Source organism: Tachypleus tridentatus, chromosome 2 (assembly GCF_004210375.1).
Source record: "Tachypleus tridentatus isolate NWPU-2018 chromosome 2, ASM421037v1, whole genome shotgun sequence".
Taxonomy (NCBI): Eukaryota; Metazoa; Arthropoda; class Merostomata; order Xiphosura; family Limulidae; genus Tachypleus; species Tachypleus tridentatus.
This window is the reverse complement of record NC_134826.1, coordinates 6,506,508-6,650,686: the sequence shown is the minus strand read 5'-3', so window position 1 is coordinate 6,650,686 and position 144,179 is coordinate 6,506,508. Positions and strand designations below refer to the sequence as shown.

The following is a 144,179-nucleotide window of genomic DNA, read 5'->3' as shown; positions in this document are numbered from 1 at the left end:
GTAGAACATCTTACATTCTTTTTGCTTCAATACTCTCATTGCTTTCTGTTTCACCACATTCTGAAACATATGAAAATTTGTAACATGAAATTAAAGTGCACACATACTCTGAATCCTGAACTAGAACTATTTAAAAAGTAGACACTGTTGGAAAAAATGTATTGAATTTAAAATTTAAAAATAATTTTTTTAAATTGAGAAAACTGTTTGACCTCACATAAAATTAAATATTTTTATTGGAGAAAATGTATTTCATTTCATTTTAAATTCATTATAATTTGCATATAAAATAGGATTTATGCATTGGTAAACCTTGAGGGTTAAAAAAGAAAAGTTGAGAAAGCACAAACAAGAATAAAACATTTTGAACACTTTTCAAATAATCACATGGAAATAACCAAATGAAGGGGTTGTTCAAACAGAATGAAGGGGTTGTTCAAACCAAATGAAGGGGTCGTTCAAACCTTTCCACCAAATTTTCTTCTTTCACTTTATTTTCATGACATACATATAATTATATATGGAAACTTAATGACAAAAAATATTTTAAGACCCTTGAGGTCTTTTTTTTTTCTCTAAAACTTAAAAATAATTATTGTTAATACGTTAATATATTAGCCATTTCATACAAAAAAATCATTCACCTTAGACACAAAATACATTATCCATTCTTGTATTGTATACACTGTACATACTTTCCAAACCTACAAGAAATGATACAGCACTCACCCATACAATAAACAAACAATATCATATATCACAATGGTGACTTGCTTGTTAGTACATTACCTTAGAGGGACCATCTCTCATTTTTTTCATTTGATCTTTGTACTTTACAAGTTCCTGGTCAAGCTTTGAAATTTTTTTTATCAATTGATTCTCCACGACTATCCACCTATGTTTGTAGAATTAAAGAAATCAACACTCAGACATTATTATAAATAACTAGAGAAAGTAATACAACATCACTGATCATGTACATATAAATATTTCTATTAGGGTTTCACCTTATTCTCTGAATTTAATGTCAGCTAACAATAACTTTCAGAAAGTTAGAAAGGGTACAATAAAAGTAGGAGATATAATTGTAATTATCTTTTTCACAGATGACTTGTGCAAATGAGGAACTACTGGAAGGAAAGCAAACGAGTCAGGATATGTCATGAATGATAAATGTAACACATTGACTCCCACACAACCCACCCATGGGTCATGGTAGCCTTCCATAAAAACCCACAACCCACCAGTGACTGGTGTCTAATTTCCTTTTCAAAGGACCACTTACTGGCTGGGACACAACAGCAACATATACAATCTTCCAAAAAAGTAATTATAGGTGATTCAGTGACAGGATATGTGGATAGAATGGTCTGTGGGGTAGATAGGGAAGAAAGAATCATATTATATTACTCAAGGGGTTAACATAACTTACATAACAAGAGATATAATAAAGATAGGTTAGAAAAGTTTATTAATAGTACAGGGGACTGATGAAGGAATTTAAAGAAAAAGGCCATAACTTAATGTTGTCAGGGATAACACCCAGAATTAACTGAAGAAATGAAATTATGAGTGTCTCACGAAAGACAAATACTAGGCCTCAGTTAATGAGTGAATACACTAGTTGAACTTGTGAGATTATTTCAATAAGAGAAGAAAGCATTTTGGAATGGATGGTTTGCATTTAAATAAGGTAGAGACTAGCTTGTTTGAAAGGATTATAAACATAGCAGTAAGAAAAGTTTTAAACTCAGACAAGACAATGGTGAGGGCCAGGAAAACTGAAATGCAAAAAAAAAACATATAGCATAGGAAGTTAGTACAAAAAGTTTAGCATAGGAAGTTAGTACAGAAATAGTTATAACGATAGGCTTAATTATCGCTATTAGTATAGAAATAGTTGTAACGATAGGCTTAACTGTTGCTATTGGTATAGAAATAGTTATAATGATAGGCTTAACTGTTGCTATTAGTATAGAAATAGTTATAACGATAGGCTTAACTGTCGCTATTAGTATAGAAATAGTTATAACGATAAGCTTAACTGTTGCTATTAGTATAGAAATAGTTATAACGATAAGCTTAACTGTTGCTATTGGTATAGAAATAGTTATAATGATAGGCTTAACTGTTGCTATTAGTATAGAAATAGTTATAACGATAAGCTTAACTGTTGCTATTGGTATAGAAATAGTTATAATGATAGGCTTAACTGTTGCTACTAGAAGTGTAAAAAAATAAAAACAGATGATTTGAGGATACTGATAGGAATGGAGGATTTTGATCATGGTTAAACATATTATTTTAAATACAGAAATGTATTTGAAACACAGAGTTAATATGTACAGAGTACTAAAGAGGTGAGGAGTGGCTTTATATATAGAATAAAAGTTAGATCCTGTTAAAGTTCAGGATATTGAATTCATTTTAGTGGATATAAAAGGGTAAAATTTTTTGATGAGATTTGTTACAGACAAGCAGATGATAATTGATGAAATTAGTGATAAACTTTACAATGAGATGAAGATTTCAACTGTTAACAAAGTCATAATTAAAAATGATTTTAATTTCAGACATACAGATTAGGAAATGCTAGAGTCAAACCATGTGGGAGAAACGTTTCTGGAAACTGTTTAAGATGGCTTTTTCCATCAGTTAGTCAAGGAACCTACTAGCAACAATGTTATTGTAGATTTACTGTTAATGTTTGATACATAAATTGTTGAGAAAGTGAAAACTAGAGAACATCTGGGTGCTGTATCAGATTTGTTGCATATGGAGATCAGGTTACACATTTCAAAAGAGCAGATTTTGAAGGGATACAAGTAACATCTGTTGTGAATTGGACAGATGAGTTATCTGGAGACACTGAGCAAATGTGGAAAATTTTTAAAGTTTTCAATTTTGAATCTTTCAATATTGAAGATGAACATATTACTTATAAAAACAAAAGAGTGGGTAAAGTAAAAATCCAAGTTTATTCACAGAGGGTCTACAATTTTAAAAAAGCATCACAGATTTAAATTGACCTGTTAGTCTTACATGTGACATAGGATAAGTGTCTGAAAATCTGATAAAAGACATTAACTCATTTAACAAATTGAAAATTTTATTACCTAGTCAACATGGTTTTGGTAAGGATAAATCATGCCTTACAAATCTTATGACATTATTTGAAAAGGTTGCTGCTTATGTGGGTGTAGATTTGGTTGTCTGGATTTTCAGAAAGCCTTTGACATCGTGCTACATTAAATAGTTGTAAGAAAAACTATCTCTGTAGGTGTAGGGGATAAGTTAACTGGACAGTAAAGTGGGTAGAAGGAAGAAAACAGAGGGTTCTTACAAATGGAGTTCAATCAAACTGGATTAATGGATTAAAGATCTCATTGAAGTGCTTAATATTGTTAAATAAATTAAAAATGTTGTTACATCATATTTATCAGTAAGAACAGTGGAAATAGGGGACAGAAATATATATCTTGGCAAAATTAGAATCACTTTCAAGAGATTTATTCTTCTAACAGGGTTGTTGGCCTCTGCAATATGTTGTCTTCACATCTCACACTGTATTTATAAAAACACTTTTCTTGTAGTTTTACTATATCTTCTACTGAACAAAGAAAAATAATTGTTGTTCCGATGATAATTAATTCATTTAAAGAAAACTGCTAGACTTTACATTTTACTCTTTCTCAGGGGTGCAATACTAGGGTGAATCTTGAATCACCGAAAGCTACACGATTTGTTGTTGTTCATCGTCATGGGATAATGTTGTTTGCCACTGAAAGTTTTCTATATACTACGCTTAATATTTAACATTCACTTTACAAATTATTTTTTTATTTAGTTTCAAGTCGATTTTCGAGTACGTACTTCATTAGGCCTAGGTAATATATAATGTTATATTTAATACTAAGTCCTTTATATTTTTAAGAAAGTCAAGATTTAGTATTAAACTTCATATTCTTACATTGCCTATACAATCTGTGAGATTTGGCGGGGGCTCTTTTGGCTTTGATCTTCCAAACAATCTGTTCATTTCTATTTAATATAAAAGTTGTGATATTACTAATTACGAAAGCTACTACACTCCCCGGTTTGGCTACTTGCTTAGTTGACTAACTATCATGCGCCCCTCCTATATGTTACAACAAACATTTTTTACGCAGCTAACACCAATTTCATTGTATAAAACTCATAAATATCCTTTTATATGCTGGCGAAAATATTAATGCAGATCTGCACTGTTACAAATAAAAACAGAAAAATTTTTGCGCATTGAAATATAGGGTAAAAAAAACTAAAAATATATATACATTATAGTTCTGTTTTTTAAAACCAAAACAAACATTTAAACCTACAAGTGACAATGTTGGGATATTTACATAAAGAATGAAATACAAGGTTTAAACTGCTTGTGAATAAGTTTAAAAGCTCGTTCCAAGGAATAAACAGTGAATTATTTATATTTACAGCTGCGGTTTTGCGCAGACAGTTTTAACAAGTGTAACAGTAAAACTCATTAACGTTGATAGTACCTATAAATATTTTTTTTCCTTCCCAGTGAGTCAGTGCTAGGTTTATCAAATTGCAACACTAAAATCCAGGGTTAAATTCTTGTTATGGTAAATAGCTTATTTCAACTTTGCGCTGATAAAAAGGAACACAATTTTTCTTTGTTTGTTTCATGATTTATCATCACACTTACAGTCCTAAAATGAAATATACTTAACTGTTTATCATCCTTTTGTTCCTTCTTAACTAATACACAAACTTAGAGTTGTAACTACCTAGAATGGCTGGAATCAGTAACAGACAATCCAATTCACATTTCTGAGAGTAGACAGAAGACGGTTTGTTTGTTTGTTTGTTTTGGAATTTTGCACAAAGCTACTCGAGGGCTATCTGTGCTAGCCGTCCCTAATTTAGCAGTGTAAGACTAGAGGGAAGGCAGCTAGTCATCACCACCCACCGCCAACTCTTGGGCTACTATTTTACCAACGAAAAGTGGGATTGACCGTCACATTATAACGCCCCCACGGCTGGGAGGGCGAGCATGTTTGGCGCAACTCGGGCGCGAACCCGCGACCCTCAGATTACGAAGCACACGCCTTAACGCGCTAGGCCATGCCAGGCCCCCAGAAAACGGACGAAGAGGACTTAAATATAGGTGTTTCACCAGTGCACCACTAGTACAGCGGTATGTTTCCGGATTTACCGCTAACCATTACTTCTTTTATATTTTCTAATTCATTTTATACATTTTGTTGTAATTTCTTAGAAGGTGGTATCTTGCAATGTTTTCTCTCCATATCTAACTAGTGTTGTATTTCATGTATTTTTGTTTGAGATGGGATGAATAAAGAGAAAAAAATCTGGATTTACAACCAGGGGTTCGATTCCCCTCGGTGGGCTGAGCAGATAACCCGATGTGGCTTTGCTATAAGATAAACACGCAAACACCCACGTTTCACCAGTTTTCTCTTATGGAAAATTATTCTATACATGGGGTCATGTTTAGGGCTCAGAAGATCAGTATTTAAAGTATAGCCACATACATGGATGATCTGCAAGATTGTCTAGGGATGTCTACCTGTCATGGCATAATCAGATTACAAGGACATACTCATGGACAAGCTCATATAGGGATTCTTCAGTCTAGGGATGTCTACCTGTCATGGCATCATCAGATTACAAGGACACACTCATGGACAAGCTCATATAGGGATTCTTCAGTCTAGGGATGTCTACCTGTCATGGCATCATCAGATTACAAGGACATACTCAGGGACAAGCTCATATAAGGATTCTTCAGTCTAGGGATGTCTACCTGTCATGGCATCATCAGATTACAAGGACATACTCAGGGACAAGCTCATATAGGGATTCTTCAGCCAATTCAAGGAGCAGTCATTAAGTGTGAGGTAATTATTACTTTTAACAGATGTAGTTTCCATTACTAATTGATATAAAATAGTCACCTCAGGCCAGATGCTAGTGAGAAAAAGGTAATAGCATATAAAAGGGTTGGTAGTAACATTTTAAGACATTGGAGAATTTCGTTGCAAAGTGAGGCCTGTTCGTGAAATGTCTTGAACTCAGACACTGTGTATGTCTCGTCTGTTAGAGTATCTTCTTATATCGACGGTAGGTAATCTGTGTTAAAATTATTTTATCTTTTTGTATTTGTTTTAATTTTGGTTAATGTTGGAATTACCCCAGTTTTGTTTTAGCTCAATGTCATTTTGTCTGTACAGTGTATGTATTGTTAAAATGTATTTTTTGTGTGTTATTGTATTTGTCAAAATGTTTATTATTGTATTTTAATGCCAGATATGGCCAGGTGTGCAGGACATTCATCTCATAATCAAAGGGTCACGGCCTCCAATCCCCTTCATACCAGATATGCTCGCCCTTTCAGCCTGGGGCGTTATAACGTCGCAATCAATCCCACTATTCATTGGTAAAAGAGTAGCTTAGACGTGGGCGGTGGGTGGTGGTGACTAGGTGTTTAGCCTTAGACTGCTAAATTAGGAATGGCTGACGCAGATAGCCCTCCTGTAGCCTTGCGTGAAATTAAAAAACAACAAACAAACTTACATTTTAAAACTATGTTTTATGTCATTTTTTTATTGTAAAATTGTTATTGTTTTTTACATGAAAGAGTTTTTTTTATCTACGCATATTATTTCATTATTTAACATTTTATCTTTACATGATGTAACAGTCATTATAAAATGTTATTTATCTAAAACATTTTAACGTACTATTCTCATTTTTAATCAATGAGGGGTTTTTTTTCGCGGGTTTAAATTATTAGACTAGAAGTGTTTTAGTTTTTGGGTTGTGTGTATTTCTCAAGTATTGTTCTTTAATAACTTTGTAGTGTACCGTGTATTATATTTATTAACTTCGTAGTGTACCGTGTATTATATTTAATAACTTCGTAGTGTACCGTGTATTATATTTAATAACTTCGTAGTGTACCATGTATTATATTTATTAACTTCGTAGTGTACCGTGTATTATATTCAATAACTTAGTAGTGTACCGTGTATTATATTTAATAACTTCGTAGTGTACCGTGTATTATATTTATTTTGCATATTAAACAGAATTAGAATGCTTTTCTTTTGATGTATTTGAATATAGTTCTTTGTTTAGGATGTGACGGATTTACTATTATATATATATTTATTTTAATATCTACGTTTGTTCCAGTTAAATATACATTTACAAATGCGTGTAACTTATATTATCAAATATGTATTGTGAAATTCCCGCCTATTCACTAAAGTCGTAGAAGATTCTCAAGCGTAAGAATCGACAATGTACTATGTGTGTGTACATTAATGATTGCTAATATTCTTGTTTTAGCTGAAATTTTTAGTATCTCGCCTAACGCTTTGCTTAACTTTACACATTGTACAAGCAGATCGAAGACACCAGTGTCCTTTGTTGACCAAATAGTTCATATCAAGAGGTTACAACCTTCACTATGTTGTAGGGAAACGACCAATAACTCAAGTCGTTAGAGTAAATCCGAAAATTCTTGTTCGATAAAGATTGATACAGTTCTACTTGGTTTCAACATAAATATTTTGACAGAAAGACGCGTTCCAATACTAAACCTGATTCTTTGATGTGAGAGAAAGACAGCCTTGTATCCTAATCAACTATACAAACTGTTTGTTGATTAAAGATCTTTTTACCCTTTACGTCAGATGTCCATTGTGTTTAATCTCTATGCTTCAGTTAATTTCATATTTACTCAGTAATTACCTTGCACGAATATTTCATTAAAAAGTAGACCTACGTAATACCTTGAGAAAATCTGTTGATATAAGAATATCAAAGCATAATAAATATTCTTGTTAGTGTTATATGAAAGATACTTTAAAAGCCAATAAAAATTAACGCCTGTTTTAATAATATATGTTATATCAAATATAATTTTGATAATGTACAACGTGAATACTTTTGTATTTCGAAGTAAAACGTAGGTATTTTCAGGTAATCACGAGTGATTTCCCTACAAGTATCAAATAAAATGATTTTCAAACAAACTACAGATGTGTTCAAGAAATGTTGAGAAAACCGATTCTTCGTGGTATATGTAAAATAACACATGAAACTGAACGAAGTTTTTTTTTTAATTAAGAAATTATTACGTATTGATTATTTATGTTTTTAACAAGCGAAAAATAAGTTTCATATTTTCGCCATAAAAGGCCTGGCATGGCCAGGTGATTAAGGCGCTCCACTCGTAATCTGAAGGTCACAGGTTCCAATCTCCGTCACACCAAACATACTCGCCCTTTCAACTGTGGGGATGTTATAATGTTACGGTAAGTCTCACTATTCATTGGTAGAAGAGCAGCCCAAGAATTGGCGATGGGTTGTGGTAATTAGCTGCCTTCTCTGTACCCTTACACTGCTAAATTAGGAACGGCTAGCGCAGATAACCCTCGTGTAGCTTTGCACGAAATTTAAAAAACAAATATAAAATTACAGTCGTTTCTATTAAGCAGTGTTTAGCCCCACGGCTTTCTTTATCTTGGGGCATACTTCCGTTAAATAAAAGTTGTTGATTTTAAAAGTACTAATAAGTCTTTACTAAACAATTTCATATTAGCTTCCATCGCCAACAATTCACTAGATCGAACACTATAATATTTTGTAATTGAGATAACTGTCTAAATGTGTACATGGGCTATTCTGATTTAGAAATATATTTCTAGAATAAGGATGAAAAACATGGCAGATTTCTATTTTTTTATACTTTGAATTTGAATAAATAAAAACTCAGTTAGTTATTACCTTTCACAAATCAAGATATTTAATTAGTATCTAACCAGTTCATAAGGGAATTAATAACAGAAGACATAAGGAAGAAGAACGGTGCATAACACTGTGTTTTATACGAAGTTTAACTGAACCTCAGTTATCCTAAACTGGTATATACGCAAGAATATACGTAATTGTCAATATATGAAATATTAATTAAAATATTATAGAAATATAACGTGTTACAGCGACATCTTTTGAGTGCTAGAAAAGAAAACCAAATATCAAATTACTCTCAAAAATAATTGAGAGTACAAGAAGTACTTAGATTTGTACAATTAAGTTTTAGGAAATGCAGGGTACGTATTTTAAGTGGTAAGTTATTATTACTATACAAGTCCAGAAAATATTGTTTTAACATTAGGACTACTGGTGATCCTACTATAGTTACTATTACTATTAACAGCAACACAATGACATTGTATTTCATCTTTAAGTTATAAATACAAGATATATTACAACTGGTAACTGACGGAAAAAGTTTAAACTCAATTGAAACAAAGTAAGTTTAACAGCAATCACATATTTCGAAGTGGCAACTTGAACGAAAATTTTATCTCAAAATTTTAAAATTATAGCACAGCTTTATAAACAACATTTACAGTTTGCCTTCCATCTATCATAAATAGTTTGAGGTTACCCCCACTCAAAACCTTACATTTCATTTATCATGAGAAAAACGTGGCTGTTTGAGAAACAATCCAGCAACTTTCATAGTTTTACCTTGAATACTTTTGTAACATTCAATATCGCCTTACGTGCCAAAGTTAGTTGAGTCAGTAGCAGGGGCGTAGATTTTTTACACCCGATGGGGGATATGATTTTTACAACCACTTATGTGGACTGTTCAATTTACAAATTGGTAATCTCTGATTACGTGAACCTGGAAGCTGTAAACATACAGTCACAGAGTAATCTTGTTGCCACGATACTTCAAGGTTTCCACTTAGGTTTGTATAAGTGAGGTATTGTGAACAGTTTTCAAAATGTGAATAGAATAAAGACAAATGTGTCACAAATTAACTGCCACATGAATTTATTCCTGCACACTGCACAGTATAAAAGATGGCCATTATACTTTACAAGGCTACTAATAACTTTCATTGCATGAATTACGTTTTCAAATATTAATAAAATTAGTAATTACCCTTGATAAGTTTATATCTACTGAAAAACTGTTCATGTTGTTTGATAAAAATAATTAAAATGTCTTTTCGAACTCTTGGATATTACACGTCAATACAATGTAGCACATATTTATTCATACTTTTCATTGAAGTAAGATTCATTTAGTCCTCTAGTCTACATGTTCCCAAACGTAGACCTCCTCTGTGATGATCTGTTTATGAATTCTTTCATAAGCTCTTCTATATTTATCTTGTCGACCTCATCTTTGTGAGTGTGTCAAACTGCCACATGGTTGAGGTAGCACTGATACATAGTTGACCTTAACCACGTCTTCAACCGTCTTAATGCAGAAAAGCTGCGTTCACATTCACAGCTGGATACTGGACATACAACATTTTCATGAGAAGAAACACTTCACTAAACATCTGCTGGCTTGTTTCATGCATTTTACACTAAGCATCCTTCGCAACTTTCAGAGATACTGCTTTTATTGTTCCTTTGAACATGGGTAACTGAAATTCGAGCCGTTGTACAGATATTTCTGGATAGAAGTTTATAACCGAGTTGTCAATCTTGCCAGATGTGATCAAGTTCTCAAGTGCCAGATATTGCCTAAAGTCATTGTTGTCTGCATTGAATCTAGTGGTCAGATGTTCTATGACTGTGTCCACAAATTCAAAATATTGGCTTCTGTAGTAATCTCTAGCTGTTACAGAATGGTGTGCTGAGCCATCACCTGTGATCCTTCTGGGAGTCTGCGAATGCGTGGTAGTTCAATAGGCACCAAATCTAGGGAAGTTACCTTTTTCTCAGCTTCATCAAATATCTTGTTCTAATTTTTCTCTGTTCGCAATACCCGCAATTGCTCAACTGTCATTGCAGATGCTTCAATCATGCCAGATACTGTCGCTGATTTTGCTTGGAATGCACGGTTTAGTTCTGTAATGCAGCTAACGGATGATGTGCCATCAACAATCCTAAAACTGTCTTTCCTTTGTCAAATCTGTCCAGCAGACCTCGTGCCTTCACTGCTACATCTGATTTTTCATTTGCTAATTCAGACAAAGAATCAACAATGTAACTATAGCGATCATTAGCACATGTAATTGCAGATAGGTGGCACAACCAGCGTGTTGGACACAGAGGGCAGATGTATTTAACTGGACCATTGTGGCTTTCTGACGATACAATATTTTCAAAGATTGTCTAGTATTTGCTTGACCTCTGAAGCAAGATACCAAGTTCATGTACCCACTGAATAGAATCTAACACATTCACAAACTTCAACTGCATGTTGCATTATCAAATTAGCCTTGTGTGCTCCGCAGTGAAAAACAAAGGTGACGGTTGCTTCTCTTTTATTTTTGCCTGGCATCCACTGTACGCACCACTCATGTTAGCGGCTCCATCATAAGTTTGTGCTCTTAATCCTGACAGTGGTAAATTGAGTCTAGTCAGTACATCAAGTATTATCGAGGACATTGTTTTTAAGTGTAAAAACGTGTTTGGTTGTAGTTTTATTGTAAAAACGTGTTTGGTTATAGTGTTAAGTGTAAAAACGTGTTTGGTTATAGTGTTAAGTGTAAAAACGTGTTTGGTTATAGTTTTAAGTGTAAAAATGTGTTTGGTTGTAGTTTTAAGTGTAAAAACGTGTTTGATTGTAGTTTTAAGTGTAAAAACGTGTTTGGTTATAGTTAATGCAAAGATTTTACTTTGCTGCACATCGTGTGCTATGTTCCTCAGTATTTGATGGCTGAACATCTCCATTATTTCATTCTGAGCCTGGGGTGATGTGAATGTGGTTTTTTTTGACAAGTAGGCCATCAACTCAGGATCTTCCTCTTCCAAGACATTCAATTGTAGGAAGTTCCCCTCCGTATCAGTATGTCCACGTAATGGTAAACCTTGATGCAGTAAGAAACGTAAACTTCTGAATATTTTGGCTAGAATTCTTTTGCATTCTTCCTGCTGCTTCTTTTTTACATGATGTAGCTGGACAGTCACTGGAGTTACATCAAGTGAACCTTCTGGAGATATAGCGAATCTGTGCTGAGAGGAGGATTGGTGTTTGTTGAATTTCTGTTTTGCATTTTTCCAGTTGCAAAAACCGGTGGATACGAAGGTATACTCCACTGGCCTCTCCAGTTTCCCTGTAAAAAGGCCTCTATTTTCTGCCTTGGCACAATGAAAGCATACGACTTTTTGAGTCTGATTGTCGAAGTGCAGCCATGGGAATTCATCAGACCACTTGCCCTGGAAGTTGATATTTTGAGATTTTGCTTTTTGTCGTGGTATTAGTTGTGCGTCTGGATGATACGACTTTCCACACTGTATTTGTGGAGTGTCAGATTTTTTATTACTGCACAAACTTGTTTCACGACTATCTGGTGGTTCATGATGTGCAATAGTTGCACAAGCATTTTCAGACTCGTCCTTTGATGAACATGGTATTTCCTCTGTATGGCAAGTTTCTATTCCTTTGCTTGAGGTTGTTGGATTATCTACATCTACATTGTCACTTGTAGTACCAGTAACTGGCTTGTAGAACTGTCCAATATGGGAATGTTTCAGGCGCTTGCTTGTCATAATTGGAATTTGTTTCCCAGATGACTCAGCAGCCTAAAATACAGTCTTTATTGAAAAACTCTAACGTACAACGAACGAAGATAGAACAGAATGGAAGTAGGACTGAACTGTACAATGTATTTTAAGTCGAACGCGCGAGCCTCACAGTGACTACCGAGCCGACTGACCACCTGGGCATCGCTGGGACAATAATGTATGCTAGTTACAACACAAGTAATTGCAAGTTTCTCGAAAAATCCTTAAAGAATCACAAATATATTATATTCCTGTTAAAGCTCATCAAACACATTGTGATATAATATCTATACGCACGTCTATTAAATAAAAACCTAAACAAAAACTAGCAATACAATTCAAGTAGAGGCTTCAGGCCGTTGAAATCACTCCTTTTGTGTTCTAATTATACAAGAAAATACAATATTTTTACAATCTGGGATAAGAGAATATATTGTTCTTTTACCATAAAGCACCAGCACTTTATTAGAGGGTGGTGATAATCTGAAATTTCATGGATTAATGAGGGCCACAAACACAGGTCTAATGAGCCCTGTTGTAAAATCGAGGCTGAGACTAAAGGGAGCGGAGGGGGGTTATGTAGGGCGCGTCTGGATCCGAGCGGCCCGAACCTGTCGTTAACTGTACACTAAACGTACACTATGGTCAGCGACTTCGGCAGCTAAGGAGAGTAAGGCGTTCGATAATAAAACCGGCTAGACATGCATAAGAACAAATGGCGTAGGAAAACCGCACAATATACACATAAGATTGATACAGCTACAAGCTACAAATGGCCTGCCAGATCAAGATCACAGAAGTTTACACTTGAGAATAATATTTTCGAATTTCATGCTGTGTTCAATCTGTTGTGATGAAAATTTTACTTAATCTTAAACTACGTACAAGACGTAGGTAGATTCTGTGATAGTGCTTGGAAGCCTTGCATGTATATTTAGGCCTACTGACTGATACGAACTACCGCTTAGACCGAAAAGCTCAGAAGCATGCCTATATTAAAGATGTATATTTCGGCTACTGAAAAAGCCTACATCTAGACCTAATTATGTAATTCGATTGGTAAGAACGAGATAATCACAAGAACAAACACAATTTGTAAGCCTGTGATGCAATAAAACAATTCAACAGATCAAACTGTAGGGGGGGATGATTGTATGCACCATACCCCCCAAACTAAAATCTCGAGGATAAAGTTTAAACTAGAAACAACTGTCACTGTCAGCGAGAATGACACTGGACATGATTTACATGAATCTCGAGAAAAAGGTTTAAACTACAGGGTAGCCTGTAAGTCCCTACCCATCCATATATCTTATGTATTCACTGTATCTGTGTGGTATCATCAGTATTCTTGCATTCATGTACCCATGTATTTGTCACAATACGCGCTTCAAGTGTAAATGGGCTTACGTCGGCCATATTTCTCTGAAAGAAAAGAAACAAATTCATAATACATGCGTAATTGAATAGAACATAATAACATATGGATGGGTGGGGGCTTACGGGCTATCCTGTAGATACAACCGTCACTGTCAGTGAGAATGACACTGGACATGATTTACATGCATCTCGAGGATAAAGTTTAAACACTAGATACAACTGTCACCGTCAGTGTGAATGACACTGGACATGATTTACATGAATCTCGAGGATAAAGTTTAAACACTAGATACAACTGTCACTGAGAATGACACTGGACATGATTTACACGAAACAAAATAAATGTTTAAGCAGTAAACTGAAGTATCATAGCAGCACAGTTAAGCCTCATAGATAATAATAAAAGGTGAAAATACATTAATTACAGTTCAACTTAATTTTATTTAGAAAATTATCTAGTGTAAAAATATTTATTTTTATTCGACCTGAATATGTACTTTGAAAAGTACATGAAATTGTAAATGTATATAAAAACTGATATTACAACTGATTTAAACTAGTGTTAAACTGTTAAACTAGTGAGTTTTTTCTTCAGATGTTTCAAGTTAATAAGAAAGTTATGAGTACAAGAAAACAGTTTTGTTAAAATGTCAAATTAAACACCTCGAAACCAAAAATTAAAGTTTTCTAAGTATGGGTTTTATTGGTCAACATTTAGTGAAATATCTCGTACAAAATTACGGTATATTAAAAGTTGTTTGTTTCTATTGTATTTGCAGCCAGTGCACATCTATTTTACAGTTGGTTTTACAGGTTTACAACTAAAACTTTGTTGTGATTTATTCATAAGTTTTTGAAACAAAGTTACACATTATAAACTTCATGTATTTTTAATACTTTTGTTAACTAACCTCATGGTCAAACTAATTTACAAGGACTTACAAAATGTATATTAACTGTTAAATGGATTATTTTCTATTCTTTACATGTAGATATTATTACATATCTTGTCAGTAATTTGTTAAATGCATAATGTTTAATACTCATAATGTGGTCATGTTGTAAGTTCCTCCCCATATGGCATGACTTTACCAAGATTTACAGGTTCACTGAAGAAATATACAATATTGTATAACTCGTGTATACGAGGGATGTTCAAAAAATACGCGGACTGACGTCATAAAACAAAATGTACTTTATTTAGAAGTTACAGGTCTGAGACCCCTTCAAAGTACTCTCCTCCCCAACGCACACACTTATCCCAACGGTGTTTCCACTTGTTGAAACAGTCCTGGTACGCTTCTTTTGTAATGTCCTCCAGGTGAGTAGTGGGGGGGGGGAAGAACAGTGATCGAGTGTTTGGCCAAAAACTCACGAGTTCTGAGGCACAAATTTCGCAGCAACGCGGTGCATCTTCAATTTTTCGGTCAAATTCTCGTAACAAGATCCAACTGATATCCCACACTCTTCAGCCAGCTCCCCGACAGTCAGACGTCGATTTGCCCGCACCAGGGTGTTGATTTTGTCGACGTGTGGGTCGTCATTTTACGTGGAAGGACGCTCATCATCTTCAATGGACTGTCGACCATCCTTAAAACGTTCATGCCACTTGAAACATGCCGTACGCTTCATAGCAACATCACCGTAAGCCGTGTTAAGCATAGCAAAAGTTTCAGTCGCAGAGTTTCCAAGTTTACCACAAAATTTCACAGTGAGTCGTTTCTCCTTCAGGTCATTCACTTCTGAAATCCGCCAAACGAAAAAATCGCACTTCACCTAAAACCGCGTAGCTAATACACAAATGAAGATATCTGCAATCGGGAAATGGCGTCGTAATCAGCTGATCTGTGCAAACCTAGCGACACCAAGCGGATTCCCCTGGAACCAACTGGAGCCGCGAAATTCAAACAGTCCGCGTATTTTTTGAACAGCCCCGTACATTCAGGTTTCTTTTGTTAGATTAGTAGTAATAATGTTTTTAATTAATTACTTAAATTCATTAACTGGTTAAGTTACCAAGTTTTTGTTATTTATCGACCTGGTTACATGACTACTTTCATGTTTTGTTACTCTAGAATTCTTTATTTGGAAACTCTATATTTTAAAGTGTAAAGAGTTTACTATTATCATTTCTTGACTATTATATATCCTTTTTAATTATAGAACTTTTTAAATGTGAACATGAGAATATTCTAGTACACATCTGTAATCTGTTATAAATCAGTGGTTTAATTTTATTAGCTGATTAGTGTTGTCAATAATTTGATGTTTATTCATCTGTTTTAAAATAACAAACACTGGTGATACTTCATTATATTCCAAGCACTGAACATCTTAAGATGAAATTTTCACTACATCCATTAATGGTCAAACTTCTTCCACATCACCTAATGTTTTAAACACACTCAACAAGATGAAGTGCCCAGTTCAGTGTTAATCTCTCACCTGCTCCAATATTCAACCTTATGCGATACATTAGGGTGAAAGTTACCACAATAAATTTATCAAGAGAGTCATTTCTTCTTTAATCCTTAACTATTCTGAACAACTTACACATTAAAGTGTAAACATCTGTATACTGGTGGTAATTTTTAAAAACAACTGTTATCTTTAGTCATTACTTCATAAAGACCATGCACTACACTAACAAAGAGACATCCTCAGCTGTTCAGTTTCATTTTTACAAGTTCTTTCACAGTGAACAGTTAATTGTTTAAATGAGTTATTTGCACACCTTCAAAAAATGGACGAAAGTTTTGTAATTTTTCTGTAGACTATCAAAAATTTCACTTGTACATTCATAACTTTACAATATGACAAGATACTAGAAATAACTTCTCTCATGTGTTTACAATGTGCATAACAAATTTCATAGTTAAAACAAGCCATAGGAGTATTAGTGTTACAACCTGATTTGTCTTAAAAGCAAGAATTATCAGTTCTTCCAAATAATGTGTAATCCGACAAAGGTTAAAATAAACACGATAATAAATACCATATTTTATACTTTGGTTATAATAACACGTTTAAGGCTTTACATTTCAGTGGGACATTTTTGTGTCTGTATTGAAGTTTGAGTGTGAATCTTAATGGTGCATTTATCACCATTCTCTTTAACCAAAAATAACTTGCACAAAGTGCTTGAAGGTTGACCAAACAAAAAATGTTATTTCTCATGTTTTTACTTTGAAACTTCTGTCCTGCACAGTTACTGAAGTCATATCACTGCATGTTATTGTCCTGCACAATTACTGAAGTCATATCACTACATGTTATTGTCCTGCACTGTTACTGAAGTCATATCACTGCATGTTATTGTCCTGCACAGTTACTGAAGTCATATCACTACATGTCATTGTCCTGCACAGTTACTGAAGTCATATCACTACATGTCATTGTCCTGCACAGTTACTGAAGTCATATCACTACATGTCATTGTCCTGCACAGTTACTGAAGTCATATCACTACATGTCATTGTCCTGCACAGTTACTGAAGTCATATCACTGCATGTTATTGTCCTGCACAGTTACTGAAGTCATATCACTGCATGTTATTGTCCTGCACAGTTACTGAAGTCATATCACTGCATGTTATTGTCCTGCACAGTTACTGAAGTCATATCACTGCATGTTATTGTCCTGCACAGTTACTGAAGTCATATCACTGCATGTTATTGTCCTGCACAGTTACTGAAGTCATATCACTGCATGTTATTGTCCTGCACAGTTACTGAAGTCATATCACTGCATGTTATTGTCCTGCACAGTTACTGAAGTCATATCACTGCATGTTATTGTCCTGCACAGTTACTGAAGTCATATCACTGCATGTTATTGTCCTGCACAGTTACTGAAGTCATATCACTGCATGTTATTGTCCTGCACAGTTACTGAAGTCATATCACTGCATGTTATTGTCCTGCACAGTTACTGAAGTCATATCACTGCATGTTATTGACCTGCACAGTTATTGAAGTCATATCACTACATGTTATTGTCCTGCACAGTTACTGAAGTCATATCACTGCATGTTATTGACCTGCACAGTTACTGAAGTCATATCACTACATGTTATTGACCTGCACAGTTTCTGAAGTCATATTACTACATGTTATTGTTCTGCACAGTTACTGAAGTCATATCACTACATGTTATTGACCTGCACAGTTACTGAAGTCATATCACTACATGTTATTGTCCTGCACAGTTACTGAAGTCATATCACTACATGTTATTGTCCTGCACAGTTACTGAAGTCATATCACTGCATGTTATTGTCCTGCACAGTTACTGAAGTCATATCACTGCATGTTATTGTCCTGCACAGTTATTGAAGTCATATCACTGCATGTTATTGTCCTGCACAGTTATTGAAGTCATATCACTGCATGTTATTGTCCTGCACAGTTACTGAAGTCATATCACTACATGTTATTGTCCTGCACAGTTACTGAAGTCATATCACTGCATGTTATTGTCCTGCACAGTTACTGAAGTCATATCACTGCATGTTATTGTCCTGCACAGTTACTGAAGTCATATCACTGCATGTTATTGTCCTGCACAGTTACTGAAGTCATATCACTGCATGTTATTGACCTGCACAGTTACTGAAGTCATATCACTGCATGTTATTGACATGCACAGTTACTGAAGTCATATCACTGCATGTTATTGACCTGCACAGTTACTGAAGTCATATCACTGCATGTTATTGTCCTGCACAGTTATTGAAGTCATATCACTGCATGTTATTGTCCTGCACAGTTATTGAAGTCATATCACTGCATGTTATTGTCCTGCACAGTTACTGAAGTCATATCACTACATGTTATTGTCCTGCACAGTTACTGAAGTCATATCACTACATGTTATTGTCCTGCACAGTTACTGAAGTCATATCACTGCATGTTATTGTCCTGCACAGTTACTGAAGTCATATCACTGCATGTTATTGTCCTGCACAGTTACTGAAGTCATATCACTGCATGTTATTGTCCTGCACAGTTACTGAAGTCATATCACTGCATGTTATTGTCCTGCACAGTTACTGAAGTCATATCACTGCATGTTATTGTCCTGCACAGTTACTGAAGTCATATCACTGCATGTTATTGACCTGCACAGTTATTGAAGTCATATCACTACATGTTATTGTCCTGCACAGTTACTGAAGTCATATCACTGCATGTTATTGACCTGCACAGTTACTGAAGTCATATCACTACATGTTATTGACCTGCACAGTTTCTGAAGTCATATCACTGCATGTTATTGACCTGCACAGTTACTGAAGTCATATCACTGCATGTTATTGACCTGCACAGTTACTGAAGTCATATCACTGCATGTTATTGACCTGCACAGTTACTGAAGTCATATCACTGCATGTTATTGACCTGCACAGTTACTGAAGTCATATCACTACATGTTATTGTCCTGCACAGTTACTGAAGTCATATCACTGCATGTTATTGACCTGCACAGTTACTGAAGTCATATCACTGCATGTTATTGACCTGCACAGTTACTGAAGTCATATCACTACATGTTATTGACCTGCACAGTTTCTGAAGTCATATTACTACATGTTATTGTTCTGCACAGTTACTGAAGTCATATCACTACATGTTATTGACCTGCACAGTTACTGAAGTCATATCACTACATGTTATTGTCCTGCACAATTACTGAAGTCATATCACTACATGTTATTGTCCTGCACAGTTACTGAAGTCATATCACTGCATGTTATTGTCCTGCACAGTTACTGAAGTCATATCACTGCATGTTATTGTCCTGCACAGTTATTGAAGTCATATCACTGCATGTTATTGTCCTGCACAGTTATTGAAGTCATATCACTGCATGTTATTGACCTGCACAGTTACTGAAGTCATATCACTGCATGTTATTGTCCTGCACAGTTACTGAAGTCATATCACTGCATGTTATTGTCCTGCACAGTTATTGAAGTCATATCACTGCATGTTATTGTCCTGCACAGTTATTGAAGTCATATCACTGCATGTTATTGTCCTGCACAGTTACTGAAGTCATATCACTACATGTTATTGTCCTGCACAGTTACTGAAGTCATATCACTGCATGTTATTGTCCTGCACAGTTACTGAAGTCATATCACTGCATGTTATTGTCCTGCACAGTTATTGAAGTCATATCACTGCATGTTATTGTCCTGCACAGTTATTGAAGTCATATCACTGCATGTTATTGTCCTGCACAGTTATTGAAGTCATATCACTGCATGTTATTGTCCTGCACAGTTACTGAAGTCATATCACTACATGTTATTGTCCTGCACAGTTACTGAAGTCATATCACTGCATGTTATTGTCCTGCACAGTTACTGAAGTCATATCACTGCATGTTATTGTCCTGCACAGTTATTGAAGTCATATCACTGCATGTTATTGTCCTGCACAGTTATTGAAGTCATATCACTGCATGTTATTGTCCTGCACAGTTACTGAAGTCATATCACTACATGTTATTGTCCTGCACAGTTACTGAAGTCATATCACTACATGTTATTGTCCTGCACAGTTACTGAAGTCATATCACTACGTTATTGTCCTGCACAGTTACTGAAGTCATATCACTGCATGTTATTGACCTGCACAGTTACTGAAGTCATATCACTGCATGTTATTGACCTGCACAGTTACTGAAGTCATATCACTGCATGTTATTGACCTGCACAGTTACTGAAGTCATATCACTGCATGTTATTGACCTGCACAGTTACTGAAGTCATATCACTACATGTTATTGACCTGCACAGTTACTGAAGTCATATCACTACATGTTATTGACCTGCACAGTTTCTGAAGTCATATTACTACATGTTATTGTTCTGCACAGTTACTGAAGTCATATCACTGCATGTTATTGACCTGCACAGTTACTGAAGTCATATCACTTCATGTTATTGACCTGCACAGTTACTGAAGTCATATTACTACATGTTATTGACCTGCACAGTTACTGAAGTCATATTACTACATGTTATTGTCCTGCACAGTTACTGAAGTCATATCACTGCATGTTATTGACCTGCACAGTTTCTGAAGTCATATTACTACATGTTATTGTTCTGCACAGTTACTGAAGTCATATCACTACATGTTATTGACCTGCACAGTTACTGAAGTCATATCACTACATGTTATTGTCCTGCACAGTTACTGAAGTCATATCACTGCATGTTATTGACCTGCACAGTTTCTGAAGTCATATTACTACATGTTATTGTTCTGCACAGTTACTGAAGTCATATCACTACATGTTATTGACCTGCACAGTTACTGAAGTCATATCACTACATGTTATTGTCCTGCACAGTTACTGAAGTCATATCACTACATGTTATTGTCCTGCACAGTTACTGAAGTCATATCACTGCATGTTATTGTCCTGCACAGTTACTGAAGTCATATCACTGCATGTTATTGTCCTGCACAGTTATTGAAGTCATATCACTGCATGTTATTGTCCTGCACAGTTATTGAAGTCATATCACTGCATGTTATTGTCCTGCACAGTTACTGAAGTCATATCACTACATGTTATTGTCCTGCACAGTTACTGAAGTCATATCACTGCATGTTATTGTCCTGCACAGTTACTGAAGTCATATCACTGCATGTTATTGTCCTGCACAGTTACTGAAGTCATATCACTACGTTATTGTCCTGCACAGTTACTGAAGTCATATCACTGCATGTTATTGACCTGCACAGTTACTGAAGTCATATCACTACATGTTATTGACCTGCACAGTTACTGAAGTCATATCACTACATGTTATTGACCTGCACAGTTTCTGAAGTCATATTACTACATGTTATTGTTCTGCACAGTTACTGAAGTCATATCACTGCATGTTATTGACCTGCACAGTTACTGAAGTCATATCACTGCATGTTATTGACCTGCACAGTTACTGAAGTCATATCACTACATGTTATTGTCCTGCACAGTTACTGAAGTCATATCACTACATGTTATTGTCCTGCACAGTTACTGAAGTCATATCACTACATGTTATTGTCCTGCACAGTTACTGAAGTCATATCACTGCATGTTATTGTTCTGCACAGTTACTGAAGTCATATCACTACATGTTATTGACCTGCACAGTTACTGAAGTCATATCACTACATGTTATTGACCTGCACAATTACTGAAGTCATATCACTACATGTTATTGTCCTGCACAGTTACTGAAGTCATATCACTACATGTTATTGTCCTGCACAGTTACTGAAGTCATATCACTGCATGTTATTGTCCTGCACAGTTACTGAAGTCATATCACTGCATGTTATTGTCCTGCACAGTTATTGAAGTCATATCACTGCATGTTATTGTCCTGCACAGTTATTGAAGTCATATCACTGCATGTTATTGTCCTGCACAGTTACTGAAGTCATATCACTGCATGTTATTGTCCTGCACAGTTACTGAAGTCATATCACTACATGTTATTGTCCTGCACAGTTACTGAAGTCATATCACTGCATGTTATTGTCCTGCACAGTTACTGAAGTCATATCACTACGTTATTGTCCTGCACAGTTACTGAAGTCATATCACTGCATGTTATTGACCTGCACAGTTACTGAAGTCATATCACTGCATGTTATTGACCTGCACAGTTACTGAAGTCATATCACTACATGTTATTGACCTGCACAGTTACTGAAGTCATATCACTACATGTTATTGACCTGCACAGTTTCTGAAGTCATATTACTACATGTTATTGTTCTGCACAGTTACTGAAGTCATATCACTGCATGTTATTGACCTGCACAGTTACTGAAGTCATATCACTACATGTTATTGACCTGCACAGTTACTGAAGTCATATCACTACATGTTATTGACCTGCACAGTTACTGAAGTCATATTACTACATGTTATTGTCCTGCACAGTTACTGAAGTCATATCACTGCATGTTATTGTCCTGCACAGTTACTGAAGTCATATCACTACATGTTATTGACCTGCACAGTTACTGAAGTCATATTACTACATGTTATTGTCCTGCACAGTTACTGAAGTCATATCACTACATGTTATTGACCTGCACAGTTACTGAAGTCATATCACTGCATGTTATTGTCCTGCACAGTTACTGAAGTCATATCACTACATGTTATTGTCCTGCACAGTTACTGAAGTCATATCACTACATGTTATTGACCTGCACAGTTACTGAAGTCATATCACTACCTGTTATTGACCTGCACAGTTACTGAAGTCATATCACTACATGTTATTGTTGTATTGTATCAGTTTTATTGTTTACTTACCACAAGAACAAATTACAATTTGATGAGTAAAGTCTATTTACACTCCAAATTGTTTTGATTTAAAAGTATGGACACAATACTGTTTCATTAGAGAATTATAAAATATGTCAAGTTTTTCATGCTGTTTCTCACATTTTGCAGAACCTGGGAATTTAATGAAGTTCATGAATTTTTTAAAATTAAACATTTTTCTTGCATGTCTTTAATCAACAGTAGAAATGTATTCCATATTTCAAATTCATATTTTCAACTAGTCAGTATAAATTAAACAGTTCTACACAATAAGAACCATTTGTAGTTAGAGATTTGCTAATTACCTATTTACTGACAAACCCTCTGTAAAGACAATCTCTCATTCTGTTTAATTACAAAATTTAAATTAGTACCAAGCTTTGCACATAATTGCATTAACATTTTGCCAGCCAGAGATATGAACACCCAAGTTTGAGTTATGTGCATAAATGTGCAGAAGATATTAACATGTTTAATGGGATGCAATTTAAATCACAAATTACTGACTTATAAAACCTTGTAACTATGGTGTGGTTTACCTTCATGCAAGATTTAATGTGACTGAAATTAGGAGTACTTAATTTATGTAAATAATTATCAAAGGACCAGTTAATGTTACACGTGTTACTCACTAAGCACAAGTACTTACATCTCAGTAGTTTATTACAAGTATAAATATTCTAAAAGATTTAGTGTTAGTTTGGTGAACCAGAAGGCTTGGTTTATTGTCACAGAATAACATATAAATATTCTAAAAGATTTAGTGTTAGTTTGGTGAACCAGAAGGCTTGGTTTATTGTCACAGAATAACATTTCGTATAATGGATAACTGATTTAGTGTTAGTTTGGTGAACCAGAAGGCTTGGTTTATTGTCACAGAATAACATTTCGTATAATGGATAACTGATTTAGTGTTAGTTTGGTGAACCAGAAGGCTTGGTTTATTGTCACAGAATAACATTTAGGTATAATGGATAACTGATTTAGTGTTAGTTTGGTGAACCAGAAGGCTTGGTTTATTGTCACAGAATAACATTTCGTTATAATGGATAACTGATTTAGTGTTAGTTTGGTGAACCAGAAGGCTTGGTTTATTGTCACAGAATAACATTTCGTATAATGGATAACTGTTTGGTGAACCAGAAGGCTTGGTTTATTGTCACAGAATAACATTTCGTATAATGGATAACTGTTTGGTGAACCAGAAGGCTTGGTTTATTGTCACAGAATAACATTTCAGTATAATGGATAACTGATTTAGTGTTAGTTTGGTGAACCAGAAGGCTTGGTTTATTGTCACAGAATAACATTTCGTATAATGGATAACTGATTTAGTGTTAGTTTGGTGAACCAGAAGGCTTGGTTTATTGTCACAGAATAACATTTCGTATAATGGATAACTGATTTAGTGTTAGTTTGGTGAACCAGAAGGCTTGGTTTATTGTCACAGAATAACATTTCGTATAATGGATAACTGATTTAGTGTTAGTTTGGTGAACCAGAAGGCTTGGTTTATTGTCACAGAATAACATTTCATTATAATGGATAACTGATTTAGTGTTAGTTTGGTGAACCAGAAGGCTTGGTTTATTGTCACAGAATAACATTTCGTATAATGGATAACTGTTTGGTGAACCAGAAGGCTTGGTTTATTGTCACAGAATAACATTTCGTATAATGGATAACTGTTTGGTGAACCAGAAGGCTTGGTTTATTGTCACAGAATAACATTTCGTATAATGGATAACTGTTTGGTGAACCAGAAGGCTTGGTTTATTGTCACAGAATAACATTTTGTATAATGGATAACTGTTTGGTGAACCAGAAGGCTTGGTTTATTGTCACAGAATAACATTTCGAATAATGGATAACTGCTGAAAATACTGGTACATCACACCAACTGTAGTAGGATTCTATAGTTTCTCATCAGGTTATGAACAGCATATAGTTGTTTGCAGTTACCATAATAAAATCCTTAACAGAAAAACAGTGTTAACAGCTGCCATACAGCACCTACTGGCTGATATTATGAGCATTATTATGGTGTGTTAATATACATTATTCTGATGCTTATGTATTAAATAAATATTCAGGAACATAGATTTACAGATCTGAGTTATTACAAGCTCTCATTTTCTTTTGACATCTGCCACATTGTGCAACAGTGCACACACATTTAAATATGGTATTCCATTGTTCTTGTTTTGGAATATAGACAAAATTAACACACTGGTACATCCTTCAACAGAGTTCCAGATGATACAGACAGAAAGTTAACTTCGGTTGCTAGAGATTCAGAACACAAATGGCCACCATGACACTATTTCTGTGCATGTTTTGTGAAACATATTACCTTACTTATGTTAAGTAATATGTACACAAGTTTAAACTATGTCATTAAATATTTATAAGTATCATACTATTTAGTAAGAAACCCATATTTCTAGAGGCACTTATGAGCAATGTGTGTAATTACAATGATAGAAATACTGTCATTACATTATTTAACACTGAGAAGTTATCATCTAGTAAACCTAAATTTACTGACAACATTTTATACCTGTAGTAGTACATAGAGAGAATAAGAAACTACAAAAACTCACCTTTGTTAGTTTGCAAGACATAATCCACAATCTCTTTTACTTTAATGTCCGACATTCATCTTCCTAAGAAAAACTTAACTATACTTTTGTGGGGTAACTTGCTGATGGAACAAACAAGGTACATACAGATATCACAATATCTTAAAACTGATCATGTTTTGACTTTATTTAATGAGCAAAGATGTCACCAGCATGAATAGACATCCAGACAATCTGGGTTGAAAACAATCGTCTGAAGTTCACTTTTACGTTGAAACCATAGTTTAAAGTTCAGAGCATATTCACGTAGCTTTATCACAACAAATAACGAACAAACAAGTGCTTGAGATCCAAATTACAGATTCTATTGATACGCTTCTCATAAGTCATGATCTGGAAACGTACACTGATCTGTACCTACATACAACTCTAAGAACTTCACTAAAAATGTTAAGAAAATGGAACTTTACATTGGAAGTTATACAGTGTAGCTACACTAGTGAGGTTCAATGTTTATACATCAACCTACAAGTTTTATTTTAACCTGTTAAGAACAAACACCTTGTTAACAATCTAATGTTTATGATATCAAATGTTTTTTCTATTTTTGTCATTTTTAACTCCATTACAGATTCCAATTCACTATTCAGTACGCATTTCATTCAACGTTAAAACTGAACTACCATGACATTTGAAAGGTTTGTTGTGGATATAAAAACTTATTTTTAGATTGACTTTTGGTCCAGTTGACAAGTTGAGTAAGAGAAAGCTAAGCTGGACAAGATACACATGTCTGATCTGGACACTATATAACATTAAGAACTACTGAGGTCCATGTACCATTACTAGAAAAATAATAATAATAATGCTGCAGTGCATGCATTGGTAGATTAGAGATGAAATTCTACTATTTCATCAGACAAAGTTAGCCCAATAATTGGCAACAAGTAATGTTGAGTAGCTGGCCCTCTCAAGTCTACCACAGTTAAAAATTTGGAACAGTTAATGCCCTTCAGTTGCTTTCCCCAAATATTTCCAGATATGTTTATTTTACAAGTAATGCTATCATAATTCACTTCTTTACTACTTACTTTAACCACTAAATACTACGTCTGTTTTCAATTTACAATTTTTAAATATCTTAGTAAAAGAACAGGCTTGTAACCACAAGATTCAACTGATCATGAAGTTAGTCATTACTCTACAGAATAAACACATTTAAATCATAATTTTGCTGCACAATTTTCAAAGTTTACATGGTTTAGAATTATGCAAAATTACACCATATACAGAGGTGTCTCTAATTTTGAAACTATAGGACAGTAAGACAGTCAGTAAAGCCTACCACTAAGTCTAGTTTTATCAAACAGTGGTCAGTCAGTAAAGCCTACCACTAAGTCTAGTTTTATCAAACAGTGGTCAGTCAGTAAAGCCTACCACTAAGTCTAGTTTAATCAAACAGTGGTCAGTCAGTAAAGCCTACCACTAAGTCTAGTTTTATCAAACAGTGGTCAATCAGTAAAGCCTACCACTAAGTCTAGTTTTATCAAACAGTGGTCAGTCAGTAAAGCCTACCACTAAGTCTAGTTTTATCAAACAGTGGAATTTAATTATCAATAGTAATAGTTGTGTTTTTACACATTGGTCATGAGGTCACATTCAGTCTACTGACATAACTTTTAAATTCTAATTGAAGTATTTCTTGCATATTTTCTATCTTAAGTTCTCAATGACAGAGAATTATTTTACATATCTGAAGAAATGTGTGTCAGTAGCCATTATTTTATAGTGTAGATGTAGCCGTACAAATATTTTGTTTAGCAACAATTCTTTGTAATATTTAATTAATTTAAACTAGATTTAAGAATAATATTAAATACTTAGAACAAGGTTTGTTTTTTAATATAATCGTGTAACACCACACAAGCCATCGTTAATTTTCAACTGATAGGTTCAAGGTCATAGTTCGTCATCACCACCCAATGGCAAATCTTGTAGTACTTCAATCAAATAGTGAAATTTTATCTTTTATAATGTACCTACAACCTGAAAGTTTAAGTAATGTTACTGAACACAGACTGACAAGGTGATTTTCAATCACTGACTTGTATTTATCTCATAATTTTATCAAACAGTTTTTTCCCTCTTAAGTTCCCCACTTTAACATTTTTTTGGTAAATACCAGTATAATAAATTACAAACACATGTGATGACATTTATTTAATAACTAATTTATTTCAAAGCCTGCAATCAAGAAAAAACACCCAGAATTGAAAATATAGAATGCATCACGAATTAGTACTGTAAAGAGATATTTGTTTGGAAGATTACTTTCTAATAATTCACGATGTATTAAAGACAGGTAGTGCACCTATTTATTACATATGTCTGGTACATGTTTAATCTCAACATGATTAAAAGTTGAAGAATACATCAGTTCATTGTTACTCTTAAAAACAAAATGTTTTTATCTAAATTTACACTAATGTACAAGAAAGACATTACATAAGTGTCAAAGCTTAGAACATAAACTTTTGTCAATGCAAAATATAACAACTCTTGTGTAATAATAAGTAATCAAGATAGCTTAATAAGATTATCAACTTTGAATTAATAAAAACTAGCTTTCTTTCAATTTGTTCACAATAATATCCACCCAAGTAATTCAAATCTTTTGTCAATGATAAATGTATTAACAATACTACCAAATTTCATAAAGGAATGTGAACTAGAAATTACTTTGCCATTGCAGAAATAGAAGCAAATTCTATTCATTAAAAGTCACGTTACCAGTGATCTTGTCTCAATAGTCAGGCCAAATCACAGTTCGTCAGCAACGATAGTCAGATATTTCACATAAGCAGCTGGATGTAGCTATTTCTAGGGCTGGAAAACCAGCATGTTTAAAATGCAAGCATTACAGATACAAGATATTGAAATATATCATAAGGTATTTGTAGACACTCTTTAAGTTCTACAAACACATGTTTATCATCAAAACACAGGTCTGCTGCATTAGAAGTAATTTGTTTAACAGATTAAATGGAATTACAAACAAATTATAATGTACAAGGGGTAAGATGCTCTCTAAACAAGGACACTGAAGACTTATGGTACCTGTAGAAGGAAATCAGTTTGGTCAGACATAAATGAAAATAAAAGAGTGCACTAAAGGGGGTTCAAGACACGAGGGCTTCCTCTATGTCTGACAACACTGTTTTTTGCGTGTATCTGAGCTATCAGTTGGTGCAATAGAAATTGGTTTCACATCATCTCCTGATGGTGATGGGTCATTCTCTGCATCATTTCGGATCTGTTTCTGGGATACGATGCGATATATTTCTGGAAAAGAAATGAACACAAAGCAGCATTATATCATAAGTCCTCAAGTATTTCTTTCCATAAACAAGAAAGTAAAACCATCAATAAAATGAGAGATTTGTCCAATTCTAGGAGTCCAGTGAATGTCAAGTTGTTGGTAGGTTGATATACAGGACTCTGTACATCAATTTACAGAACGTTTAACAGCTTTATCCCATTCAAGTACAAAATTTGATTTTAATGTTTTTAAAATAACAAGGAACACAAACTTGAGAGATGGTGCTGTAACTATCACTACAAAAGTACAAGTTTTAATACAAAAACTATCACAGTATATCCATTTTCAACTGTTTTTACTTTATGCTCAACTAAAGCTAAAGCAGTTCTTAATTTAAATACAAAGTAACTAAAATAGAATGGTATCACCTTAGTTTCAAAACTTAATATAATTTCTAAAATAAGACAAATATATAAAGCAACTACATATGGGAAAATCATAATCAACATATGAGCAATAGGTTGAGAATTGTCAAATATATGACAGGAAGAGAAATACCAAAAACCAAAAGGACCCATAAAGCTGTAGTAATATGCTGATAGTTAGGGTTAATCTATTCACAACTTCAGAGCAAACTTCAGCCCAAATTATCCTCACTGTGAAATGACAAAAGTATGAAACACGTTATTTGAAGAGACTACTACAGATTATAAAACATGGTTTCCTAAAACTGGGGACTGTATTATTTTTCGCGTGTAAAAGTTTGCAAGTTCTCTTTGTATTAAATCAACGGGTATGGTAAGGCTAAATAGAACTGGCCTACTATCAGAGAAAGGTAAATTTACTTATAATGCTACAAGTACTGAAACATTTATACAAACTATATATGTATGTAAATTCACTAACAGTTGTTACAGACTGAGGTGCTTGTCACAAACACATGACAAGTCTTAGATGTAGTAGCTCATCAGGTGCTTGTCACAAACACATGACAAGTCTTAGATGTTGTAGCTCATCAGGTGCTTGTCACAAACACATGAGACAAGTCTTAGATGTTGTAGCTCATCAGGTGCTTGTCACAAACACATGACAAGTCTTAGATGTTGTAGCTCATCAGGTGCTTGTCACAAACACATGACAAGTCTTAGATGCAGTAGCTCATCAGGTGCTTGTCACAAACACATGACAAGTGTTAGATGTACTAGCTCATCAGGTGCTTGTCACAAACACATGACAAGTGTTAGATGTACTAGCTCATCAGGTGCTTGTCACAAACACATGACAAGTGTTAGATGTACTAGCTCATCAGGTGCTTGTCACAAACACATGACAAGTGTTAGATGTACTAGCTCATCAGGTGCTTGTCACAAACACATGACAAGTCTTAGATGTAGTAGCTCAAATCATTTTCTCATATGCAGGTACAATAATGAAATTATATGTTACTTCTGTTTGTAAACAGTCTGTAGACTGGTTAAAGGCAGAAAAAGATAATTGGATGTTACATTACCTGTTAGGATTTGTTGAAATGCAGATTCCACATTTGTAGAATCCAAAGCAGATGTCTCAATAAAGGACAAATTATTTTCTCTGAAATAAAATAATTTTAAGTTGATGCACAGAAAAATGAAACTGAAATTCTGGTTAATTTGACATCTTCTCACTTAACAGTAATATAAAAAGGTTAAATTTAATCTTTCAACAAGTGTGGCCTATTCAATCCACCATTTCTTTAAATGCAAAAGAACATGATGTTATCAGTACAATATCATAAATTTTACTCTGGTTTTTATGAAAATTACAAAGACCTGCTCACATGCATCTGTTGAAAAGTAACAAGGACAGTATGAAATCTAACATGTATCTTCTCTTAAAATTAACTTGTTGCACTTAGCACAACACAGTGACTATCTATTAGTTCTACATAATATTCTAGAAAACCTGTACCATATACATGTAAGGCGGTCAAGAATACATCACATAACACTTTCAACAATTTTGTGAACATTTTAAAACAGCATGTGAAATACTTCATTGGCATTACACATTAAACCTAACTAAACTTACCTGATGTCTTGCCACACGAGAACACTTACACAGCTTTCAAACATGTAACTTAAACATTTTTAGGAATGACCATAATGGTTAAAAATACTATTAAAAGATCTCTGGATCATGGCTTCTCCCAAATCTTACAAACTTTATATTAAATTCTTTTGTACATTTCTCAATAAATTCAATTTAACTACTTTCATACCAAACTGTAAATTACTGTTCACATAATTCTCATGTATTTTAATGTTGACAACTTATAACTACTCTACACAACCATATTTTAAATGTTACCTGTAACCATTTAAGTCAGTAATTGTTCAGACATTACAAAAGAATGGAAGTGACAGGTAATAATTAAAAGTGGACAATTAACCCAATTACTTATGAGCAAAGAACTAGTATAGCATGAAACAACTGAGTAATCTTTCAGTTAAATCTCCTAATGCCACAAATATGGCCAACTATCTAATGTAACATTTACAATTACTTCAACTGCCCAATAATCAAAATACTGCCATTATGAGTTTCCACTAATTCATGTTCAACTTAACTGATTAGTGCTGAAAATCATGAAAACAATCAATCAAAGAATACCACACATTAATACTACTCTCATTTTTACAATACTCCAAAAAATCAGAATATTGCCTTGAAGCAAAATGGACACTCTGTGTACTATTGACAGTGGGTACTGAAATCCAATTTTATCATTACCTTCTGTGTTTAATTGAAGTTTATTCATCTTTGGTATAGCATGGTATGGGGATTATGTGGCACTGTTTTGTGATTTGAGGATCTCAAGTTCAATATCTGTTACCTCCAAGGTTTCACACCCTTTCATTGGTGAGGATATTATGTGTTTCTAGAAATGAAACTAAGAATATCTGCCATTGTCACCAATTCTGAACTGGTGCCTAAAGTGAAGGTAACCAACAACTCTCGGACTACTTTAAATAAAGTGTATATTTACAGTTTTTTAATACTGATATGTCTCTGAAAAAATGCACAACTGTATAATTTAATGTTGGATACATTAACATTTTCAATTTTAATTTCATTATTTGGTGTTAAGTATACTTCAAGTTTACTTTCTCCCTGCTGTACATGTTTTATGTTTGTAACAACACACCTCTTATTTCCTACATGTGTGTGTTCTGGAAACTAAGAGTCTGATAACAAACCAGACAGCATTCCCAAACCACTTCTGTCATAATAATACAAATCAGTTTTTAATAAATTGATACTTGGCACAACTTAATTAATATATCCATGTTATACTGCTTTCACATTCAATATAAAAAACATGTTTTATAACTAATAGCATACAAACAAGTTCCAATTGCAATATACTGTTACGAAGGGAAGAAATCTTCTAATATACTTCAGTAAGTGAATTATCTACAGAAGAGTCTCCTCAGAGCTGTACACAACCAAAAGTTTGAACTTGATTTCTTTGTGAATAATACTAAATAAAAGTTATAAAATAACAATATATTAGTCATGAAATTTTTAAATAAAACAGTTGTTGTAATACAGTTAGAACATATTATTTTTATATAAATTTATAATTCACCAGACACCTGAAAAGTGCTCAGAGATCCTGATAGGATTAATGTACAGTTAAACTATTACACTTAACTCAGCTAGCTTATGTTTTTCAGGACAATTTTAGTAATTTAAAACATACATGTCACAACATGAAAAACCCTTATTCATGCATGCTTTAACAGTTGAAAATAGATCATTTATAGACCAAAATAAATTTGTCACAGAAGCTGGAAAAGTATATACAGTGGAGCGCCATTAAGCCACGGACCAGTAAACTGCGAAATCGCTTAAGCCGCTGTAGCAAGCCTTGTGAGTGAGGATTATCGCGGCTCACCGCTAATTTAAGAACGTGTAAAAACACGGCCTACGAATTTAATCCTGGCTTTATAACTTCAAGGGGATATTTAAAAAGGATTTGCTTTAATTTGGGAAATAAATAAAATATATTACAATAGAAATCGACCGTTAATCTACCTTATCCGCTCTCTATGTCAGCTTTATGGAGGCTGCCATTGTTACCGAATCACACCTCTCCATACATTAAAGTTAATCCGCGGTAAATCCGTGTAAAAGTGATCAATAATTTAAGTATTATTTTTAATTCGATAATCCAATATAATGATCACGCAATGGCCCGGATGAGGCTCCTCGGCAGAGCTGTTGGCGACTTCGGCTTTTCAGTCACAAAGGTTTAAGCAGGTTGGTCCCCCAAATACTGCGGCTTAACGGCGCTCCACTGTATTCTGTATTTATTTCTAGTATGAATACCCATTAGTTTTAAATCAGGAAAATAACAAACAAATGATAAAAGTTTGAAGTGTGTTTATGTTTTGACTTGTTCTCAAAAACAGACATGGGTTATTCTGAATGTAGAACAACAAAAACAGACATGGGTTATTCTGAATGTAGAACAACAAAAACAGACATGGGTTATTCTGAATGTAGAACAACAAAAACAGACATGGGTTATTCTGAATTTAGAACAACAAAAACAGACATGGGTTATTCTGAATTTAGAACAACAAAACAGACATGGGTTATTCTGAATTTAGAACAACAAAAACAGACATGGGTTATTCTGAATTTAGAACAACAAAAACAGACATGGGTTATTCTGAATTTAGAACAACAAAAACAGACATGGGTTATTCTGAATTTAGAACAACAAAAGCAGACATGGGTTATTCTGAATTTAGAACAACAAAAACAGACATGGGTTATTCTGAATTTAGAATAACAAAATACAAACATGTACGTATATAAAAGATACACCTCTTACCTGCAAAAGCCCTAGCCTCATCAGTTGGTACAGCTCTTAAGTGCCGTAAATCACTCTTATTTCCAACTAGCATAATGACAATATTTTGATCAGCATGGTCCCGTAGCTCCTTTAGCCAACGTTCCACGTTCTCATAGGTTAAATGTTTAGCTATATCATACACTAGTAGTGCCCCAACAGCCCCACGGTAATATCTGAAAGAGCACACATAATTACTTCACTTACAGTAACTGTGAGAAGTGCTTTAAGAACACACTCTCTATGTAATACCAATTACCTTACTGAACATACTGTCTCTAACACCAAAAACTCTACTGAACACATGCTGCTAGAGCTGTCTGTGTGACCCCAATGAGCCTACTGAACACATTCTTTTAGAGTTGTGTGTAACATCAAGAACCCCATTGACCACTGAACACATACTGTTAGAGCTGTCTGTGTGAACCCAACAGACCTACTGAACACATACTGTTAGAGCTGTCTGTGTGAACCCAATGGACCTACTGAACACATACTGTTAGAGCTGTCTGTGTGAACCCAACGGACCTACTGAACACATACTGTTAGAGCTGTCTGTGTGAACCCAACGGACCTACTGAACACATACTGTTAGAGCTATCTGTGTGAACCCAACTCTTTCACAGCTATATTTAAATATATAAACAATAAACAATTCTTACATCACCACTAGTACTATACACTTATATATTCCTCATTACTTGTCATAACAAAATTATGTTATCAGAGTGTTAAATTGTTAAGAGAAATTTTATTAATTTAAAATCATGAAAAATTTGATTTTTATTTGGTATAAATATGATTGTTGGTTTCATAGCCTAACTACTTATCAGAATATTAACTTAATATGGAAGTTACTCTTTCCTTGCTATACTATGTTAACACCTGACTCCAATAACATGTTGAGTACCATTCTAGAATATTCTACAATTTATCCAACGAATATAAGGAAAGTGACAAAAAAAATTGAATATTAAGTTTTGTTTCTCAAAATATTTATTCTTCAAAGTTATAGCATGTAAATTCTAAAGAATAACAAACTATGTAGCTTCAAGTAAAATCAAATGTTACCAATCAGGTGCTTGTTTACTTAACTTCCCACAATTTGTATCAATGTAACGATTTTGGTTTCATAAACTACCTGCCTTTGTTATTTTCATGGAAGTTGACTTGCAATACTAATACAGCTAGATGAGAAGAAAAACAGGATTAAAACAGTAAAAAGTAGCAGAAAAGGAAAAAAAAAATTATATATTTCTATCAATCAATATTTAATAATTTCCAAGAAAACATATGCAAGGTAAATGTTTTTAAAATCCACATGATTTCAATATAAAACTACAGAATGAATAACAATGCAACTTGTTCACCAGAGTGGTGTATTTCCTATGAATCTGTTATTTTGCGACTCAATTTCATAACCAATAAAACAGGACATTTATAAAATGATAACAGAAATACATCTTATGATATCACGTCATTCATATTTACATTGAAAAAAAAAACAACAAAAAACATTTGCACAACATTCTAATTTATTCATCTAGAAACATGTACATACAATGCACAGTTTACAATTATTCAGTATTCAAAACTTGGCCACACATTCTGGGACTTCTCCAATAATCATTGTTTAGACTTTGTGTTGTTGATACAGATGGAAACCTCTCGAGGAATTTGGTTTTTCTTCATGATTATAAACTAAAAAGTGATATACAACTGTAAAGATAAACTAGTTAATGTTGAAAAAGTCTTGGGATGTATTTTATAACATTTGTGAAAGGGTGTTGCCTGAATTAAGAGATGTGATAGTTACATTAACTTTGCTACAGAAGCTACACATTATGTAACAATTAGAAATCTCCTAGGTAAAGGGTGTTGCCTGAATTAAGAGATGTGATAGTTACATTAACTTTGCTACAGAAGCTACACATTATGTAACAATTAGAAATCTCCTAGGTAAAGGGTGTTGCCTGAATGAAGAGATGTGATAGTTACATTAACTTTGCTACAGAAGCTACACATTATGTAACAATTAGAAATCTCCAAGGTAAAGGGTGTTGCCTGAATTAAGAGATGTGATAGTTACATTAACTTTGCTACAGAAGCTACACATTATGTAACAATTAGAAATCTCCTAGGTAAAGGGTGTTGCCTGAATGAAGAGATGTGATAGTTACATTAACTTTGCTACAGAAGCTACACATTATGTAACAATTAGAAATCTCCTAGGTAAAGGGTGTTGCCTAAATGAAGAGATGTGATAGTTACATTAACTTTGCTACAGAAGCTACACATTATGTAACAATTAGAAATCTCCTAGGTAAATAAATCTGTTGAGATGTAAGCATGTATTGGATATCATAGATCCTGTGGAACAACACGTACACACAAATAAAGTTTAGTTAGGCTTAGTGAGTACAGTTGGTAAAGTTTTAGAAAATATGTTTAATGTACATTTGTTGTTGATTTATTGAGATGGTGTTCTCCTGAAAACTACCTGCGGAAACTTCACATATAAATATGATTTAAAAAACACAAACTGAATCAAAATCCATGGAATTTTCTTTAGAATATTTGTGGGTTTCCTTAGAGTTGTTATTGGCATAACTACATCTCTTTGGGGATATATGTATATATATATGCTGTAGATTCTACAATCCAGTACGTGAAATTCATGTTGTAGGCCATATAGCACATTGTAACAAGAGGGTTAATGTAACAGAATGTTTGAATAAAACAATCTTATATTCAAATGTAGCAACAGGAAAAGTGCATACAGTTGTTCAATCAGCGTCACAGTAAAGGTCAACACACAAACTTATGCACTTGTACAGTTAGATTTGTCAGTCATGTTGTGCACCTCTTAATAGCAATTAGATATTATAAGGTTGTAAATCTGATAAGTTTACAAAACAAATCTTATAAAACACTGTAGTTCCTATATGTTAACAACTAAAGTCGCAGTATGTGTTTCTGACAAATGTTCAAGTATTACTATTATCATCATCAGAAACCTAAATAAACAAACTTTTAATGTTGCATTTCACAGCTTTTACTGGAAATTGCAGGAAGTGTTTTCATGTTGCAGTTCTGGGTACTTATGTATTTTTATAATGCTACAAATCACATTTCTGTGTGTTCATAGCTGAGAAATATTCTAAACTTTTCACTCCCTATTGGGAGTCTACAAGACTAGAACGATTACACTGTTAGAGAAATATTCTAAAATTTTCACTCACTATTGGGAGTCTACAAGACTAGAACGATTACACTGTTAGAGAAATATTCTAAACTTTTTCACTCGCTACTGGGAGTCTACAAGACTAGAACGATTACACTGTTAGAGAAATATTCTAAAATTTTCACTCACTATTGGGAGTCTACAAGACTAGAACGATTACACTGTTAGAGAAATATTCTAAACTTTTCACTCACTACTGGGAGTCTACAAGACTAGAACGATTACACTGTTAGAGAAATATTCTAAACTTTTCACTCGCTACTGGGAGTCTACAAGACTAGAACGATTACACTGTTAGAGAAATATTCTAAACTTTTCACTCGTTACTGGGAGTCTACAAGACTAGAACGATTACACTGTTAGAGAAATATTCTAAACTTTTCACTCGCTACTGGGAGTCTACAAGACTAGAACGATTACACTGTTAGAGAAATATTCTAAACTTTTCACTCGCTACTGGGAGTCTACAAGACTAGAACGATTACACTGTTAGAGAAATATTCTAAACTTTTCACTCGCTACTGGGAGTCTACAAGACTAGAACGATTACACTGTTAGAGAAATATTCTAAACTTTTCACTCGCTACTGGGAGTCTACAAGACTAGAACGATTACACTGTTAGAGAAATATTCTAAACTTTTCACTTTCGCTACTGGGAGTCTACAAGACTAGAACGATTACACTGTTAGAGAAATATTCTAAACTTTTCACTCGCTACTGGGAGTCTACAAGACTAGAACGATTACACTGTTAGAGAAATATTCTAAACTTTTCACTCGCTACTGGGAGTCTACAAGACTAGAACGATTACACTGTTAGAGAAATATTCTAAACTTTTCACTTGCTACTGGGAGTCTACAAGACTAGAACGATTACACTGTTAGAGAAATATTCTAAACTTTTCACTCGCTACTGGGAGTCTACAAGACTAGAACGATTACACTGTTAGAGAAATATTCTAAACTTTTCACTCGCTACTGGGAGTCTACAAGACTAGAACGATTACACTGTTAGAGAAATATTCTAAACTTTTCACTCACTACTGAGAGTCTACAAGACTAGAACGATTACACTGTTAGAGAAATATTCTAAACTTTTTACTCACTATTGGGAGTCTACAAGACTAGAACGATTACACTGATTAGAGAAAATGCATCTAATATTTCACCAGGTGGGCAGAAGTGTTTCTTTAACAGGAAGTATTATGACACTTTTGGACACTGATATTTAAAGTCTTCAGCAATACAAACATACAAAAAATAATAATTTGAATATATTAAAACCCCAGAAAACCATATTCAAAAATCAAAATGTTCAAAGGTAAGGATGCAAGAGTAACATACTGATAAACTTACGTACTGGAAATTCTAACATCACTTAAATACATAAAAATAAAAAAAAGCTTACAAATTTATACAATAACTGCAGATTTTAACATAAAACTGCATTTGTTTATCCTAAGTAGTTTTAACTTGTAACAGTACATCTCTGTGTGTACTTTAAGTAGTTTTAACTTGTAACAGTACATCTCTGTGTGTACTTTAAGTAGTTTTAACTTGTAACAGTACATCTCTGTGTGTACTTTAAGTAGTTTTAACTTGTAACAGTACATCTCTGTGTGTACTTTAAGTAGTTTTAACTTGTAACAGTACATCTCTGTGTGTACTTTAAGTAGTTTTAACTTGTAACAGTACATCTCTGTGTGTACTTTATGTAGTTTTAACTTGTAACAGTACATCTCTATGTTCTTTAGGTAGCTTTTTTTGGTCTTTGGCCCATTTCTCACTACTACATTACAAGTTTTTAAATCACTCAGTAAAGGTACTAGAAAGTGAATGTTTTGTGGAGAAACATTATTTATCTAACTTAATCTGAAGAGTTTCCTTATTACATTTTACTTACTTTAATAACAACGAATAAAGACTTCACGTTGTTAAACCTACTAATACAGATGGTAGTAGTGAACTAATTTGTATTTATAAAATTATGAACCATAAAACATACTAAAAACAACAATGTGCCTTAACTATCACAATGTTTCTACCTATACAAGAAGAGCCATGACAAATTTGTTAAAGCCAGTTGATCTATTTCTTGCAAGAACTGGTATTGAAAATGTTCTGTTCTGAAAACAGTGTAACATAATACATCATGTGAAAACCTTGGCTTTCTATGTGTTATAAATAATATAGTATTAGAAATATTGAAAGATGATGTAACTGAACAAGAATGTAAGATAACATTACACACTGCCTGAGCAAGGTTAACATTACACACTGCCTGAGCAAGGTTAACATTACACACTGCCCGAGCAAGGTTATATTATAATGAGTAATTTACGTAAAATTTCAAAATTCTTGAAGGATTGGTGAATTAATTAGTTAAAAGGAGATGGCCAGAGAAGAAAAATGTCACTTGTAACATAAACTTTGTACTGCCTCATAAAATTAACAAATTAAAACTTGTACACTATGTAAACTATGGATACAAAAACAAAATTTAAATAATTTTGATTGTAACGAAATAAAAACCTTATGACATGCACAGTAAAGACATCCATGATGATAGGGTCAAAACACCATATGAAACCTGATCAAAAAATAAAAGTCTAAAAATACACAGTCATTTATAGTATTTATCTATTATTACAGTAATATAATTACAATTACAGTATTTATCTATTATTACAGTAATATAATTACAATTACAGTATTTATCTATTATTACAGTAATATAATTACAATTACAGTATTTATCTATTATTACAGTAATATAATTACAATTACAGTATTTATCTATTATTACAGTAATAATTACAATCACCAGTATAATTACAATATTTATCTATTATTACAGTAATATAATTACAATTACAGTATTTATCTATTATTACAGTAATATAATTACAATTACAGTATTTATCTATTATTACAGTAATATAATTACAATTATAGTATTTATCTATTATTACAGTAATATAATTACAATCACCAGTATAATTACAATTACAGTATTTATCTATTATTACAGTAATATAATTACAATCACCAGTATAATTACAATTACAGTATTTATCTATTATTACAGTAATATAATTACAATCACCAGTATAATTACAATTACAGTATTTATCTATTATTACAGTAATATAATTACAATCACCAGTATAATTACAATTACAGTATTTATCTATTATTACAGTAATATAATTACAATCACTAGTATAATTACAATTACAGTATTTATCTATTATTACAGTAATATAATTACAATCACCAGTATAATTACAATTACAGTATTTATCATAATTTCAATACTTCCAAAACCAAACCTTCAAACCCCAATACCCGATACACTAACTGCTTGTAACTACTCATTGCATCATATGGACAAGAACATCACTTACGCACTAGTGATAGCTCTGTATCTTTCTTGTCCAGCTGTATCCCAGATCTGAGCCTTGATTGTTTTCCCATCAACCTGTATGCTCCGTGTAGCAAATTCTACACCGATGGTGCTCTTGCTTTCCAAGTTAAATTCATTCCTTGTAAACCTAGAGAGGAGGTTGCTTTTGCCAACACCCGAATCTCCAATCAAAACAACTGTAAAAGAAAACTTGGTTGTACATTTAAAGTAGAATTTAACACTGACTTTCTAAACTATGTTCTGAATGTACATACAGCATATAATTCTTGGAAATTCTAGTATCCATCTACTACTTTGACAGTAACATAGCTAAGACTTTAACAATCTGCAAAACTTACAATATCCTCTGTCACACAATGGGTCACAAATGGTACCATAAGTACCATCAAATTAAACTACAATCTATGTCACAATATATAGTTTTTCTCAGCATTCACACCATGTTAGAATGAACAAGTGTTGTCATTATTTTAGATAACATGCTAGTATGTTGCTCATAGAACATTAACACTTTGTTAACAAGTTCAGATAGTTTTATATAAAAATTGCTTTATAACATATCCCAAGAGAAACTAAACACTTCCTTCATGTTGCTCTCATAAGGTTTATTACCACTACTTTCTAACACCTAGCAAGTTTTCCACTTCTCAATTTTTCTATCAATTCTAAACAAAACACTATACATGTACACTCTTATCAGTTAGGATAAGAACAATGACACTGATGTTATTAACAACAGGAATAGTGTTCCAACATTCACACCTTACATGTACACTCTTATCAGTTAGGATAAGAACAATGACACTGATGTTATTAACAACAGGGATAGTGGTCCAACATTCACACCTTACATGTACACTCTTATCGGTTAGGATAAGAACAATGACACTGATGTTATTAACAACAGGGATAGTGGTCCAACATGCACACCTTACATGTACACTTATCAGTTAGGATAAGAACAATGACACTGATGTTATTAACAACAGGGATAGTGGTCCAACATTCACACCTTACATGTACACTTATCAGTTAGGATAAGAACAATGACACTGATGTTATTAACAGGGATAGTGGTCCAACATTCACACCTTACATGTACACTTATCAGTTAGGATAAGAACAATGACACTGATGTTATTAACAACAGGGATAGTGGTCCAACATTCACACCTTACATGTACACTTATCAGTTAGGATAAGAACAATGACACTGATGTTATTAACAACAGGGATAGTGGTCCAACATTCACACCTTACATGTACACTTATCAGTTAGGATAAGAACAATGACACTGATGTTATTAACAGGGATAGTGGTCCAACATTCACACCTTACATGTACACTTATCAGTTAGGATAAGAACAATGACACTGATGTTATTAACAGGGATAGTGGTCCAACATTCACACCTTACATGTACACTTATCAGTTAGGATAAGAACAATGACACTGATGTTATTAACAACAGGGATAGTGGTCCAACATTCACACCTTACATGTACACTTATCAGTTAGGATAAGAACAATGACATTGATGTTATTAACAACAGGGATAGTGGTCCAACATTCACACCTTACATGTACACTTATCAGTTAGGATAAGAACAATGACACTGATGTTATTAACAACAGGGATAGTGATCCAACATGCACACCTTTCAAGTTAATAAAACTTCTGTCATATACAGTACATCAACTCATTTAAATCATAATAGCTGAAAATGTTACCCATAACATCTTGTTTTATTACTGTTAGCCATAACTTTAAAAATCAGTCATTCAAAATAACATAGTCATGCCAAGATGTTACAACACCTCTAATCAACTACATGCTGAAAAATGTATAACACCCATTCAGTATACTGACTTGTCTAGACAAACAGTAGAATTATGTGCAGTCAATGAACTAATTTTATTTATATAAGTAGTTCAATCAGATTGTATTTTAATTCTACAAATAAAACACATTTCCTGTTCCAAAATGAAACTGCCTTGTATATGGGTGTGCCAGTGTAGTTTTCTTTAACTTTATTACACTAACAGCAATTTTTGTTTTAACAGTAAGGTGTGTAATTTAACCAATGATGAACCATTAACAAGCCAACATGGTTATTTGAATAATTCAATATAACTGATTGACTATAACCATCAATTACATTTAAGTGTCAAACAAAATTACTGAAATCATGAATAAATCAATTAATGCCCTGAAAATAAACATACTACCTCTGATTATTACCATTTATCAATATTCCAATTACCCAGGTAATACCATCACAATTTTTATTTATTATTACTTCAACATTGTGTTCAGCTTAATGTGTCACAACTCATGAAAATGTCTCAGATTATTACAACTTTTGATTATTCCAACTATCCATGTCTCATGAAAACAATAAATTAGTAATTATTAAGCAAGTTGCACACTAACAATCCAGCCACAGTTACATGTACGTACAGTCAACAAGTCGCACACTAACAATCCAGCTACAGTTACATGTACGTACAGTCAACAAGTCGCACACTAACAATCCAGCTACAGTTACATGTACGTACAGTCAACAAGTCGCACACTAACAATCCAGCTACAGTTACATGTACGTACAGTCAACAAGTTGCACACTAACAATCCAGCTACAGTTACAATGTATGTACAGTCAACAAGTCGCACACTAACAATCCAGCTACAGTTACAATGTATGTACAGTCAACAAGTCACACACTAACAATCCAGCTACAGTTACAATGTATGTACAGTCAACAAGTCGCACACTAACAATCCAGCTACAGTTACAATGTATGTACAGTCAACAAGTCACACACTAACAATCCAGCTACAGTTACAATATATGTACAGTCAACAAGTCGCACACTAACAATCCAGCTACAGTTACAATGTATGTACAGTCAACAAGTCACACACTAACAATCCAGCTACAGTTACAATGTATGTACAGTCAAGTCACACACTAACAATCCAGCTACAGTTACAATGTATGTACAGTCAACAAGTCACACACTAACAATCCAGCTACAGTTACAATGTATATACAGTCAACAAGTCACATAATAGTAGCTGATGAATGCAATTTGTTATTGTTTTTATAACAATTCTCTGTTGTAACTTTTTCAGTTTACTTTTAACACATTACAGTTCACAATTCACAAGCACATAGTTTGTGGTCCTATTTAACTGCTCAAAATCTGTTTCTGTTAAAAGATTCTGTTACCTTCTACACACCAATAAATATATCTTGTAAACAACATATTTTCTAAAGACGTTCTATAAAGTATACACTGGTAATTCTAATGTGTTATGAAAATTTATTACTCTGTTTTCTTTGATGCTTACAAATAAAAGAAATGTAATTACTAAATCAGAATGAAGTAGCTACTTGGTCACAGCTAGATAAGGCCATCAGTTCCACACATTCTAAGGACAATTTTAACCTCAGATTTGCCTTTTATAAACTTTACCAAATCCATTGTCTTGTTTCACATCAACTGGCACTAGGAAAGGTGACACCAGTGAATAACAAACATATTTCAACTAAAATTAGTACATACACTTATCTTCAAAAGCTTTAACATTTAATCATTTCTTAATTTTACTACAAAACTTTTCACTAGTATTTTATAGCATTAATCTAATAACACAATGAATACACCTACTACATAGTTTAACAAAACACTGAAATTTATTACTTAATATTTGAAAAATATCCATCAACTCGCTGAATGTGTTTTTAAGTTCATACAATGCAATATGGGGGATATTTGCACAACTGTTCCTAATTTAGCAGTGAAAGAATAAAGGTAAAGGAAACAGTCATCACCATCCACCACCACCAACTCTTAGGCTACTCTTTAACCATAAATAGTGGGATTGACTGTCACACCATAATACCCCCATGGTTGAAAGGGCTAGCATGTTCATTGGAACAGGGATTCAAACCCATCATCCACAAATTGCAAGTCAAGTATCCTGAACACTTGGCCATGTTGGGACGCACATGAAAATAAATGCCAAATAAAAATTTAATCCAAGTAAATGTTTCATGAACATGTTTCCTAAACACTGTATTATAACTGTATTATAGTACCAATATATGTATAAACATTTGGCCATCTTCCATAAGTAGTTCTTGATTAGAATGTTAACTTGTGTACATTTTGTTTTATTAAAATTTGCCTCTTAACCCTATCACAATGGGTCACAGGTCAAAGGCAATTCATCATGTGTGTTAGCTTGCATTCAAAATCTTACTAAACTACTATTTTATGAATTTATGTCAATTTTGGAATCAAACTGTAGATTATAATTCAAACTTTAGCATTTCTTAATTTAAAAGTAAAAGTTAACAGATTTATATGTAGATTTTAGTGAATTACATGGTATGTTGAATACAGCACTGTTTAAATTTAGATGTTTGTGATGTCAAAGTACTTATATTGATAAGCTAAAATAAGAACCTTGTATCTTTATTTTGCTGAGATATGGATATGTAATGAATCAAATTCAGTGGTGATGTTCACCTTTTTCAATTTTTGAAAATGGTTCCTTATGTACTTACTTCTATATACGACACGTGAATAACCAAATCGACAGCTTAGAATGTCCTTCTGTTAGAAGGTCTCCTCATTTTTTCAAACCAGCATTTCAAGAAGACAGGAAGTGTCTTTAATCTGCTTGAAATTTCATATTTTCTTGGAACAAAAAAAAATTACATTTCCTAATTTTTTTTTTATGGTGGTTACAAGGCTGGTCAAATTTGCAGACCCTACACAGTTAGGGTAGAAAAAATAACAGACAAAATATAAAGTTTTATTTGAAACAAATCTTTGAAATGTATTTAAGGTTTTGGAGATTACACAAACAACATTTGAGATTTTGGGACAAAGAATAATTTTTTTAAATTATAACATGAAAATCACTTTGTGCTCAGACGAGCAACAAAATATACAACATTTTCACAAACAAATCTTTAGTAAAAATACTTCATTAAAGGACCTGATTTGGTGTATATAAAATAACTGCAACCTTTACAAGTTTACCACATTTTGTGAAGATGCACACACTGTGTGAAAAGTTACAATATAAACACTTAACTTGTGGAAATGTGTATATGAAATCTTGTATATTATATCAAGACCATCATTAAAGGGTTACTAAAGCCTCATGGACTGAAAAATGCAAAAACTGGTTTTTGAAGAAATATTCCTAAATGGTCAAATATCTAATTCTGATTTATTCATTTTGATGGCAAAGACAAAGAATTTTCAGATGAATAGCAAATGCACCAATGTGTATGTCTCCATAAAAAAGCTTATAAAACTCAACTAATTTTTTATAATCTCTCACCTAAGTTGAGAAACATCAATAATGTATTCTAGCCACCTACTGGTTAAAAAGACATTTGATATGAAAATATAGTTTTATATAATATGATACAATCCCTGATTTACTTACAATGATATTAACATTTTTCTGATTATGCAAATGACCAACTGTAAATAACTACTTTAAATATATATAAATTAACAAAATCCCACTGAATCTTTATAATCAAACATTAAATAATTAAAACACCTAAGTTAAAATGTCATCTTTGTTTTCCTAAAATTGTAATATCTAGCTTAAAATATGAGTTAGTTACTTTGAGAAAAAACAGTTATAAACATTTCCCACTCAAATGAGATTTGAATGGGAGATTTCTGTTTGAGACAAACCACTTAGCCTCCTTAAACATTCTGTGATAATGAGAAAACCCACTTGTAGAGAAAATCATACATGTAAAAACAGCTGGTATGGGTAGAGAAAGCAGTATGTAGAGGTGCGAACAATGTTTCGACCTTCTTTGGTCATCAAAACGTTGTTTGCTCCTCTGCATAGTGCTTTCTCTACCCATACCAGCTGTTTTTACATATATAACACCTTAAACATCACCAACAAAAAGAACATCCCAATCAAAGAGTGTCTTTTATTATACAAATACCCTCAGTGTAGGCACATAGTATGTATCATGAAACTGTCGAATCAAAAACACCGTACAATACAAAACGTAGGCACATAGTATGTATCATGAAACTGACGAATCAAAAACACCGTACAATACAAAACGTAGGCACATAGTATGTATCATGAAACTACCGAATCAAAAACACCGTACAATACAAAACGTGGGCGCATAGTATGTATCATGAAACTGACGAATCAAAAACACCGTACAATACAAAACGTAGGCACATAGTATGTATCATGAAACTACCGAATCAAAAACACCGTACAATACAAAACGTAGGCACATAGTATGTATCATGAAACTGTCAAATCAAAAACACAGTACAATACAAAACGTAGGCACATAATATGTATCATGAAACTGACAAATCAAAAACACTGTACAATACAAAACGTAGGCACATAGTATGTATCATGAAACTGACAAATCAAAAACACCGTACAATACAAAACGTAGGCACATAGTATGTATCATGAAACTACCGAATCAAAAACACCGTACAATACAAAACGTAGGCACATAGTATGTATCATGAAACTGTCGAATCAAAAACACCGTACAATACAAAACGTAGGCACATAGTATGTATCATGAAACTGTCGAATCAAAAACACCATACAATACAAAATTTTAGTTAAGACAAATTACAACCAATTATCAAGTATATAGGTGTAATAACTAATAATATTTCTATTAATACTGTATATATAACTTACAGTTGCCACACATTCAGTGGAATAATCAGAGACAATTACAAAAAGAACCAATCTGCCATTCATTTCTTTTCTGAGTTGTATAATATTGGAACATTTTACTCTCTAGATTATCCAATTTATCAAATGCTGTGCTACTCCAAAGCAGTTACAGAAATTTCTTAGAGCTAAAACACTGCCTCAACTGAAGTCTGAGTGTTCAGCTCCTTAAAACTTGTGTCTTAGTAATTACAAATCTTTTGGTATTCTTTGAAAAGGTCACTGCTTATGTAGGTGAGGGTAGGGGTATATGTGATGTATTTGGATTTTCAGATAGCAACTGACATGATACCATAATAAAAGCTTATGAAAAAATTATCTATAGGTGATGGGGATAAGTTAGCTGATTGGATAGAAAAGTAGCTGTATGGAAGAAAGCTGAGGATTGTAACAAATGGAGTTCAGTCAAACTTGATTAATGTCATAAGTGGGATATCTCAGGTCTTAAAACCTTTGCTTTTTGATTTACATCAGTGATAGATAATCAATAAAAGTACTTACTTTTACAGATGATATTAAGGTCTTGGATGTTGGCAGCTATGAAGATGCTGTTACTTTACAAAAATATTTAGATCATTTAATGAGTTGGACAAATAAATGGATGTTAATTATAATAAATGCAATACAGTGCAAAAGTTAATTTGCATTACAATTTGTATGGAAATAACCTTAAGTGTTATGAAAGAGGGTTATCTTAGTGTAATGGATGATAATTCTTGAAAGCCATCCAAGGAATGCCAGTGGTAAAACAAATAGGATTTTAGGTTGTATCCACAGAAATATTGAATAAAAGTCTAAAAAGATTATAATTTCATTGTATAGGTGACTGGTTAGGCCACATTCATAAGATCTTGTACAGTCTTGGGCTCCTCACCTTAGGAAAGACACTGAAGTATTGGAAGAGGTTCAGATGTGTTGCATAGTGTCCCAAAAGGGTTGTCATGTGAGGAGAAATTAAGATCCTTAAAATTTTCTCTTGAAAAATGAAACATTTGAGTAGATCTGATTGAAGTATTTAAGACTGTAAAAGGAACTTTTAGTGTTGATGCATCATATTTTTCCATACTTAACAGAGAGAACAGTGGGACAAGTTTTGACATAGGAGTCATCATCTTCAACTAAGCTATACTTCTTTAACAGGTTAGTTGGTATATGGAATGGGTTGTCTTCAAATATATTGGGGACATTATATTTAAACAAGTTTAAGGGAAGACCAGCTAAAAATATTAATAACAGCTGGCTTTGAGTTGTTTTTAGTAGTTTTAGTTCAGTGAACAGGACAGCCTAGATGGTACATGTCCCATGTTTTCACTAAATATTGTTAACTACAAATGTTTTTCAATCATCTGGTTTTATGGACTCAAAACATCTAACAATCTTAGAGTTTAAACATGTCAACCATCCAGATTAAAGTTGTCAAGAGATTCCATCTTATTCTTAGATAACAAATTTTCCAAACCTGGAATAATTCTATTAGCCCCTATGAACCATCTCCAACAACTCATTCATTACATCATCCAATCAACCCTGAATTTCTTTAATTAGCTTTTCTCCTAGATACAATCTTCCTGGAACATCTCCTTTATGCTGCATATAACAAGCTTTTCTTATCAAATTCCAAGTATACCACATTTAATGAATTACTTGTATCCAACTTAAATATATAACAACTTCAAAAGTTTGCAAATTCATAAAATTAGTTTAAGTTGTACATACATTTGTAAACCTACTTAAACACAGACACTGATATGCAACTTTCCCTTCACAACCATGAAAACTTTATTCACAGAGTGAACCTCTCTATCACTGAATGCAAGAACATGGCACATACACTCATGCCCTTGCATGTGTTATAATAGTAATAATAATGAAGAAACTATGCAAGTTTAACACTTACATTAAAAATAGAAATAACTTAATAGTTAACACTCATTTAGTGGCCATTCATGAAATACCTGAACAATAAAGAAACTGAAGTCTATAGTATTTATTGACATAGCAAATAACTAGAAACAATACCATATATCTATAGTAAGGAATGGTGAAACTGACATGCTCTTATAAATGTCAATACAGTAAAGATTCTTTATGTCATTACCCAACACTTACCATGGTGAAAATGTCAGACATCGGATTATAAGCATATCTATGACAGTGTCAAATCTTTTGGAAATATACACATATATCTACAAATCAAGAAATATAACAAACTAATTCACCGAGTGATTTAAATTTTTTCGCCAATCATTTTTTATAATAATAGTTTTTCAGTTAAACTTTTAAATTTTTATATTCGGTTCAACGTGTTGTGTATAGAAACTACGCTGTATATTCATCTGCTAGACAAGTTTCAGGACTGAAAATTGTATACAGATTAACTTGTGGATCGGCAAAGCACTGAAATGCTTTACAGTTCAAGATAACGCAACACTGAGTTAGGCTTAACGTTTCCAAACCGCAATTTCCCTTAGAGGTTAAATTATCTCTTTTCAGCTCACCTTTGAACAGATAGTCATATTCGTCATCCTTACTACCCATTTTTTTACAATTTTAATTTCTAACTTGTCAATGAGTTATTCTAAAACTCCAAACTGAAACTTAAAAAAAATATGTAAATGTAACTTTTTAAATCATATAACGTCTAATAACTTTCTTTCGAAACCAGGAGTATTATATCTTACAAGCCAACTCCCCTCACGTATATTCTATTAAGAGGTTTACTGTTAACGACACTAACGCCGCCAAAATATTTCTTATTGAATCATTTAACTCGTCACAAAAGTATATGTAATATATAGAGAGGAAATTTCAGTGCAAAATTATATGTGATTGCAAGAAGTGAGAACAAAATCTTCTATTAGCTGTTAAAAAATATATTTGGCTAAAGAGTGACACAAAACTGTTCTTACGTGTAGTGAGTGCTAAACAAGACATGAAATATGCATCACCCCTCTCCCCAGGAAAGAAAATGTATAGGAAATTATCTTACAATCAAAATATTACGAGAATAATTGTAGTCATTCTCTTTTAAGATTTTGAACAATTATCAGTTCATTAAATTAATACAAACGTTCTTAAATATATGGGATTTAATGTTAAGATTAAAAACTTAATAATATAAGCTGTTTATTGAATATATCAAATAATAAAACTGGTCGGAAAACTATTTAATCGAAAGCTAAATTTGAACCAGCATTGACTTAAAACACAATTAACTTTCTTTATAGCATATTAGCTAAAAATTAAAGACTGCTATGCATAGTTAGTCCTTGTATAGCTTTGCTCGAAATCCTGACTCAAACAAATGAACAATAAAGAATCATTAAAACGGACAAAAAGTCAGTATTCAGAGATATACTAATTTTATATTTCTAACTATCCTTGCAATATGTCTGGGCAACCCATTGTATATGAATCTTTTATTTTAGAGCCTGGCATGGCCAGGTGGGGTAAAGCGTTTGAGTCGTAATCCGATGGTTGCGGGTTTGAATCCCCGTCGCACCAAATATGCCCGCCATGGAGGCGTTATAATGTGACGGTCAATCCCACTTTTCGTTGCTAAAAGAGTAGCCCAAGAGGTGGTGGTGGGTGGTGATGAGCCGCTGCCTTCCCTCTCGTCTTACACTGCTAAATTAGGGACGGCTAGCGCAGATAGCCCTCATGTAGCTTTACGCGAAATTGAAAAACAAATAATCCCTTATTTTAATTTAACATATGTATACAAAATTTAGTTTTTTATAAAGTAATCATGAAATTAATTGTTATCTTCTTTTGTTTTCTCGCACTGCCTGTTATTTGTACCTCCGACTGATTGATTTGGTTTAAATTTCGCGTAAAGCTACACGCTAACCATCTACGATAGTCGTACCTAACATAGCAGTGAAAGACTAGAGGGAAGACAACTAATAATCACCACTCATCGCAAACTCTTGGGCTACTCTTTTATTAACGAATACTGAGATTGACCATAACATTACCACACCCTCAAAGCGTGTTTGGAGGGATAGGGATTCGAACTCACCACGTGCAGAGTACTAGTCGAGCACCCTAACCACATAGCCATGCTCAAAGACTCGATAGCATGACATTAGCTAGCCTTCAACTTGCAACTCTTGACACGTCACATTGGTTACATTTATATGCGTGAGGATAGTTTCTAGAAATTTCAGCCTGCACAGCAATACTGACGATACACTAGTGTTTACATACCCAAATATATCACTGATTCTTACACTCGAGAATCTTCTTCTAAACAAACATTGATATTAAAATAAATATATGATAACAAATCCCTCAAAATAATTAAATAAAAATATCGAATTTGGTGTCAAAAGGTCGTTCATTACTATTATTCATAAATCTTGTATCAAATTATATTTCACTCACTGTATGCTGATAGTTAATCACAGATTATAAAAACAAAGTCCTAGGGGTAATGTAACCATTTCCTCCATCTTCAGTTGTGTCCATACTGATGGTCAAGGTTACTCGCTATCGCTTCACACTGTAATTTTCGTTTGGTTTGAATTTCGGGCTAGACGAGGGCTATCTGCGCTAGACGCTCCTAACTTAGCAGTGTAAAACTAGAGGAAAGGCAGCTTGTCATCACCACCCACCGCCAACGTTTGAGCTGCTCTTTTACCAACGAATAGTTGGATTGACCGTTACGTTATAACGCCCTCACAACTGTTTGGTGCGATAGTGATTTGAACTCGCGACCTTCGGATTACAAGTCAAGCGCCTTAACGACCTGGCCATGCCGGACCATAAGAGTATTGGATTATTCATATTAGTTGTGCAGTAGTCGGTGATTGTCATAGAAATAAAGTGATTTATCTGGTTTTGATGACCCACATTTCTAGAGAGGAATTTATTGGTGTCAATTATGGTATGACTATGAACACATAGTGCTAGAAACCGGGTTTTGATACCCACGGTTGGTAGATTACACATAGTTCTTTGTGACCGGGTTTTGATACCCACGGTTGGTAGACCGGGTTTTGATACCCACGGTTGGTAGATTACACATAGTTCTTTATGACCGGGTTTTGATACCCACGGATGGTAGATTACACATAGTTCTTTATGACCGGGTTTCGATACCCACGATTGGTAGATTACACATTGTTCTTTATGACCGGGTTTTGATACCCACGGTTGGTAAATTACACATAGTTCTTTATGACCGGGTTTTGATACCCACGGTTGGTAGATTACACATAGTTCTTTATGACCGGGTTTTGATACCCACGGTTGGTAGATTACACATAGTTCTTTATGACCGGGTTTTGATACCCACGGTTGGTAGATTACACATAGTTCTTTATGTAGCTTTGTACTTAATAACCAACAACTGTTCTGTTAAAAGTGACGCCCTTATAGAGCGCTGTTTAGAATATTCAAATATTTGGAGTTTAATTGAAATGATTGTTTTTCGTTTTGGTTGATGTTAAGCCCAAATCTACATCTTGGGTTATTTGTGCTTTAACTACCATCGGTATCGACACACGATTTTTAGTGTCGTAAGCTTGAAATTTATCTCTGAGTCATTGTAAAACTTGTTTGGATGTCAATTGAACATCTTGTACAGTGGATTCGTAAGAATTACCGTATTTTTCGGTGTATAAGACGCACCCCTATTTTCTAGGCTATCTTCAGGAAGAAAACAAACTTCCACAGTCATCATTTGTTCAACATCAGCATCATGTTTTATTACTCTTTAGAATACTTCAAAAGTTGTGTCCATAATAAAATATGGTAGTTTCATATATTTCTATCAAAACATTGTTCTTTCATTACGAAAATTTGTAAGATATTTTGAAGGTTTTCATAATGAATGAAAACAAGTTCTGAAAATTCACTTGTCCTCAAGCAACATCATTTTTGGTACCATAAAAGCAATTGCTCACATCACATTTTTTAAATACATTTATTACAGTTTCCACACTTTGGGGAAGATAAAAAAGGTTTGGTAGTTTTTTAAACATTAAGGAAACAAAAAACTGCTTACTCGCCATAAACCCCTTTAAGATACGTGTTGGGAGGCATAAAAGTTTTGACCTTCGGTGTATAGGACGCAGGGGAAGGGGGGGGTTGAAATCCCTTTTTTGACAAAAAAAAGTGCTTCTTGTATACCGAAAAATAAGATAATTGTTACATTTAAATCATCAAATATATTACATCAATTGTGGTGAAATTAAATGTTTGAGCAGTGAGCTATAGTCTTTCTTTTTTAATACTAATCTATCGTTGTTGTTGTTATTTTTTCAAAGCTGAATTAACAAACTGTTCTTTTATAAAAATGTTTTTATTGTACACACTTTCAACATTGTTATTTTAGTTTTCAAATCTGTCTTCAAGACTCAATAATAGGTTGTGAAAAGTTTTAAAACACTAAGCTCCCTTTCCTTCCTCAAATAAAGGCAGGGGGAACATATCTCTTCATATAACATTCCTCACTTGTAACTTTCACTTTTAGTTTCATAAATAAAACTTACACGTCTCCTCTCTTCCTTAGCTAAATTTTATACGAATTGCTATTCGTTTCTTACCACAGTTTGAATTGCGAAGAAAATATAACTATTTCTCTGTGAACACCTCCGATTTATAGTTAAAGTTCTGTCACGCTATTTTTGTGTTTTCACTAAGCCTAATATAATTTTTTTTTCTGTAGAACCTCTGTGTTCGAGGGTACAAGAACACACGAAAAAGTTAAACATTCTACCTAGACATTGCAGCAACATTTTAACATCACATTCTAAACTGAATAAAACCTTGTTCGTTTGTGTTAGAACTGTTGTGTTCATCGTGGGAAATCTAACCCTGGATTTTACCATTGTAAATCCATAAACTTATCCTGGATTTTACCATTGTAAATCCATAATCTTATCCTGGATTTTACCATTGTAAATCCATAATCTTATCCTGGATTTTACCATTGTAAATCCATAAACTTATCGCTGCCTCGCCAGAGGACTTGAATAGAATAATTAAAGTAACAAATTAATCCAGAAAATTTCACGGAAAAGGTAACCAGTTTTTAAGATTTTGGAAAATTAAAGGTAAGGTAAAAAATGTTGAAGAATGCACATTACGAGTGATACGAAGATCAAAAGTTTCAAATGTGTCTTTAAAAAGTTTAAATCAAAGCATCACGTTCTTTACATTTATTTTTTCCAAACATTTCTGGGTAATTTATAACATATTATAAAAAAAAATTATGCCATGATTTTCCTTTCGTTTGTATGTTCTGCTCAAAGCTACAAACTGAGATGTTTACCTTCTGTTCATCGCGGAAAATCGAACGACAACTTTTAGCACTGTTAAGTCCATAGACTTACAAAAAACGTTGTTGCTCTTAAAAACCTTTCTACACCAAATTTTGTTGTGTCCGATCTCTCAAAGTTTTATTCATATCATTATTTTTGTAAAAGTAAACAATATTTGTAATTTTTCTGTCGCTGTAATAATAAACGTCTCAGGAATTCTTGTCTTTTTCATGACCTCAAGACATCGGCTACAAAGAACGTTTAGGATTACGGCCAAAAATATCTGGAACAGAGTAGACATCTATCTGATGAAATAATGCATTATAACGTTTATAAGTAGAAACGAAAGAAAAACATACTTAGCTAGCTATTCTGATTACACTGTAGATTTTTAGTTTCGTTCTAAGTAGGTAGCTTAATTAATGTGATCGGAGCTATTAATGTTACAGAGACCTTAGAACTTCGTACCCACTTAGAGTAGACAACGTTAACGAGCATTTGATGAACTTAAAGTATGCCAATGTTTATAGTCATGTAATTAAACAACTCGGTTGTTTGTATGTTGTTGTTTTTAAAGTAATGTTACTCGATGAATTTCCTATTTTCTTGTTTAAATTCCCCCAGCATGCACTACAAATTCTGAACGGCTGGTATGGGTATTAACACTTTTATTGATAAGCAGAGAACAACGTTTTGACCTTCCCAGGTCATTTCCTAGGAAGGTCGAAACGTTGTTCAATAAAAGTGATAATACCCATACCAGCCGTTCTGGGATACATTTTTATTTCAAGTGGGTTTCTCGTCATCAGTAGGAACAGTTCTTGTAGTACTGACTCTGATAGAGTTGCAAAGGTGAAATAAAACACTTGTTATTATAATGTGTAAAGATTGTTTTATGTTCTTTATTTGCTATCATTCATCTCTCTTTATAGAACACGTATCCTGAACGAACTTTCAAATCTTGTGTAATTAAAAATAAAACCACGTTCATTAATCAAAACATCTATCTACTCATCAAATAAAGATTATACAGTTATTCACAGGAGCTGATATTCACTCCAGGGAATGGTTTCCATGCAATGGTTATAATCAGTACCGGATTAATATGTAGGCCATCTATGGTCCCGCCGGCCACCGAAGTAAAACAAATTAAGGTTCACAAAACTAGCAGAACAGAGGCAAAAGTGAGTAGTTATTAATGTTCCTAAATGTTACCTCGGCCTAGGGCCCCACTAAACTTTAATACAGTCCTTGGGTATAATGAAATAACATTAGGTTTTGAGAAGTAAGATATATTAGGTACAAATGTATCTAGAAATAATAATCACTTGTGTTCCTTGAGATATTTTTGAAAAACACTTTATTACAGCAACTTTTCAAATTTAAATCAAAGCTGAAATACATTAACTGACGGCATGAAACAATAAATAAATATATATAATCATATTTACACAACGTTTCAGTTTTAAAAGCACGTGTCTTTAAACAAAATGAAAAACATAGACTAACCATAGTATAGTCAAGATAAGTTTCAAACTCCCGCATCAAATGCCATTTTTATTGTCTCTAAGAGCAATTATAACATTTACATTTGTTAAAACTAAAGCCTCAGAAAACACATCTACTGTTTTTATCATTGTAATATTTCTGTTATAAATAATGTATTTAACGTTTCAGATGTTCATGTTAATTATAACTGTTCAAACTCATTTAGAACCACTTTCAAACTGAGCTCCATATTAAAAGAAACCTGCAGTGTTTAACATTATTTTACAACAAAACTTTAATGTTTACACATATTCATAACACCACTGAACAACCATAGTTTATCATTGTACACATTGTCACCACTGAACAACCATAGTTTATCATTGTACAAACCACAACATACAAATCATTGTTAACAATATTTATAAAATCACTTTCCTACTAAAACCTAAGAAATTGCAGTTTAATTTGTTTTACAAAACAGTTAACAACGTTTAGAGTGGTAACAATGTCTAGATGGTATTTATAAAATCATTTGTTTAATGCATTCAAAAGATTTTCAATCCAACTAACGTGTATAAACAGACAAAGACAAGCATCGAATAAATTATTACAAATTGAAACTTCAACCAAAATTATAATATGGTTTCAATTAATATTTATTTCTTAAAATATATTTTCTCGCTTAGCTTTGATGAAACATTTTCTATGAATAAAGCAAATATTTTTTTAAGGAAACTATTCATAAAAGAATTACACAACGAGGCAGCAACGTAAAAATAATTTAAATATATTAACAACTAATAATTCGATATTATATTATTGAAAAAAGACATCTTCATCGTATACAAATCTATATTTTCACATTAGTGTAATATCTTTCTATGAAGCTCCTGTGAAATGTATTATTATTAAAAGGTTAATTTTTAACATAATTTTAATGAAACGGTACCTTTAACACGCCCCCAGAAAACATAGTTGTTTAACAAACTTTCCGAAAGCAAATTCATTCCGTCAGTGGACTTCTCGTTATTGTAACCGATAATTAAATATTTCGCGGTTTTTTCTTGTTGTCTTAATTAAGTTCTATTATTTATTACAGCGGAAGAGCAGAAAATACTTGGTAAATATTGTGATTTTATGTTGAGACACGGTAAGCTATAAACTATTAACGCATGGACCTGAATTAGACCAAAAGAAACGACAAATTCCACTTTCAAAAATACACACCAAAACTAAAGCAGTGATCATATAACTTATCTCGCATGCCTATACCATAATAGTTTGTTTGTTTCAGATATCTGCGCAAAGCTACACAAGGGTCATCTATACTAGCCAACCCTAATTCCAAACTGCTAGAGGGAAGGCAGGTAATCAACAGCACCCTTCGCCAACTCTTGGGTAATTCTTACAGAATAATTGCATTTGACAGTCGTTCTTATAATTCACCTAAAGCCCCAGAATGAAAAGCACGGGTTTATGGTAACGGGAGGCGAACTATAAACATGATCCATATGTATATAAATATGATTTTTTTTAAAAAAACATCTTTCTTGTACCTGAAGCACTGATGAAAATATTTTTAAAAAACATGATCAAGGTATTTCATAGATTCATTTCATACAATCACAAGAGTGGTGACAAATATAGACTTTTTATTTGTAATCACGTAACCACTTCGGAAAAGAGATTATATAAATGATTTCATAAATAAATGACTATTCATTGTGCAAACAGATGAACATTTATACAGCACTATACTCTGTAATGTGGGCTCTGTGGATATAAGTAACAGTTAAGGGCTAGGGTTAGAATGACAAAATATGTTCACAATTAGAAAACAACTGGACAACATTATTTAAGTATCACTAACGCCTTTCATAATATTTATAAAATCAAAATAAACTATTTGTTAATAGTGGTTTTCTGATGAAAGGTTTTCTTTTAGTTTAACTTTTCGTATTACGGAAATTGTTTTCCATCTTAATACAAAGCCACACATTGGGTTGGGTATTGGTCCACCAAGGGGAAGAATCGAATCCCCGATTTAAAGTAGTTTACCGCTGAAAGTTGGGGAACAAAGAGAGAGATGAGGATTGGTACGTATTTAAAACTTTACAGTACTGGGTGAAACTTTCCACATAGACTTACTTTTAACGTCTTACTTTTATGTATGTATTTTATTTGGTTTCGTTACGGTTAAACGTAAAACCACATATTGGGCTTTCTGCTCTTTCTACCATAGGTATCGGAACCCGGTTTTTACAGTCATAAGCCTACAGACTTATCGCTGAATCATTGATGGTCAAGGTAAGGGGCATATATAGGTTAACAACGATTCGTTATAGAAACATTAATAGAGAACTTAACATTAGCGTCACTTGATGAGGATGAATTATAAAGGCTGTACTTGCGTGCTCCCTCCCCCGTTACTTCAGATGGGGACCCTACGCTATGGTACCACTTATGTACACGCATTAATCCAACCTAACTAAAAATGTTTCACAAAATTTGCAATACTGGCCTCCTCCACGAGCACAGGAGCTAGACTCCCAAATGTTTATCTGTTTTTGAATTTGCGCAAAGACACACGAAGGCCATCTGCATTAGTCATTTCTAATTTAACAGCGTAAGGCTAGAAGAAAGAGAGCTAGCCATCACCACCCACCGCGAACTCTTGGGCTACTCTTTTACCAAAGAATAGTGGAATTGACCGAACATTATAACGCCCTCACGGCTAAAAGGGCGAACATGTTTGGTGTGACTGGGATTCGAACCCGCCACCCTCAGATATTACGAGTCGAGCGCCCTAACCAACTGGCTATGCCAAGCATAACTCCAAAATGACGACCCTAGAAGTTAACCACTAAGATCATTTGAGAGGGTGTATCAGTTACGTAAAACCTCGAAGTCATATTTGTGTCTCTTGTCTACTTTGTTACAAAATTGGCTGAAGTGTTAATAGAGACTTACAACACTAAAATTCGGAATTCGATTCCCCGTGGTGAACACATAAATTAATGTGTCATAATACCAACGGTACACATTTCGGTAAGGGGAGAAGTATCACAGTGACGCCGATTTTTATATCACCCCTTACGTTGCGTCTTGGGACATTTGTTTTCATAAATGGATGATCCCTACTTTGTTTTGTAAAGTAAGCTTTTTTGTTGAAAAAGAAATGGCAAAATCAGCGAATGAAACGTAAGTTAAACTGTATATCAAACATGAAAACAGGAACGTGTGGATCACTTGCTCAACCAACAAACTGATCGATAATTTTTTTCTAAGGCTTCTTTTCAATATTTTTGTGACTGACGGTATAAAGATTTATCAGTATTATTTGGCAGTCAGGTATTACCACTGTTAGATTAGATTTAAGCCAAGTGATGGCGCTGCAATTGGTCCTTGTTGATTTGTGTTGCGTGTGCTCGCTGGAGACCAAGTATTATATACACCCTTACAAACTGTATAATCTGATATACGTCTATAATACTTATATGTAATTACCTAACAGAAATCAGTTCCTTGCCTTGCTGCATTTTTATTTGCTGGAAACAATCTGCTCTTGTTTTTGTTTTTTAATAATGACACAATAATCCGTGACGACGAGAAAACCCACTTGTAGAGAAAATTATATATGTAAAAAATGGCTGGTATGGATAGGGTTGGTTTGGTTTTTTGGAATTTCGCACAAAGCTACTCGAGGGCTATCTGTGCTAGCCGTCCCTAATTTAGTAGTGTAAGACTAGAGGGAAGGCAGCTAGTCATCACCACCCACCGCCAACTCTTGGGCTACTCTTTTACCAACGAATAGTAGGATTGACCGTCACATTATAACGCCCCCACGGCTGGGAGGGCGAGCATGTTTGGCGCGACCGGGATGCGAACCCGCGACCCTCAGATTACGAAGCGCACGCCTTAACGCGCTAGGCCAGGTATGGATAGGGAAAGCACTATGTAGAGGAGCGAACACCGTTTCGACCTTATTCGGTCATCGTCAGGTTCACAAAGAAAGAAAGAGGTAACTGACCTATAGCAAAATTAGAGAAGCCTTACTCGTACAACAACTCAAGCCCAAAATAAACCAATACAAAGGAACACCTTTATACCTATATTAATAATATAATCCAACATCTAAGCACGCCCTCTGCACTCCTACACTCAATTACACAACCGCCTTCAAACATGTGGTCAGCTATCGGTCAATTACCTCTTTCTTTCTTTGTGAACCTGACGATGACTGAAGATAGTCGAAACGTTGTTCGCTCCTCTGCATAGTGATTTCTCTATCCATACCAGCCGTTTTTACATTTATAATGACACAGTTTATTATTTCGACATTCTCTTGCCAGTGGTGTCTCACATGATAATGAGAAATAAATATTTTTTTAATACATTTAATAGGCTAAGACTTTTCCAGCGTATCTCCATATATTTAAGATTCCTTTCAACAAACAAAATCAGTTCAATCAGTGAAAATGTTCTCTGTTGCTGTTTTGTTTTATATAAGTTCTCCATTACAGTTACCGTAAATACAATTTTAGGAATATAATTAATACACGGTACTGTTCAAATTAATTTTTTTTTACAAAAAGTATATATTTTGTCTGTACTGCAAACTTTACATGGTTTGAAAAAAAATGTTTTGGTAGTTTGTATCTGATATTATAAAAAGGCTTAACTGCACTAATCGTCCCTAATGTTCAGTTTAGACTTTAGAAGTTAGAGATAAGGCAGCTAGTAAGTCAACAGTACCAACTGCCAGCTTGTGAGTTACTCTAATCAAAAAGTGGGATATGACCGTTACTTTTATAACGTACTCACAGTCATAAAGTGCAAAGCACAACTTTCACTTTTGCTACAACAAGACACGAACCATGGACCCTCGGATCTTCAGTGTGGCACGCTAACCACACTGGGCCTAAAAGAACAGTTGAAAACAATCCTTTTGTAATACAGAGATTTTATAAAGTCGTGTTATATCGTAATTGAAAAAATATGCTGCTTATTGGTAAAACTGTGGATTCTGAAAACTTCACAATTGTCAAAGTCATGTTGGTCGCAGTCCATTCACGTATCTACATCTTTGTATACTAACAAACATGAACAAAAAATATATAGTTCGATTACACCATCGCAAGTTCCACAAAACATATAAAAACAATCTGGTTCGCTCTGTTTAGGCAATTTTTAACAGTGTTTGACCAAGAATTCTTCGAGTTAAGCCTAGTTCATATATATATATACATATAATAAATTGTCTCTTTCCAAAGAAAACGTGAATATCACTTGTTCAGTTTATTTCTCATCTGCATTGCTAACATTACTTCGCTTGTTATTAATGATTTAGATTCCTATGGTCAAACCCAACCCATACCATGGTTTGAAAATGGGCGGTCAAGTGGTCGAAAGGTCACGGTAGTTTTGACAAAGTTCGAAGTAACTGGCTCGGTAGAGCTTGTGTGAGCTATAGTTACTGGGAATCCCTGGGTGGAGGCTACAGTCTGTGTTCGACTCTTAACCACAGCCGGATTTATACCAGGACATACAATAGAATTGCTCCTCGACGCTAGGGGGTTGGAAACCTCGCAGTACGCTTTCCTTTTACTTTTCGAACTTTTCCCAAACACTTTCACTGACAAAACCTAGTATAAAAAATAATTAGAACCTTATTATTACAAGTTTGCTTCGTGCAAGATTGATGTAATGAACAATAATTCGTCCTCCAGGCAACTGACAAATAGAGACAGCCGTTCTTCATTAAAAGATTTAGAAGCTGAAAGAAACAAAACACAAGTGACCCGTATTGTTCACGTTCGATTGCCCCTATTTTTGAGTGACTGACTAGGAAGAGAGCAGTCAGGAAGCAGCACTCGCCGTCACATGATGTTTTGCCATGCCACAGTGTATAGGATGTTCAGGAACGTTACGTTTCGAACCTCAACTCCTTTGATCAGCTGCTCCAAATATTAACTTCTAGGCCACACCCAACTCACCTTGTTAATACTTTTAGAGAAACAAAGTTCTATAGGTATATTATTCTCCAAGCTTTCACGTGAAGTTGATTATATTAATGTTGAGTCGAAACTAACGATAAACGATATATATATCAGCAGAGACTCGCAAAGCATTTGCAGATAAATCAGTATTTTTATTGGAACAGTAATTCATTAAGGTAGCACTGATCCTTAAAACTGGGAAAATTTACATGTTAAAAGAGAAATATATTATCGCAGTCCATGGAGATACATTTTCAGTCATATATATCAAATGCATAATTAATTCGGCAGGATCAAGACATAAACAGTTTTAGTATCATAACTTTACATAGGAATGATAAAAACGTGTGAAGATAGATAATATACACGTGAACATCCTCATAGCTTGAATTTTAAAAAATATAAATTTTCTCCAATGTTAACGAACTACTGATAAGTAATTTTAATCAATGTGTTCATTAGTGGTAATTAAACTCATAACAAGACAAAAGGTAAATATTTCTGAATTTAAAAAAAATCAAGCTATAGTATAATATTAATAACTGTGCTAGATTTCATGTCATTAGTGGCTTAAATGGCGCAGTTGTCGCGCTAAATTTAACTGTTAAAAACTGCATTGAGGAAATCGCCGTTAATGTTTTTGTGGACTTATATGTCAGTAAGTTTTCAGTAATGTTTCCCCAGCATGGAAATCTACCAAGTTTTAAAAGTGAGTGCTACTTAGACTAAAGCATTTCTGGTATAGCACAAAATAATTCTAACTGCAGACACCGAAATCTGTAAAGTCCATTTGTCTTAGGCCTAACATTAGTTAAGCCTTTATTAAGTACGACTTGTACTCGATATAAATTAACACTGTAACTTGTATTGTTTTTTCTTTTAGTTTAGTTAGGGATAAATTTTACCGCAATGTCATCTATAACTAAACATATAACGTTATTCTACGAACTAAAAAACTTTGATATAATTTCAGTAAGTTGTTATACAACATATCTACCAAAGTATATTTGCGTCCACATTTTGGTTATGTACATTGGACTGAAATGTGAGCGCATGCGCACTTAGATACTTTTAATAATTCTTTCAGCTTCGGAACTTAGATTCTCTTTATTTCATGTTTCCGTGTTGTTTGCTTGTTTATTATTTATGCCATTTTCAGGATCATGTCCGTGTAATGTTATCTGGTTTCTGTTGTGTTTTATACATTTTGCGTTGCAAGATTAATGAACTGTTGTATTTAGATTATAAGGTTTGGTTTGAATTTCGGACAAAGCTACATGTGGGCTATCTCCGCTGGCCGTCTCTAATTTAGCAGTGAAAGACTAGAGGAAAACAGCTAGTCATCACCACCCACCAACAACTCTTGAGCTACGCGTTGACCAACGAAAATTGGGACTGACCGAAACATTATGACATTCCCACAGCTGAAAGGGCGAGCATGTTTGGTGTGACGGTGATTCGAACCCGCGAACCTCAGATTACGAGTCAAGTGCCCTAACCGTATGGCCATGCCGGGCTCAGATATTAAGATGCGCGCGCATTTTCAGAGCAGACAAAACTGAGTATTATTATAATAAATAGGCTGTGAAATATGGTTAATGTCATATGGTATTACAAATATAAAGTTTATAGAGTGACCGACCTGTTACTACTAAGTTTTGTCTTTAAATAAAACTTTATCAAGTGATTCACCTATTGTTACTCGAAATAAAAAGAAACAGAAGTATAAAGTACTAGAGAAAAATGTTAATATTAAATAAAAACAATGCTGTTTAACATGTCATTTAAATACCAAATGTCAAGTTTAAACTGTTTTCTCGGCTGAACAGTCTCACAAACTCTGAATTACAATTTTTTTTTAACATTGTCTATTTGCTTTGAAAATATAAATATCGTACCATAAACAAGACAGCTCCAGTTAGGCATAACAACACTTCCCACCAATGGTTCGTCAGCCACTGTTTCAGCATAGCCATACTCTCAGTTGATAAAAGAAGTCGGTGTAGCGTGGCTAACGGTCCGGACGGGTCCACCTGGTGATAAAAACACATCCATATTTTAAAATCCGATCGCTTGTTTGTTTGTTTTGGAATTTCGCACAAAGCTACTCGAGGGCTATCTGTGCTAGCCGTCCCTAATTTAGCAGTGTAAGACTAGAGGGAAGGCAGCTAGTCATCACCACCCACCGCCAACTCTTGAGCTACTCTTTTACCAACGAATAACGGGATTGACCGTCACATTACAACGCCCCCACGGCTGGGAGGGCGAGCATGTTTGGCGCGACCGGGATGCGACCCCGCGACCCCCAGATTACGAGTCGCCCGACTAAATACGCTTGGCCATGCCGGGCCGAAAATCCGATCGCATTAAAGTAGTCATATGTGAGGAAAAACCTGGATAATCATATGTTGAATTACATTGACTGACCATTGCATTAATGTCTATAAATATACATTATTAAGACTCTTCATATTAACTTGGATATGCAAAATAAACCGATCACGTGATACGTTGAACGACTACTTGACCCTATAAATACGAGAACGTAATCACTTTATGATATGGTTGGATAAATCACGTTTCATTTTTCTCTGTACTGACGGAAGGACGGTAATAAGGAGACAATCACAGGGATTGCTGGACATGCAAACTACTGGAGATTGTATAATGACAGAAGAACCAATCTCTTTGTTAGGATTGGGCCATCTAGTTCTCAAACCTTCTATACCTAACCTTACCGATGCTTCACTGACAAAACTCTATCTAGCTCTTCTGAGACAATAATAGCGCTGTGAATAATTATATCATTGTGATTGAGGAAACACTGTTCATCAGGATGAAGATATTCTATTGAGGGAAGGAATGAAAGACAGAAACTTTTATATAAAAAAAAAGAGAAAGAGGTGGCGTTTCAACTTCTGCACTGCACACTTCTTGTGAAGATAGAGTTACTGAATGATATGTACAATCACCAGTGTGATATTAAAGATAGAGTTACTGAATGATATGTACAATCACCAGTGTGATATTAAAGATAGAGTTACTGAAAGATATGTACAATCATCAGTGTGATATTAAAGATAGAGTTACTGAATGATATGTACAATCACCAGTGTGATATTAAAGATAGAGTTACTGAATGATATGTACAATCACCAGTGTGATATTAAAGATAGAGTTACTGAATGATATGTACAATCACCAGTGTGATATTAAAGATAGAGTTACTGAAAGATATGTACAATCATCAGTGTGATATTAAAGATAGAGTTACTGAATATGTACAATCATCAGTGTGATGTTAAAGATAGAGTTACTGAATGATATGTACAATCACCAGTGTGATATTAAAGATAGAGTTACTGAATGATATGTACAATCACCAGTGTGATATTAAAGATAGAGTTACTGAATGATATGTACAATCACCAGTGTGATATTAAAGATAGAGTTACTGAATGATATGTACAATCACCAGTGTGATATTAAAGATAGAGTTACTGAAAGATATGTACAATCATCAGTGTGATATTAAAGATAGAGTTACTGAATATGTACAATCATCAGTGTGATGTTAAAGATAGAGTTACTGAATATGTACAATCATCAGTGTGATGTTAAAGATAAAGTTACTGAATGATATGTACAATCACAAGTGTGATATTAAAGATAGAGTTACTGAATGATATGTACAATCATCAGTGTGATATTAAAGATAGAGTTACTGAATGATATGTACAATCATCAGTGTGATATTAAAGATAGAGTTACTGAATGATATGTACAATCACCAGTGTGATATTAAAGATAGAGTTACTGAATGATATGTACAATCACCAGTGTGATATTAAAGATAGAGTTACTGAATATGTACAATCATCAGTGTGATATTAAAGATAGAGTTACTGAATGATATGTACAATCACCAGTGTGATATTAAAGATAGAGTTACTGAATATGTACAATCATCAGTGTGATATTAAAGATAGAGTTACTGAATATGTACAATCATCAGTGTGATATTAAAGATAGAGTTACCAGATGATATGTACAATCATCAGTGTGATATTAAAGATAGAGTTACTGAATGATATGTACAATCATCAGTGTGATATTAAAGATAGAGTTACTGAATGATATGTACAATCACCAGTGTGATATTAAAGATAGAGTTACTGAATGATATGTAGAATCACCAGTGTGATATTAAAGATAGAGTTACTGAATGATATGTACAATCACCAGTGTGATATTAAAGATAGAGTTACTGAATATGTACAATCATCAGTGTGATATTAAAGATAGAGTTACTGAATGATATGTACAATCACCAGTGTGATATTAAAGATAGAGTTACTGAATATGTACAATCATCAGTGTGATATTAAAGATAGAGTTACTGAATATGTACAATCATCAGTGTGATATTAAAGATAGAGTTACCAGATGATATGTACAATCATCAGTGTGATATTAAAGATAGAGTTACTGAATGATATGTACAATCATCAGTGTGATATTAAAGATAGAGTTACTGAATGATATGTACAATCACCAGTGTGATATTAAAGATAGAGTTACTGAATGATATGTACAATCACCAGTGTGATATTAAAGATAGAGTTACTGAATGATATGTACAATCACCAGTGTGATATTAAAGATAGAGTTACTGAATATGTACAATCATCAGTGTGATATTAAAGATAGAGTTACTGAATGATATGTACAATCACCAGTGTGATATTAAAGATAGAGTTACTGAATATGTACAATCATCAGTGTGATATTAAAGATAGAGTTACTGAATGATATGTACAATTACCAGTGTGATATTAAAGATAGAGTTACTGAATGATATGTACAATCATCAGTGTGATATTAAAGATAAAGTTACTGAATGATATGTACAATCACAAGTGTGATATTAAAGATAGAGTTACTAAATGATATGTAGAATCACCAGTGTGATATTAAAGATAGAGTTACTGAATGATATGTAGAATCACCAGTGTGATATTAAAGATAGAGTTACTGAATGATATGTACAATCACCAGTGTGATATTAAAGATAGAGTTACTGAATGATATGTACAATCATCAGTGTGATATTAAAGATAGAGTTACTGAATGATATGTACAATCACCAGTGTGATATTAAAGATAGAGTTACTGAATGATATGTACAATCACCAGTGTGATATTAAAGATAGAGTTACTGAATATGTACAATCATCAGTGTGATGTTAAAGATAGAGTTACTGAATATGTACAATCATCAGTGTGATGTTAAAGATAGAGTTACTGAATATGTACAATCATCAGTGTGATATTAAAGATAGAGTTACTGAATATGTACAATCATCAGTGTGATGTTAAAGATAGAGTTACTGAATATGTACAATCATCAGTGTGATGTTAAAGATAGAGTTACTGAATATGTACAATCATCAGTGTGATATTAAAGATAGAGTTACTGAATATGTACAATCATCAGTGTGATGTTAAAGATAGAGTTACTGAATATGTACAATCATCAGTGTGATGTTAAAGATAGAGTTACTGAATATGTACAATCATCAGTGTGATGTTACAGATAAAGTTACTGAATGATATGTACAATCACAAGTGTGATATTAAAGATAGAGTTACTGAATGATATGTACAATCACCAGTGTGATATTAAAGAGAGAGTTACTGAATGATATGTACAATCATCAGTGTGATGTTGAAGATAGAGTTACTGAATGATATGTACAATCATCAGTGTGATATTAAAGATAGAGTTACTGAATATGTACAATCATCAGTGTGATATTAAAGATAGAGTTACTGAATATGTACAATCATCAGTGTGATATTAAAGATAGAGTTACCAGATGATATGTACAATCATCAGTGTGATATTAAAGATAGAGTTACTGAATGATATGTACAATCATCAGTGTGATATTAAAGATAGAGTTACTGAATGATATGTACAATCACCAGTGTGATATTAAAGATAGAGTTACTGAATGATATGTACAATCACCAGTGTGATATTAAAGATAGAGTTACTGAATATGTACAATCATCAGTGTGATATTAAAGATAGAGTTACTGAATGATATGTACAATCACCAGTGTGATATTAAAGATAGAGTTACTGAATGATATGTACAATCACCAGTGTGATATTAAAGATAGAGTTACTGAATATGTACAATCATCAGTGTGATATTAAAGATAGAGTTACTGAATGATATGTACAATCACCAGTGTGATATTAAAGATAGAGTTACTGAATATGTACAATCATCAGTGTGATATTAAAGATAGAGTTACTGAATATGTACAATCATCAGTGTGATATTAAAGATAGAGTTACCAGATGATATGTACAATCATCAGTGTGATATTAAAGATAGAGTTACTGAATGATATGTACAATCATCAGTGTGATATTAAAGATAGAGTTACTGAATGATATGTACAATCACCAGTGTGATATTAAAGATAGAGTTACTGAATGATATGTAGAATCACCAGTGTGATATTAAAGATAGAGTTACTGAATGATATGTACAATCACCAGTGTGATATTAAAGATAGAGTTACTGAATATGTACAATCATCAGTGTGATATTAAAGATAGAGTTACTGAATGATATGTACAATCACCAGTGTGATATTAAAGATAGAGTTACTGAATATGTACAATCATCAGTGTGATATTAAAGATAGAGTTACTGAATATGTACAATCATCAGTGTGATATTAAAGATAGAGTTACCAGATGATATGTACAATCATCAGTGTGATATTAAAGATAGAGTTACTGAATGATATGTACAATCATCAGTGTGATATTAAAGATAGAGTTACTGAATGATATGTACAATCACCAGTGTGATATTAAAGATAGAGTTACTGAATGATATGTACAATCACCAGTGTGATATTAAAGATAGAGTTACTGAATGATATGTACAATCACCAGTGTGATATTAAAGATAGAGTTACTGAATATGTACAATCATCAGTGTGATATTAAAGATAGAGTTACTGAATGATATGTACAATCACCAGTGTGATATTAAAGATAGAGTTACTGAATATGTACAATCATCAGTGTGATATTAAAGATAGAGTTACTGAATGATATGTACAATTACCAGTGTGATATTAAAGATAGAGTTACTGAATGATATGTACAATCATCAGTGTGATATTAAAGATAAAGTTACTGAATGATATGTACAATCACAAGTGTGATATTAAAGATAGAGTTACTAAATGATATGTAGAATCACCAGTGTGATATTAAAGATAGAGTTACTGAATGATATGTAGAATCACCAGTGTGATATTAAAGATAGAGTTACTGAATGATATGTACAATCACCAGTGTGATATTAAAGATAGAGTTACTGAATGATATGTACAATCATCAGTGTGATATTAAAGATAGAGTTACTGAATGATATGTACAATCACCAGTGTGATATTAAAGATAGAGTTACTGAATGATATGTACAATCACCAGTGTGATATTAAAGATAGAGTTACTGAATATGTACAATCATCAGTGTGATGTTAAAGATAGAGTTACTGAATATGTACAATCATCAGTGTGATGTTAAAGATAGAGTTACTGAATATGTACAATCATCAGTGTGATATTAAAGATAGAGTTACTGAATATGTACAATCATCAGTGTGATGTTAAAGATAGAGTTACTGAATATGTACAATCATCAGTGTGATGTTAAAGATAGAGTTACTGAATATGTACAATCATCAGTGTGATATTAAAGATAGAGTTACTGAATATGTACAATCATCAGTGTGATGTTAAAGATAGAGTTACTGAATATGTACAATCATCAGTGTGATGTTAAAGATAGAGTTACTGAATATGTACAATCATCAGTGTGATGTTACAGATAAAGTTACTGAATGATATGTACAATCACAAGTGTGATATTAAAGATAGAGTTACTGAATGATATGTACAATCACCAGTGTGATATTAAAGAGAGAGTTACTGAATGATATGTACAATCATCAGTGTGATGTTGAAGATAGAGTTACTGAATGATATGTACAATCATCAGTGTGATGTTGAAGATAGAGTTACTGAATGATATGTACAATCACTAGTGTGATATTAAAGATAGAGTTACCAGATGATATGTACAATCATCAGTGCAATATTAAAGATAGAGTTACTGAATGATATGTACAATTACCAGTGTGATATTAAAGATAGAGTTACTGAATGATATGTACAATCACCAGTGTGATATTAAAGAGAGAGTTACTGAATGATATGTACAATCACCAGTGTGATATTAAAGATAGAGTTACTGAATGATATGTACAATCATCAGTGTGATATTAAAGATAGAGTTACTGAATGATATGTACAATCATCAGTGTGATGTTGAAGATAGAGTTACTGAATGATATGTACAATCACTAGTGTGATATTAAAGATAGAGTTACCAGATGATATGTACAATCATCAGTGCAATATTAAAGATAGAGTTACTGAATGATATGTACAATTACCAGTGTGATATTAAAGATAGAGTTACTGAATGATATGTACAATCACCAGTGTGATATTAAAGATAGAGTTACTGAATGATATGTACAATTACCAGTGTGATATTAAAGATAGAGTTACTGAATGATATGTACAATTACCAGTGTGATATTAAAGATAGAGTTACTGAATGATATGTACAATCACCAGTGTGATATTAAAGATAGAGTTACCAGATGATATGTACAATCATCAGTGTGATATTAAAGATAGAGTTACTGAATGATATGTACAATTATCAGTGTGATATTGAGGATCATCATATTTCCTACCTATCTTTTGCCAAAATGTTGTGAACCAAACACACATCCATTTAAACGACGAATGTACTGTAATAAAACAGCTTTGTGGAATCAATACCTTGCATAGTATACAGTACAGACTGTTGTGATTGGAGGTTAACTTAACACTGATGAGTCAACATCGAATAAAAGTGAAAAATTAATACGTACTAATGTATAATATACATATATTAAAAATGGTTATAAAACTTTAAAAGCTAACTTGCATACTACAGTAAAATGAAATATAAATAATGTATAACATAAAAATTACAATGGTAAAACAAACATTGATGTAAATAATGTATAACATAAAAAGTACAATAGTAAAACAAACATTGATGTAAATAATGTATAACATAAAAAGTACAATAGTAAAACAAACATCGATGTAAATAATGTATAACATAAAAAGTACAATAGTAAAACAAACATTGATGTAAATAATGTATAACATAAAAAGTACAATAGTAAAACAAACATTGATGTAAATAATGTATAACATAAAAAGTACAATAGTAAAACAAACATTGATGTAAATAATGTATAACATAAAAGCAATACAATAGTAAAACAAACATTGATGTAAATAATGTATAACATAAAAAGTACAATAGTAAAACAAACATTGATGTAAATAATGTATAACATAAAAAGTACAATGGTAAAACAAACATTGATGTAAATAATGTATAACATAAAAATTACAATAGTAAAACAAACATTGATGTAAATAATGTATAACATAAAAAGTACAATAGTAAAACAAACATTGATGTAAATAATGTATAACATAAAAAGTACAATAGTAAAACAAACATTGATGTAAATAATGTATAACATAAAAAAGTACAATAGTAAAACAAACATTGATGTAAATAATGTATAACATAAAAAAAGTACAATAGTAAAACAAACATTGATGTAAATAATGTATAACATAAAAAGTACAATAGTAAAACAAACATTGATGTAAATAATGTATAACATAAAAAGTACAATAGTAAAACAAACATTGATGTAAATAATGTATAACAAAAAGTACAATAGTAAAAAACATTGATGTAAATAATGTATAACATAAAAAGACAATAGTAAAACAAACATTGATTTAACTTTAAGAATATTAATAATTTATACATCAACAAAAATTTATATGCAATAATATTTTAAGCATTGAAATGCTAAATTGTAAAATTAATTAGAATTTTCAATGAGGCTTATTGGCCATATTGAGACTTCCTAGGATTCAACTATAGCTGTCCCTAATTCTGAACTACTGATCAGATGGTAAAAAGCTAGAAGGAAGTTCTTGATTTGTTTGTGGAATTTCACACAAAGCCACCCGAGGGTTATCTGCACTAGCTGTCCCTAACTTAGAAGTGATAGACTAAAAGGAAGAAGGCTAGCCAGCCACTCCTATCGCCGACTCTTGGGTTGTTCTTTACTGACAGATAATGGGATTGATCATCAAATCATAACTACCCAATTGCTGGAAAGACCAAGAATGTTCATCGGTGGAAATCAAATTCGCAACTCACACATTGTGAATTGAGAGCCTTAACTACCAGGTCATGCCACAAAGACTATGGTTCTTTGAGCCAAATAACTGGAATGAGTGCCACCCTTATAACACGACCATTGTAGAAACTTTGGGACGTTTTCTATTACAGTAGGTTTCAAATGCTGACCCTTCAATCTGTAGTCAATAAATGCTTTTCACCTGGCCATGTTTGGCTCAGATATTCAAAGACCAAACTATTTAAAGGCATTATTGTTATGTTTCAGTAAAGTGACCATGTCATACCTCTCTGCATCTTTGAAAGACATCACAGTATCCATTGTAGTTATTACATGGTGTGCCTGGCTTGGCATAAAGATCTGGGACGTTGTAAGGCGGTAAATTCCATTCAAACGAAGACCTGTAGTAAATCAAAACGTTTTAACAGTTATTCATTGTCTGTTGTCAAGAAGTTACTACAGTTATTATATTATCTGAATCATGTGAGAACACACACACTGTAGTTTTCAAAGGAGATTTTGAAATGCTTCTAAGCTTTTAACACATAAACTTTTTATTGAGTTTAATCTGAGTAAGTTTGCAACCAATGATTATTATTGATACATATTTAAAAATGTTAGGTAAAACATTTGGCATTATATTCTTTGATAATTCTTTAAAACCCTTAAATTCTGGTAGGAGTATTAATTTATTTTATTATTAGCTACACATTTGAACAATCTATGATTTGCCGACTACGGTTATAGAACCCCAATTTTTAGTGTTATAAACCCACAGACTTACTGTTGAACCATAAGGAGGTTCTTATAGATAGAACCTAAAGATTAGAGAGTTTAATATAATTTGCCCTGAATGATGATTATCTGTTTAATAACTGTCACATTGTTTTTAGTTTTTATATCGATCACGTAACTCAACAGTAAATTCACTTTACAAAACACATGAATACCATAAAGATTAAAATCATGTAGTAATCGAAGCCTACTTGCAGCTAGTGTCGTCACCATGGAGCTTACAACACATCTCACATGCCTTGGTAACAGGATCGTGTGGTCCCATGAGGCACTGGCAAGAATCGAGACCATAGGCCATACAGATCGAACCAGTGCACTCCTGTAAACCGAAACCAAAACACATTTCACATGACAAGAAATATAACTAAAATATATATTTTGTGACAGAAAAACTGTTTAAAGGGGGAGTAATACGGTGTAACGGATTGACTGAAATAGAAAAAAACAACACAAATAAACGTTTTGTTTTTTTTTAATTTCACGCAAAGTTACTCGAGGGCTATCTGCACTAGCTGTCCCTAATTTAGCAATGTAAGACTAGAGGAAAGGCAGCTACTCATTACCACCCACCGCCAACTCTTGGACTACTCTTTTACCAACAAATAGTGGGGTTGATCGTTGCATTATAACGCTCTCACGGCTGAAAGGGCGACCATGTTTGGTGTGACTGGGTCAAAGAACGTGTATATAAGCATAGAATGTGCTTTAAATATTTGAATGAAATATGTAATTAAAGATAGTAGATTAAACTTAATTTGTTAACTTCCATATATCCGTATAAACATAGTAAGAAATTAAGATACAGCAATCATTTTAGAGCTTCCAACAGACAGAATTAATTTACAAGACAATAAAAAAACGAATTTTAATTCAAGATAACTTTTAAGAAAGGATTATTTTGTCTTCCTTAAAATATTTACCTATCGATTACACTTACTGTAATTATTATAAACTGAGAGTGTGAAAGTGTGTAATGACATGCCGTCTCTTGGTGGTCAACAGTGAAATTACAAACTTATATCGTTAAAATCTGGGTTTCGATTTCCCCTCGGTGGTCAGAGCGCATATAGCCAATTATGTAGTTTTACGTTACAAAAACCAAAACGAACAATTAGTATGCTCTATCCAGACCCAAAACAGCACAAAGTATGAGACAATGAGTCAAGCAAAGTAGAGCGAAAGAAAATCTACTACTAATTTGCTGCATTCAGAAGGTTAGGTTAATTAGAAACATGATCAGCAGAATACCAATGGATTTTTGTCACCGACTTAGGAAATACGTGGCTTTATCCGCTAAACTTCACTATAGTATTCTGTTGAAATGACTAAACATCTACATCTGAGCTGGCCAATCAAATGGCGAGTCTCGGTTTTTTAGTTCATTGATTGGTAAGGACAGAAAGTTGAGAATCTTGAACTTTGCCAATCAGATTGCAGAACTCTGAAGCAATTTATGTTCAGTAAGACCAGTTACAACACACTTAAGATTTGTTTGTTTTGTTGTTAAGCTGAAAGCTATAAGATGGGCTATTTGAGTTGTCCATACAACGGATATCGAAACCCGATTTTTAGTGTCATAAGCCTTTGGATTTAAAAATGAACCACTGCAGAGGTATCCAACGATATATATTTTTTTTTACACATTGTTAAAACAAATTCCGTCAATAACCCAACAGACAAAGAAACACGAACTATGAACCTCTCAGTTTCAACCTGTTAACTAAATTAGCTTACGGCCCATACATAAACGAAAAATACAGTTAGAGTAAACAGAAGTTACGTTACGTTGTTTAACTCATCACTCGAAGAAGAAATAATTTGAAACAACTCACCCCAAGATAACAGACGAATTCTTTGTTACAAATAGTTTTGTTGGGTTTATTAGTGGAAGGTGGACATCTTGCTCTAACACCAGTAAGTAGGAGTTAAGCCTAAAAGTAACTTCGAAGTTTTCAAATTATCATTTTAAAAAATACAAGTACCAATTTCTACGGACTTGAAGAAATGTAAACCACTTATTTGCATGCTGTTTTGTATGATTCAGATCTAAATTCTCAGTCAAAACGTTGAGTAACTACTCAGATTAATCCGTACAATGTAGAAGATAATCACACTGTAATTACGTGATCCTCACTCATCTGATTTGTAAACAAAAATAACAACAATATTAAAATTAATTCCACTAATTGTTACAGAGGTCGTCAGTGTATTATAAGCGGATATATATATATACGTATTGCTGTCAAATAATTACCCAATAAAATAAAATATTTATGAATCTCAATACTAGTCTTAAATACAATAAACTATAAACAGATAAACGTATAGAATCTATTACTGCATCCAGTGAAAGGATATTCACAAAAACTGGCACTTCTACAGCCATTGTCGTTACGACACTTATTCCCGATCTTCAAGTAACAGTCCTGGGTGCAACAAGGACCTTGACTGGGGCTAAAATACGATTAGAATAATAATATAGAATATTATAGAATAATATAGAAGTATAATTAGAAGGTTATGTTAACAGTAGAAACTGCAACAATTAACAAACCAATAAAGCATAATTAGAAGGTTATGTTAACAGTAGAAACTGAAACAATTAACAAACCAATAAAGCATAATTAGAAGGTTATGTTAACAATAGAAACTGCAACAATTAACTAACCAACAAAGTATAATTAGAAGGTTATGTTACCAGCAGAAATTGCAACAATTAACTAACCAATAAAGTATAATTAGAAGATTATGTTAACAGTAGAAACTGCAACAATTAACTAACCAACAAAGTATAATTAGAAGGTTATGTTACCAGCAGAAATTGCAACAATTAACTAACCAATAAAGTATAATTAGAAGATTATGTTAACAGTAGAAACTGCAACAATTAACTAACCAATAAAGTATAATTAGAAGGTTATGTTACCAGCAGAAATTGCAACAATTAACTAACCAACAAAGTATAATTAGAAGGTTATGTTACCAGCAGAAATTGCAACAATTAACTAACCAATAAAGTATAATTAGAAGATTATGTTAACAGTAGAAACTGCAACAATTAACTAACCAATAAAGTATAATTAGAAGGTTATGTTACCAGCAGAAACTGCAACAATTAACTAACCAATAAAGTATAATTAGAAGGTTATGTTAACAGCAGAAACTGCTACAATTAACTAACCAATAAAGTATAATTAGAAGGTTATGTCAACAGTAGAAACTGCAACAATTAACTAACCAATAAAGTATAATTAGAAGGTTATGTTAACAGTAGAAACTACAACAACTAACTAAACAATAAAGTATAATTAGAAGGTTATGGTAAAGTAGAAACTGTAACAACTAACCAATAAAGTATAATTAGAAGGTTGTGTTAACAGCAGAAACTGCAACAATTAACTAACCAATAAAGTATAATTAGAAGGTTATGTTAACAGTAGAAACTGCAACAATTAACTAACTAATAAAGTATAATTAGAAGGTTATGTTAACAACAGAAACTGCAAGAATTAACTAACCAATAAAGTATAATTAGAAGGTTATGTTAACAGCAGAAACTGCAACAATTAACTTACCAATAAAGTATAATTGGAAGGTTATGTTAGCAGTAGAAACTGAAACAATTAACAAACCAATAAAGCATAATTAGAAGGTTATGTTAACAACAGAAACTGCAAGAATTAACTAACCAATAAAGTATAATTAGAAGGTTATGTTAACAGCAGAAACTGCAACAATTAACTTACCAATAAAGTATAATTAGAAGGTTATGTTAACAGTAGAAACTGAAACAATTAAATAGCCAATAAAGTATAATTAGAAGGTCTTGTTAACAGCAGAAACTGCAACAATTAACTAACCAATAAAGTATAATTAGAAGGTTATGTTAAGAGTAGAAACTGCAACAATTAACTAACAAATTAACCTAGCAAAAACGCCGCCCTACAGGCAGTTATTTATACTAATAATCAGTAATTCATACCTCACTGTAAAAAAACAACAAACAACAATTGTAAAACAAGTGAATGTTTCCTTTTGAAGGGGAAGGAGTTCTGTATGGTAAAAGTGTACAGAGTGTGCTCTTTAGTGTGATTCAGCGTAAAGAACTCAAAATATTAATTATGTAAACTGTAATGTTTTTAATGTATTAAGATGCTGCCATTTATTGGGAAAATAATACTTTTAAAGGACTTCTAACAAAATATTTACATCAAGAAATTTCTCATCAAACCCTTAGATACAGTTCAAGTGATAGTTCTTGTTATTGTTGTGAACAGAATAGTTTTAATTTAAACTGTGTTTATTATATAAAATAAATGTTGTTGTACATACCATAGATATTTTCCTAATCGTCTGAAACTTGAATACTCAAAGTGTGAATACTTTTAAGCATTTTTGTCTGTGATGCAATTCAATAGTTGACGCAACATTCCATAAACCCGAAATCACCACAACTGATATCGATGTCTTATTGTATTTCAGCACAAGAGGTGGCGCTATCGTATTTGTTATTTCGGTCACAGAGATAGATAGATAGAAGATCACACACTATTAAATTGATCGAACAAATAAAAACGAAACTTTTGATGACATCGATGTATCACACTAGCAACATTAGGTTACTTGTTTTCTGCTTGTTGTTATTGGTACACTACCTTTGTCATGGGTATTGAAACTCGACTTTTACCATTATACATCCACAGACTTACCACTAAGCCATTGGAGACATGAATCTCATTTGGGATGATCATTCTCTTATCCCCACATAAACCAATTTACGCATATTTTCCTTTTTCTTACTGTTTTGCAAATATAACATCTTTGAAATTAATTAAGAAAAAGACTAACAAATCGCTTTTTATTTATTGCCAACGAAATCTTAAGAAACACCAGCTATTTCTACAGAAAATTTGGATATAAACAAAATAATATATGAACCATTTATCTGTAAGAAAATCATCTATGCACCAACTTTTTGTACCTTTTAAAATAGCTAAGACTAAACATGTTACGTTAAGTTTCAAGTAGAAGTTGCACAACCTGCACATTATATTAGGACGAAGACGACAAGGGGGTTGGTCTTGTGGGGGGTTGATCCTCATGGGGAAACAACATGGTTCCTGGCAATCTTCTTCCCATCCACAGTCGCATTCCTCATTTGTTTCCACCACGCCGTTCCCACAGATGGCGTGTTGGGGCTCTAGAGAAATTTAAAATGCAAGTAAATTTAAAACAGTTAGGCTTGAATTATAAATAGCATACAGTGAGTTAATTACAAGTCCATACAAATAATGAAGAGCTAACTAAAGCTATGGCATTTCTAATTAAAAACTGAAAACAGGAAGTATTTATTCGTCAATGTTTATCAATTTATTCAACATTTGTTTGTTGTTCTTTTACCATTTTGACTACAATATTAAACAATAGATGACGCTTCAATATATATATATTTAATGCCAGGTGAGTGTGACATCCAACACTTCAGTGAAGCTGCGAGCCAACATCATATCAAAATGAAAGATGCTTAATAATTTAAGATTTCAGATAAAAATAGAGTTTTAATTATTTGTTCATAAAAATATTTTAAAAACATAAAAAACGACGAAAAATAGTGGCTATTTTATTTTAACCATATTCTTTCTCTTTTAACTAATTCTAAATATATCTCATAAAAAATTAAATAACCTGATATGACACATTACTGTATTAGTCTACAGAAACAAAATGACAAATGACAAGTTTTTACATAAATTAAAAACTGACCTGTAAAACAACCTCTCATAGACCGTGCTTTTGTATTTAACACTGCGTTCATGCTAGTAAGGCTGCATGGTGAAAATTTATTATTATTTTTCTTGTCTCCGGCAGTCGCTCTGGCGAACATTATATAATTCCCATAGTTCCCACCAGGTGTACAAATATCGTTATTTTCCGGATCATGCTGTTAAATACAAATAACGTATTTTAATGAATGTAACATGTTCATACTTTCTTTTCATTTTTCTGGTTTTATTTAATCTCACACGAAGCTGTGATTTTTCTGTATCAATTTAACTTCCGACTATGTGACAAAGCAGATTGCAACTTTACAAACATCTTCATAAACTCTATTCTGTAAATAAATTATAACATTACGCAAATCCTCCGGTGGTACAGCAGTAAGTCTAAGAGCTTACAACACTAAAAAATGTGGTTTCAGTACTTGGCGGTGAACATCACACAGCGAGCTATCCTTTTGTAGCTTTGTAATTAACAAAAACAAGCAAAGGTTAGCCCAGTTCCACTCTTAAATTTTAAGAAATATCGTGTATCTATTGAAGCGAAATTACAGTTTTTGACACTGGACTAGAAGATTCTTTTGTTTCGCAAAGAATGAAACTAATTAAATATATAAATAACTTTAACTTATAGAAACGTAACAACGTATTGTTTCATGTTAAATAATTGGCTCTTTTCTTAAGTTAAACAATTAATCTGTTAATTTCAAATCGCTTCTAAACTTACACAACCTAACCAATAGCTGTGAAGTCTCGAAACTTACACAGCCTAACCAATAGCTGTGAAGTCTCGAAACTTACACAGCCTAACCAATAGCTGTAAAGTCTCGAAACTTACACAGCCTAACCAATAGCTGTGAAGTCTCGAAACTTACACAGCCTAACCAATAGCTGTGAAGTCTCGAAACTTACACAGCTTAACCAATAACTGTGAAGTTTGGAAACTTACATAGCCTAACCAATAGCTTAAAGTCTTGAAACTTACACAGCCTAACCAATAGCTGTGAAGTCTTGAAACTTACACAGCCTAACCAATAGCTGTGAAGTCTCGAAACTTACACAGCTTAACCAATAGCTGTGAAGTCTGGAAACTTACACAGCCTAACCAATATCTTGCAAGTCTCAAAACTTACACAGCCTAACCAATAGCTCTAAAGTCTCAAAACTTACACAGCCTAACCAATAGCTCTAAAGTCTCGAAATTTACACAGCCTAACCAATAGCTCTAAAGTCTCGAAACTTACACAGCCTAACCAATAACTGTAAAGTCTCGAAACTTACACAACCTGACCAATTGCTAAAATCTCGAAACCCATTAAAGCCAGCCTAACAAATACTTGAAATTGGGTGTAAGGACATTTGTTATCGACAAAAACAATCGTAGAAATGCGCTAAGTTTAATTTAAGATTTGACTTTAAAGGTTCCACATTATCTATACCGACTTAAATAATATAGGCTTAGCGGTGGGCATATTATGAAGCTACGCGTTAAAAGCGAATAAACAAATAATGAAATTTGACAGTTTATATCGAAACAAGGACAACCTCACGTGTACAAGACTGTACCGTATTAAACATTTTTCACAAAGTTATGACTTGAACTTACCGGTGATCCAAAGTTATGTCCTATTTCATGCGCTAAAGTGACGTGTGAAACGACGGGCGGAACGTGCTTTCCATAATTAAGTAAAGTGACTATCCCGGTGTTCAGACTTTTCAAGCTTCCACGATAATGCTATTGTAAGAGAAAACTTAAGAACGTAACTGTTTCATGTCCTGTGTAGAGAAACAAAACACCAAAATAACAGAATTGTTTACACGGAAAGAATACCGGAGAAACATAGTATTACAAGGTTACGTCACTTCCTGTGGAATGCGATCTCCAGCAAACGATAACACACGGAGAGCGGTATATTAATGCAATGAATATTTATATACATGCAAGATTTCGAACAATGATAATATATACTTCAATAAATCAAAGTAGGTCACATTAGTTGTTACATATCATCTTTAAAAAGTGATGTGTATTACATGTGTTATGTCGTTTTTTAAAAGTGTGTTGTGTATTCCATGTGTTATGTCGTAATTGTAAGTGTTGTGTATTACATGCATTATGTCGTTCTTTTAAAAATGTGTTGTGTATTCCATGTATTATCTCGTTATTTTCAAAATGTGTTGTGTATTACATGTGTTATGTCATAATTTTTAAAAGTGATGTGTATTACATGTATTATGTCGTTCTTTTAAAATAGTGTTGTGTATAACATGCATTGGCCCGGCATGGCCAAGCGCGTAAGGCGTGCGCCTCGTAATTCGCGGGTTCGCGTCCGCGTCGCGCCAAACATGCTCGCCCTCCCAGCCGTGGGGGCGTTATAAAGTTACGATCAATCCCACTAAACGTTGGTAAAAGAGTAGCCCAAGATGTCGAGAAACCCACTTGTTGAGAAATTTATATGCAAAAACGGCTCGTTTGGGTTGAGAAAATATTTTACATAGAAGAGCGAACAACGTTTCGACCTTCTTCGGTCATCGTCAGGTTCACAAAGAGGTACTGACCGGAAGCTGACCACAAGTTTGAAAGGGGTTGTGTAACTGTGTGTTGAAATGTAGAGGGCGGTATTAGATGTTTGAATATATAATTTTATTTATTTTATTATATTAATATAGGTATAAAGGCGTTCCTTTATATTGGTTTATTTTGGGTTTAAGTTGTTGTATAAGTAAGGCTTCTTTAATTTTGCGTTTGTTTATGTTTGTTTCTTTATTTAGTATTTGGGTGTTTTCTATGGTTATGTTGTGTTTATTTGACTTGCAGTGTTCGAAAACGTGTGAAGGTGACTTTTTATGTTCTTTGAATCTGGTTTCCATTTTTCTACTTGTTTCTCCAATATAGAAGTCGTGGGAGTTATCACATTGTATTTTATAAATAATGTTGGTGTGGTGTTTGTCAGTGTAGTTTTTACATAGCATAGACCTCAGTTTTGTGCCTGGTTTTTGAATAAATTTGGTATTAACTGGAATGTCATATTTTGTTACTAATTTTGCCAAATGTTGGTTATTTGTTTGCTGATGTCAGGAATATATGGTATACAGCAGTATATGGTTTCGTGGTTTTTTGATTCGTGAGCTGTATTCACTTTAGTTGGTTGATTTTGCTTTCTGTCTGGGTGTGTGCGTATAATGTTTTCTACGGTTTGTGGAGGAAACTTATTGATGTTGATGAAGTATTGTTTTATTTTGTCTAATTCATCGTTAATCTTATCTGGTAAGCATAGTTTTATGGCTGTGTTTATTTGGTTTCTTGGTATGTTGAGTTTTTGTTTTGTTTCATGTGCTGAGTCCCAAGGAATGTATAGTCCAGTATGGGTGATTTTTCGGTGGATTTCTGTTTTGAATTGTGTGTCAGTTCTTGTAATTTTGAGGTTAGGAAATGATATTTGATTGCTTTCTTCCTGTTCACATGTGAAGTTAATGTTGGGATGTATAGAGTTAATGTGATTGAAAAAATTAAGTATGTGTTCTGTAGATTTGAATCCCGCAACCGTGCCATCTACATATCTGTACCAGTATAGTGGTGGATGTAATGCTGTGTTAATTGCTTGTGTTTCAACTTGTGTCATAAAAATATTGGCTAGAACTGGTGATACTGGGTTGCCCATGCTTAGGCCATTTGTTTGTATATAGTTTTGTTTGTTGAACATGAAGTTTGTCTTTATCGTGGTGAATTCTATGAGGGTTGCTAACTGGTTACTGGGAATTTCTATAGTTGGGTTAGGGTCTCGGATATAGAGTTCTAAGGCTATCATGCAGACTTCAGTGGTTGGAACTTCTGTAAAGAGGGATATAACATCGAAACTGGCCATTAAGGCTTTATGATTAAGTTCATTTAGATTAGACTTGAAATTAAAAGTCTTTGATGAATGAGCTGGCTGATGTTACATATTTGGAGAATGCCCATGCTATGTATTTACCAAGATTGTAATTAAACGATTCATATGTGGACATTATTGGTCGTAATGGACAATCTGGTTTATGAGGTTTGGGGATGCCATATATTTGCGGTGTGCGTGAGTTGGTTTTTCGTAGGTAGGAATAAAGTGTTTGTGAAATTGTGTTGGCTTTTTTCATTTGTAGTAGTAATTTGTTCAGTTGCGTCTCGTGTGTCTTTGTTGGATTTGTGTGTATTGGTTTAAATTTGTTCGTGTCTGATAAGATGTTATTCATTTTTTGGATGTATTCATTCGTGTTCATTATGACTATAGCGTTACCTTTATCTGCTTTTAGAATTTTTATGTTTTTGTCTTGTTTTAGGTTTTTAATGGAATTAATGTCTCTTTTTGTAAGGTTGTTTTTTAGTTTTCTGTTTTGTGAAATTATGTTGATGGTTTTGTGAGAAAATTCTTTGAAAAAATCGTTTAAGATGTTGTTTTTAGGTGTTTCTGGAAAATATAAATTTGTAATTTTACCTGGGAAGTTTGGCTGTTGGATGTCAATAAAATTATCTAAGTTGTCTTCTTTCTGTTGGTTGTGTTTGGTTGTTTCCTTGTTTTTCTTCTCTGTAGAAAGTATCACAAGTCTCCTAGCTAGGTCTTCTAAAACATGTTTTGATTTCTATGGTTGGAATGTACCTAGGTGCTATAGCGAAGTTGAGTCCTTTGTTAAGTAGATGTTTCTCGTCTGTGTTTAATTGTCGGTCGGATCTGTTAATTATGAGGTTGGTCAACGGTTTGTCGTTTTGGTGTCTTTCCTGTTGTTTGCATCTTAGTTTTCTAGTTTTTTGTTGTGGCAGGTCTTTCAAAAAATGTTAATACATACACAAACATTATCCAAAATTTACAGAATAAACTACTTAAAGCCATGTTGAACACAAAGTACAAAGAACTACATGACTTACAAAAACAAAAAATGAACCTAGACCATCAACTGGCATGCTGCATTAAACCAGAGATTTACGGACTTATACAACGAAACATAAACCAAATCAATACTAAGAACGACAGACACAAAAAGATCTGCCACAACAAAAAACTAGAAAACTAAGATGCAAACAACAGAAAAGACACCAAAACGACAAACCGTTGACTAACCTCATAATTAACAGATCTGGCCGACAATTAAACACAGACGAGAAACATCTACTTAACAAAGGACTCAACTTCGCAATAGCACCTAGGTACATTCCAACCATAGAAATCAAAACATGTTTAGAAGACCTAGCCAGGAGACTTGTGATACTTTCTACAGAAAAGAAAAACAAGGAAACAACCAAACACAACCAACAGAAAGAAGACAACTTAGATAATTTTATTGACATTCAACAGCCAAACTTCCCAGGTAAAATTACAAATTTATATTTTCCAGAAACACCTAAAAACAACATCTTAAACGATTTTTTCAAAGAATTTTCTCACAAAACCATCAACATAATTTCACAAAACAGAAAACTAAAAAACAACCTTACAAAAAGAGACATTAATTCCATTAAAAACTTAAAACAAGACAAAAACATAAAAATTCTAAAACCAGATAAAGGTAACGCTATAGTCATAATGAACACGAACGAATACATCCAAAAAATGAATAACATCCTATCAGACACGAACAAATTTAAACCAATACACACAAATCCAACAAAGACACACGAGACGCAATTGAACAAATTACTACTACAAATGAAAAAAGCCAAAACAATTTCACAAACACTTTATTCCTACCTACGAAAAACCGACTCACGCACACCGCAAATATACGGCATCCCCAAACCTCATAAACCAGATTGTCCATTACGACCAATAATGTCCACATATGAATCGTTTAATTACAATCTTGGTAAATACATAGCATGGGCATTCTCCAAATATGTTACATCAGCCAGCTAATTCATCAAAGACTCTTTTAATTTCAAGTCTAATCTAAATCAACTTAATCATAAAGCCTTAATGGCCAGTTTCGATGTTATATCCCTCTTTACAGAAATTCCAACCACTGAAGCCTGCAAGATAGCCTTAGAACTCTATATCCGAGACCCTAACCCAACTATAGAAATTCCCAGTAACCAGTTAGCAACCCTCATAGAATTCACCACGATAAAGACAAACTTCATGTTCAACAAACAAAACTATATACAAACAAATGGCCTAAGCATGGGCAACCCAGTATCACCAGTTCTAGCCAATATTTTTATGACACAAGTTGAAACACAAGCAATTAACACAGCATTACATCCACCACTATACTGGTACAGATATGTAGATGGCACGGTTGCGGGATTCAAATCTACAGAACACATACTTAATTTTTTCAATCACATTAACTCTATACATCCCAACATTAACTTCACATGTGAACAGGAAGAAAGCAATCAAATATCATTTCCTAACCTCAAAATTACAAGAACTGACACACAATTCAAAACAGAAATCCACCGAAAAATCACCCATACTGGACTATACATTCCTTGGGACTCAGCACATGAAACAAAACAAAAACTCAACATACCAAGAAACCAAATAAACACAGCCATAAAACTATGCTCACCAGATAAGATTAACGATGAATTAGACAAAATAAAACAATACTTCATCAACATCAATAAGTTTCCCCCACAAACCGTAGAAAACATTATACGCACACACCTAGACATAAAGCAAAATCAACCAACTACAGTAAATACAGCTCACGAATCAAAAAACCACGAAACCATATACTGCTGTATACCATATATTCCTGACATCAGCAAACAAATAACCAACATTTGGCAAAAATTAGTAACAAAATATGACATTCCAGTTAATACCAAATTTATTCAAAAACCAGGCACAAAACTGAGGTCTATACTATGTGAAAACTACACTGACAAACACCACACCAACATTATTTATAAAATACAATGTGATAACTGCTACGACTTCTATATTGGAGAAACAAGTAGAAAAATGGAAACCAGATTCAAAGAACATAAAAAGTCACCTTCACACGTTTTCGAACACTGCAAGTCAAATAAACACAACATAACCATAGAAAGCACTCAAATACTAAATAAAGAAACAAACATAAACAAACGAAAAATTAAAGAAGCCTTACTTATACAACAACTTAAACCCAAAATAAACTAATATAAAGGAACGCCTTTATACCTATATTAATATAATAAAATAAATAAAATTATATATTCAAACATCTAATACCGCCCTCTACATTTCAACACACAGTTACACAACCCCTTTCAAACATGTGGTCAGCTTCCGGTCAGTTACCTCTTTGTGAACCTTACGATGACCGAAGAAGGTCGAAACGTTGTTCGCTCTTCTATGTAAAATATTTTCTCAACCCAAACGAGCCGTTTTTTGCATATGAAGTAGCCCAAGAGTTGGCGGTTGGTGGTGATGACTAGCTGCCGTCCCTCTAGTCTTACACTACTAAATTAGGGACGGCTCAGTGCAGTGGGCTAACAACCTACTTACTTAAATACCTGTTGAAGAATCCGCAAGCGATTGCGGCCCTATGTTCCTAGATGGAATCTAATGGTGAATGAATGAATGAATGAATAACATGTATTATGTGGTTATTTTAAAAATGTGTTGTGAATTAGACGTATTAAGTCGTTATTTTAAAAAATGTACATTACATGCATTATGTCGTTCTTTTAAAATAGTGTTGTGTTGGCCCGGCATGGCCAAGCGCGTAAGGCGTGCGACTCGTAATCCGAGTAAAACGTGTATTACATGCATTATCACGTTATTTTAAAAATGTGTTGTATGTTACATGCATTATGTCGTTATTTGAGAAATGTCGTGTATTTTATGTATTATGTCGCTTTTTTAAAAAGTGTTGTGTATTCCATGTATTATGTCCTTATTTTAAAAAGTGATGTGTATTACATGTCTTATGTCGTTTTTTAAAAGTGATGTGTATTCCATGTGTAATGTCATTATTTTAAAAAAGGTGTTGTGTATGCCATGTATTACGTGGTTATTTTAAAAAAAGTGTTGTGTATTCTATGTGTTATGTCGTTATTTTAAAAAAGTGATGTGTATTACATGTATTATGTCGTTATTTTAAAAATGTGTTGAGTATTACATGAATCATGTCATTGTTCGCTTGTTGGTATTTTGTAATACCCTGGAGCGTCAGGTGCACAATTCCTCTTCCTCTGTCCTTAACTTTCATGTCGGCTACTAGTAAGAATTTGTTGTTGTAGATTTTGGGCCAGTGTATTCCACAGTACTCCGGCCCTTTTCAGGGCAGTGCTCAGTGTATTGTCTTAATTTGCCATTTTTTCCTTTATCTATTTATTTTTATTTTTAATTTTTTTTACCTGTATTCCTTTTTTAAATATTTTCTATTCGTTGTATATATATATGTTTTTATGTATATATTTATCGGAAAAATTAAAATAATAATAATAATAAATGAAAATCATAAAAAGTAAAATAAAACAAGTTTTAAGCGTCTAATGCATGGTGGCCATCTTGATTTATATTTCTTAAATATATATTTATAGGAGAGAGGTACTTAGGACTCTGTTCATCATGTATGTTGTATCTGTCGAGGTCACACAATAAATCATTTTTATGCCAATTTTTATTAAAATAATTTAGTGCATTATACAAGAGTCTTTCAGATATTGTTTTTATGTTTGCATACTTGTACATGAATGTGGATAAAGTGCTACGTGGTATTTTATAGGCTGAATCAGTGATGTCGAGAAAACTCACTTGTAAGAATAATATTTATGTAAAAACGGCTCGTTTGGTTTGGGTTGAGAAGATATTTTACGTAGAGGAGCGAACAAGGTTCACAAAGAAAGAACGAGGTAACTGACCGGAAGCTGACCACAAGTTTGAAAGGGGTTGTGTAACTGAGTGTCGGAATGTAGAGGGCGTGCTTAGGAATACAAAATAACACCTTTATACCTATATTAAAAATAATATAATAAATAATAATAATAAAATAAATTATATATTCAAACATCTAAGCACGCTCTCTACATTGAATTTTGTGTGGCATAACGGATTACGCCAAAGGTAACGGAAATGGATTTACCCCAGGGAATTATTCGCTGGCTATCTAACTTCCTGGACAATAGAACGTGTAAAGTAGATGTGAATGAGGCCCACTGAGGGTCCTTTTTACTTGAGGCAGGAGTAAGTCATTGTTTTTAAAATGTTGTGTATTGTTTGAATTTCGCGCAAAGCTGCAGGAGGACTATCTGCGCTAGTCGTACTTAATTTAGCAGTGTAAGACTAGAGGGAAGGCAGCTAGTCATCACCACCCACCGCCAACTCTTGGGCTACTCTTTTACCAACGAATAGCGAGATTGACTGTCACATTATAACGCCTCCACGGCTGAAAAGGCGAGCATGTTTGGTGCGACGGGGATGCGAACCCGCGACCCTCAGATTACGAGTCGAACGCCTAAACCCACCAGGATATGCCGGGCCAAAAAAAAAAAAAAAAAGTGTAGAACAGTCATTTGAAAGTGTCGCAGAGGAATGTTGTATTGATAAAGGACAAATAACAGTATTATCATAACAATTAGTCCTAGTAGAAGCAAATTAGATTTCTGTTTAAGATAAACTTTACTTGCACAAACTAGATCTGTGTTAATAAATTTTAATGATTTTTAATACTTTGTATTGGGTTAAACCTTACTCAAATACAATCAAGGGCCAAGCGTGGCCAAGTCGTTAATTTGAATTCGACCAATTCAAAGACCCTTCGTTGGTGTCCAGTTGTCGAAAAACAAAAGTATGCCTTTCGTAACCGCGGAAGCGCCACAAGAGGGGCAGTCAATATTTAGACAAGAGTATTTTGTACTTTATTTATGGGTGTTAACGACTACATCTCCCTTGTCTCTAGTCTTTTATTGCAAAATTAGGGACAACTATGCGTAAGTAGCTCTAATATAACTTTGTATAAATGTCCGAACAACAGATGATTCAAAATTGGCTTAATTAGATAACACGAAAACAAAATGTTTCGAAACACTTAAGAAAATTTGAATTTATTTTCGGAGGAGGTATGTCTGGTTGAAAATTAGATGTTAAATCGAAACTTCCGTATGGCTCGGCATGGCCAAGTGGCTAGGGCGCTTGACTAGTATTCTAAGGGCCCTAGGTTCGAATCCCTACCACATAAACATGCTCACCCTTTCAGCCGTGAGGTCATCATAATCACCATTTGTTGGTAAAAGAGTAGCTCGAGAGTTGGCGGTGGGTGGTGATGACTAGCTGCCTTCCCTCTAGTCTTACACTGCTAAATTAAGTACGACTAACGCAGATAGCCGTCGTGCAGCTTTGCGCGAGATTCAAAACAAACAAGAGACATGTTGCAGAGAATTACTTTATTTTGTAATTTTTTAGGGGAAGGGAGATATCAGAGCAAAGTTACACAATGGTTATCCATGCTGAGCTGACTCTTAATTTCGGATCGATAGACTAAAGGGACAACGGCTAGCCTAAAGCATCTCTGTCAGCCTTTGGGATACTCTAATCGAATTGTGCAGAGTTTGATATTTGCGGCAAGGGACAAAAACCACGAACACTTGGGTTCACAGTCCGACATGCTAACCTCCGGGCCCCTCCAGGCTTAATACGTATTTAATTTGTTTTGTTGAATTTATTGCAAAACTACTCAAGGGTTATCTGCGCTAGCCGTCCCTAATTAGGTAGTGCAAGACTAGAGGGAAGGCAGCTAGTTATAACCATCTACCTCCAAATCTTGGGGCCAGCGGCGGATTTAAGTTTGTGTGGGCCCAGGGGAAAATAATTTTTATGGGCCACACATCCCATGTAACTTTACATAGAATAAAATTATCAATGGGTCCCCATTAAGAACATGGGCCCTGGGGCTGAGCCCCCTATAACCCCTACCTAAATACGTCACTGCTTAAGGCCACTCTTTATCAAAGAATAGTGTGACTGACCATTCCATTGTAACAATTTCACGACTAGTAAGACAAGTATGTCCATCGACGGGTTTTGATCTTGCAACAACCTGGTTCGATAATTGTTTTTATAAGTAGATTCGTAAAACATGCAACTTTCATAGCGTCAAGCTAAAGTGACACTTATCGACTAACTTATAAAGAGTTTAAACCAATAGCGTAAATCTATTATTTATCTTTTATCTTAAAAAAACCCGCAATATTGTATCTGGACTACAATTTTATGGCTTTCAAAACGTTACATCAAAACTTTCCATACGATGTGATAAAACGTAAACTATTTGGCTTAACGATGATGTTGAATTTTAAAGAACATTAATTTAGTTTAAAAATACAATTGAAAACTCACCCCGTTTTTTTCGCAGACGCCTCCAGCGTTTTTAAGATCTCCAGTCCAGGCTAAGCCTAAAGTTCCTCCCTCAAAATCTCTGTATGTAAACATATAGGCTAGACAAAAGGCGTCATAATCCTCTTCGGAGAAAAGTTCCAAAAATTTTTCCACTCCATAGTTCCCCGGAAAGCGATAATGGGGATCTGCTAGATCGTCTATAGTGTAGACTTTTATTCTTTTAATCATGAATGATATGTTATCTGAGTGGCCATCTTGGTTAAAATCTGTAGTTACAAAGTAATGTGACATTAGACATCAGAAATAGTTTAAGATATAACCAAAATATATGTTTGTTTTATAATAGATAGATGTCTCCCTTAATATAAACTAAATAAATTAACTGTAATAAACATATTAGACTTTACTTATACTGAAGAGGGCGTTACGAGCAAAACAAATATGAAATTTTCGATGAAAATGTTTAAATTATTTTCATAAAAATTAAGTTTTAATAATAAAATTATTCTCTAAATAAAGATGAATTTTACTGGTTTATTTTGATAGTATTTTTTTATAATAATTACAGCTCGAGTTAACATCAAACTTTATTTCTACAAAATTGTAGAAAAGAAAAATCTTTGCCTGTTCTTAAAAAGTAATAAAATTATGTTATGTCTAAAATACAAAAAACGTCGCAAAGTGTCAAAGGATGTCAGACCAACTATTAAACATGTACACATACATAAATATTTCGGATACTCAAATAAAATCTAAAACATAAATGTTTGGTTGCCCTAAGTTAAACTTATAACAAAAACGACTTCAGTAACTTAATAATTTCTAATCAGAAATCTAAACGAAAAGAAAAACGAAAATTCCGTAGCAGTAATTTAGTTTTGAAGGAAAGTAAATTTTCCCAACTGGGGGGTTAATGGTGTGTGTGTTTTCTTATAGCAAAGCCACATTGGGTTATCTGCTGAGTACACCGAGGGGGTTTATATTACTTATCAGTATTTAACGTGTGTTTTCTGATATCAAAGCCACATTGGGTTATCTGCTGAGTACACCGAGGGGGTTTATATTACTTATCAGTGTTTACTGTGTGTTTTCTTATAACAAAGCCACATTGGGTTATTTGCTGAGTACACCGAGGGGGTTTATATTACTTATCAGTGTTTAACGTGTGTTTTCTTATAACAAAGCCACATTGGGTTATCTACTGAATCCACCGAGGGGGTTTATATCACTTATCAGTGTTTAACGTGTGTTTTCTTATAACAAAGCCACATTGGGTTATCTGCTGAGTACACCGAGGGGGTTTATATTACTTACCAGTGTTTAATGTGTGTTTTCTTATAACAAAGCCACATTGGGTTATCTGCTGAGTCCACCGAGGGGGTTTATATTACTTATCAGTGTTTAATGTGTGTTTTCTTATAACAAAGCCACATTGGGTTATCTGCTGAGTCCACCGAGGGGGTTTATATCACTTATCAGTGTTTAATGTGTGTTTTCTTATAACAAAGCCACATTGGGTTATCTGCTGAGTCCACCGAGGGGGTTAATATTACTTATCAGTGTTTAATGTGTGTTTTCTTATAACAAAGCCACATTGGGCTATCTGCTGAGTACACCGAGGGGGTTTATATTACTTATCAGTGTTTAATGTGTGTTTTCTTATAACAAAGCCACATTGGGTTATCTGCTGAGTACACCGAGAGAGTTTATATTACTTATCAGTGTTTAATGTGTGTTTTCTTATAACAAAGCCACATTGGGTTATCTGCTGAGTACACCGAGAGAGTTTATATTACTTATCAGTGTTTAATGTGTGTTTTCTTATAACAAAGCCACATTGGGTTATCTGCTGAGTCCACCGAGGGGGTTTATATCACTTATCAGTGTTTAACGTGTGTTTTCTTATAACAAAGCCACATTGAGTTATCTGCTGAGTATTCCGAGGGGGTTTATATTACTTATCAGTGTTTAATGTGTGTTTTCTTATAACAAAGCCACATTGGGTTATCTGCTGAGTACACCGAGGGGGTTTATATCACTTATCAGTGTTTAATGTGTGTTTTCTTATAACAAAGCCACATTGGGTTATCTGCTGAGTACACCGAGGGGGTTTATATTACTTATCAGTGTTAAATATTTGTTTTCTTATAACAAAGCCACATTGGGTTATCTGCTGAGTCCACCGAGGGGGTTTATATTACTTATCAGTGTTTAACGTGTGTTTTCTTATAACAAAGCCACATTGGGTTATCTACTGAATCCACCGAGGGGGTTTATATCACTTATCAGTGTTTAACGTGTGTTTTCTTATAACAAAGCCACATTGGGTTATCTGCTGAGTACACCGAGGGGGTTTATATTACTTACCAGTGTTTAATGTGTGTTTTCTTATAACAAAGCCACATTGGGTTATCTGCTGAGTCCACCGAGGGGGTTTATATTACTTATCAGTGTTTAATGTGTGTTTTCTTATAACAAAGCCACATTGGGTTATCTGCTGAGTCCACCGAGGGGGTTTATATCACTTATCAGTGTTTAATGTGTGTTTTCTTATAACAAAGCCACATTGGGTTATCTGCTGAGTCCACCGAGGGGGTTTATATTACTTATCAGTGTTTAATGTGTGTTTTCTTATAACAAAGCCACATTGGGCTATCTGCTGAGTACACCGAGGGGGTTTATATTACTTATCAGTGTTTAATGTGTGTTTTCTTATAACAAAGCCACATTGGGTTATCTGCTGAGTACACCGAGAGAGTTTATATTACTTATCAGTGTTTAATGTGTGTTTTCTTATAACAAAGCCACATTGGGTTATCTGCTGAGTACACCGAGAGAGTTTATATTACTTATCAGTGTTTAATGTGTGTTTTCTTATAACAAAGCCACATTGGGTTATCTGCTGAGTCCACCGAGGGGGTTTATATCACTTATCAGTGTTTAACGTGTGTTTTCTTATAACAAAGCCACATTGAGTTATCTGCTGAGTATTCCGAGGGGGTTTATATTACTTATCAGTGTTTAATGTGTGTTTTCTTATAACAAAGCCACATTGGGTTATCTGCTGAGTACACCGAGGGGGTTTATATCACTTATCAGTGTTTAATGTGTGTTTTCTTATAACAAAGCCACATTGGGTTATCTGCTGAGTACACCGAGGGGGTTTATATTACTTATCAGTGTTAAATATTTGTTTTCTTATAACAAAGCCACATTGGGTTATCTGCTGAGTCCACCGAGGGGGTTTATATTACTTATCAGTGTTTACTGTGTGTTTTCTTATAACAAAGCCACATTGGGTTATTTGCTGAGTACACCGAGAGGGTTTATATTACTTATCAGTGTTTAACGTGTGTTTTCTTATAACAAAGCCACATTCGGTTATCTACTGAATCCACCGAGGGGGTTTATATCACTTATCAGTGTTTAACGTGTGTTTTCTTATAACAAAGCCACATTGGGTTATCTGCTGAGTACACCGCGGGGGTTTATATTACTTATCAGTGTTTTATGTGTGTTTTCTTATAACAAAGCCACATTGGGTTATCTGCTGAGTACACCGAGGGGGTTTATATTACTTATCAGTGTTTAACGTGTGTTTTCTTATAACAAAGCCACATTGGGTTATCTACTGAATCCACCGAGGGGGTTTATATCACTTATCAGTGTTTAACGTGTGTTTTCTTATAACAAAGCCACATTGGGTTATCTGCTGAGTACACCGCGGGGGTTTATATTACTTATCAGTGTTTTATGTGTGTTTTCTTATAACAAAGCCACATTGGGTTATTTGCTGAGTACACCGAGGGGGTTTATATTACTTATCAGTGTTTAACGTGTGTTTTCTTATAACAAAGCCACATTGGGTTATCTACTGAATCCACCGAGGGGGTTTATATCACTTATCAGTGTTTAACGTGTGTTTTCTTATAACAAAGCCACATTGGGTTATCTGCTGAGTACACCGCGGGGGTTTATATTACTTATCAGTGTTTTATGTGTGTTTTCTTATAACAAAGCCACATTGGGTTATCTGCTGAGTACACCGAGGGGGTTTATATCACTTATCAGTGTTTAATGTGTGTTTTCTTATAACAAAGCCACATTGGGTTATCTGCTGAGTACACCGAGGGGGTTTATATTACTTATCAGTGTTAAATATTTGTTTTCTTATAACAAAGCCACATTGGGTTATCTGCTGAGTCCACCGAGGGGGTTTATATTACTTATCAGTGTTTACTGTGTGTTTTCTTATAACAAAGCCACATTGGGTTATTTGCTGAGTACACCGAGGGGGTTTATATTACTTATCAGTGTTTAACGTGTGTTTTCTTATAACAAAGCCACATTGGGTTATCTACTGAATCCACCGAGGGGGTTTATATCACTTATCAGTGTTTAACGTGTGTTTTCTTATAACAAAGCCACATTGGGTTATCTGCTGAGTACACCGCGAGGGTTTATATTACTTATCAGTGTTTAATGTGTGTTTTCTTATAACAAAGCCACATTGGGTTATCTGCTGAGTACACCGAGGGGGTTTATATCACTTATCAGTGTTTAATGTGTGTTTTCTTATAACAAAGCCACATTGGATTATCTGCTGAGTACACCGAGGGGGTTTATATTACTTATCAGTGTTAAATATTTGTTTTCTTATAACAAAGCCACATTGGGTTATCTGCTGAGTCCACCGAGGGGGTTTATATTACTTATCAGTGTTTACTGTGTGTTTTCTTATAATAAAGCCACATTGGGTTATCTGCTGAGTCCACCGAGGGGGTTTATATTACTTATCAGTGTTTAATGTGTGTTTTCTTATAACAAAGCCACATTGGGTTATCTGCTGAGTACACCGAGAGAGTTTATATTACTTATCAGTGTTTAATGTGTGTTTTCTTATAACAGAGCCACATTGGGTTATCTGCTGAGTACACCGAGAGAGTTTATATTACTTATCAGTGTTTAATGTGTGTATTAATGTATTAAAGGATATTCATGTCACCCTTCGCCCCGCTCGCGGTAGAATTTTCGTTATTTTCGTGATTTTGAATTTTGGTTGAATTTATTTTTGTTTTACTCAGTTGATAGTTGTAGTTGGAATTATTTTTGTTTTACTCAGTTGATAGTTGTAGTTGAAGTTGTTCCAGAGAACGAAAAGACGCAAGACGACGAACAGAAATCGGTAAAAGCATAGGAATGGTGACAATAATCAGAGTGACCAGTGACGTCAGACATTAAATAATTCTGTGTTAAGATAACAGCTGAAAGTTACCGTGGTTGACAATCACGATAAATTATAATTATAGATGGCTTGGCGGAGTAAGTTGTGACATATCACTGATTGACTTTGATTCTCTATGTACCAATTAGTTGTAGCTGTCTCAGCTGGTAAGTGTACAGAAATAAAGGAAGTATTTTACTTAGTGACGAAAATAACCAATCCTTCAACCACTGGTTAACAAAGAAAACACAACAACAACAAAAAACACGATGGTTGCGCGTGTAACGTGGAAAGTTCATTCTTTTCTGACGTCTCTTCATTGATTCGCTGTTTTCCAGTCTTCACTGTAACGAACAGTGCACCTTTCTGTTATCAGTTTTTGCCAGTGGCTTGCTTGTCAAAACGTTCCAGGTTGATTGTATAAACGTAATAACGAGGAACTTGATTGGATAACAAAAAATAAACTCTACTATTCTCCAGGCTCTGCATGTAACACTAGATAACTCTGCAGTCAAAACTTGTTTTTAAGAAAATTCCTACAGTAGTTTTATCTTCGTTTATAATCTATCATAGTTTTTGCAAAAATATACAATAACTTCTCGATGTCTTCCTTAAGTACAGTTAAGTACAGTTCATTTTCAAATTCTTGTCTATATGTTTCTAAATCGTGTGTGTTTTTTGTAGACTCAAATATTTGAAAATTAGATGAGGGATTATTTGACGAATCTGGAAAACACTTTGGTAAAGAAACAAAAACCAACGTAGAATTAATAATAAAGTTTCAAATTAGTAACAAATTATTTATGTACTTATTACTTGAAATATATCAAAAATCTACTGGTCTATCGTGTGTAGATATACTTCAAATAATAAGTACACAAAATATGCATTATTTAAAAAAAGGATCTATTGTCTTAACAACACATGTAATACAGTAACAATGTATGTAGTAACTCACCAAAGTATGTAGTACCTTAAAAATACATGTAATACCTTAACAATGTATGTAGTAACTCACCAAAAATATGTAGTACCTTAACAATGTATGTAGTAACTCACCAAAGTATGTAGTGCCTTAACGATATAAGTAGTACCTTAACAGTATATATAGTAACTTAACAATATATGTAGTAACTCACCAAAGTATGCAGTACCTTGACAGCATATATAGTAACTTAACAATGTATGTAGTAACTCACCAAAGTATGCAGTACCTTGACAGCATATACTGTAACTTAACAATGTATGTAGTAACTCACCAAAGTATGCAGTACCTTGACAGCATATATAGTAACTTAACAATGTATGTAGTAACTCACCAAAGTATGCAGTACCATGACAGCATATATAGTAACTTAACAATGTATGTAGTAACTCACCAAAGTATGCAGTACCTTGACAGCATATATAGTAACTTAACAATGTATGTAGTAACTCACCAAAGTATGCAGTACCTTGACAGCATATATAGTAACTTAACAATGTATGTAGTAACTCACCAAAGTATGCAGTACCTTGACAGCATATATAGTAACTTAACAATGTATGTAGTAACTCACCAAAGTATGCAGTACCTTGACAGCATATATAGTAACTTAACAATGTATGTAGCAACTCACCAAAGTATGCAGTACCTTGACAGCATATACTGTAACTTAACAATGTATGTAGTAACTCACCAAAGTATGCAGTACCTTGACAGCATATATAGTAACTTAACAATGTATGTAGTAACTCACCAAAGTATGCAGTACCTTGACAATATATGTAGCAACTTACCAAAATATGCAGTACCTTAATATTATATGTAGTAACTTACCAAAGTATGCAGTACCTTACCAATACATGCAGTACCTTACAAAGTGTGTAGTACCTTAACAGTATATATAGTACATTAAGAATATATGTAGTAACTTATAAAAGTATATAGTGCCTTAACGATATAAGAAGTACCTTAACAGTATATGTGGTAACTTACCAAAGTATGCAGTACCTTAACAATATATGCAGTAACTTACCAATGTATGTTGTACCTTAGCAATATATGTAGTACCTTACCAAAGTATGTTGTACCTTAACAATATATGCAGTAACTTACCAAAGTATGTTGTACCTTAGCAATATGTGTAGTAACTTACTAAAGTATGTTGTACCTTAACAGTATATGTAGTAACTTACCAAAGTATGCAGTACCTTAACAATATATGTACTAACTTACCAAAGTATGTTGAACCTTAACAATATATGCAATAACTTACCAAAGTATGTTGTACCTTAGCAATATATGTAGTAACTTACCAAAATATGTAGTGCTTTAACCAAGTATGAAGTACCTTAACAATATAGAGAGCACAAACAAAGTATGCAGCACCATAATAAAGTATACAGTACCTTCACAATGTATGTAGTACTATAATAATATATACAGTACCTTCACAATGTATGTAGTACTATAATAATATATACAGTACCTTAAAAATCTATGTAGCAATATAATACATTATACAGTACATTAACAATGTATGTAGTACTATAATAAATATGTAGTACCTCAACAATGTATGTAGTACTATAATAAAGTATGTAATACTTTAACAATGTATGTAGTACTATAATAAAGTATATAGTACAATAACACTATATGTAATACTATAATAAAGTATGTAATACCTTAACAATGTATGAAGTACTATAATAAGGTATGTAATACTTTAACAATGTATGTAGAACTATAATAAAGTATGTAATACCTTATCAATATATGTAGTACTATAATAAGGTATACAGTTCATTAACAATCTATGTTATACTATAATAAACTATATAATACCTTAACAATGTATGTAGTACTATAATAAAATATGTAATACCTTAACAATGTATGTAGTACTATAATAAAGTATGAAATACCTTAACAATGTATGTTGTATTATAATAAAGTTTATGGTACCTTAACGATGTATGTAGTACTATAATAAAGTATGTAGTACCTTAACAATGTATGTAATACTATAATAAAGTATACAGTACCTTAACAATGTATGTGGTACTATTATAAAGTATTAGTACCTTATCAATGTATGTAGTACTATAATAAAGTATGTAATACCTTAACAATGTATGTAGTACTATAATAAAGTATGTAATACATTAACAATGTATGTAGTACTATAATAAAGTATATAGTACAATAACACTATATGTAATACTATAATAAAGTATGTCATACCTTAACAATGTATGAAGTACTATTATAAAGTATATTGTACCTTAAAAATGTATGTAGTACTATAATAAAGTATATAGTACATTAACAATATATGTAACACTATAATAAAGTATTTAATACCTTAACAATGTATGTAGTACTGTAATAAAGTATATAGTATCTAAACAAAGTATGTAGTGCAATAATAAAGTATGTAATACCTTATCAATATATGTAGTACTATAATAAGATATATAGTTCATTAACAATCTATGTTATACTATAATAAACTATATAATACCTTAACAATGTATGTAGTACTATAATAAAATATGTAATACCTTAACAATGTATGTAGTACTATAATAAAGTATGTAATACCTTAACAATGTATGTAGTACTATAATAAAGTATATAGTACCTTAACAATGTATGTAGTACTATAATAAGGTATACAGTACATTAACAATGTATGTAGTACTATTATAAAGTATATTGTACCTTAAAAATGTATGTAGTACTATAATAAAGTATATAGTACATTAACAATATATGTAATACTATAATAAAGTATTTAATACCTTAACAATGTATGTAGTACTGTAATAAAGTATATAGTATCTAAACAAAGTATGTAGTGCAATAATAAAGTATGTAATACCTTATCAATATATGTAGTACTATAATAAGATATATAGTTCATTAACAATCTATGTTATACTATAATAAACTATATAATACCTTAACAATGTATGTAGTACTATAATAAAATATGTAATACCTTAACAATGTATGTAGTACTATAATAAAGTATGAAATACCTTAACAATGTATGTTGTATTATAATAAAGTTTATGGTACCTTAACGATGTATGTAGTACTATAATAAAGTATGTAGTACCTTAACAATGTATGTAATACTATAATAAAGTATACAGTACCTTAGCAATGTATGTGGTACTATTATAAAGTATTAGTACCTTATCAATGTATGTAGTACTATAATAAAGTATGTAATACCTTAACAATGTATGTAGTACTATAATAAAGTATGTAATACTTTAACAATGTATGTAGTACTATAATAAAGTATATAGTACAATAACACTATATGTAATACTATAATAAAGTATGTAATACCTTAACAATGTATGAAGTACTATAATAAGGTATACAGTACCTTAACAATGTATGTGGTACTATAATAAGGTATACAGTACCTTAACAATGTATGTGGTATTATAATAAAGTATATAGTACCTTAAAAATGTATGTAGTACTATAATAAAGTATGTAATACTTTAACAATGTATGTAGAACTATAATAAAGTATGTAATACCTTCACAATATATGTAGTACTGAAATAAAGTATATAGTAACTTAACAATGTTGGTAGTACTATAATAAGGTATACAGTACATTAACAATGTATGTAGACTATTATAATATATATTGTACCTTAAAAATGTATGTAGTACTATAATAAAGAATATAGTACCTTAACAATGTAAGTAGTACTATAATAAAGTATGTAATACGTTAACAATGTATGTAGTATTATAATATAGGATATAGTACCTTAACAATGTAAGTAGTACTATAATAAAGTATGTAATACGTTAACAATGTATGTAGTACTATAATAAAGGATATAATACATTAACAATGTATGTAGTACTATAATAAAGTATATAGTACATTAACAATGTATGTAGTACTATAATAAAGTATACAGTACATTAACAATGTATGTAGTACTATAATAAAGTATATGGCACCTTAACAATGTATGTAGTAGTATAATAAAGTATGTAATACCTTAACAATAACTGTAGTACTATAATAAAATATACAGTACATTAACAATGTATGTAGACTATTATAATATATAATGTACCTTAAAAATGTATGTAGTACTATAATAAAGAATATAGTACCTTAACAATGTAAGTAGTACTATAATAAAGTACGTAACACCTTAACAATGTATGTGGTAACATAATAATATATATAGTACCTTAACAATGTGTGTAGTACTATAATAAAGTATGTAATACCTTAACAATGTATGTAGTACTATAATAAAAGTATGTAATACCTTAACAATGTATGTAGTACTATAATAAAGTATGTAATACTATAATAAAGTATATAGTACCTTAACAATGTATGTAGTACTATAATAAAGTATACATTAACAATGTATGTAGTACTATAATAAAGTATACAGTAAATTAACAATGTATGTAGTACTATAATAAAGTATACAGTACATTAGCAATGTATGTAGTACTATAATAAAGTATATAGTACCTTAAAAATGTATGCAGTATTATCATAAAGTATAAAGTACCTTAACAATGTATGTAGCACTATCATAAAGTATATGGTACCTTAAAAATGTATGTAGAACTATAATAAAGTATATATAACCTTAATAATATATGTAGTGCTATAATAAAGTATGTAATACCTTACCGATGTATGTAGTACTATAATAAAGTAATACCTCAACAATATATTTAGTACTACAATAAAGTATGTAATACCTTAAAAATGTATGTAGTACTATAATAAAGTATATAGTACATTAACAATATATGTAATACTATAATAAAGTATATAGTACCTTAACAATGTATGTGGTAACATAATAATATATATAGTACCTTAACAATGTGTGTAGTACTATAATAAAGTATGTAATACCTTAACAATGTATGTAGTACTATAATAAAGTATGTAATACCTTAACAATGTATGTAGTACTATAATAAAGTATATAGTACCTTAACAATGTATGTAGTACTATAATAAAGTATACATTAAGAATGTATGTAGTACTATAATAAATTATACAGTACCTTAAAAATGTATGTAGAACTATAGTAAAGTATATAGTACCTTAAAAATGTATGTTGTACTATGATAAAGTATGTAATACCTTAACAATTTATGTAGTGGTATAATAAAGTATGTAATACCTTAACAATGTATGTAGTACTATAATAAAGTATATAGTACCTTAACAATGTATGTAGTACTATAATAAGGTATACAGTACATTAACAATATATGTAGTACTATTATAAAGTATATTGTACCTTAAAAATGTATGTAGTACTATAATAAAGTATATAGTACATTAACAATATATGTAATACTATAATAAAGTATTTAATACCTTAACAATGTATGTAGTACTGTAATAAAGTATATAGTACCTTAACAATGTGTGTAGTACCATAATAAAGTATGTAATACCTTAACAATGTATGTAGTACTATAATAAAGTATGTAATACCTTAACAATGTATGTAGTACTATAATAAAAGTATATAATTACCTTAACAATGTATGTAGTACTATAATAAAGTATACATTAACAATGTATGTAGTACTATAATAAATTATACAGTACCTTAAAAATGTATGTAGAACTATAGTAAAGTATATAGTACCTTAAAAATGTATGTTGTACTATGATAAAGTATGTAATACCTTAACAATTTATGTAGTGGTATAATAAAGTATGTAATACCTTAACAATGTATGTAGTACTATAATAAAGTATATAGTACCTTAACAATGTATGTAGTACTATAATAAGGTATACAGTACATTAATAATGTATGTAGTACTATTATAAAGTATATTGTACCTTAAAAATGTATGTAGTACTATAATAAAGTATATAGTACATTAACAATATATGTAATACTATAATAAAGTATTTAATACCTTAACAATGTATGTAGTACTGTAATAAAGTATATAGTATCTAAACAAAGTATGTAGTGCAATAATAAAGTATGTAATACCTTATCAATATATGTAGTACTATAATAAGATATATAGTTCATTAACAATCTATGTTATACTATAATAAACTATATAATACCTTAACAATGTATGTAGTACTATAATAAAATATGTAATACCTTAACAATGTATGTAGTACTATAATAAAGTATGAAATACCTTAACAATGTATGTTGTATTATAATAAAGTTTATGGTACCTTAACGATGTATGTAGTACTATAATAAAGTATGTAGTACCTTAACAATGTATGTAATACTATAATAAAGTATACAGTACCTTAACAATGTATGTGGTACTATTATAAAGTATTAGTACCTTAACAATGTATGTAGCACTATAATAAAGTATGTAATACTTTAATAATGTATGTAGTACTCTAACAATACGATAAGGTCGTTTATTTCCCTGTTTATTGGCTAAAGTCGTTTGTTTTTGACACTTGAATCTCACTGTGAATCACATCAGTTGTGACTCACTGTGTACCACATCAGTTGTGACTCACTGTGAACCACATCAGTTGTGACTCATTGTGAACCACATCAGTTGTAACTCACTGTGAATCACATCAGTTGTGACTCACTGTGAACCACATCAGTTGTCACTCATTGTGAATCACGTCAGTTGTGACAAAATCAACTGTCTTATAATGTATTTCACGATCATGGCTCGCGTCTCGTTGCAACATAAATACTCTGGGACCTTGAACATCGTATATGTTGTTTGTTATTAAGCACATAGCTACACAAATGGCTATCTGTGCTCCGCTAGGTATGGGTATGGAAACCCGGTTTCTGGGAGTATAAGCCCGCAAATATACCGCTGTGCCACTGGAAGGGTGAGTGCCGTATAAGACTAACGCTTAAGACTTACATTCCAAAAGGTAATCCAACATAAGAAAAACTTACCTACAGAATAATTATGTTTTAGTCATCAAGGCGGATAAGTTTGTGTAATCCTTATAACCACTCGTAATCATGATATTTAAAAAAAAAAACAATATTTAGAAGAGAAGAGAACTTACAATAATTCATGACAAATTATAATAATATAATATCAACCTAATTTAAAATGAAATCAACAATTAGCGGAGTGAAAACCCCTAATTTTAACCGTTTATAACCGTCCCACCTCCCACCAAACATGCTCTTCCTTTCAGCTTTGGTGGTCGTTATTTTACGGTCGATCTCACTATTCTTTGACAAAAGAGTAGACCAAGAGTTGGCTGTGAGTTGTGATGACTTTCATTCTATAGTCTTAGATGGCTAAATTAGGAACGGCTAGCACAGATAGCTCTCGTAAAGCCTTGAGCTAATTTCATAACAAATCACAAAGAAACTGAACATCTGATGTGCATTCAAGGAACCAACGTGCTCGTTGAGTTCATATGGTAGAAGCCTCCCGCTAGAGTCCATGTGGTAGAAACCCCCCGCTAGTACAGCGGTATGTCTACAGATTTACAGCGCTAAAATCAGGGGTTCGATTCCCCTCGGTGGGATCAGCAGATGTGGCTTTGTTATTAGAAAACACAAACACCATGTGGTAGAAGTTTAAATTTCGAAACAAATGTTTGAAAGTATTATACAAAATGGAGTTCTTCCGCAGTGGAGCTTTAGAGTTAATTATATAATATTCGTTTTCATTTAATAATTTTTCAGAATTATTTAAAATATTAATTCGGTGGTTCATAAAGCATTTTTTATCAGAAGAACTGAGGTTCACACAACACTAAAAATACTATCAATTCGGCCTAGGTTGACACAATAAAAACCAAAACAGCCGATAGGTGGCGAGACGATAAAGTGCTCAGTCCTCAAACTGGAAACTGTAGGAAAGTCGTATTAAAACAATTATTTAAATAATATAGCGTTCACAAAGTCCTAATAAATTCAGTGACGTAACTATAAAAATACCCCTTCCATATAAAAATAATATGTGGCCCCTTAAATTTATTTTTCTATAACTATCCTGGTGATTCGAGCTCTTCTTTCGGCTCGCATCTTTCGCAGTATCAGATGCTTGGGGGGCATACTTACATAACTGAATACACTGTAAACAACACGCAGAATATCGAGGTTTAAGTGCAATTTCCTTCTCGCCCGCTTGTCCAGCGGTAAATCTACAGATTTACAATACTAAAATCAGAGGTTCGATTCCCCTCGGTGGACTCAGCCAGATCTGGCTTTGCTATAAGAAAACACACACACAGTTTCATTTAAAACGAATGGTGAATCACAGCAGAAAACAAACTCAGAAGTTCTTGAACCAACAGCTGTCAAACTTCACCCACAATAATGGTTTTTGGGTTTATGACTCTATCACTCTATTTAAAGGAAATAATGCTATACAATACGTTATTCATGCGTTACACATGCACGTGCAAGTACTACTGTTCAGTTGTCCCACCCTTTGAGAAATCTTTGTACTAGTGTCCCTCGAAACATTACCCAGTTGCGGCTCTTAAGTAACGAGGACTTGAACTGTTTGGTGTCTCTGGTAAAAGTCCATTGTTGGTTTTATACCATGTGATTCATTAATTATTTTAAAACAACAGCGTATCAAGGAGGTCCGCTGTGATACGTATGCACACACACACATGATTCATTAATTATTTTAAAACAACAGCGTATCAAGGAGGTCCGCTGTGATACGTATGCACACACACACATGATTCATTAATTATTTTAAAACAACAGCGTATCAAGGAGGTCCGCTGTGATACGTATGCACACACACACATGACGATCGTATAATATTTCACAAGACTGACGCATTAAGTAAGAACAATATATTTTATATAATATAATTAACAAAGTAAAAACAACAATACATTTTGTATAATATAATTAACAAACTAAAAACAATATATTTTGTATAATATAATTAACAAAGTAAAAACAACATGTTTCAAATAATATTATTTACAAAGTAAAAACAACAATATATTTTATATAATATAATTAACAAAGTAAAAACAACAATACATTTTGTATAATATAATTAACAAATTAAAAACAATATATTTTGTATAATATAATTAACAAACTAAAAACAACAATATGTTTCGTATAATATAATTAACAAAGTAAAAACAATATATTTTGTATAATATAATTAACAAAGTAAAAACAACAATACATTTTGTATAATATAATTAACAAACTAAAAACAATATATTTTGTATAATATAATTAACAAAGTAAAAAACAACATGTTTCAAATAATATTATTTACAAAGTAAAAACAACAATATATTTTATATAATATAATTAACAAAGTAAAAACAACAATACATTTTGTATAATATAATTAGCAAACTAAAAACAATATCTTTTGTATAATATAATTAACAAACTAAAAACAACAATATGTTTCGTATAATATAATTAACAAAGTAAAAACAATATATTTTGTATAATATAATTAACAAAGTAAAAACAACAATACATTTTCTAGAATGTCATTAATTAATTTTTTAGAGTGAAGGGAGGGAGACCCTACAATTATATATATTTTGTTTACTTTTTAAATGCAAACCTATACTATGGGATTATGTGATGTGCTCCCCGTGGTAGTTTAGCCTGCTTAAATAAAGAGGTTTATGTGGTTTGATAACTCTTATTTATAGTCCATTAATTCATATATTAGAAAAAATGGTAAAGGCTACTCTGATTTTGTGGGGGATTTGAGGGGTCAGGTTTGTGAACATTTTTGTTTCTTTGTTTTAGAAACACATGCAAATATCTAACACTGTTTTTGTATTTGTATTCCTTTCTCTGGTGTCTCAAAGGTAAGTTTCGAACCTGAATCTTTAAAATCTAGCTTCGATTCCTAGATCTGGATGAAGTGCACACAGCTGCTTATGTAGCTTTGTGCTAAAAACACACACACACATTAAAAACCAACAAGAACATGTTTGTATACCAGTTTAAACTGGTTATTGATCAAGACACTACATTAGAGATGGTATCTACCAGCTTAATCCTTTATCGGTAGATTGACAATATTGTATCTAACTGGTATAGTGATAAGACAACCAGAAATAAAGAACAGGTTGACTCGGTGGAAATACAAAATAAACTTGTGGCTAATCCAGACGAATATTATCGTTGAAATTTAAGGACATAACTTTCCACCCCTTTTATGTCCTCCTGTGGGACAGCAGTAAGTCTATGGACTTACAGCGCCATAACAGGAATTCAATTCCACGAGGTTAAAAGAATAGATCGCCAACTGTAACTTTGCTATAAAAATCAAACAAACAATCCCCTTTCAGAGATTTTTACATGTTTGTCGAATTTTGCACAAAGCAAAACAACGGTGATCTTTGTCAGCCGTCTCTAGTTTGGAAGTGATGAGCTAATGAGAAGTGAACTAGTCATTAACAGACACTGGCAACACTGGGACTAGAGCGTCTGAACGAATATTGTGATTGGACAGACGTTTTTACAGCCACGATCCCACGTTTCAGAACGCGATTCTGTAGAAAATCTTTCATAATAAAACGGAATTTGAATGGGAAACTATTGTACGTGTTTATTACACGTTTCGAGCGAACACTAATGCATGGGTTCTCAAAATATTTCAGTGCACAAAATTCCGACTAAAGTCCCCACCCCTGTGAAACTACAGATAAACAATACTTTAGTGGTATTTTGTGCCCTTGTTCCGGCTGCTCCAAACCCAACACTCTTCTACGTCCTCTCGAAGGTCCGAGGTCCTCAGTTTGGCAACCTCTGTACTAACACATAAAGTCCAAACTATTCTTAGACATAAAGGCCTGAATAATTTATAATTTAGTAGATTAGTAAACTTATAAATCAGGTTGACACAGATATTGTTTTAAACATACTTTTATCAGATTAACACCGATGATTTTTAATCTATATTTTACTCAGATTGGCACAGATATTGTTTTTAACCCGTAATCTTAAAGAAAGATTGTTGTGGTGTTATCTCTTAAGACAAAAGGTTTCAAAACCTTCTACAACCTATATTATATTGTATATCCAATCATCATACCCCTGTAACCAGTGACTACACGAGTTAGAAGCCCTGGACTTTCTTGTTGGTGTGTTTTTATCTACAAGTGCAAGTGGTGTCTAAAATTATTTCTTTTTGGAAGGGTTAAGTTACAGGACCTTTCTCATGGTCTATATGTATGTCATACTGGTACCGGAGTAGGACCTTTCTCATGGTCTATATGTATGTCATACTGGTACCGGAGTAGGACCTTTCTCATGGTCTATATGTATGTCATACTGGTACCAGAGTAGGACCTTTCTCATGGTCTATATGTATGTCATACTGGTACCAGAATAGGACCTTTCTCATGGTTTATATGTATGTCATACTGGTACCAGAATAGGACCTTTCTCATGGTCTATATGTATGTCATACTGGTACCAGAGTAGTACCTTTCTCATGGTCTATATGTATGTCATACTGGTACCAGAGTAGGACCTTTTCTCATGGTCTATATGTATCTCATACTGGTACCAGAGTAGGACCTTTCTCATGGTCTATATGTATGTCATACTGGTACCAGAGTAGTACCTTTCTCATGGTCTATATGTATGTCATACTGGTACCAGAATAGGTCCTTTCTCATGGTCTATATGTATGTCATACTGGTACCAGAATAGGACCTTTCTCATGGTCTATATGTATGTCATACTGGTACCAGAGTAGGACCTTTTCTCATGGTCTATATGTATCTCATACTGGTACCAGAGTAGGACCTTTCTCATGGTCTATATGTATGTCATACTGGTACCAGAATAGGACCTTTCTCATGGTCTATATTATGTCATACTGGTACCGGAGTAACGTAAATTTTAGACGTTCCCTTTTAAAGGTTAACACCCACGACTCGTAGTAACTCAGAGGGTTAACGAACAACATTAACAATAGGGTTTTGGTATTCACATTGGGCACAGCACATATAGTCAGCTTGTTGTACAGCCTCCTTGTTAACAAAGTTTGATTCTTGTGTTGTCTTGTCTTGGTATTCACATTGGGCACAATACATATAGTCAGCTTGTTGTACAGCCTCCTGGTTAACACAGTTTGATTCTTGTGTTGTCTTGTCTTGGTGTTCACATTGGGCACAGCACATATAGTCAGCTTGTTGTACAACCTCCTGGTTAACAAAGTTTCATTCTTGTGTTGCTTGTCTTGGTATTCACATTGGGCACAATACATATAGTCAGCTTGTTGTACATCCTCCTGGTTCACAAAGTTTGATTCTTGTGTTGTCTTGTCTTGGTATTCACTTTGGGCACAATACATATAGTCAGCTTGTTGTACAGCCTCCTGGTTAACAAAGTTTGATTCTTGTGTTGTCTTGTCTTGGTGTTCACATTGGTCACAGCACATATAGTCAGCTTGTTGTACAGCCTCCTGGTTCACAAAGTTTGATTCTTGTGTTGTCTTTTCTTGGTATTCACATTGGGCACAATACATATAGTCAGCTTGTTGTACAGCCTCCTGGTTAACAAAGTTTGATTCTTGTGTTGTCTTGTCTTGGTATTCACATTGGGCACAATACATATAGTCAGCTTGTTGAACAGCCTCCTGGTTAACAAAGTTTGATTCTTGTGTTGTCTTGTCTTGGTGTTCACATTGGGCACAGCACATATAGTCAGCTTGTTGTACAGCCTCCTGGTTAACAATGTTTGATTCTTGTGTTGTCTTGTCTTCCAACGTAACGCACAGACATCTACAGTTACTCCGTCCATTAAAACTAGGAGTTCCAAAATGAACTTACAACATATGCTGTGCTTATTGATGAAGTAACATAATCTGACCGTTTCGTTGTTATGTAACATAATCTGACCGTTTCGTTGTTATGTAACATAATCTGACCGTTTCTTTGTTATGTAACATAATCTGACCGTTTCTTTGTTATGTAACATAATCTGACCGTTTCTTTGTTATGTAACATAATCTGACCGTTTCGTTGTTATGTAACATAATCTGACCGTTTCGTTGTTATGTAACATAATCTGACCGTTTCGTTGCCCTGTTATGTTTTAGTGTAGTCAGTTTTTACAATTTTTTCTTTTCCATAGCAATCAAGAAGGAAGGTGTGTTTACATATATATATATATAATCAAGAAGGAAGGTGTGTTTACATATATATATATAATCAAGAAGGAAGGTGTGTTTACATATATATATATAATCAAGAAGGAAGGTGTGTTTACATATATATATATAATCAACAAGGAAGGTGTGTTTACATATATATATATAACCAACAAGGAAGGTGTGTTTACATATATATATATAATCAACAAGGAAGGTGTGTTTACATATATATATATATAATCAACAAGGAAGGTGTGTTTACATATATATATATAATCAACAAGGAAGGTGTGTTTACATATATATATATAATCAAGAAGGAAGGTGTGTTTACATATATATATATAATCAAGAAGGAAGGTGTGTTTACATATATATATATAATCAAGAAGGAAGGTGTGTTTACATATATATATATAATCAACAAGGAAGGTGTGTTTACATATATATATATAATCAACAAGGAAGGTGTGTTTACATATATATATATAATCAACAAGGAAGGTGTGTTTACATATATATATATATAATCAACAAGGAAGGTGTGTTTACATATATTTCGTAATAGTACAAATTCAAAGTACAAATGGCAGTTTGAAAGGAAAGCTTATTTCAAAGTTTTTAGTGAAAGAAGTTAGAAAAGTCCAAATTATTAAAATCCATTACTTTGTTTGTTTGTTTGTTTTTGAATTTCGCACAAAGCTACTCGAGGGCTATCTGCGCCAGCCGTCCCTAATTTAGCAGTGTAAGACTAGAGAGAAGGCAGCTAGTTATCACCACCCACCGCCAACTCTTGGGCTACTCTTTACCAACGAATAGTGGGATTGACCGTCACATTATAACGTCCCCACGGCTGAAGGGGCGAGCATGTTTGGCGCGACGGGGATGCGAAGCCGCGACCCTCAAATTACGAGTCGCAATCCATTACTTAAAAAACACATGAACATAATGGCAATCAAAAGTGTGCTTTAAATATTATCACATTAATATACAAGTTGGAGTGAAACTGTCTATATAGTTTTACTTCGAAGCATTCGCGTCACGGTAGATTTATTTCTAGGGAAAAAATTACTTCATTCTTTACAAAACAATATACTCTTCAGTGTACAGAGCTCCTGGTGGAAATAATTAATGGTCTGGTATTTTCTGGTGAACTAAGTTCCACGCAAGTATTAGATGGTTGCGCTTAATAATAGCAGACCTGAGTGTAAAATTGGAACAGTAACTGTGTTTGAAACTTAACTGACTTTTAAGAAATAAGAAACACACAGACTGAATACATGTGATGTGAAGTGTAAATATTAAAATATAAACTGTGTGTATTTCCACACGTGGATGGATAATTACTTCTATAGATTTAGTGTGTCAGTTTCGGTGGATGGATAATTACTTCTATAGATTTAGTGTGTCAGTTTCGGTGGATGGATAATTACTTCTATAGATTTAGTGTGTCAGTTTCGGTGGATGAACAATTACTTCTATAGATTTAGTGTGTCAGTTTCGGTGGATGGATAATTACTTCTTTAGATTTAGTGTGTCAGTTTCGGTGGATAGATAATTACTTCTATAGATTTAGTGTGTCAGTTTCGGTGTATGGATAATTACTTCTATAGATTTAGTGTGTCAGTTTCGGTGGATGGATAATTACTTCTTTAGATTTAGTGTGTCAGTTTCGGTGGATGGATAATTACTTCTATAGATTTAGTGTGTCAGTTTCGGTGGATGGACAATTACTTCTATAGATTTAGTGTGTCAGTTTCGGTGGATGGATAATTACTTCTATAGATTTAGTGTGTCAGTTTCGGTGGATGAACAATTACTTCTATAGATTTAGTGTGTCAGTTTCGGTGGATGGATAATTACTTCTATAGATTTAGTGTGTCAGTTTCGGTGGATGGATAATTACTTCTTTAGATTTAGTGTGTCAGTTTCGGTGGATGGATAATTACTTCTATAGATTTAGTGTGTCAGTTTCCATGTTTCTTCTTTAGAGACCGAATTCTGTCGAGTTTAACATAATGAATTCAAAAGTAAAACTAAGAAAGCAAAGCTATTCTGGTTTTGTACAAAAAACAAAACATTTTTTATTTAGTGAGACGTTATCAGTAGTTCTTGTATTTCGTACAAATTAGAATCTCATTTTTTTAATTTTAATTTTAATTTAAAAAGTACATCGAAGGAAATACAAATGTTTATTATACAAGTTCTTTTTCGATAATACAAGAAGAGTAGGGAAAAAAGAATTTAAGTTTATTAGGACACGAAATATAACACGGGCCCCTGCATGGCCAGGTGGGTTAATCCGAGGGTCGCGGGTTCGCATCCCCGTCGCGCCAAACATGCTCGCCCTTTCAGCCGTGGGGGCGTTATAATATCACGGTCAATCCCACTATTCGGTGGTAAAAGAGTAGCTCAAGAGTTGGCGGTGGGTGGTTATAACTAGCTACCTTCCTCTAGTCTTACACTACTAAATTAGGGACGGCCAGCACAGATATCCCTCGAGTAGCTTTGTGCGAAATTCAAAAAAACAAACAAACAAATGGTCGTTGGTAAACGTAAAGTTAAACAGTTAGCTGGCTATATGTGCTCTGTAAACCCGAAGATGACCTAGGAAAACCGATACGTCGTTCTCTGCTTATCAATAAAGAGTTTTAATACCAATACCAGCCGTTCCGAGATAGATTTTTATTTCGAGTGGGTTTCTCGTCATCAAGAACTGTAGGTATTGAACGATAATTTTTAGGCTCATATGCCTTTAAGCTTACAGTAGAGCCACCAGAAAACTTATTTTTGTTTGCTATTAAGCAAAAAAATGTACGGTGGTTTGTCTGGGATCTTCTCGCCGCGGGGATCGAAAGCTGATATTTAGCGTTATAAACCATGACACTTACTCACGAGCCACCTTTTGTCCGCTACTCAACGCTTATTGATTTAGTGATTTGAAATATCGCTTAGTTCAGTGAGAATGTTCAGTGTTCTTCGAAATGAGAAATTCTTTAACTAAAAGTATTCATTTCGATTTTCTTGTACTGGAACATACAGGAACGAACCCGAGTTTCTGTGGTACACTTATACCATCATTTATATACTTTAATTCGCTTCATTTATACACTTTTCTGGGGTTCAAAGAGAAGTACGGATATTTTGTTTTATGTTCCAGCAAGTAACCTTTTGGTTTTACTTTGTTTTTTGACCTAGCGATTTAACTCAAACTATTTTGTGTTTTCAACTTCCATGATAGTAAATATATCTGTTTAGTCACTGACATCTCGCTAATTTCTTTCTCATAGCCTCCTTGAGTTTATTTAATGGTCACGTGGAAAATCCCAAGCGAAACTTTTTTAATAACCATCAACGCAAGGAAAGAAAGAAAATAAATATTCACGTTTTGAATAAAGTCAGACCAACCTGGCAACATACGTGTGATTCAAAAGTCACGTCCCCTGTGGGTGTACACAGGAAGTGGTAAAATGTAGCATCATAAATGTCCTGTGTATTTCGCTTCATCTGCAAACTATATACCCTCGCACACGGGGTGCGGCTTTTGAGTGAGTCTGTAAATCAGGCGAATATGCTTTTAGCGACACCTGCAAGTTTTTATTAATCTTTTTCTAAACTTAAAGTTATTTCTTTTATAAAGCGTGACTTTGGAATCGAGGACATTACAAAGGAAAGTTGCATTTCATTTCACTTTATATTCCACGTGTTACGCTTGGTGGTAAGTGTTCACCTGAAATTCACGGCTAGTAAATTTAAAGTAATATAGAACTCTGGTAAATTTTACTCAAAAATGTTTGATGGTTTCAAATTTTGAAGGACTTACACAATCACATTAAACTACTGAATCCATTAAAACCTTCCACGTTTTTACCCATTTCTCTTTTATAAATAATAAATTTTGTGACATTATTCAACTTTTAGTTTCAGTGTTGGTCAACAATTCTGTTCCCTCGTTTTGAATATTTAAAACCACATAAGATTGTGAATAACTGAGATGAATTCGATGTTCGTTACAATACAGTAAAAATAAAAACAGAAAGGTAAACTTTACATTTTCTCGTCTTTTTGTTTTACCAATGGAACAATTCAAGTCCCTCGCTGGGATGGCGGTAAGTATACGGATTTACAACGCTAAAATCAGGGTTCAATTCCCCTCGGTAGACGCAGCAGATAGCCCGATGTGGCTTTGTTATAAGAAAACACACATACAACAATTCAAACTTACGACTATAGCGTGTGCGGACAAAAGTTTCATGGCAAATTATTGCAAATATTTTATTGTTGTCGGACGTGGTTTCTCAGATGAATCACACAGCATGAGATATATTACCTTCAACACAGCCTTCTTAACTGGAGCTTTCGGTGAGAAGAAGGCTTAATATAATTTCAACTATGCATTGCTGCGTTATCAGCAGAAACGTGTAACAAAGAAATTAGAAATGGGATGATATATTACAATATTTTTATTAGTTTGTTTTTGAATTTCGCACAAAGCTACACGAGGGCTATCTGCGCCAGCCGTCTCTAATTTCGCAGTGTAAGACTAGAGGGAAGACAGCTAGTCATCACCACTCATCGTCAACTCTTGGGCTAATCTTATATCAACGAATAGTGGCATTGACCGTCACATTATAACGCCCCACGGTTAAAAGGGTGAGCATGTTTGGTGTGAGGGGGATTCGAACCCGCGATCCTCACATTGCGAGTCGAGTGCCTTAACCACGTGGCCATGCCCGGCCTTGTTAGACATGGATAATACCAAATGTTTCAAACAAAAATGGAGGTAAATACTTGTTACAACGGTTGGATAACAGTCACTAATACGTCAAGTTATGTTTAAATTATCTGAGACTGGGTGAAATTAGTTGCAAGCAAAACACTACGAATATTTCTCTGAAATCCTGTTGTTGTTATTAACACTAAATCTCAGAGTTAAAGTAATTCAAAATTCTGCAATTTAAATTTTTAAGTTATAATAAAATAGAGGTTTGGCATACTGCTATAAATCCCGGGATGCACAATGATATGTCTGCGGACTAGCATCGCTAGAAACTGTAGTGGGCAGACCACAGATAGCCCATTGAGTAGCTTTGTGCTTAATTCCAAACAAACAGATATAAATCATTAAAATACTGTTATGATGGGTTCTGTCGCTAAATGGGTTCTGTTGTTGAATGTTCCGGTAAACATAAAGCGAAGTCCAGTTTTTCACTAACTGACAACAACTTAACGCCATTCCTCAATAATATTTTATAAAAAATACAAGTTTTGTTTACTTGTAGGCCTAGCTTCACAAAAAGTATTCCAACAAATTCTAAACGTAATAATAAACTCATAAATGTAGCTCAGGCCCCTTACTTAAAGTTCCTCGCTAATCAATCGATATAAAATACATTCGCTGACTCACGCACTAATTTTCTGTTCATTGAGTAATCAACTCACGTGATGACTGAATAACTCATGAACAGATCAGCTGATTTAACTGAATCAATGAAGTACAGGCCACTAACTTATTCATTTTAGTATTTTTTATATTTCACACTATTTCACGAACATTCGAATAGCTCTAAATCCTGGACTTTCATGAAACTTCTGGACGTTAGAAAATTACTACTTCCTATTTAAAACATCTAAGTGCTTGATAGTTTCAACCCTCAACCGACAGGTTACCAACTGTCGTTAAAGCTGGACTTTTTAAACGGGTAGTAAAACATATCTTTTTCTCACTATTCTGCTCATTCACTCTGAAAATTATTTTAAACTGGGCCAAATATGCCTCGCATGGTAACTTTCTATCACAGTGTGTTAGTTGTCGATTGGGCCGTATCGCTGACCTGGCCAACTATATTCTGGAAATGTATATGTTGGTAACATAGATGAAGTCTTGACGTTATAAAAGACACAGCAAGAGTACCATAATTGTAGACCAAACATTTTTCTATAATTCATGTTTATAATAAGTGATATTTTAAGTTGGAATTCTGGAACAAATACAGAAAGAAGGATGTATTTTTCATGTTGGTATTTATTCATTTATTGTCAAATTTTTTATTCTGTTACTGATGTTGTTTTACACTTACATGATCTGTCTTTGTATTTATTCATTTCTGACTTTCGTAACATCTAAACACATCTTCAGTGTTGTTGCTGTAATCCCTCTGAAGTCACATCTTCAGTGTTGTTGCTGTAATCCCTCTGTAGTCACATCTTCAGTGTTGTTGCTGTAATCCCTCTGTAGTCACATCTTCAGTGTTGTTGCTGTAATCCCTCTGTAGTCACATCTTCAGTGTTGTTGCTGTAATCCCTCAGTAGTCACATTTTCAGTGTTGTTGCTGTAATCCCTCTGTAGTCACAGCTTCAGTGTTGTTGCTGTAATCCCTCTGTAGTCACATTTTCAGTGTTGTTCCTGTAATCCCTTTGTAGTCACATCTTCAGTGTTGTTGCTGTAATCCCTCTGTAGTCTCCAAAACATTCATCGATCTTTTCTTCAATTTGATTTATTTTTATCTTAAATATTCTTTAAGTATCACTCCCTTTGTTTAAACTATAAGTATCACTTCCTTTGTTTAAACTATAAGTATCACTTCATTTGTTTCAACTATAAGTATCACTCCCTTTGTTTCAACTATAAGTATCACTTCCTTTGTTTCATCTATAAGTATCACTCCTTTGTTTCAACTATAAGTATCACTTCCTTTGTTTCAACTATAAGTATCACTTCCTTTGTTTCATCTATAAGTATCACTCCCTTTGTTTCATCTATAAGTATCACTCCCTTTGTTTCATCTATAAGTATCACTTCCTTTGTTTAAACTATAAGTATCACTTCCTTTGTTTCATCTATAAGTATCACTCCCTTTGTTTCAACTATAAGTATCACTTCCTTTGTTTCATCTATAAGTATCACTCCCTTTGTTTCAACTATAAGTATCACTTCATTTGTTTCAACTATAAGTATCACTCCCTTTGTTCCAACTATAAGTATCACTTCCTTTGTTTCATCTATAAGTATCACTCCCTTTGTTTCAACTATAAGTATCACTTCCTTTGTTTCATCTATAAGTATCACTTCCTTTGTTTCAACTATAAGTATCGCTCCCTTTGTTTCAACTATAAGTATCACTTCCTTTGTTTCAACTATAAGTATCACTTCCTTTGTTTCAACTATAAGTATCACTCCCTTTGTTTCAACTATAAGTATAACTTCCTTTGTTTCATCTATAAGTATCACTTCCTTTGTTTAAACTATAAGTATCACTTCCTTTGTTTAAACTATAAGTATCACTTCCTTTGTTTAAACTATAAGTATCACTTCCTTTGTTTCAACTATAAGTATCACTCCCTTTGTTTCAACTATAAGTATCACTCCCTTTGTTTCATCTATAAGTATCACTTCCTTTGTTTCATCTATAAGTATCACTTCCTTTGTTTCATCTATAAGTATCACTCCCTTTGTTTCAACTATAAGTATCACTCCCTTTGTTTCAACTATAAGTATCGCTCCCTTTGTTTCAACTATAAGTATCACTTCCTTTGTTTCAACTATAAGTATCACTTCCTTTGTTTCACCTATAAGTATCACTTCCTTTGTTTCATCTATAAGTATCACTTCCTTTGTTTCAACTATAAGGACATTAAACGTCTTCCCAACGGAAGAATTATGTTAAGATGCACAGAACCAAACGAGTTTGCACATATTTTGGCCCACTGGCTCAAGGATGCCTTCGGGGTCCAAGCCACCATCAATACACCAAAAAACAACATGCCAAAGTTAACTGTTATTATTAGAGGTGTCGATTTCCACATCGAAGATAACGAGATCACGGAGGAGTTAAAAACACAAGACATTGGAAAATCAAACCGAATCATCTCTTTCAGAACGAAACAAAAAACGCCACTGGTCAAGGTAACCGTGAACAATAAAGATGATCAGGACAAACTATTAAAAAACGGTTGCCTCTTATTCTTCAAAAGACACACGACCGAACCGGAGAAAACACACCAAAAGCCTATTGTACAATGTTACAAATGTCAAAGGTTCGGATACACGAAAAACAATTGCATGGCCAAAGACAGATGCGTGAGATGTGACGGACCTCACGAAGTTGCTCAGTGTCCTAATGAGCGTAACCAAGTGAAATGCGCAAACAGTCAGGGCCCTCACGCAGCCAGTTACAAAGGCTGCCCTAAATACACTCAGATACGAAACAAAATTATTTTTAAAACCACGAACAAACAAACAAAACTCGACACTCATATCACTAAACAACCATTACTACAAACTCCAACAGACACACAGATCACTAAACAACCATTACTACAAACTCCAACAGACACACAGATCACTAAACAATCATTAGTACAAACTCCAACAGACACACAGATCACTAAACAACCATTAGTACAAACTCCAACAGACACACAGATCACTAAACAACCATTAGTACAAACTCCAACAGACACACAGATCACTAAACAACCATTAGTACAAACTCCAACAGACACACAGATCACTAAACAACCATTACTACAAACTCCAACAGACACTCATATCACTAAACAACCATTACTACAAACTCCAACAGACACACAGATCACTAAACAACCATTAGTACAAACTCCAACAGACACACAGATCACTAAACAACCATTACTACAAACTCCAACAGACACACAGATCACTAAACAACCATTACTACAAACTCCAACAGACACACAGATCACTAAACAACCATTACTACAAACTCCAACAGACACTCATATCACTAAACAACCATTACTACAAACTCCAACAGACACTCATATCACTAAACAACCATTACTACAAACTCCAACAGACACTCATATCACTAAACAACCATTACTACAAACTCCAACAGACACTCATATCACTAAACAACCATTACTACAAACTCCAACAGACACACAGATCACTAAACAACCATTAGTACAAACTCCAACAGACACACAGATCACTAAACAACCATTAGTACAAACTCCAACAGACACACAGATCACTAAACAACCATTGCTACAAACTCCAACAGACACTCATATCACTAAACAACCATTACTACAAACTCCAACAGACACTCATATCACTAAACAACCATTACTACAAACTTCAACAGACACTCATATCACTAAACAACCATTACTACAAACTCCAACAGACACACAGATCACACAGATCACTAAACAACAACCATTACTACAAACTCCAACAGACACACAGATCACTAAACAACCATTACTACAAACTCCAACAGACACACAGATCACTAAACAACCATTAGTACAAACTCCAACAGACACACAGATCACTAAACAACCATTAGTACAAACTCCAACAGACACACAGATCACTAAACAATCATTAATACAAACTCCAACAGACACACAGATCACTAAACAACCATTACTACAAACTCCAACAGACACACAGATCACTAAACAACATATCACATTACTACAAACTCCAACAGACACACAGATCACTAAACAACCATTACTACAAACTCCAACAGACACACAGATCACTAAACAACCATTAGTACAAACTCCAACAGACACACAGATCACTAAACAATCATTAGTACAAACTCCAACAGACACACAGATCACTAAACAACCATTAGTACAAACTTCAACAGACACTCATATCACTAAACAACCATTACTACAAACTCCAACAGACACTCATATCACTAAACAACCATTACTACAAACTCCAACAGACACTGACATCACTAAACAACCATTACTACAAACTCCAACAGACACACAGATCACAAACTCTCGGCCACAACCAACACGTACATACGCAGACGTCACACGCTCGAAAACAACACATACATTCAATCCCACAGAATTCACCACAAATTTATTAGCAATGCTAATAGAATTGAGTGAATTCCCTGTATTTGAATCAAGGCACGAATCACTCAAGGCTCTGTGTAGCCTTGCAAGTTATTACTTTCACCTTCCCCATCTCAAACCACACCATCTTTCACTTAAAATTCATGCAAGGGAAGTAGACACATCACAATGATACAACACATTAAAATTTTACACATCAACTGCCAAGGAAACCTCAAAGACAAAGAATAGAAATATACATCATAAACAAACATATAAATGCCAACATTATCATCGTATCAGAAACACTCTGCACATAAAAACAAAATACCACAATCCCCGGATTCATCACGCACAGCATACCTTACTCAGAAAACAACAGAGGTATAATAGCCTACTTTAGTAGAGAAATCTCGCATTTAATATCAATAGAAGATTCCTTTAGATCTAACATAAATGAAACCATTTTTTGTAATATACACTTTAACAATCGGCTAACTATTCCGATTCTAGCCATATATTGTTCACCATCTAAAGATATTGGCATTAACTTCCTTCAAAAATGTGTTAACCGTAAACCTAAACCAATCATCATTGGGGATTTTAATTCTCCACACACAGAAGTAAGCGGAAACAGAAACACACGCAGAGGGTTGTGTTTAAAAAATTTTCTTTTTAGTAACAAAATGCACCTAATTAACGACCATACACCTACACACTTTTCAGCCGCCAACGGCTCATACGATGTACTTGATTTCATCATAGCACCCAAGGACACAGTAAACAGAATCTCTAACTTTAGAGTGCATGATGAAATCACCAGTGACCACTTCCCCATTTCATGTATGATTCACCCGCGCCACCCTGCCGTGGCGTACGTGACTCCCTCTGCATACACCTATACCAAAACTGACTGGATCACTTTCAATGTTACACTGGACTCATACCTACCCCACCCAATTGAACATGCTAACAAGAAGACAGAACTAGACAATTATGTAAATCAAGTTACAGAAGCCATACAGAAAGCCATAAAAAACACAGTCCCTAAAACAAGAAGAAAGCAATCACATAATCAATGGACTCTAACACCAGAAATTCACGCACTAATAATCAAACGCAGACAATAAAGACGAACACACGATATTACACGTGATCCATCTATCAAAACACAAATCAATAGAACAAATGCAAAAATTAAACAAGAAATTAAAACAGCAAAAGAAACTAATTGGCAAAACTTCTGTAAAAACTTAGAAAAAATCAAGAACAATCCAAAAGAATTTTGAAAAAAATTCAAAAGTATTGCTTCAGACAAAAACACAAATCACATGCTACAACATATCACACACAACAATAAAATCGCAAGGACGGACGTAGAGAAAGCTGACCTATTAGCTGACTACTACGAATCCTCCTTTAGCGACCTAAATTCAGTAGATTTCGACACACAACACCAACATCATGTCAACAACTTCATAAATACAAACCAAGCTTCATTCTCACCAGGATTCCCCGGCGAGACACTAGAAGCATACTCAAGTTCAATCAATAGAAAAATAACCATAACCGAACTAAAAATTAATATTAAAAACTTGAAGAATACTTCCCCCGGACATGACCAAATTCCAAACATTATTCTGAAAAAAAGCTCTACTCTGCTGTTACAACACCTCACAAACATCATGAACATTTCACTAGCGACTGGATATTACCTTGACACTTGGAAAAAAGCCATTATAACCACGATCCCAAAGAAACAAACCAACAGAACTAATCCAGATAATTTCCGTCCCATCAGTCTGTTAAGCTGCCTTGGCAAACTGATGGAGAGAGTTATCTCCAACCGTCTTCTCCATTTTTGTGAATCAAATAACATCCTTCCAGAATCCCAAAATGCCTCCAGGAAAAACAGGCAAACAACAGATCACCTCAGGCGACTAACCGAATCAATCTATAAAGCTTTCAACAACAACCAAGTAACCATTGGGGTATTCCTAGATGTAAAAAACGCATTCGACAGCGTATGGCACAATGCCATCAAATACAAACTAAAAAACTTGAAAATAAATCCCACTATAGTTAAATGGATTTCAAATTTCTTAACAGATAGAACAGCACAAGTAAAAGTCAATAAAACTATATTTAAATCATTTAATATAACCGCAGGAGTGCCCCAAGGATCAGTCCTCTCATCACTTTTATATATTATTTTCGTCAGTGACATACCTTTCCCAAATCTAACATACACGCATAATTCACAATACGCAGACAACATCGCTATCTGGAGCACCTCCAGAAACCCAGTGATGACCATGTCTCGCGTACAAGAATCACTGAACAACGTCTCAACATGGAGTAACAAGTGGATAGTTGTGTTAAATCCAACTAAAACACAAGCAATCACCTTCTACAAGAAATTAAAAAACAAAGAAAAAATATAGAAAAAATAAAACTATCACTCGGAAATGCGACCATTAACATGAGCAAAAACATCACATTCCTTGGCATCACTTTCGACACAAAACTAACATGGAAAATAACATGTTAACAATATACACTCATCAATTAGAAAACGGATTTCACACCTAATGACTCTAACCAGTAGACAATCGAAATGTTCACCAAACACCATTATCCAAATATACAAGGCTTACATCCGTCCACTAATAGAGTACGGATGTCAAGTAACATACAATATGTCAAATAACACACACCAGAAAATCCAAGTTCAACAGAACAGAATACTAAGATCTGCATTCAGTTTGCCGTCATTCACGCCAGTTAATTATGTACATCAAATCAGCAACTTACCAACACTAAGAAATAGACTAACGGAAATATCACACAAATATTATCTAAAAGCAGAAAACAGAAACAAACTAACGGCATCATTATACAAATTAACTAGTGCACCAACAAAATACATTTCACCTTACAACATATTTCAAGAATCACAAATTACACAACAAAGTATCTAAAGAATTAAACTCATATTAATGATATGTATTCTCTTTTTCAGATATCAAGCACAGGACAGGTAAAACTTTCGGCGCCTGTCCTGTGAAAGTAGGTTTTCTAGGGGCACTCCCGTTTCCCCCCACAGCAAATACTTAGGCATTGGATTTCTAGATCCCAGCCCAGGCAACTTTATTGCCAGACCCTGAGTCGGGTCGTTTGATTTCATGTTCATATTTACTTTGACTTCTGCCTTTCGGGACGGGACCTGGCCGTTCTCTCCAGTGCTGCCTTTGCCTCGGTCTAGGATAACATTAAGAATGACCTGCTTCACCCAAAAAAAAGAGTCAAAAATTATTTAATAAATAAATAAATAAATAAAACTAAACCTAATAACCTTTCACGAATGGGGACGAAGAAGAACCACAACGTTCCTGAACACCCCAGTTGGAGAGAGAATTCTTACAATTTATCTCTCTCTAAACTAAACCCCTGCCACGTTAGTTTGCGTTTGCGTCAACTATAAGTATCACTCCCTTTGTTTCATCTATAAGTATCACTTCCTTTGTTTCAACTATAAGTATCACTCCCTTTGTTTCAACTATAAGTATCACTTCCTTTGTTTCAACTATAAGTATCACTCCCTTTGTTTCAACTATAAGTATCACTCCCTTTGTCTCAACTATAAGTATCACTTCCTTTGTTTCAACTATAAGTATCACTTCCTTTGTTTCAACTATAAGTATCACTCCCTTTGTTTCAACTATGAGTATCACTCCCTTTGTTTCAACTGTGAGTATCACTTCCTTTGTTTCAACTATAAGTATCACTCCCTTTGTTTCAACTATAAGTATCACTCCCTTTGTTTCAACTATAAGTATCATTTCCTTTGTTTCAACTATAAGTATCACTTCCTTTGTTTCATCTATAAGTATCACTTCCTTTGTTTCATCTATAAGTATCACTTCCTTTGTTTCATCTATAAGTATCACTTCCTTTGTTTCAACTAACCCTACAATTTTTGTCTTTCACTTGTTTTAGGGCTCTGGGTTTTTCTTCTTCCTGTTCCATCATCTACAACAGATGTTCACTCTCGTTTCGTGTCCTATTTGTGGTGTTGACGTTTAGTCAGACTTTCAGCAAAGTAATCTAATTCCTGACACCAATACTATATTGTGACCAGTCGTTGTGAATGTTGTTTTGAATTATTCCATAAAGTTAATGTGAAATCCACTCTCACTGATCATCAAGGAATTAATTTATTTCTCCACTAATTTTCTATACAGCTTACATATTACATCAATCAGTAAAGCTAACTTCAGAAACATTGTTTGACCAGACAATCTAAAAATAGTGGTTATCCTAAATAACAAATAAAGTTCAAGTCACTTGCAAAATTTTCTACCAAATACATTGATAACAAATACGCTGACTAATTTTCTTTCTGATCACTGAATATCTAAGTAACTAACTGGATTATTGAGTCACTCTTCAATAGATTAACTGAACTGCTACAGACGAACTAATTCACTTATTCTATCTGAAATTTTTATAGTGTTCACTACTTCACGACCCGCCAAATTTTATATTTTTTTATGAAATTCTAAAAACCCATGCAAATATTACGCCATTTAAAACTCTCTTTCTCAAGTGAATGAAATATTGTAATTGAAATATTAATAATGCACCATACAACAATACTTTTTTCAACCAATAATTGAATATTAGGCTTAGTGTGGTATTATATCGTGCAATATTCCAAAGGATGTTAAAACCTGAAGTATATTCTTAAAGAACATTAACCTTCAGGCTTAACATAATGTAAAACCCGTAATGTTTTCTTAAATAACACTAAGCCTTAGGCTTAATGTAATATCAAAAGTTGCTAGGTTTTCTAAATAACAATAAACTTTAGGTTTTTAACGTAATACTAAACACTTTAATGTTTTTTTCTTGTTTTAAGAACATCAGAATTCGGGTTTAAAGTAATATCAGACTTTGTACCTTTGTCTTATACGCCCAGCATGGCCAGGTGGGTTAAGGCGTTCGACTCGTAATCTTAGGGTCGCGGGTTGAAATTTCTGTCGCATCAAACATGCTCGCCCTTTCAGTCGTAGGGGCGATATAATGTGACGCTTAATCCCACTATTTGTTGGTAAAAGAGTAGCTTAAGAGTTTGTGGGTGGGTGGGTGGGTGTGTGGTGATGACTAGCTTCCTTCTCTCTATTCTTACACTGGTAAATTAGGGACGGCTAGCGCGGATAGCCCTTGTGTAGCTTTGTGACGCTTAATCCCACTATTTGTTGGTAAAAGAGTAGCTTAAGAGTTTGTGGGTGAGTGGGTGGGTGTGTGGTGATGACTAGCTTCCTCTTCTCTATTCTTACACTGGTAAATTAGGGACGGCTAGCGCGGATAGCCCTTGTGTAGCTTTGCGCGAAATTCAAAAATAAAATAAAATAAAACCTTTGTCTTAAAATATCGAATGGGTTTAATGTATCATAACTACCCAACTATGCAGTTTTTTCTTAAAGAACATTAACCAATAATCTTTAATGTGATGTTAATTCTTAGTCTTAATGTGATATAGAACCCTGCATTTTTTAGAGAATACTAAATCTCAGGCTTAACGGTATAGCGAGAAATTTGCTATGGTTTTACATTCCACTCCAGGAAGCATATACATTTAGACGATGTTCTTAAAAATGAAAAATATAAGTTTATTTGTAACAAGATTCTGGTATCATAATACCGAGAAAATCTATAAACAATGAACTATGTTAATTACACATATCAACAAAAGATATCAGTTACTGACATAATTGTTATTATTATTGTTTTTTTTCTGATGAGTGAATTGTTTTCGAGCAATTTCTTGTCGGCCATAAATTTCTCGTAAAATTCTAAGAAGCCGTCATTCATCTATTCCTGGAGTTACTTTAACTGAATGGTTCGAACACTAACTGTGAATAGCACGTGCTAATTGTATTTAACTTGTCTCGTGCTGTTTTGGCTTGGTGACGTATGTAGTAGTGATACAATTTTATCTGTTGCAGCCCACATTAAGTGCCAATCTTAAATATAGCAGTAAAGGTTAGGCTGAGTTATATGTAGCTTTTTAATGATTTCCTTATTTGGTTAATAAAACATAGTCTACTTTTTATACAGGATAGGCAGTAAAATACTGAATGCAAATATAAAACAAGTTACAGTTTACTGACAAACCAGAACATTTTATGCCAAAAAGGATCCACTAGGATATCAAGAAAATATTACAAAAACTGGGACGTCTGGTCACAAAATTGTTTAGGTTACACGTGTATACCTTATTTATGTATATTTAAATGTATGTGTTACCAACATAAATGTGTTTGTGAAACCGTTTAAAAGAGTCATGTACTTGTATTTGATTATTACGAAACAAATACTAACTCAAACATCTGTCTCTTTGTCAAAGAATACAACTCACCTTTTTTTTAAAAAAAACGAAATCGCTAATGATATTTTATACCTGTGATTTATAAAGCGATATGCTTACGTCTCTAAATACAAACTTTATCAGTTTTTTCCAACAAACAAAATTGTGCAACAAAATATCTTTACCTGTGGTCCTAAAAATTGCATTTATCCGTTGAACATGTCTCGTCATAACCTCGATGCAGGCCTCTTCACTGCCCATCTTTTGGTAGAATAGATGGTCAGCTTGAAGATAGAGCATACAAGTAGATTTTTTAAGATCAATGGTCACTGGTTGACCAGGATCTGTCGCCGTTGTTTGGACTCGCTGACCTGATTGAAGCCCATGGGGCTCAAACTGACTTTGTAAAATCTTGGTTTTATAGTGCAGTGCATCAATATCTCTCCAATAGATGGGGTTATCATCGACAATATTTCGACGAACACGCAGTTTTTTTAGGACTTTGTAAGCTGAACTATTTAAGGCCATATTTTGGTCATCACCGGTATCATCTCGTATTTCTGTACTATTAGAGATATAATCTTTCATTCTTGTACCATTCCAATAATGACGGAAAGGGTTATTTCTTTTAAAATAAATAAAAGGATGATTTTTAGTAGAAACACTATATTTAAAGTGTGTTTTCCTCCTTGTGTGATATGTCTTACCACAGCATGAATTCATTGTCTTACTTCTATCCAGTCGAAAAGCATTTGGTTTTAGTTTGTCCCACGACAAAAACAATAATGATAGATTATTTGATGACGAATGATTTGATAAGGAAGAGAAAGTTTTAAGCTTATTGTGGAGATGTTGAGAAAGACACGTGCTATTTACAGGAAACTGGACGTCTGACAGTCTGTACATGATGGAATGAAAGTCCTTCTGTAACGAAAGGTAACGAGATGCTGGTTCGACATAATAGTCATCTCCATCCCGTGAATAAATTGCACCTTCAAACAAACCTTCCTGCGTGAGAACGCCCTCTGCCGACGATTCTTCGTCATCTGTGCGAGAAAAGAAAATGTATGTGAATGAAACTAAAATCCGAGTTTCGATATCCGCACAAATAATCTATTGTATAGCTTCGTAACAAACAAATAATCTATTGTGTAGCTTCGTAACAAACAAATAATCTATTGTATAGCTTCGTAACAAACAAATAATCTATTGTATAGCTTCGTAACAAACAAACCACGTGAGCTTAAAAAATAAAAAACTAAAAACCGAGTTTCGATACCCGCACAAATAATCTATTGTATAGCTTCGTAACAAACAAACCACGTGAGCTAAAAATAAAAAACTAAAATCCGAGTTTCGATACCCGCACAAATAATCTATTGTATAGCTTCGTAACAAACAAACCACGTAAGCTTAAAAAATAAAAACCGAGTTTCGATACCCGCACAAATAATCTATTGTATAGCTTCGTAACAAACAAACCACGTGAGCTTAAAAAATAAAAAACTAAAAACCGAGTTTCGATACCCGCACAAATAATCTATTGTATAGCTTCGTAACAAACAAACCACGTGAGCTTAAAAAATAAAAAAATAAAAACCGAGTTTCGATACCCGCACAAATAATCTATTGTATAGCTTCGTAACAAACAAACCACGTGAGCTTAAAAAATAAAAAACTAAAAACTGAGTTTCGATACCCGCACAAATAATCTTTTGTATAGCTTCGTAACAAACAAACCACGTGAGCTTAAAAAATAATATTTTAGTTCAATAAAAAAAATTATATTTCTCAACACATTATACATTATATATTACACATTACACATTGCACATTACATATTATACATTACACATTATACATTACATATTATACATTACACATTATACATTACACATTATACATTACATATTACACATTACATATTATACATTACACATTATACATTACATATTACACATTATACATTACACATTATACATTACACATTATACATTACATATTACACATTATACATTACACATTATACATTACATATTACACATTACATATTACACATTATACATTACACATTATACATTACATATTACACATTATACATTACATATTACACATTATACATTACACATTATACGAAAATATTTTCCATGCTAATTTCTCATTTTCAAGGAGTACCCACATAAGTAAAACAGAAATGTAGGTATTTTGTTAAGCTACGAATACCACGCTGGTACAATGGTAAGTTTTCGGATTTATAATATTAAAATCAGCGGTTCGATTCCTCTCGGTGGTATCAGCAGGTATCCCAATATGGCTTTGCTATAAGAAAACTCACACACAAAGCAACACGTGCGATGCCCAACATGGTGGTGGAAAACTCCACGTTTAACGTTATGTATCCCAGACTTACAGCTGGGAAGAAGGAAAAGTTAATATCACTAAGCTAACCTGTGGTTTTTCTTTGAATAAGTACGTTTCTGTCAGAGATCAGTGAATGTTATAAACTGAACTTTCCCACTTATTTTACTTACAATAGTTTAAGTAGTAGGGACAAAGTCAGTTCGAAAACCTCTTAGCAATCATAAAATTAACTTTTTATAGTGTACCTAATCAACAGAAGAACTTTATTACCTCAAACAGTTTCTGTTTACACGTCAATGAATAGCTAATTTACTTTAGTTTATCTGAAATTCACAGTTTTACTTCATGTTAAATTTTAACAAAAAACTGACAAAGATTAATCTATTTTTATTTAAAAAACGTTGTTACAACCCTTATTTGAAAAATGGAGGCTAAAATGTAAAGTACATTTTCAGTTTGAATTCTAAAATATTTGATGCAATAAATCTCTAATCAGAGAGTTGTGTTTGATGGAAAACGAATAAAACTTGTGCTCACCTTCTAAATTTCCAGTAAGAATCCTGTCAGTATCGAAATCAATGACCCCTCTGGTGGACGACTCGATTAAGACGTCTGGAGCAAATACCAATGAGTCCCTTTTCATACGAAGTTTAAAGGCTCTAAAAAGAAATAGGAAGATATACATATGAAACTAGAAGTCAGTAATAGTGCATGAACAAACGACGATTTTCTTTAGGCGTCTTGTAGGTAACTTGTATTCTATTGATTCTTTAGTTTTAGTTTTATCAAGAGTATTGGTCAACGTAAAAAACAAACAAACCAGTTTACTGGTCGTACTGAGTCATGAGGAAAAGGTTAATTTAATTAGGATCAATGAATAAATAATACTAATAATAAGTTTTGTTTGTTTGTTTTGAAATTTCGCGCAAAGCTACACGAGGGCTATCTGCGCTAGCCATTCCTAATATAACAGTGTAAGACTAAAGGGAAAGCAGCTAGTCATCACCACCCACCGCCAATACTTGGGCTACTCTCTTACCAACGAATAGTGGAATTGACCGTCACATTATAACGGCCTCACAGCATGTTTGGTGCGACGTGAATTCGAACCCGCGTCCCTAAGATTATTAGTCGAATACTTTAACCCATTTGGTCATGCCGAGCCGTAATACCAGTAATAAATAATTTTATGACAACAAAAACAACCCTAATTCTAATGTGCGGTGACAGAAGAACACTGATGTTAACAGTTGTTGCTCAAGGGCCTGAGAATCGTGAGTTGTGACAGGAACAAAACTGATGTTAACAGTTGTTGCTCAAGAGCCTGAGAATCGTGAGTTGTAACGAACAAAACTGATGTTAACAGTTGTTGCTCAAGGGCCTGAGAATCGTGAGTTATAACAGGAAGAAAACTGATGTTAACAGTTGTTGCTCAAGGGCCTGAGAATCGTGAGTTCGAATTTTCATCACCGAACATGCTCGTCCTTTTAACCACAGGGGTGCTATAATGTGATGATTAATCCCACTAATTTATTTGTAAAAGATTAGCTCACGAATTGGAGGTAGGTAATGTTGACTGAGCTATCTTTTCTCCAGCCTGTCGCTGCTAAATAAGGGACGGCAAACACCCCTCGAAAAGATTTACACGAAGATTCAGAAACAAACCAAACCAATCAAGTAATTAATTATATCGATAGGGTTTCGGCCACTACCACGTCCGCTGTATGTCACTCAGTTTCATCAACCCAAGTATTGGGGAAAAGGTCCTGTCGACAATGATAAAGTAAATGTTCTGTTTGAATAATTATAAAAGTTTCTCTGCTTTCATTCATAAGTATTACACAAATCACTGAAAAAAACGACGTGTTTATTCCATAAGTATTACACAAATCACTGAAAAAAACGAGGTGTTTATTCTTAAGCGTTTCGCTCATAAAATAACCAATGAAAGATATTCTAAGTATCGTATTGAACATGTGCAATACATACTACTACAAATACAGTATGTATTGTAGGAAAGAAAAAGGTGAGACTAGTACAAATACAGTATGTATTGTAGGAAAGAAAAAGGTGAGACAAGTACAAATACAGTATGTACTGTAGGAAAGAAAAAGGTGAGACTAGTACAAATACAGTATGTATTGTAGGAAAGAAAAAGGTGAGACTAGTACAAATACAGTATGTATTGTAGGAAAGAAAAAGGTGAGACTAAGTACAAATACAGTATGTATTGTAGGAAAGAAAAAGGTGAAACTAGTACAAATACAGTATGTATTGTAGGAAAGAAAAAGGTGAAACTAGTACAAATACAGTATGTATTGTAGGAAAGACATATGTGAGACTAGTACAAATACAGTATGTATTGTAGGAAACAAAAAGGTGAGACTAGTACAAATACAGTATGTATTGAAAGAAACAAAAAGGTGACACAAGTACTAATACAGTATGTATTGTAGGAAAGAAAAAGGTGACACAAGTACTAATACAGTATGTATTGTAAAAAAGAAAAAGGTGAGACTAGTACAAATACAGTATGTAATGTAGGAAAGAAAAAGGTGAGACTAGTACTAATACAGTATGTATTGTAGGAAAGAAAAATGTGACACAAGTACTAATACAGTATGTATTGTAGGAAATAAAAGGTGACACAAGTACAAATACAGTATGTATTGTAGGAAAGACATATGTGAGACTAGTACAAATACAGTATGTATTGTAGGAAAAAAAAAGGTGAGACTAGTACAAATACAGTATGTATTGTAGGAAAGAAAAAGGTGAGACTAGTACAAATACAGTATGTATTATAGGAAACAAAAGGTGAGACTAGTACAAATACAGTATGTATTGTAGGAAAGAAAAAGGTGACACAAGTACAAATACAGTATGTATTGTAGGAAAGACATATGTGAGACTAGTACAAATACAGTATGTATTGTAGGAAAGCAAAAGGTGAGACTAAGTACAAATACAGTATGTATTGTAGGAAAGAAAAAGGTGAGACTAAGTACAAATACAGTATGTATTATAGGAAAGAAAAAGGTGAGACTAGTACAAATACAGTATGTATTGTAGGAAAAAAAAGGTGACACAAGTACAAATACAGTATGTATTGTAGGAAAGACATATGTGAGACTAGTACAAATACAGTATGTACTGTAGGAAACAAAAAGGTGAGACTAGTACAAATACAGTATGTATTGTAGGAAACAAAAAGGTGACACAAGTACTAATACAATATGTATTATAGGAAAGAAAAAGGTGACACAAGTACTAATACAGTATGTATTGTAGGAAAGAAAAAGGTGAGAATAGTACAAATACAGTATGTATTGTAGGAAAGAAAAAGGTGAGAATAGTACAAGTACAGTATGTATTGTAGGAAATAAAAGGTGACACAAGTACAAATACAGTATGTATTGTGGGAAGAAGACATATGTGAGACTAATTACAAAACAATTATGTATTGTAGGAAAGAAAAAAGGTGAGACTAATTACAAATACAGTATGTATTGTAGGAAAGAAAAAGGTGAGACTAGTACAAATACAGTATGTATTATAGGAAAAAAAAGGTGAGACTAGTACAAATACAGTATGTATTGTAGGAAAGAAAATGGTGACACAAGTACTAATACAGTATGTATTGTAGGAAAGAAAAAGGTGAGACTAATTACAAATACAAGTATGTATTGTAGGAAAAGAAAAAAGGTGAGACTAATTACTAATACAGTATGTATTGTAGGGAAGAAAAATGTGAAACAAATTACTAATACAATTATGTATTGTAGGAAAGAAAAAAAGGTGAGACAAGTACAAATACAAAGAGTATGTATTGTAGGAAGAAGAATATGTGAGACTAATTACAAATACATTATGTATTGTAAAAAAAGAAAAAGGTGAGACCAATTACAAATACAGTATGTATTGTAGGAAGAAAAAGGTGAGACTAAGTGAAATACAATTATGTATTGTAGGAAAGAAAAAAAAGGTGAGACTAGTACAAATACAGTATGTACTGTAGGAAAGAAAAAGGTGAGAATAGTACAAATATAGTATGTATTGTAGGAAAGAAAATGGTGAGGCTAGTACAAATACAGTATGTACTGTAGGAAAGAAAAAGATGAGACTAGTACAAATACAGTATGTATTGTAGGAAAGAAAAAGGTGAGACTAGTACAAATACAGTATGTGCTGTGGGAAAGAAAAAGGTGAGACTAGTACAAATACAGTATGTATTGAAGGAAAGAAAAAGGTGAGAATAGAACAAATACAGTATGTATTGTAGGAAAGAAAAAGGTGAGACTAGTACAAATACAGTATGTATTGAAGGAAAGAAAAAGGTGAGACTAGTACAAATACAGTATGTATTTAGGAAAGAAAAAGGTGAGAATAGTACAAATACAGTAAGTAGTGTAGGAAAGAGAAAGGTGAGACAAGTACAAATAGAGTATGCATTAAAGGAAAGACATATGTGAGACTAGTACAAATACAGTCTGTACTGTAGGAAAGAAAAAGGTGAGACTAGTACAAATACAGTATGTATTGTAGGAAAGAAAAAAGGTGAGAAGAGTACAAATACAGTATGTATTGTAGGAAAAAAAAAGGTGAGACTAGTACAAATACAGTATGTATTGTAGGAAAGAAAAAGGTGAGACTAGTACAAATACAATATGTATTGTAGGAAAGAAAAAGGTGAGAAGAGTACAAATACAGTATGTATCGTAGGAAAGAAAAAGGTGAGACTAGTACAAATACAGTATGTGCTGTAGGAAAGAAAAATGTGAGAATAGTACAAATACAGTATGTGCTGTAGGAAAGAAAAAGGTGATGAGAAAATTACAAATACAAGTATGTATTGTGTGGGAAAGAAAAAGGTGAGACTAGTACAAATACAGTATGTACTGTAGGAAAGTAAAAGGTGAGACTAGTACAAATACAGTATGTATTGTAGGAAAGCAAAAAGGTGAGAAAAGTACAAATACAGTATGTACTGTAGGAAAGAAAAAGGTGAGACTAATTACAAATACAATTATGTACTGTGGGAAATAAAAAGGTGAGAATAGTACAAATACAGTATGTATTGTAGGAAAGAAAAAGGTGAGACTAGTACAAATACAGTATGTGCTGTAGGAAAGAAAAAGGTGAGACTAGTACAAATACAGTATGTATTGTAGGAAAGAAAAAGGTGAGACTAGTACAAATACAGTATGTATTGTAGGAAAGAAAAAGGTGAGACTAGTACAAATACAGTATGTATTGTAGGAAAGAAAAAAAGGTGAGACTAGTACAAATACAGTATGTACTGTAGGAAAGAAAAAAGGTGAGGAATTACAAATACAGTATGTATTGTAGGAAAAAAAAAGGTGAGACTAGTACAAATACAGTATGTATTGTAGGAAAGAAAAAGGTGAGAGAAGTACAAATACAGTATGTGCTGTAGGAAAGAAAAAGGTGAGAATAGTACAAATACAGTATGTGTTGTAGGAAAGAAAAAGGTGAGACTAGTAGAAATACAGTATGTATTGTAGGAAAGAAAAAGGTGAGACTAAGTACAAATACAGTATGTATTATAGGAAAGAAAAAGGTGAGACTAGTAGAAATACAGTATGTATTGTAGGAAAGAAAAAGATGAGACTAGTACAAATACAGTGTGTATTGTAGGAAAGAAAAAAGTGAGACTAGTAGAAATACAGTATGTATTGTAGGAAAGAAAAAGGTGAGACTAGTACAAATACAGTATGTATTGTAGGAAAGAAAAAGGTGAGACCAGTACAAATACAGTATGTATTGTAGGAAATAAAAGGTGACACAAGTACAAATACAGTATGTATTGTAAGAAAGACATATGTGAGACTAGTACAAATACAGTATGTATTGTAAGAAAAAAAAAGGTGACACAAGTACTAATACACTATGTATTGTAGAAAAGAAAAAGGTGACACAATTACTAATACAGTATGTATTGTAGGAAAGAAAAAGGTGAGACTAGTACAAATACAGTATGTATTGTAGGAAAGAAAAAGGTGAGACTAAGTACAAATACAGTATGTATTGTAGGAAAGAAAAAAAAGATTGAGAATAATTACAAATACAGGTATGTATTGTAGGAAATAAAGGTGAGACAGAATTACAAATACAGTATGTATTGTAGGAAGAAAAATATGTGAGACTAGTACAAATACAGTATGTATTGTAGGAAAGAAAAAGGTGAGACTAAGTACAAATACAGTATGTATTGTAGGAAAGAAAAAGGTGAGACTAAGTACAAATACAATTATGTATTGTAGGAAAGAAAAAGGTGAGACTAGTACAAATACAGTATGTATTGTAGGAAAGAAAAAGGTGAGACTAGTACAAATACAGTATGTATTGTAGGAAAGAAAAAGGTGAGACTAGTACAAATACAGTATGTATTGTAGGAAAGAAAAAGGTGAGACTAAGTACAAATACAGTATGTATTGTAGGAAAGAAAAAGGTGAGACTAGTACAAATACAGTATGTATTGTAGGAAAGAAAAAATGTGAAACAAATTACTAATACAGTATGTATTGTAGGAAGAAAAAAGGTGACACTAAGTACTAATACAATTATGTATTGTAGGGAAGAAAAAAAAGGTGAGACTAATTACAAATACAGTATGTATTGTAGGAAAGAAAAAGGTGAGACAAGTACAAATAGAGTATTATTGTAGGAAAGACATATGTGAGACTAGTACAAATACAGTATGTATTGTAAAAAAGAAAAAGGTGAGACCAGTACAAATACAGTATGTATTGTAGGAAAGAAAAAGGTGAGACTAGTAGAAATACAGTATGTATTGTAGGAAAGAAAATGGTGAGACTATTACAAATACAGTATGTGCTGTGGGAAAGAAAAAGGTGAGACTAGTACAAATACAGTATGTATTGAAGGAAAGAAAAAGTTGAGGCTAGTACAAATACAGTATGTACTGTAGGAAAGAAAAAGATGAGACTAGTACAAATACAGTATGTATTGTAGGAAAGAAAAAGGTGAAACTAGTACAAATACAGTATGTCCTGTGGGAAAGAAAAAAGTGAGACTAGTACAAATACAGTATGTATTGTAGGAAAGAAAAAGGTGAGACTAGTACAAATACAGTATGTGCTGTGGGAAAGAAAAAGGTGAGACAAGTACAAATACAGTATGTATTGAAGGAAAGAAAAAGGTGAGAATAGAACAAATACAGTATGTATTGAAGGAAAGAAAAAGGTGAGACTAGTACAAATACAGTATGTATTGTAGGAAAGAAAAAGGTGAGAATAGTACAAATACAGTAAGTAGTGTAGGAGAGAGAAAGGTGAGACAAGTACAAATAGAGTATGCATTAAAGGAAAGACATATGTGAGACTAGTACAAATACAGTCTGTACTGTAGGAAAGAAAAAGGTGAGACTAGTACAAATACAGTATGTATTGTAGGAAAAAAAAAAGGTGAGAATAATTACAAATACAATTATGTACTGTAGGAAAGAAAAAAAGGAGTGAAATTACAAATACAAGTATGTATTGTAGGAAAAAAAAGGTGAGACTAGTACAAATACAGTATGTATTGTAGGAAAGAAAAAGGTGAGACTAAGCACAAATACAGTATGTACTGTAGGAAAGAAAAAGGTGAGAATAGTACAAATACAGTATGTATCGTAGGAAAGAAAAAGGTGAGACTAGTACAAATACAGTATGTATTGTAGGAAAGAAAAAGGTGAGAGTAGTAGAAATATAGTATGTATTGTAGGAAAGAAAAAGGTGAGACTACTACAAATACAGTGTGTATTGTAGGAAAGAAAAAGTGAGAATAATTACAAATACAAGTATGTATTGTAGGGAAATAAAAGGTGACCTAAATTACAAATACAGTATGTATTGTAGGAAAGACAAATGTGAGACTAATTACAAATACAATTATGTATTGTAGGAAAAAGAAAAAGGTGAGACTAATTACAAATACAGTATGTATTGTAGGAAAGAAAAAAAGGTGAGACTAGTACAAATACAGTATGTATTATAGGGAAAAAAAAGGTGAGACTAGTACAAATACAGTATGTATTGTAGGAAAGAAAATGGTGAGACAAGTACTAATACAGTATGTATTGTAGGAAAGAAAAAGGTGAGACTAAGTACAAATACAGTATGTATTGTAGGAAAGAAAAAGGTGAGACTAGTACAAATACAGTATGTATTGTAGGAAAGAAAAAGGTGAGACTAGTACTAATACAGTATGTATTGTAGGAAAGAAAAATGTGAAACAAGTACTAATACAGTATGTATTGTAGGAAAGAAAAAGGTGAGACAAGTACTAATACAGTATGTATTGTAGGAAAAAAAAAGGTGAGACTAAGTACAAATACAATTATGTATTGTAGGAAGAAAAAAGGTGAGACAAAATTACAAATACAGTATTATTGTAGGAAGAAAATATATGAGACTAATTACAAATACAGTATGTATTGTAAAAAAAGAAAAAAGGTGAGACTCAGTACAAATACAGTATGTATTGTAGGAAAGAAAAAGGTGAGACTAGTACAAATACAGTATGTATTGTAGGAAAGAAAAAGGTGAGACTAGTACAAATACAGTATGTGCTGTGGGAAAGAAAAAAGATGAGACTAGTACAAATACAGTATGTATTGAAGGAAAGAAAAAGTTGAGGGCTAATTACAAATACAATTATGTACTGTAGGAAAGAAAAAAGATGAGACTAATTACAAATACAGTATGTATTGTAGGAAAGAAAAAAAGATTGAAACTAATTACAAATACAATTATGTCCTGTGGGGAAGAAAAAAAATGAGACTAAGTACAAATACAATTATGTATTGTAGGAAAAAAAAAGGTGAGACTAATTACAAATACAGTATGTGCTGTGGGAAAGAAAAAAGGTGAGACAAATTACAAATACAAGTATGTATTGAAGGAAAAGAAAAAAGGTGAGAATAGAACAAATACAGTATGTATTGGAAGGAAAAGAAAAAAGGTGAGACTAATTACAAATACAAGTATGTATTGTAGGAAAGAAAAAAGGTGAGAATAATTACAAATACAGTATGTATTGTAGGAAAGAGAAAAGGTGAGACAAATTACAAATAGAGTATGTATTAAGGGAAGAAAGAAATATGTGAGACTAAGTACAAATACAGTATGTACTGTAGGAAAGAAAAAAGGTGAGACTAAGTACAAATACAATTATGTATTGTAGGAAAAGAAAAAAGGTGAGAATAATTACAAATACAGTATGTACTGTAGGAAAAGAAAAAAGGTGAGAAAATTACAAATACAGTATGTATTGTAGGAAAAAAAAGGTGAGACTAGTACAAATACAGTATGTATTGTAGGAAAGAAAAAGGTGAGACTAGTACAAATACAGTATGTATTGTAGGAAAGAAAAAGGTGAGAATAATTACAAATACAATTATGTATTGTAGGGAAGAGAAAAAGGTGAGACTAATTTACAAATACAAGGTATGTATTGTAGGAAAGAAAAAAGGTGAGAATAGTACAAATACAGTATGTATTGTAGGGAAAGAAAAAGATGAGACTAACTACAAATACAGTTATGTATTGTAGGAAAGAAAAAAAATTGAGACTAAGTAAAATACAGTATGTATTGTAGGAAAGAAAAAGGTGAGACTAATTACAAATACAGTATGTATTGTAGGGAAAGAAAAAGGTGAGACTAATTACAAATACAGTATGTATTGTAGAAAAGAAGAAAAAAGGTGAGACTAATTACAAATACAGTATGTACTGTAGGGAAGAAAAAGGATTGAGAATAATTACAAATACAATTATGTATTGTAGGAAGAAAAAAAGGTGAGAGAATTACAAATACAGGTATGTGCTGTAGGAAAGAAAAAAGGTGAGAATAATTACAAATACAGTATGTATTGTAAAAAGAAAAAAAGATGAGACTAGTACAAATACAATTATGTATTGTAGGAAAGAAAAAAGGTGAGACTAGTACAAATACAATTATGTACTGTAGGAAAAAGAAAAAAAAGATGAGAATAATTACAAATATAGTATGTATTGTAGGAAAGAAAAAAGGTGAGACTAATTACAAATACAGTATGTACTGTAGGAAAGAAAAAAGTGAGAATAATTACAAATACAATTATGTATTATAGGAAAGAAAAAAGATGAGACTAGTACAAATACAGTATGTATTGTAGGAAAAGAAAAAAAGGTGAGACTAATTACAAATACAGTATGTATTGTAGGAAAAAAAGGTGAGACTAAATTACAAATACAATTATGTATTGTAAGAAAGAAAATATGTGAGACTAATTACAAATACAGTATGTATTGTAGGAAAAAAAAAGGTGAGACTAAGTACAAATACAGTATGTATTGTAGGAAAGAAAAAAAGATGAGACTAATTACAAATACAGTATGTATTGTAGGAAAAGAAAAAAAGGTGAGACTAAGGTACAAATACAGTATGTATTGTAGGAAGAAAAAAGGTGAGACTAATTACAAATACAATTATGTATTGTAGGAAAAGAAAAAAGGTGAAACAAATTACAAATACAAGTATGTATTGTAGGAAAAGAAAAAAAGGTGAGACTAATTACAAATACAATTATGTATTGTAGGAAAGAAAATATGTGAGACTAGTTCAAATACAATTATGTATTGTAGGAAGAAAAAGGTGAGACTAATTACAAATACAATTATGTATTGTAAAAAAAAAAAAAAGATGAGATAAATTACAAATACAAGTATGTATATGTAGGAAAAGAAAAAAAGCTGAGACTAAGTACAAATACAGTATGTATTGTAGGGAAAGAAAAAAAGGTGAGACTAATTACAAATACAATTATGTACTGTAGGAAGAAAAAAGATTGAGAATAATTACAAATACAAATTATGTATTGTAGAGGAAGAAAAAAAGGTGAGACTAATTACAAATACAGTATGTGCTGTGGGAAAAAAAAAAAGGTGAGACTAGATACAAATACAATTATGTATTGAAGGAAAAAAAAAAAAAAGGCCTAGAACAAATACAAGTATGTACTGTAGGAAGGAAAAAAAGATGAGACTAAGTACAAATACAATTATGTATTGTAGGGAAAGAAAAAAGGTGAAACTAGTACAAATACAGTATGTATTGTGGGAAAGAAAAGGTGAGACTAGTACAAATACAATTATGTATTGTAAGAAAAGAGAAAAAAGTGAGAATAATTACAAATACAAGTATGTATTAGGAAAAGAAAAAAGGTGAGACTAGTACAAATACAGTATGTGCTGTGGGAAAGAAAAAGGTGAGACTAGTACAAATACAGTATGTATTGAAGGAAAGAAAAAGGTGAGAATAGAACAAATACAGTATGTATTGTAGGAAAGAAAAAGGTGAGACTAGTACAAATACAGTATGTATTGTAGGAAAGAAAAAGGTGAGACCAGTACAAATACAGTATGTATTGTAGGAGGAAAAAAAGGTGAGACTAAATTACAAATACAGTATGTATTGTAGGGAAGAAAAATGTGAGACTAATTACAAATACAATTATGTATTGTAGGAAACAAAAAGGTGAGACTAGTACAAATTCAGTATGTATTGAAGGAAACAAAAAGGTGACACAAGTACTAATACAGTATGTATTGTAGGAAAGGAAAAGGTGAGACAAGTACAAATACAGTATGTATTGTAGAAAAGAAAAAGGTGAGACTAGTACAAATACAGTATGTATTGTAGGAAAGAAAAAGGTGAGACTAGTACAAATACAGTATGTATTGTAGGAAAGAAAAATGTGACACAAGTACTAATACAGTATGTATTGTAGGAAAGAAAAAGGTGAGACTAGTACAAATACAGTATGTATTGTAGGAAAGAAAAAGGTGAGACTAAAGTACTAATACAGTATGTATTATAGGAAAGAAAACGGTGAAACTAGTACAAATACAGTATGTATTGTAGGAAAGAAAAAGGTGAGACTAGTACAAATACAGTATGTATTGTAAGAAAGAAAAAGATGAGACTAGTGCAAATACAATATGTATTGTAGGAAAGAAAAAAAGGTGTAAGAAATTACTAATACAGGTATGTATTGTAGGAAAAGAAAAAGGTGAGACTAATTACAAATACAATTATGTATTGTAGGAAGAAAGAAAAATAATGAGACTAATTACTAATACAGTATGTATTGTAGGAAAGAAAAAAGATGAGACTAATTACAAATACAGTATGTATTGTAGGAAGAAAAAAGATGAGAATAATTACAAATAGGATAAGTATTGAAGGAAGAGAAAAGGTGAGACAAGTACTAAAATACAGTATGTATTAAAGGAAAGAAATACAATTATGTGTATGTGTGAGACTAATTACAAATACAGTATGTATTGTAGGAAAAAAAAAAGGTGAGACTAATTACAAATACAATTATGTATTGTAGGAAAGAAAAAAAGATGAGAATAATTACAAATACAATTATGTATTGTAGGAAAGAAAAGAATTACAAATACAAAGATGAGACTAATTACAAATACAGGTATGTATTGTGGGAAAAAAAAAAGATGAGACTAATTACAAATACAATTATGTATGGAAAGAAAAAAAAAAAAAAGGTGAGACTAACAAATACAATTATGTACTGTAGGAAAAAGAAAAAAGGTGAGAATAATTACAAATACAGTATGTATGTGTAGGAAAGAAAAAAGGTGAGACTAATTACAAATACAATTATGTATTGTAGGGAAAGAAAATACAAATGTATTGTAGAGAATAATTACAAATACAATTATGTATTGTAGGAGAAAAAAAAAGTGAGAAAGAATTACAAATACAGTATGTATTGTAGGAAAAAAAAAGGTGAGACTAATTACAAATACAATGTATGTATTGTAGGAAGAAAAGGTGAAACTAAGTACAAATACAATTATGTATTGTAGGAAGAAAAAGGTGAGACTAAGTACAAATACAAGTATGTATTGTAGGAAAGACAAATTACAAAAAAGATTGAGACAAAATTACTAATACAAATACAATTATGTATTGTAGGAAGACAAAAAGGAAGAAAAAGGTTGAAACTAATTACAAATACAAGTATGTATTGTAAAAGAAAAAAAAGGTGAGACTAATTACAAATACAGTATGTATTGTAGGGAAGAGAAAAAGGTGAGACTAGATTACAAATACAGTATGTATTGTAGGAAAAGAAAAATGTGAGACTAAATTACAAATACAGTATGTATTGTAGGAAAAAAAGATGAGACTAAGTACAAATACAGTATGTATTGTGGGAAAGAAAAATGTGAGACTAGTACAAATACAATTATGTATTGTAGGAAAGAAAAAAGGTGAGACTAATTACAAATACAGTATGTATTGTAGGGAGAAAAAAGGTGAGACTAATTACAAATAGGAAAGGAAAAGTATGTATTGTAGGGAAAAGAAAAAGATTGAGACTAATTACAAATACAATTATGTATTGTAGGAAAGAAAGAAAAAAGGTGACAGAAAGTACAAATACAGTATGTATTGTAGGAAAAGAAAAAGTGAGACTAATTACAAATACAATTATGTATTGTAGGAAATTCAAAAAAGATGAGACAAGTACAAATACAATTATGTATTGTAGGAAAGAAAAAAGTTGAGACTAATTACAAATACAGTATGTATTGTAGGAAAGAAAAAGGTGAGACTAGTACAAATACAGTATGTATTGTAGGAAAGAAAAAGGTGAAACTAGTACAAATACAGTATGTATTGTAGGAAAAAAAAAATTGTATTATTGTAGGAAGTGAGACTAATTACAAATACAGTATGTATTGTAGGGAAAGACTAGTAAAAAAGGTGAGAGGTGAGAAGTACAAATATAGTATGTATTGTAGGAAAGAAAATGGTGAGACTAGTACAAATACAGTATGTGCTGTGGGAAAGAAAAAGGTGAGACTAGTACAAATACAGTATGTATTGTAAGGAAAAGAAAAAAGTTGTAAGGACTAGAAGTACAAATACAGTATGTATTGTAGGAAAAAAAAAAAGATGAGACTAATTACAAATACAGTATGTATTGTAGGAAAGGAAGAAAAGGTATTGAGAAAAGGTGAGATAATTATACAAATACAAGTATGTATTGTGTAGGAAAGAAAAAAGGTGAGACTAATTACAAATACACAGTATGTATTGTAGGAAAGAAAAAAAGGTGAGACTAATTACAAATACAGTATGTATTGTAGAAAAGAAAAAAAGGTGATAATTACAATTACAGTATAATACAGACTAATTATGTATGTGTAGGAAAGGAAAAGGTGAGACTAATTACAAATACAATTATGTATTGTAGGAAAAGAAAAAAAGATGAGACTAATTACAAATACAATTATGTATGTAGGAAAGAATAAATTACAAAAAAGGTGAGATTAAAATTACAAATACAAGTATGTATTGTAGGAAAGAAAAAGGTGAGACAAGTACAAATACAGTATGTATTGTAGGAAAGAAAAAGGTGAGACTAGTACAAATACAGTATGTATTGTAGGAAAGAAAAAGGTGAGACTAGTACAAATACAGTATGTATTGTAGGAAAGAAAAAGATATGAGAATAATTACAAATACAGTATGTACTGTAGAAAAGGGAGAAGAAAAAAGGTGAGAATAATTACAAATACAATTATGTATTGTGGGAAAGAAAAAAGGTGAGAGTATGTGCTGTGGGAAAAAGAAAAATTACTAATACAGTATGTATTGTAGGAAAAGAAAAAGGATGAGACTAATACAAATACAATGTGTATGTAGGTAAGGAAGAAAAAAGGTGAGAATAATTACAAATACAGTATGTTGTAGGAAAGAAAAAGATTGAGTATGTGTAGGAAAGAAAAGGTGAGACTAATTACAAATACAGTATGTATTGTAGGAAAAGAAAAATGTGAGACTAATTACAAATACAATTATGTATTGTAGGAAGAGAAAAAGGTGAGACTAGAATATTACAAATACAGTATGTATTGTAGGAAAGAAAAAAAGATTGAGACTAATTACAAATACAGTATGTATTGTAGGAAGAAGAAAGGTGAGACTAATTACAAATACAATTATGTAGGTAGGAAAGAAAAAAGGTGAGTACTAAATACAAATACAGTATGTATTGTAGGGAAAAAGAAAAAGTATTGTGACTAAGTACTAATACAGTATGTATTGTAGGAAGAAAAAGAAAGAAGAGTTGAGACTATTACAAATACAGTATGTATTGTAGGAAAGAAAAAAGTGAGACTAATTACAAATACAGTATGTATTGTAGGGGAAAATTAAAAAATGAAACAAATTACAAATACAAGTATGTATTGTAGGTATTGTAAGAAAGAAAAAGGTGAGACTAATTACAAATACAGTATGTATTGGGAAAGAAAAATGTGTGAGACTAATTACAAATACAGTATGTATTGTAAAAAGAAAAAAAAGGTGAGACAATTACAAATACAGTATGTATTGTAGTAAGGAAGAAAAGGTGAGACTAATTACAAATACAATTATGTATTGTAGGAAAGAAAGAAAAAAGGTGAGACTAATTACAAATACAGTATGTATTGTAGGAAAAAGAAAAAAGTATTGTGAGAATAATTACAAATACAGTATGTATTGTAGGAAAGAAAAGACTAATTACAAAAAGGTGAGACTAATTACAAATACAGTATGTACTG

The 144,179-nt window shown here is 33.0% G+C and overlaps 3 protein-coding genes across 5 annotated transcripts in view; all 3 read right to left on the bottom strand.

Annotated features, from left to right (window-relative positions):
- LOC143237578 (charged multivesicular body protein 5-like) overlaps positions 1–4,144 on the bottom strand; it is a 10,752-nt gene extending 6,608 nt beyond the window's left edge. The window contains exons 1-3 of one of the 2 annotated variants that reach the window (XM_076477001.1): positions 3,971–4,144; positions 790–895; positions 15–60 (exon numbers count right to left, since the gene is read on the bottom strand). In XM_076477001.1, the coding sequence (XP_076333116.1) occupies positions 15–16 (2 nt within the window). In that variant the 5' untranslated portion in view covers positions 17–60; positions 790–895; positions 3,971–4,144. The remainder of the gene's footprint in view (positions 1–14; positions 61–789; positions 896–3,970) is intronic. The other variant, XM_076477009.1, reaches the window with a different exon arrangement.
- A 23,959-nt stretch (positions 4,145–28,103) lies between these two features.
- Positions 28,104–50,303, bottom strand: LOC143237572 (ras-related protein Rab-11B-like). 2 transcript variants are annotated; one of them, XM_076476991.1, is made up of 6 exons: positions 50,061–50,303; positions 40,764–40,959; positions 34,095–34,288; positions 32,356–32,358; positions 30,723–30,800; positions 28,104–29,235 (listed from the first exon to the last, which is right to left on the bottom strand). In XM_076476991.1, the coding sequence occupies exons 1-6, from the start codon at positions 50,098–50,100 to the stop codon at positions 29,093–29,095; spliced, it is 654 nt and encodes a 217-aa protein (XP_076333106.1). In that variant the 5' UTR covers positions 50,101–50,303; the 3' UTR covers positions 28,104–29,092. The 2 variants fall into 2 exon arrangements, with proteins under 2 accessions (XP_076333106.1, XP_076333097.1); XM_076476982.1 differs by lacking the exons at positions 28,104–29,235; positions 30,723–30,800; positions 32,356–32,358 and adding an exon at positions 32,594–32,732.
- Positions 50,304–56,175: 5,872 nt separating this feature from the next.
- Positions 56,176–129,181, bottom strand: LOC143237556 (disintegrin and metalloproteinase domain-containing protein 10-like). Its single transcript, XM_076476960.1, has 12 exons — positions 129,064–129,181; positions 126,351–127,211; positions 90,588–90,853; positions 80,894–81,022; positions 79,274–79,451; positions 78,551–78,710; positions 75,869–75,964; positions 75,343–75,424; positions 73,702–73,829; positions 73,002–73,116; positions 64,219–64,353; positions 56,176–61,966 (listed from the first exon to the last, which is right to left on the bottom strand). The coding sequence occupies exons 1-12, from the start codon at positions 129,167–129,169 to the stop codon at positions 61,682–61,684; spliced, it is 2,541 nt and encodes an 846-aa protein (XP_076333075.1). The 5' UTR covers positions 129,170–129,181; the 3' UTR covers positions 56,176–61,681.
- Positions 129,182–144,179: the final 14,998 nt, after the last annotated feature.

Bases quoted from the DNA above. Each gene is read 5' to 3' on its own strand.
- LOC143237572 (XM_076476991.1), bottom strand. From the start codon at position 50,100: ATGGGTAGTAAGGATGACGAATATGACTATCTGTTCAAAG. The intron at 34,289-40,763 runs GTAAGTGATGTT...GTGCTCTTTCAG, and splicing joins TACAGAGCTATCACTAGTGC to ATATTACCGTGGGGCTGTTG. The intron at 29,236-30,722 runs GTAATGTAACAT...TTTCTTTTCCAG, and splicing joins ATTTCAACAAATCCTAACAG to AAATATATCGCATCGTATCC.
- LOC143237556 (XM_076476960.1), bottom strand. From the start codon at position 129,169: ATGAAAAGGGACTCATTGGTATTTGCTCCAGACGTCTTAATCGAGTCG. The intron at 78,711-79,273 runs GTCAGTTTTTAA...AAATTTCTCTAG, and splicing joins TATGAGAGGTTGTTTTACAG to AGCCCCAACACGCCATCTGT. The intron at 73,117-73,701 runs GTAGGCTTCGAT...GATTTACTACAG, and splicing joins GGTGACGACACTAGCTGCAA to GTCTTCGTTTGAATGGAATT.